The 141,403-nt window shown below is 43.2% G+C and overlaps 5 protein-coding genes and 4 pseudogenes across 27 annotated transcripts; 3 read left to right on the top strand and 6 right to left on the bottom strand.

The window, feature by feature from the left end:
- The first annotated feature begins 17,343 nt into the window (after positions 1–17,343).
- ADCY6 (adenylate cyclase 6) lies at positions 17,344–63,222 on the top strand. Of its 5 annotated transcripts, none has more exons than XM_081128371.1 (22): positions 17,344–17,454; positions 21,609–22,467; positions 26,014–26,163; positions 26,554–26,675; positions 26,769–26,880; positions 27,049–27,176; positions 27,678–27,836; positions 27,913–28,054; positions 28,169–28,297; positions 28,554–28,579; positions 28,791–28,938; positions 29,167–29,264; positions 29,448–29,535; positions 29,723–29,839; positions 30,093–30,251; positions 30,544–30,722; positions 31,562–31,597; positions 31,681–31,810; positions 32,105–32,368; positions 33,128–33,332; positions 34,132–34,256; positions 34,477–36,965. In XM_081128371.1, the coding sequence occupies exons 2-22, from the start codon at positions 21,610–21,612 to the stop codon at positions 34,600–34,602; spliced, it is 3,501 nt and encodes a 1,166-aa protein (XP_080984497.1). In that variant the 5' UTR covers positions 17,344–17,454; position 21,609; the 3' UTR covers positions 34,603–36,965. The 5 variants fall into 5 exon arrangements, with proteins under 5 accessions (XP_080984497.1, XP_080984493.1, XP_080984495.1 ...); XM_081128367.1 differs by lacking the exon at positions 34,477–36,965 and adding an exon at positions 62,961–63,222 and having other exon boundaries at positions 17,368–17,454; XM_081128369.1 differs by lacking the exon at positions 34,477–36,965 and adding an exon at positions 51,960–52,269 and having other exon boundaries at positions 17,368–17,454.
- Positions 37,492–58,515, bottom strand: SPMIP11 (sperm microtubule inner protein 11; the record flags this gene model as incomplete). Its single annotated transcript, XM_081128372.1, has 4 exons — positions 37,492–37,540; positions 37,949–38,093; positions 39,808–39,930; positions 58,437–58,515. 4 exons carry the CDS (start codon positions 58,513–58,515, stop codon positions 37,492–37,494), a joined length of 396 nt encoding a protein of 131 aa, XP_080984498.1.
- On the bottom strand, positions 52,811–54,276 carry LOC308553589 (elongation factor 1-beta pseudogene; annotated as a pseudogene). Its single transcript has 2 exons — positions 54,262–54,276; positions 52,811–53,308 (listed from the first exon to the last, which is right to left on the bottom strand). The product of its transcript is annotated as an elongation factor 1-beta pseudogene (transcript).
- Positions 63,223–66,147: 2,925 nt separating the features above from the next.
- On the top strand, positions 66,148–90,409 carry CCNT1 (cyclin T1). Of its 3 annotated transcripts, XM_081127863.1 has the most exons (9): positions 66,151–66,381; positions 70,476–70,557; positions 74,115–74,243; positions 76,816–76,876; positions 78,684–78,746; positions 80,437–80,482; positions 81,618–81,781; positions 81,945–82,015; positions 88,560–90,409. In XM_081127863.1, exons 1-9 carry the CDS (start codon positions 66,221–66,223, stop codon positions 89,958–89,960), a joined length of 2,178 nt encoding a protein of 725 aa, XP_080983989.1. In that variant the 5' UTR covers positions 66,151–66,220; the 3' UTR covers positions 89,961–90,409. The 3 variants fall into 3 exon arrangements, 2 of the variants coding, with proteins under 2 accessions (XP_080983990.1, XP_080983989.1); XM_081127864.1 differs by lacking the exon at positions 81,618–81,781 and having other exon boundaries at positions 66,148–66,381; positions 88,560–90,403; XR_013998130.1 differs by lacking the exon at positions 81,618–81,781 and having other exon boundaries at positions 88,560–89,958.
- LOC308553590 (small ribosomal subunit protein eS25 pseudogene) lies at positions 67,757–68,375 on the bottom strand (annotated as a pseudogene). The gene is made up of 2 exons: positions 68,365–68,375; positions 67,757–68,158 (listed from the first exon to the last, which is right to left on the bottom strand). The product of its transcript is annotated as a small ribosomal subunit protein eS25 pseudogene (transcript).
- On the bottom strand, positions 68,416–69,530 carry LOC308552660 (cytosolic 5'-nucleotidase 3A-like; annotated as a pseudogene). Its single transcript has 2 exons — positions 69,380–69,530; positions 68,416–69,233 (listed from the first exon to the last, which is right to left on the bottom strand). The product of its transcript is annotated as a cytosolic 5'-nucleotidase 3A-like (transcript).
- Positions 90,410–100,749: 10,340 nt separating the features above from the next.
- On the top strand, positions 100,750–120,784 carry KANSL2 (KAT8 regulatory NSL complex subunit 2). Of its 13 annotated transcripts, none has more exons than XM_081129534.1 (10): positions 100,750–100,828; positions 101,327–101,585; positions 102,400–102,578; positions 103,008–103,122; positions 108,397–108,560; positions 108,787–108,953; positions 109,754–109,850; positions 114,042–114,295; positions 119,260–119,443; positions 120,022–120,784. In XM_081129534.1, the coding sequence occupies exons 2-9, from the start codon at positions 101,335–101,337 to the stop codon at positions 119,425–119,427; spliced, it is 1,395 nt and encodes a 464-aa protein (XP_080985660.1). In that variant the 5' UTR covers positions 100,750–100,828; positions 101,327–101,334; the 3' UTR covers positions 119,428–119,443; positions 120,022–120,784. The 13 variants fall into 13 exon arrangements, with proteins under 13 accessions (XP_080985660.1, XP_080985658.1, XP_080985653.1 ...); XM_081129532.1 differs by having other exon boundaries at positions 119,260–119,379; XM_081129527.1 differs by having other exon boundaries at positions 114,042–114,193.
- On the bottom strand, positions 113,330–113,888 carry LOC308553482 (DNA-directed RNA polymerase III subunit RPC10 pseudogene; annotated as a pseudogene). Its single transcript has one exon. The product of its transcript is annotated as a DNA-directed RNA polymerase III subunit RPC10 pseudogene (transcript).
- Positions 120,785–130,305: 9,521 nt separating the features above from the next.
- LOC308552648 (lysozyme C, milk isozyme-like) lies at positions 130,306–132,902 on the bottom strand (the record flags this gene model as incomplete). The annotated part of the gene is made up of 4 exons (XM_081127849.1): positions 130,306–130,372; positions 130,720–130,798; positions 131,386–131,547; positions 132,764–132,902. 4 exons carry the CDS (start codon positions 132,900–132,902, stop codon positions 130,306–130,308), a joined length of 447 nt encoding a protein of 148 aa, XP_080983975.1.
- Positions 132,903–141,403: the final 8,501 nt, after the last annotated feature.

A 141,403-nucleotide genomic window follows, 5' to 3' on the forward strand; every position in this document is an offset into this window, starting at 1 on the left:
TCTCCCTTCTGCCACAGAGAGAAGGTAGGAACCTCAGAGCTAGAGCTGGGAGCCCTGCCCCCAGGTCCCCAGAACTGTCCTCTCCCACCCCCCTCCATATGAGATGACTGGCAGGATTAACCCGCTTCCGGCCCTGTCTGAGACCTATACCCTTTTCCTCCCCACTCTCCTACCCTCAGCCCCCATCTCTGGCTCTGACCTCATAGTATTTGGCACCCTTCTAAGAGGGGCCTCTGAGAGGACTGGACACATTCCTGGGATCCATGCCTTAGCTTGGCCTCTTCAGGTCCTCAGTGCCAGCATAGAGCCCCCAGGGCTTCTCAGGCAGCCTTCATCCTTTCTTCCTGGGGTCAGCTCACCCTATTCTCTGACCTCCATCCTCAGGTTGTCAGGGCCCCAGGATAATTGGCAGGGTCTCTGCTAGCCCTTTTGGCTAGTCTTTGTGCAGATGGAGCTCTGCACCTGGGGGTTGCCCTACTCATCTAGAGTTGGGTTTTAGTCCCCACTTACCTCCTCAGGAAGGCATAACCCGCACAATGGCACTTAGTGGCCTTAGCATCTGAAAACTTGTGAACCACAAGGACAGAGAACAAAGATCGCCATGTTCATCATTTTATATCAACTCCACCAAGACCAAAAATGGTCTACCCATCTCATCTGAGAAAGCTCAGAAATAGCTTCCACAGAGAATCCACATTGCCAACTCTAGATATTACTCTGGGGAAGTTCCTCTAACATCAAACCTCAGTCTCTCCTGCTGCAATCTATCTTATTTTTCTGGGTTCTGCCTCTGGGCCCATGGTGATATTCGATGCTTCTAGGCACTTTCAGGCTCCATCCCCTGACACAGCATTTGCTATAAATATGCCTGAAGAGTTTCTTGCTGACAGTGCCCAGTAAGATTGCACCTTCCTTCCCAAACCAGGACTCTCTGGTGGCACTGGGCTCTCAGCTATGACTCTTGCCTGCTCTGGGGCAGGCAGTGTGACTGCTCTGTGGATTGGGCGTTCTCTGGTACCTGGGAAGGAGGGAAGGTGAGAGGGCTGAGGTTCTTGGCTCTCATTCTCTTGCTTCCTAGAGTCTGGCTCAGTCTGGCACATAGTAGGTGCTTGGTATATGTTTATTTCAGTCTTAGATCTCAGTTGCCCTCCAGGTCACTGATGGTTGATTCGAACTGCACAGAATGGATTGCAGTGAGGAAGGAATGAGGCTGGTGCAGGAGCAGAACTCTAGGGCTGCCCAGGTGGAAGAAGGAGTATTAGCAGCAGGATCCCCAGGAGGGCCTGGGAAAGGGGGGCTGGCCTGGACTTTACTGCCTTCTCTCCTTCACTCTTGCCAAACTCAACACTTTAGGACCCTGAATCACAGCAAGGGGTCATTTCAGTCTTTCCTCCACTCCCATGGGTTTACAAGCCAAGGAAGTTGGGGTTGAAAAGAGGTGGGGTAGGGGTGGAGAGGGGGGTGAAGGTGAGGGTTTCTGAGATGTTTGACTCAGATTATGAGCCTAAGGGGTGAAGCTCTTTGGGGAAATTATTCCCCTAGCAGGGGCAGTTGAAGCAGCCCAGGGCTTTCAGAAGTCTGGGACAAAAGGGACTTGGTCATTCTTTAGGTGGGGGTGCTGCCAACAAGAGACTGAGGTTGGCCCCAGAAGGCTCACCTGACCCTGATGTACAGCTAGAGTGAGTGGGGTTGAGGTTCTGTGTTTTCTGTATTTGGATTCTTCCCCTCTACCCCTCTGGCTCACTGTAGTTACTGGATTCCTTTATCTGTGACCAAATCCCCGATCTCAGCTCAGAGCAGAGCCCCTCTCTAACAAAGAGTAGAGGGAGAGGTGCTGGTGCTGGGAGGGTGCTGGAGGCTGGGTACCCTTCTAGTTGTTCCCACTTGCCCTCTGGCCATCCCTGACTCCCACCCTTCTCAGTTTGAGGATCTGAGCTGTGGTAACCATCTCCAGCTCAGAATGAGGGCATGGTGCCTTCAACCTCCCTGGCAATGAATTATTGAAGAGAGCATAGTGCTAGTTGCTCAAAGCTGCTGCCCCTTGGGCCCACCATTGCCTCTCGCTCTGCTTCTTATTGCTCCTTCACCAGCTCCAAAGGGGATGAAGCCTATGGGCCTGGGAGGAGGTGTTAGGGGGAGGCAGGACATGGATTGGGAAGTACAGGTCTTGGCAAGGAGCCTTCTAGGGAGGAGGGAAGAGGGCTGGTTAAGAGTCCTTGCTCCTTGTCATAGGTCAGGAAGGCAGAGGGAGCTGACAGCCACCCTGGAGCCAGGCTGGGAAGTGAGACTGAAAGACCCTTGACCTGAATGACTTCCCAGCATTGGAGGTCTAGACTCCCAAATGCCTCCAGGGTTACACAGAGCCAGGAGAAGTCTGGGGCCTTTTTTGACTTGGAGTCAGCACTGGTAAGGTATTTGGTCATTCAGGGATGCTGTGTGCAGAGGCCTCTGTCCCTCGCTGGAATAAACGTTCTGCTGACTACAGAACTTCTGGGGACAGGCCAGGAGGGCCAGGTAAGTGTCAGGGTCCTGGATGGACCATCTGGCCTGGTGGAAAAGACCAAGGATTTGGAATCTGAAAACCAGAAGGCAAGTCCTACTTCTATCACTTACTAGCTGTGGCCAAGTCACTTATTTTAGCAACGGAGTTTTCTTACCTTTAATGAAGGGAAAGAACAGTGCTTACTTAACAGAGGATCTGTGGGAATTCAGCAGGAACATTTCTGTTTCAGAAAATGGAACAGCTTAAACATTCAAAAGAAATAGAAAAGGAATGGCTATGTTAAAGTTAGTTGTTATTACTGGGGGTAAGAACCTCATAAATAGGTAAGCAGCACATGGTGGAGAGAACCTGCACAGAGTCATAACCCGAGTTTTAGCCCATGCCCTGTGACTAACCCTTAGTCCTTCCTCTTCTGAGGTTAAATGACTTTTCAAAGGCCAGTCAGTCCATGGTGGATCTGGATTCAGACCCAGATCTTCAGATTCTGCCTCCTGGGTTCTTTCCATTACACTGCGTGGGCCAGAGACTCTGGTCCACTCTGCCCTCGCACATGATCATCACTGGGGACTTCCCCTAAGTCCCCACACCCGGATGCCACAGTGATTAGTACTTCATTCCTTCCTATTATATTATTCATGGCCACACCCCATTTCCTTCAGAAATAATGCAGAAAGTACATTTCTTGACTCTCCCCCGAGGCATAAGGAATAATAATAATATCAAGTATTTGGAATGCAGTTTAAAAAATAACATTTTATTAGAGAAACCATATTTATGGATTGTAGAAAACACAAGGCCCTGGCTGGGTAGCTCAGTTGGTCAGAGTGTCGTCCGGATACATCAAGGTTGCGGGTTTGATCCCTGGTCAGGGCACATACAAAAATCAACCAATGAGTGCATAAATAAGTGGAACAACAAATCGATGTCTTTGTCTCCCCCTCCCTTCCTCTCTCTCTCAAAACTGATTTTAAAAAATAGGAAATTAGAAAATACAGATAAGCAGCAAGACAAAATAAATCAAAACATAGTGTTCAAACCGTCCAGAAATTATCACCATTAACACTTTGGGTGTAATTTTTATAGATTCTTTTTCTTAATTTTTTAAAAAAATTTGAGATATAACTAAATTATATAAAGTGCACAAATATTAAAAGTACAATTCAATTTTGGGGGCATATATATCTATATCTGTGTAACCACATACAAATCAAGGTCTACGACAGGAATTTCAACTGGTGTGCCATAAGAATTTGTAAAACATGCAGTACCTGACTGTTTAGTCCAGGGCACTGACCTCTTTTCCTTTAGATTGTCAAATAAAAAAATGACAACAGCTCTGGCCAGGTGGTTCAGTTGGTTGGAGTGTCATTGCATACACCAAAAGGTAGCTGGTATGATTCCAGGTAAGGGCACATACCTAGACTGCAGGTTTTTTTCCTGGTCGGGGCAGGTATGGGAGGCAACTGATTGATGTCTCTCTCCCACATCAATGTTTCTCTCTCCCTCTTCCTCCCTCTAAAATAAATAAAAGCATATCTTAGGGTGAGGATAAATAAATAAAATAAATAAAAAGTGACAACAGCCAACACAATAACAGCCCTCCAGTGTGGATGCCCTGTGTTGAACCGTAAATATATAGTTGCATGTTATTTGTCATGTCATATAATAAGGTTGCATCTGATTGGTTAATTCTTGGTACCAGAAATCCTTATATACAAGCATAAGCACCTGATTTTTTAAAAAGTCACTTTGGAGCAAAAAAAGGTAGGTAATTACTATTATTATTATTATTATTTTAAAAATATTTTATTGATTTCAGAGAGATAGGGAGAAGGAGAGGGAGATAAAAACATCGATGATGAGAGTCACTGATCGGCTGCCTTCTACATGCCCCCCACTTGGGATCGAGCCCGAAACCCGGCATGTGCCCTGACAGGGAATTGAACCTCAATCTCCTGGATCACAGGTTGATGGTCAACCTCTGAGTCACGCTGGCTGGGCTGTAATTACTATTATTAAATCAAAATTACACCTATTTTTTTTTTTTTGTCAGATTGGCAAAAAATATATTTTTTGTGTGTGCCACAGAATTTTAGTAATTAGTTTATGTGTGCCGTAAGATGAAAAAGATTGAGAATTGCTGGTCTACAACATTATCCTCACCACAGAAGTTTTCTTCATGCCATTTCATGGTCAGCATCTGGCCTCCTGTGGTATAGCTCTTCAGGATCTAATCACCATAGATTAGATTTGCCTGATCTTGAACTTCATATAAAAAGAATTGTACAGTGTGTACTCTTTTGTGTCTGGCTTCTTTCCCACAGCAGTCTGTTTTTGAGAGTCATCCTTATTGCATTTATCATCAGTTTGCCCTTTTATATTGCTATGTAGTATTCCATTGTTTGAATATACCATAATTTATGTATCTGTTCTCCTGTTGATGAACATTTAGGATGATTCTAATTTTGTCTATAATGAATAAAATTGCTATGAACATTCTTGAACATGTGCCTTTTGGTTGACCCAGAAACTAATTTCTCTTGTGTATATATACCTAGAAATGGAATTTCTGGGCTATAGGGTAAGTTGTATCTTTTTTTTTTTTTTTAATATATCTTTATTGATTTCAGAGAGAGAGGAAGAGAGAGTCACTGATGGGCTGCCTCCTGCACACCCCTGACTGGGGATTGAGTTACAGCCTGGGCATGTGCACTGACCAGGAATCGAACCACTATCTCCTGGGTCGTAGGTCGATGCTCAACCGCTGAACCACGCCTGGCCAGGCAGTTGTATCTTTTTTAATGCACACACATGATTTTTTAAAGCAAAATGATACCATAATGAACATGCTATTCAGAACCTCCCTTTTTCTCGGTCAACAGTCTTCACCTTTTTATCTCATTAATTTTCATTTTCTCTAAACCTAGTCAATATTCAAATCTCCCCCATTGGCCCAAAAATGTCTTTTACAGCTGATATGTCCCAATCAGTACCCAGTCGAGGACCACACATTGCATCAGGCAGTTGCATCCTGTAAGACCTCACCCTAGGCCCTTGCTGGGTTGGCTGGATACGTCTGTTCCGCTGCATAGGGTTACACACAACAGGGCAGCTTACTTCTGAGAGAGGGAGAGGTAGAAGTTGCAGTCTTTTTGTGATTTTGGAAGTGACCTTTCATCACTCTTACTGCACTTTATTCCTTAGAAGCAAGTCGCTAGATCCAGCCCACACTCAGAAGGTGGGGATTGTACAAGGACTTGAAGGCAGGGATCATTGGGGGCCATTCAGAGCTGCCTGCCGATACACTATAGGTGTTGTTGCAAACTTCATCACATGGGAAGATACGTAGCAATTTAAAGGGCATTTTCATATATATATGTGTATATATATATAGATACATATATATATATAATATATACACACACACACATACACATATGTATGTGTGTATATATAGGCAAATATTCCTACTTCCATTTTATAGCTGAGAAATCAGTCTCAGAGAGGGCTTCGTTTTTCATCCTGTCTAAAGTAGGTCCCTCTAGTTACCTTTTATCACATGTTAATTCCCCACAAAACACCTTTTAAAAAATAAACTTTATTTTTTAGAGCAGTTTTAAGTTCACAGCAAAGTGGAGCATAAAGTACAGAGCTCCCACGTGCCCCCTTGCCGCCTCGCCCACTAGTAACTTCCCCCGCCAGAGTGAACTTTTGTTACAATCCACAAACCCCACATCAGAGTCACCCCAAGTCCATAGTTCATGTTAGGATTCAATCTTGGGCTTTGACATGTATAGTGACATACCCATCATCATAGCAGCACGCAGAGCAGCTTTACTGCCCTGAAACCCCCTGTGCCCCCTGTTCATTCCCCCTCCTCAGAACACCTCACAACCACTGATCTTTGTACTGTCTCCGTCGTTTTTCCTTTTCAGAGTGGCACATAGGTGAATTCATACAATACGTGGCTAGATTCTGCAATATACTTCACGGTATTTTCTTTTTAAAAAAAATGTTTTTGTTGATTTTAGAGAGAGAAGGGAGAGGGAGAGAAAAACTTGGATCGGCTGCCTCCCGCACGCCCCCTACCGGGGATCAAGCCCGAGACCTGGGCAGGTGCCCTGACCCCGAACCAGCGACCTCTCTGTGCAGGGGATGGCGCTCAACCGGCTGAGCCACACGGGCGAGATTTACTTTTGTTATTCATTTGTCTGCTTTTTATGATCTACTTCCCTAGCCTAGAATGCAAGGTGCATGAGGGCAGGAACCTTGTCTGTCTTCTTTACTTACCATTGTCTTCCCTGTACCTAGAATTGTGCCTGCTACCCCTTTGGCATGAGTTGGCATTTGTTGAAAGGAAGAATATATTTTGAGGTATGTCCATGTCACAGTTGATCGGAATCCAGGTGTCCTGGACTTTACAGCTCAAACGGATCTATTCATGGTACCACATTGGGAAAGAAAAAGGTGGTGGGGAGGTGGGGCAGAGAAGGGAAGGCAGGGGGAGTGAAGGGGGCAGGGACGGAGGGTAAGGGGCAGATGGCTTTTCTGCAAAACATGCTTGGCCAAGGGGGCAGCTCTGGAAGGCTCTACTTTCGCCTCAGAGCTCTGCCCAAAACTGGGGGCGGGAGATGCATAATCCCCTTGTCTTGGTTCTCAGCATAGCTGAGACAGGCTCACATTTGTTTTAAGCAAACAAAAACTTTACCTAATATTAAGGAAGGACAAAAAGAAAATAAACAGTGACCTCTAAAACAGTCCAGGATAGACTGAAGTATAAAGTTCCGTCGTCGCTACAGCTAGCTTTATCGCTGGGTTCCCAGACTTGGGGTACCCAATTCCAAAGGGCTTTTTATAACTGTGCCCCTTCCTGGTTCCCCTGCCTGCCGGCTCCCAGCCTGTTTGCCTTGGTGGGTGGGTGGAGGCACATGAAGACTTTTAGTCACCTTAAGCATTAAAAAGATTGTGACAATCCCTGCTCAGTGAAAAACAAATTCAACTGTAAAAAAATTTTTTTAAGAAGTCTAACAAAATTCTGAAAATTTCCATGACAAATTTGATGTTTTGGGGGAAAATACCAAATATCAAATTATTTCTAAATAAATATTTTTCAGTGCTCTTGCTTTGCTGGCATCTAGGACTCAATGTGCCTATTGGGCAAATACTGTTGTATACCCCACCCCCACCTCTGTGGGAAATTTAGGGGAACCACAGTACCCTGTCACTTTCCTCATTTGGAGGATTTTTCTGCTGGCATTAAAACTCTGAAGGTTTGGCATTTCCCCAAACTTTTATCTTGAAAAATTTTAAACCTTTTTGTAGGTTTACAATTACAAAAATAATACAGTGAATGCATATACCTTTCCCCTAGATTCACTGGTGGTTAATATTTCCCCACATTTGCTTTATCTCTATGTAGATGTGTGTGTGTTTTTACACTTGAGAGTTAGTTACAGACATCAACTTCATTCCTAAATATTTCATCATGTATTTACCAAGAACAGAGGCATTTCTACATAATCAAAAAACACTACCACACTCAGAAATTTAACATTCATACAATGTTTCTAACATATGGTCTATTTCAAATTTCCCCAATTGTCCCAACAATGTCCTTATGACTTAAAAAAAAATCTGGGATCCAATCAAGCATCCTGTATTACATTTAGTTATGTCTGTCCAGTTTCCTTAAAACTATATCAGTTTCTCAGCTGGGGATTTTCCCTCTCATAATATTGATATTCTTGAAGAGTGTAGGCCAATTGTTTTAGAAATGCACCTCAATCTGTTTCCTTGTGATTAGATTCAGTTTAAACACTTTTTGGTTAAGATTACTACCTAGGTGCATTGTGTCCTTTCCAGTGTGTATGATTGGGGGCATACGATTGCCTCATTTTTGGTGAGGTTACATTTGATCACTTGGTTAAGGTGGTGTTCATGACATTTTTCTTAATCAGGGAGGATGTAACTTTAGAGAGGAGAGAAATGAGGAGAACTGGGTGGAAGTGAGAAGACCAAAAAGAAGAGGCTCAGAAAGGAAAGCTCTGGTTGTTCTTCATTTTTCCTGGGGCCAAGAACATGTGAAGCAACTAGGTGCTTCCTGCCCCTGCACCTGCCCCAGAGGCTGTGACCTGGGATCTAGCTTGAGCCAAGCCCAGCAGTGCTTTATCTTACTCCCTTCCCTTCTCCTTCTCCTAAGCCCAAGTCCTGAACCAAAGGCTGAGATCCACCTGGGTCAAAACCAAATCAAAAGAGGATCTTGGTTCCGAGGGTTGGCCGCCCATGTCTGTGCGATGGGACTGGCAATGAGCTGGGCCATAACTGAGTTCTGGGAGTTGGTTCTCCACCCTGGGCTTTCTTTAGGGTCCTTTCTCTTTCTGATCTGAAGGATCAAGCACAATACAGAAGGGGAAATTCCCTAAGCTGAACCCCACTTTTTTATTGATGACAATATCTATAAGTCAATGACAACCATCCCCACCCCACATTCTTTTGTTCAGGGTTGATGGAAGACTTTTCTTGAATTTGTATATATCTGTGAACACAACCCTAGAATGGGAGCCCTCTGAAGCTTATGAGATGAGGAAGTATGATATTTGTTAAATATTATCCTTTCAGTTCCTCTCATCTCATATACACATAAAGTGCTGGCTTCCCAAACCATTTTTGGCAAGAGCAAAAGCAGCTTTTTCCATGGCAGCTACTTACTTAGTCATGGGGATTGGGAAACAGAGGAAGAATGACCTATGACTCTCTCCTTAATACTCTAAAATATTTTAAAGAAAAATATGGGCATCATGATATTCCGCCACTGTATTTTTATTTAATTAAATTAGTTAATTAATTAATTACTTAATTTTTGATCCTCATTTGAGGATATTTTTCCCATTGCTTTTCAGAGAAAGTGGGAGGAAGAGAGAGGAGAGAGAGTCAGAAACATCAATGTGAGAGAGACACATTTATCGGTTGCCTTCTGCACGTGCCCCGACCAGGGCCGAGGATCGAGCCTGCAGTCGAGGTACTTGCCCTTGGCCGGAATCAAACCTGGGGCCCTTCAGTCTGCAGGCCAACGCTCTAACCACTGAGAAAATCAGCTAGGGCTAATATTTCTTTTTAAAAAAATTATTTTTTATTATTATTTTATTTTAGAGAGAGGAAGGGGGAGAGACAAAGAAACCCCAATGTCAGAGAGAGACATCAGTCGGTTGCCTCCCATACACACTCCAACTGGGGATCGAACCTGAAACCTGGGTATGTTACCTGACCAGGAATTGAACCTACCACCTTTTGGTGTATGGGATTATGCTCCAACCAACTGATCCACACCGGCCAGGGCTCTACCACTAGTATTTCTTGAAAAGAACATTTTATAGTGCCAAATTAACACCATCCCTCCTAACAATTAAAAATAATCCCATCTAATAACTAGTACATTTTCAAGTTCCCCATTTGTAAGAGGGGTTAATTTTGTTGGGTTTGGATTGAAGAGGGACTTGAAAAGCCTTCACGAAGGAAGTGAAAGTTTGAACAAGGCCTTGAATGACAACTAACAGCTACATCATGTGGCAGGCTGACTCCAAAATAGCCCTAAATGATTCCTATCTCTGTGTATTCATGCCCTTGGGCAATCCCCTCCTCTTACGTATGGGCTGGCCTTGTGACATAGAACACAACATAAGTGATGGGAAGACACTTCACTTGATTAGACTACAAGAGATTGTGACTTTCATCTTGCTAGTAGACTCTCCCTTGCTGGCCTTGATGATGTAAGTTGCTGTGTTGGAGAGACCCATGTGGCAAGGAGCTGAGATCCTCAGTCCAACAACCTGTAGGAACTGAGTCCTGTCAACAACCACCTGAACCTGGAATTGATTCTTCCTCATTCAAGCCTCAGGTGAGACTTCAGCCTTGGCTGACACCTCAGTGGCAGCTTTGTGAGATCCTGAGAACCCAACAAGGCATGCCCAGAGTCCTGATCCAAAGAAACTGCGAGATGATAAATGTGTGTTGTTTTAAGCTGCTAAACGTATGATAATTTGTTATGCAGCAATAGATAGTCAATACACTCATTTAGTAAAACAGCCTTGCATATGGAAGTCATTGTTACCATCTCTTTTTACTGAGGAGGAAATTAAGGTTCAGAGAGACTTGACCTACCGTCCAATATATCAGTCATTTTCTTTTTCTTTTTTAAAATAAATGTCTTTATTGATTTCAGAGAGAGGAAGGGAGAGGGAGAGAGAGAGAAACATCAATGATGGGAGAGTCATCATTGATCGGCTGCCTCCTGCACACCCCCAACTGGGGATCAAGCCCACAACCCAGGCATGTGCCCTGACCGGGAATCGAACCCCGATCTCCTGGATCCTACGTTGATGCTCAACTGCTGAGCCACGCCTGGCTGGGCCCAGTCATCTTCTTGATTGCAAAAAAAAAAAAAAAAGCAGACTCCAACTAATGTGAGCAGAAAAGACAATTATTGAGAGGATAGTGAATAACTTGCTCATAGAATTGATGGAAAGGCCAGAGTACCAGGCATTTAAAAAGGGCGGGAACAAAGGGAAATTAAGCAGCAGGAACCATGGAAAAGTCCGGTTTTGGGGTGACTGTCACTGGATGCACTGCCCCTGACAGCAGAATGAATTCTAAAGTGCTCCAGCTTCAGACTCAAAGCCTGATGGGACTGTCTGATCATCTGAGCTTGGGTCAGCTTTGCATATGGTGCCTGGGATCAGCTCACAGTAGGTGCTCAAAAATAGTTTCTCTCTTAAACAAAAGATGAATCTGGCAATAGATGGAGGGCTAGCTCGTGCCTCTAAGACTCAGAAACTGATGTGGCCCTTTGCCTTAATGCAATGGCATTCCCAACCCTCTGGAGAATTTCTGAAATTTCCCATATGGCTCCTGGAAGGGACTGTGTAGCCAGAGAAATTCGCAGATGGAGTAGTGAAGAGCTGAGATTAACGATGGGTTGCAGTGTCAAGAAGAGGCCACCAGAGAGCACACAAGACTCAGAAATCTACTGAGGAAGCTTGGAGGACTTGCACAGAGAAGGGGGTGGTAGAGAAAGCTGAGGAAGTCTGGCTTGACCGGAGCTCTGGTACCGCCTGGCTCTGGGGACCCAGAGAAAGATGATCAGTGGTGTGGGCACCAACAGGCTTCTCTTGTCCTTGTGGCCCTGCTGCACCTTCTCCCCAATGTCGGAGCTTTGGGCTCCCCTGGTTTTTGCTCTGAGGTCTTGGGAGAACTTTGGACTCTTTTTTATGGCATCAATTCTCCAGCTGTAAACACTCCTCAGACACCATCAACCCCAGCTCAGCATTGGAGTAGAGTGCAGGGGTGGGGTGAAAGGTGTGCCTCTGGCCCTGAAAACAGGGTGGGGTTGGGATAGTCAGTAGCTTCCCCAACTTAGAGCCTCGTATAGCAGTAGGGCAGGAGAAGGTGTGCTTGTGGTCTTCTCTGGACTGTAACTTCCAGTGCCTAGCACACTGCCTGGCATATAGTAGGTGTTTGATAAATATTGTCAGTTTTTGATAATTATTTGATATCGATAAACCATGCAGAGGAAACCAAGATCTGTCATTAGGCTATTGCAACTCCAAAATATTTTGTGAGTCCTTCCACTTCTCATCAGTCCACTATTATCATCCTTGCCCAAGCCTCTTTCTACCTGGACCATTAGAATAGCTTCCTAAGTAGTTGCCCTTGCATCTCTTGCTCCCTGGATTTATTCTCCACCCAGCAGCCAACATGATCTTTTAAAACCATTAATCAGATCATTTGACTTCCGAGCTTAACATCTTTCAAAGCTTTGTCATTACACTTTGAATGAAATCCAAACACCTTTGCTGGCCTAGGAGCAGTGAGTGCACTAGCTAGGGCATGCCTCCCTCTCTGACCTCATCTTGTGCTTTCTTCCTCCAACACACTGGGCTTCAGCCTCATGGACTTTCTTTCTGTTTCTTACAACACAGTGAGCTTGCTGTTGCCTTAGGACTTGAGCTGTCCTCTCTGCCTGGAATGCTCTTTACCAGGTTCTTTGCATGACTGATTCCTTGTCATTCAGGTCTCTATGTAAATGTCACTTCTTTAGAGAAGCCTCTGGACAACACAACATAGGTTTCTCTTCTAGTCACTTTCTATCCATTCCCGTTTCTAATTGTCATCACTGCATTTATCACCATCAGCTATCTTTTCACCTGTTCAATTGTTTCTTGTCTCTTCCCACTGGAAGGCAAGCTCCATGAGACTAAGAAGGCAGTCTGCTGAGTTCAATTATTGTATCACGATCACCTGTTAATAGAACAGTACCTGGCACATAGTAAACACTCAATAAATATTTGTGGAAAGAATGGATGGATGAATGAGTGACGGGGAACTAATGAATGGAGAGGGAAGTTTGTGTCCCTCTGGAGTTACAGTCAATAATTCCATTCCCGTGGGTGTTAGTGGTTGTGGGACTGGTGGTGGCCAAGGCTTCCTCTCCCCCTGGGGCCTAGAGGAAGCCAAGAGTCTCTGGGCAGTGGTGGGAGCAGCAGTCATGTTAGGGATGGTGAAGTGGACAGAGTATATTTGCTGGATTGGATGAATGTGGGCTGTCTTTACACATCTTTCTTACTTTCAGAAAATGTAATCTGCAGAAATCTTTAAGAAAAAAAAGTTAGGGAGTGGTTATTTGCACTGTAAAAGGAATCCTTGCTTTGTAAAAGGGAGTAAGCAGAGGCTTGCTTAGCTGTTTCCCAAACAACCCAGGGAAGGCTCAGGGGACTCAAGCCAGTCCATCTGTTATGTTACAGGGTGTTTCCAACACTGGATATTTATAGAATGTTGTCCAGATACACTTACGGCTATATGGAACTTGCATTTACATATAATAAACTCTTCTTGTAGGAATTTCCTCTTCCTGAAAATGAGAGGTTGAGAATACATCACTTGTGACTGTGGTCTATATTAGAAAAACCAAGGTCATTGAGACCAAGTTAGACTTGGAGAAATAGAAACGGTTCATGCCAGCTGCCTCTCTCTCTCTCTCTCTTTCATCTCTTTGGTCAGAGTTAAAACCTTCCATTTGATCCCTGCCTTGCTGTTTATTTCCATCCTGGGATAAGGAGGTTCCTTCTGAATACTTCACTTATTATAGTGGTTCTAGGCTCAGCAGGGCTGGTGTTCCACAAGCTGGACCCAGGTGTTCTGCCATGAAAATTGAGTAATAGCCATGTTGTCCTAGTTCAAAGAAAAACAATTGAAAATAGGATTTTCTCAATTTTAAGGCTTTTACAATATTTTTTTCCAAAACTTTGGTGCCTGTGATTCTAGGCTCTATTAGTTCTTCTATAGCACAATATTATGTACTTAGTTATTTTAATATATTAATATTTCATCATGGTCTGCTGAGTGTACCATTTCTTTTAGGGGCTCAGAGTTAAGTCTGAGAACCACTGTCTTAGAGATTCTATGCTTCCCACCAAGATACTCACCTGCAAGCTTTTTAAAACAGCCTTGGTACATTTCAAAAACAGATGCCTTGACTGAAATATGTCCCGCACATGCAATCCTCTGTCATGGAGGGGGTTGGTGGAAAGCCCAGACTCTAACCTGCTGGTTAATGAGGAGTCCCTGGCCCTTTGCAGTTGGTCAGTAGCAGCAGTGTTTACACTTTTTTAGGCCATGAAGCTAGAAATCCAGGGCCCACTGTCCCCATCCTTCAATGTACATGCTCCCCACAGCAAAATGGGGATAGAGCCCATGCACCAGCAGAATGTCTGTGCTTTTAGGAGACATCAGGGAAGGCCTGTCACAATTCATGTCTGTGATATATATAGGCATATAGTGAGGCAGAGTGGAAAGAGCAATGCATTGGGGTTAGTGGCTATGAGTTTTGGTCCTACTTCTGTTACCAACCAGCTGTGTGACCTGGGCAAGTCACTTCCCATCTCAGGGACTTAGTTTTCCATAGCCAGTGTAGCACAGTGGTAATAAACACGGACTCTGAAGCAAGACTGCAAGTCTCTGGACCAGAATCTGGACCTACTACTTCCTCTCTGACCTTGGAGAAACTATTGACCCTGTCTGTACCTCCCTTTTCCCATCTCTAAGGTGAGGGTGATAATAATAGTATCATGAAGTTGTTATGAGAATTAGAAGGGCTTAGAAGAATATTTGGCACATAGGAAATGCTATATTAAGTGCTAGCTATTATATTACCAATAAGGTAGGAACTGAATTAGATCATTTTTATGACCCTTCTGCTCTAATATCCTATACATTTAAAGATTCAATAATTGAGTATTTCTGAGGTGCCTGGCACTATCTATGAAATAAAGAGACTATAATCATTTTTAAGGCCTGAACTGTCAATAGTACTAAAGATGGATCTTTTGTGTAAGGTGCCTATGGTGGCTTGCCCTTCAGTAACCAGAAATGGAATTCAGGAGATGGGACTAACACACCAGCCCAACACTAGGGTAGAGGAGGCCAGTGTGACTTAAAGAGCCAAGGGGTAGACCCCTAACATGTTTTTCCAGCTTACTTGATTGGTGTCCAAATTTTTTTTTTCCATTCTAAAATAAATCAAAGGACAAAGCCTTCCACTCCGAAATATAAAATTCCATGAGGGACACATTTCTTTTTCCCAATTGTCTTTTGCATTTCCCTCATATGGCCCTTAACATTTTTTTGTTTTGTTTTGTCAATCCTCACCCGAGGATATTTTTTCCATTGATTTTAATGAATTAATTAAAATAGATCTTTATTGACTTCAGAAAGAGGAAGGGAGAGGGAGAGAGAGAAATAGAAACATCAGTGATGAGACAGTCGTCATTGATCGGCTGCCTCCTGCACTCCCTGGACCTCCGGAGGTCGAGGTAGAGCCACACCTCCAGAATGTGCCCTGACAGGGAATGGAACTGAGACCTCCTGGATCCTAAATCGATGCTAAACTACTGGGCCACACCCCGCTCCATTGATTTTTAGGGAGTGGGAGAGAGGGAGAGAAACATCAATGTGAGGGAGACACATGGCTTGGTTTCCTCCCACAAGAGGGTGGTGAGGTGGGTGGTGGGGGTGGGGTATCAAATCTGCTGGGAATTGAATCTCACCCCTTCAGTGGGCCAAGGATGCTATAACCACCGAGCACAATGGCAAGAGTGGCCCATGAACATATTATTCTAAGAGATAAATGGCAGATTCATGTTGGAGAGGCAATTTTAATAGTGGTGAGAGCACTGGTTACTTGAAGGAAGAAGTTAGGCAAGAGGCCCCAAAGGTCAAATTACAAGTGGGGCCTGCACAACTGAGAATGGTAGGTGGTAGAATGAATTCTCTCTCATTTTCAAACTTTTTAACCAACACTTTTTCAGTTGATCCTCAAAATCCTGTAAGAAAGATAAGGCAGATAGTTTCATCCCCATTTTACAGATGAGTCTCCAAGAGAGTCAGTGTATATAGTGTGCAGTTACATGTGCCCGATAAATGAGGGAAATGCATTTTCTTGATTCTTTCCCTCTCTTCCTTGCCTCAAGTTCCTGTCCTGAGCTTAGGAATTCCAGTGGGGAGTGGGTATGGACAAGAGTTGGGCTTTGAAGGACAAGAATGTAGGAAGGGCTGGGCCTGAGGAGAGAGCAGCTTGAGACATCTAGGTTGTGGGACCTTCGGTGGGGAAGGGGCTGTCAAGGGAGCAGGAGCTGTAGGTGTGGTCGGGAGAACAGGGCTTCAGAGCACGCCAGGCAAGCTGCCCTCTTCCCAGCTCTGGGGGAATGGCACCCCTCTAACGTGTCAGACTCACCTACATACTGGGAATTTAACCTTCTTTCCCTTTCTGGTTTAACCTGCAAAGGGTTAAAGCGGCTTGCACAAGATTTTCCCATCACCCAGGTAACTTGGGTTGCTCCTCGGCGCTTGGAAACGTGGAAAATAAAGTCCCACTTTCTCAGTTCGTGCGCCTAGCAATGTACCCCCGGGTCACCCCCCACCCTCTGCAGGGAAGCACTACCCTTTGGGTAAAAAGTGCTGGCGGAGGGGCTGTGCAGGTTGGCAGGTGCCGGGGAGCAGCTCCCCAGAGCGAGGGGGGCCCGCGGGTGGCGCGGAGAGTGCCCCGTCCCTCAGCCCCGCGCCTGGGCTCTGGGTGCCGTCGGGTCTCGGGCCGGTGCCCCAGAGAGTTGGGGGAGGAGGGAAAAAGCGGCGCGCGGGGAAGCAGGCCGCACGCACCTGGCGCCCTGTGGAATGAAATCTTAATTAATTATTAAACAGAGTTCCCGCGGGAGGGACGGGGCCGCGGCCGGCGGGGCGGGGGCCGGGGGAGGCCGGCAGGCGGAGGAGGGTGAGGAGTGGGCGCCCCGCGCCGTTCAGCCCCGGGGTCCCTGACGGGGAGGAAGCCGACCCTCGGTGCGGGGCGGGGGATGGTCGCTGCGCGAGGGTGGGTTTGGGGCCCGCTGGGAGACCCCAGGGGTGAGGGTGGCAGGAGAAGGCTGGAGGATGCAGCCCCCGGGTGGAGCGACGCGGAAGCCGGGCGGACGGCCCCCTCCCCCAGGGGTCTTGATCCCTGAACAGTGGCCGCTTGTTTTCCCAGGGCCGGGGGAGGGAGCAGCCGGAGGAGAGAAGGGGGCGCGCGGTAGGAGGGGGCGCCTTCTTTCGTCTCCCCCGCCCTTACCCTGGTCCTGGGAACCCTAGCGGGCCGCCCGGCGCGGCGTCTGGGGAGGGGGAGGGGTGCCCAGACAAAAGGAGCTTGTGCCTTTAAGGCGGGGAGTCCGGGTGCCGCGGGGAGGGGACTTCTGGATCCGGGGTAGAGGGCGGCTGCGCTGGACACAGGGAGGGGGCGCGGGCGGCGGGCGCGGGCGGCGGGAGGGCCGGGACGCGCGGCACCGAGCAGGACCGCGGGACGGCGGGCCCGCCGGCCGGAGCCCGCGGGGACCGCGGGGCGGGGGCCCGGGGGAGGCGCCGACCCAGGCCGGCAGGTGAGACGCGCGCGGGAGGGGGGGAAGCGGGCGCACGCTGCTGCTGGGGGACTCCCGCCCGGCTCCGAGAGTTTCTTGTTGGGGCGTCTCAGAGTGTTTGCGGGGCGCCCGAGGCCGTGGGGGCGGGCGGAAGGCCGTCGGGGGGACATGGGGGACTCAGGGCTCCCGGCCCGCTCTCCCCGCCGCACGCGTCCCTTCCTCTCCCCGAGCCAGTTCCCGGCTGGCTGCGGCTGGGGCAAAGGCGTGCTTTGGGGAGGCACTGTCCTGAGGTTTTTTTGCAGCGGGGCGCGCCTCCAAGTTTGGGTTAGAGTGTGATTGTGTTTCGGGGAAGGAAAGGCAGCCAGCGCGGAGGGAGGGATGCCTCTGTCTGCGGGAGTCCCTCTCCTCTTCCCCCAGACCTTGGGAATGAAAGGGAGAGGGGTGGTGTCGGGGCTGCAGCTCGGTGGGCCCGGCCAGGGGAGCAGGCTGAGTAACCGGCTCTGGGGCCTTATTGTAAAGCTAGAGGTGGATCAGGCGGTGGGACTCTTTCCCCATACCCTCCCCTTACCAAGTATGCCTGCGAGGTGGAGCAGCCTGGTGGGGCTTGTGTGGTGAGGGTAGAGACCGGAGACCTCTGCGGTCTTTAGGGAGACCAGAGACTGGGGAAGCAAGGAGAAGGTAATGCTGCACCTCCAGATACAGGCGAGGCACTTCTACATCTGGAAAGGCCTGGAATTGAGGCCCATATCCCAGCATGGTGGATGGTGCTGCCACTGAAGGGCCCTGCCTGGGCAGTGCCTTCTGCTAGGAACTTTTCTGAAGTCATATTAAATCCCCAGGAGCCTCCTTTTGCCAAGGAGGGCAGGGGCAGAGGGGCCCTGGAGAGAGGATGGACAGGAAGTAGCCAGGAAGAAGGTTTGGGGAAAGCGGTGGACAGAGCCATCCTTGGGGCTGGGCCTTGGCCCGCTTCAGACTTTGAGTCTCAGGCTGGAGGATCAGGGTTTGGGAGGGACTTGAGGTATGGAAGGCACCGGGCCTCAGTCTGCCAGGCTGAATGGACATGTGGGAGCCCGTGGTGCCTGGAGTAGCAGATCTGCAGAGTGAAGAGGCCAGGGGCCAGAGGAGGAGGAGATTGTTGGCACAAGCTCAGGAGCCTGTCTCTGGGGAAGAGGGAGGTGGTCTGTGGTTCATAGTGATGGGCTCCTGGACAAGGAGGATTGGGGGACCATATAGGGAAGTTTTGTGGCTTTGAACAGTGCCCTCCCCTCTTTCCTACCATACCAGCCTGATGTGGGGTGAGTTCTCCAAGATGGGCAGTGCCTGGAGTGGAGCCCGGGGCGGGATGGTTGCAGTTGGTTGGACAATTACAGAGCTCTGAAGCTATCCCCTTGTGGGGAGTCAGAGTGTTCTTGGGAGGGTCATGTGTTCCCCTGGACAGTGTCTGCCCTTTCCTCTGTGGGTATGAGCCAGATGTTAGGATGTGCTTCCAGGGGGCTGGGAACATGGCCAGAAACAGGTCCTTTGGGAACAGAGCTCTGGGCCAGTGGTGCTGGTGAGGGTAGTAACAGGTCAAGGGACTGGTAAGTGGGAGGAGACTGAGGCAAAATGTCATGGGGTGGGGTGGGAAACCTGCTCACTCTGGGCTCTGTCTTTAGCAGCTCTGGGGCCTGACAGCCGAGGACACAGGGACTGATAGAACCAGGCGTCTGACTGGCTGGGGAGATGGGTGTTCTTGCTCATGACTTTTCTTTCATTCCATCTCTTGGACACTGGCAGAGTTTTGGGTTCAAAATGGTGTAGGGTGAGGAGAAGAACTACTTATTGTGCACTATGTGACAGGTACTATTAGAGTCTTTCCTCACAACTATTACTATTCCCATTGTACAGATGAAGAAACTGACCCAGGGAGGTTAAGTAACTTGTCCAAGGCTGTGAAGATAGCAATAATCACAATAAGGTTTGAAACCTGGTCTCTCTCTGAAAATCACGTTCTAATGGTGTATTTTGAAGAGCCAGGCTTTCTTTGGTGACCTTTTGCAAATGACAGCCTGATCAAAAGTCTTGGGTTTCTGACTGCCCCTCCAGATGGTGCTGTTGGTGTTGTTAAGGAGTCTGAAGGGTGTGCCTCTCTGTGGGATATAGGAGAAGGGATGCCGAGAACACTTGGCTGCGGGTGAACCAGGGGTGGGGGTTTCCTCTGTGCAGAGAGATCCCAGTTTGCATTCTGCTTTGTGGGCCCCTGGGATCTGATTGAAGCATAGCTTGTCGGGCTGGAAAGGCTGATCCTGTGGCCACCTAGGGGAATCGCTGGGTACTCTCCCCTTGTCCCCTAGTGAGTACAAATGTCAGTGCTGCTGATTGCAGGTATAAGTACAAGGAGCCCCTCAGGGTGCCCTGTGGGAGTGGAGGAGTGTGGCACTGGTGGGGACACAGGCATCCTCTTATGACAGTGCCCTCATTGTCACCTCTTAAGCTGGGCTCAGCTAGGAGATACATTGAGGGTGTTGTCATGGAATCCTTCCACCCAGTTTAAGACACTCACTCCAGGAGACCTGAGCTCTGGGACTGATTTGGTTACTTGTGATCTTTGTAACTTGGGCCAGCCATAAAAAAATGCAGCGGAGCTCAGTTTTTTGTTCTATGTTTTTCTGTAAAATCTATCCTGTGCCCCAGGTGGCCATAGGGCCAGCTTCACAGGGTTTTGGTGAAGATCAGATGGAATTAGACATGTGAAAGGACCTTGAAAAGTTTAAAGCACAGAGAAAGTGCATGGGACTATTATCCATCCATCCACCCATTCATCTACTCAATGAACATTTATTTAGACCCTAGAGAGGTTGCAGATATAGCAGTGAGCAACACAGACCAAAATTCTTGCCTTCATGAAGTTGACATTCCATTTAGGAGAGGCAGTGAACAAATAAGAAAATATATAGAATGGCAGTTGCTGATAAGAGCTGTGGAGAAGAATAAAGCATAAAGCTAGGAAGAGAGATAGGAGCTCCAAGAAAGAGGGTTGCTGTTTTGATAGAGTGGTCAGGGAAAACTCACGATAAGGGAACATTTGAGCTGTGCCCTGGAGGAGCTCTTGTTCCAGGCAGAGGGAACAGCAAGCAGCAAGGCCCCAGGCTGGCCTGTGCATCGTGTATCAGGGACCAGCAAAGAGGCTAAAAGGACCAGAGTGCAGTGAGAGAGATGAAGAATCATAGGATTATTATTATTTCACATCAGCTGTTCTTTACCAAAGCCCTTGAGCTTTCTATCTTTTCAACATAAATTTATTGAGTCTCTACTGTGAGCCAAGTTCAGTACTTGGTGCTGGAAATAAAGCACTGAGCAAAATAGATATAAGCTATGTATAGTCAGAGGGATAGAGACACATATTAAACAAAGGATGATTTAATTATAATAGTGATAAGTACCATGGAGGAAATGTACGGAGGGTAAACAGGGAACCAAACTTAGCTGGGACATCTTTCCTGAGGAAGTTCCATGTAAACTGTGACCTGAGGGAGAAGTTGAATTTAGCTTGGCAAAGTGTGCCTAGTGTGTGAGTGTGTGTGTTTGAGTGTGATGGGGAAGGATGTGGAAAGATTCCCTTTTGTACAGAGGTCACCTACTGGCAGCTCACTGGCTGAATCCATTCCATAGACTTGATTTATTTGGCTTGCAGCATTGAAAAATATGAATTACTTGCCAACATTTAAAAATCAGGAGATGTCTTATTAAGATCTACATATTTGTTTTCAGCTTCTGTTGAAAAATCAGATCAGGCTCCACTGGGACACCATGGGCAACAATATGCTGGGTGTATACCCTTCTGAACCAGAGGTGGCTTTGCTTACTGACGCAGGCAGTACCTTTTAGGGAAGAGGCGAATGTCGAAGTGTACTGCTTTGGAATCAGATGGATCTGGGTTAGAATCTTGTTCTCACACTTATGTGGCTGCTTGATCTTGGGCAGGTTACCTCACCTCCCTCTTCTCAGTTTCTTCACCTGCTGATACCATTTCCTCACCTTGGGGATACCATTGTCTTCTTTGGAGTCATTTTATGAGGGTGATGTGTCTGAAGCACTGAACTTGGCAATGGGAAGTGCTCAGTTAATAATAGCTCCTGGTGGTGGCAGGCTATGATGATGATATTAATACCGTGTCATTCTTTTTCTCCCTGCAGCATGTCATGGTTTAGTGGCCTTCTGGTCCCCAAAGTGGATGAACGGAAAACAGCCTGGGGTGAACGCAATGGGCAGAAGCGCCCTCGTCACAGGACTCGCACCAGTGGCTTCTGTGCGCCCCGATATATGAGCTGCCTCCAGGATGCACAGCCACCCAGCCCCAGCCCTACAGCTCCACCTCGGTGCCCCTGGCAGGAGGAGGCCTTCATCCGGAGGGGTGGCCCAGGCAAGGGCACTGAGCTGGGGCTGCGGGCAGTGGCCCTGGGCTTTGAGGACACTGAGACAACAGCAGCGGTTGGGGTGGCTGAGGTGGCACCCGATGTAGCACCCAGGAACAGGCGATCCTGCTGGCGCCGGCTGGTGCAGGTGTTCCAATCAAAGCAGTTCCGCTCAGCCAAGCTGGAGCGCCTGTACCAGCGGTACTTCTTCCAGATGAACCAGAGCAGCCTCACGCTGCTGATGGCGGTGCTCGTGCTGCTCACAGCTGTGCTGCTGGCCTTCCATGCTGCGCCCGCCCGCCCTCAGCCTGCCTACGTGGCCCTGCTGGCCTGTGCAGCCATCCTCTTCGTGGTGCTCATGGTGGTGTGCAACCGGCATAGTTTCCGCCAGGACTCCATGTGGGTGGTGAGCTACGTGGTGCTGGGCATCCTGGCAGCTGTGCAGGTTGGGGGTGCCCTGGCAGCCAACCCCCATAGCCCATCAGTAGGCCTTTGGTGCCCTGTGTTCTTTGTCTACATCACCTACACGCTCCTACCCATCCGCATGCGGGCAGCTGTCTTCAGTGGCCTGGGCCTCTCCACCCTACATATGATCTTGGCCTGGCAACTCAACCGTGGTGATGCCTTCCTCTGGAAGCAGGTGGGTGGTCAGGGAGACAGGTATGGGGACACTAGCCTGGGAACGAGAAGGAGTCTGGTAATCGAGGGTGGGTGAGTGACGGGTGGATACAGGGTGTAAGGATGTCTGGTTATATCTGGGAGGAGGGGCAAGTGATGGGATGCCAAGTTTCAGGGGTTGGCCTCCATTTGGGATCTGGGGCAGAGAGCACTGTTGAGGGGAGGGAGGGCTGGCTCCTGGACCCAAGCCTGTACTCTTACTGTGGGCCACAGTCTACAGCTCTTCAGCCTGAGTCCCTTGAAATAGTGTAGTGTAGCCTGTAGTGACATAATGTGGGGCTGGAGGTGGGACTGATGTTTCAGGCATTGACATGTCTGTTCCCAAGTTGACACCTGAGACTCAGGCCCTGGTGCCATCTCTGAAAAGTAGCTCTAGGTGGTGATCTGGAGGAATCGAGCAGGTTTTAGATGGAGTTAGCAAGGGAGGAGTTGTCTCTCTTCTGGACCAAGGCTATTTCTGAGAGGACAGGGAAGGTGAAGCGTGGGGTCAGTTATCTCCTGGGTTGGGAGTGGTTTGAATGAGGCTGGACTGTAGAAGAGAGGGGCGTTAGGGTCTGAGCTCATCTGCCCTCTCCCACTGGACTCCGGGTATCTGGCAGCCCTGCCTTAACTTTCTCTGCCCATGCTGTCTGCTGCCTCCGAGTTCTGAGTGGTGTATGAGGTGAGGCTTGACAGCGTGGTGTTGAGTGAGAAATAAAGCCTTGGCTGCAGGAGGACCTGGTCATCTAATGGGCTTCGTTCTTCTCTGGGAGATCCGAGACAGCTAACCTCACCTCTCCCAGCCTTAGTTTCCCAGTCTATAAAACAAGGATAAAAATAGCATCTACCTCATCATGTTAGGGCCTCGCCCTTTCCCAGAGTGAATCTAACGACAGGGCAGGGCAGCCTTCTCACCTGGGGCAGGGAGGTGCTGCGAACGCTGTCGGCGATGCTACCCAGTGAAGGGGTATCCAGGAAGTCCCTTTCAGAGAGACATGAACTTGTGGAGTCTGCCATCTCATGTCACCACCCTGACCGGGGAGCAGAGACCTGGCTGTCTTGCCCAGGTGATCTTTCAGGGGCTGCTGTAGGCACAGCCTCCCAGCCAGCACACCTCATGATCCTGCCATTGGCACCCTGATTTAGAGGGTGCTGTCCTCTGTCTTGCTCCAGGTTTGAGGGAGCTGGCCTCTGCCTTGCCCAGGGCTTGTGGCCTGCAGCCCACCCTAGCCCCACCCACAAAGAGGAAGTTGCCTGGGGCTCCCAGGGTGAGAAGCTGGGTGCTCTGGCCTGATGCCCTTCCCAGCCTAGCCTGTGCTCCTGGAACAGAATGTACCTTTTTAAAAGTAACTTTATAGCCCTTTTGTTTGTGGAGCATGTGCCTGCAGGGCACTGTCAGACCTCTTAAAGGGACAGGGTCCTTCTGCCCCTGCTAGCCCCCCAGTTCCCTCCAGGATAGCTATCAAACTGGGCTTTGGATTTGCACGTCCTTCTGGGGGAGGAGGAGCTTGGAGATAGTGCCTCCCTTCTCCTCCCACCCCCATCCTCTCTGGCTGGCCTGGGGTGGGTAGGTGCCTCTTCCCTGCTTTCAGCTGGCATGGTGCCCAGAGCCAGGCCTAGGGCCTGACTGGAGAGGCACAGTCCCATGGAGGCCACAGCTATGCCAGCCTCCCGCCTCCCCAGTGGGTCCTAGCAAGCACATTCTTGGAACGAGTGGAGAAAGTCTCCCCTGCTCCTGTTCTAGTCCCAAGGGCCAGGGCTGCCCATATCTCCTCCCTGAGCTGAGGACCATTCCCTGCGCCTAGTTGGCCTATGGGTTCTGGATGGGGTGGAGATGTTGCCTCCTTTCTAGGCTCCTTGGGCAGCCCCTTCCCAGATCCAGCCCCACTCATACTCACAGGAAGGAGCTTTTAGTCTCTGACCCACTCATTCAGACACACTGAGAGTTTTACCCAGTTAACTCCGCCCACCTTGGAGTCTCCTGCAGTGCCCTGGCATCCATTTTTTTCTCACAGTTTGATAGGGGTCTGTGTACAGATCTATTTCAGTCTCTCATCCCCCTTCCCCTTCCCTCCACCATGACTCACATTTTCCTCTTGGGCTCCTGGGGCCAGGAAGGGAAGTCACTTGGTTTGCCCCCCCTTTCCTTCTCCCCCACTGGGGGCTATTCTTAGAAACCCCTGAGGGAGATAGTGTGCCCCCCTCTTCACCCCTGCTGCTGGGAGGGGAGCCTTGTAATCTGGACTGGGAAGGGAGACTGGGAGGCCAATGCTAGAGGGTCAGAGCTGGAAATGGCTCACTGGTTAACCAGACCCCCCTCCATCTGACCCAAGAAAAGTGAAACTGAGGTCCCAGAGATTAAGTGACCTGCCCAATTCGCAGGACTAGTTCTGGTTGCGGGCAGAGCCCAGAACTCCTGGTTTCTAGTTGGTGCTCTTTCCCTCCCTTCTCCCAAAACCAGAGCCCAGCCCCAGCCAACTCTGGGGTGGAGCCACAAATGCCAGGTTAACCCCTGAATTTCCAGAAGCACAGAGGCTGGCTTCTTTTAAACTTGCTCTTCAGTCAGTGCTACTGATGACTGAGGGCTGAACATCCTGGGATCAGGGTCCTAGGTCGTGGGGCCAAGTGTTAGGGGTGGCTGGGTATGGTGGCACCCCATCCCAGTTAGGAAGGGTTCTTTGTAGAATTGATGACTCCCAAGCCTGGACTCTGAGGCTGGGCCTCAAGAGCGGGTAAGTGGAGTGAGTAAAAATCTTGGGCACCTAGAATGTACTGTACACTAGGGTTAGAACAGAAGCTGTGGAGTCTGACTGTCCTGGACTCAAGTCCCACACCAGTTCACTACCAGCTGTGTGATCTTGGGCAAGTTACTGAGCTTCTCTGAACCTGAGTCCCTCCCCTTTAAAATGAGATAGTGTTACTTCATAGAGTTGTTAGAAATACATTTGTCAATGTATAGAAGACACATATATAGGATCTAGGTACATTGTAGGCAGCAAACAAATTAGCTCCTGTAGCGATAATAGTAACTATTATATCAGGGCTGGAAGGGACCTTAGAGATCTTCCTGTTCTCCCTCTCCACATTCTATATGAACAAACAGAGGCCCAGAGAGATGAGATAACTTGTCCTGGGCACTCACTGGAAAATGTCGAGCTCAGGTTTCCTGGACACTGTCCTGCAAGGAGAAACATATGCAGAAGCAGCAACACTTGTCTTTTGTTTAGGGTGTTTGTGGGGCAGGAAATCATAGTGTGCTGGGCTCAGGCTCGTGACCTACCTGGCCCTGGTTGGTGCTTCTATTACCATGAGCTGTGAAAAGATCTTGTTTCTAGCCATGCAGTGATCCAGGAAGGGAGCTGGAGTCCCGTGGGGGATAGGGGAGATGTATTGCAGGCGTAGGTACACTTAGGGACAGACGGCACAGGATCTGGGCTTCCTCTGCAAAGGAGTTTATTTACAGAATCTAGCTAGTCACGCCTGTGCATGGGCAGGCTGGTCACCTGTCTGCCTCTGCCACCTCCTGCAGCTTGGTGCCAACATGCTGCTGTTCCTCTGTACCAACGTTATTGGCATCTGCACACACTACCCAGCTGAGGTGTCTCAGCGCCAGGCCTTTCAAGAGACTCGTGGCTACATCCAAGCCCGGCTGCACCTGCAGCATGAGAATCGGCAGCAGGTAGGGCTGTTCTCCCTGAGGTGCCTTCCCTCACCTCACCCCAAATAACTTGCAGGTTGGATCTGCTGCTTCATGCAACTCCGTGGAATAAGCGTGAATGGTTCCCTGATTGTGTATCACAGAGGCCCTATTCCACTGGGGTTTCTGTCCTGAGGGTGGGAGGTAGAAGATGGGAGCACATCTAAGGGGTAGTTGAATGGGGGGTGGTCAGAGAGGGCTCAGATGTCCATCTGCTGAGGGCTCTAATGGAGAAGGGTCAGGCTACTGCCCAGAAGGGAAGCTCAGGTCTCCAGAGAGGTCTGGGAGGGCTCTGGTGATGTGGAGGAACCAGGAGGGATTAAAAAGTAAAGGCAAGAAAATGGTGGTACCCTGTCAAAACCACCGGTCTAGGAGCGGCTACTGCTGTCGGTGTTGCCCCAGCACGTTGCCATGGAGATGAAAGAAGACATCAACACAAAGAAAGAAGACATGATGTTCCACAAGATCTACATCCAGAAGCATGACAATGTCAGGTAGGGTGGGGTGGGAGGATGCCAGGAAAAGTGGGGGATCTGGGAGTCTTTGAGGGCCACGTGGCACCTTCCATCTTTTGCCATCGTCCACAGCATCCTGTTTGCAGACATCGAAGGTTTTACCAGCCTGGCATCCCAGTGCACCGCACAGGAGCTGGTCATGACCCTGAATGAGCTCTTTGCCCGGTTTGACAAGTTGGCTGCGGTGAGGGTGCTAGGGCTTGGGGGCAGGGCCGACTGGGGTGAGAGCAGAGCCTTGCTGGCGGCAGCCTGTAGGTGTGGGGCAGACACAGTCTGCAGTGAGGGTGGTGGGCCAGGCAGGCAGGATGGGCAGGAGAGTGAGGTGACTCTCCCCCAACTCTTTCTTCTTTAGGAAAATCACTGCCTGAGGATCAAGATCTTAGGGGACTGTTACTACTGTGTGTCAGGATTGCCTGAGGCCCGGGCAGACCATGCCCACTGCTGTGTGGAGATGGGGGTGGACATGATCGAGGCCATCTCGTAAGCAGCACCCCCTCCCAGGCTTTCTGGAACTGAAGGTGCCCCAGTCTGCTCCTACCCTTTGATATGTCCTCAGGGCTTTTCCTTAGTTTTGGCCATTTTCTCTGTCTTTGAGGTCTATTACTGGGGAGGAGGGTAGATCTCTCTTAAGCCCCTGTAAAGACCCCTGTGTACCTGATACTCCTGCCAGTGGGGATGGGGTAGGGGGAGCCAGGATGAGAGGCTGGAGAGAACGGCAGCTGAACAGACCCGTGGCATCCTCCTCTCCTAGTTCAGTTCCACAAAATGCCCCTGGGTCCCTGCTGGTGAACCCAGTTCTCAAACATTTGTCCTTGAGCCCCATGCAGCCTTCTGTCTCCATCCAGCCAAGACTGTGCTCCTGTGCCCTGCATTGGGGTCTGTTCTTGCCCACCTGGCTCTGAGGGGAGCAGAGGGCCTGGGCTCTGGGCTGGGAGTGGGGAAGACCATGCCAGGAGCTGAGCCAGGGCTGCCTCCTCTCAGGCTGGTGCGTGAGGTGACAGGTGTGAACGTGAACATGCGCGTGGGCATCCATAGCGGGCGCGTGCACTGCGGTGTCCTTGGCCTGCGGAAATGGCAATTCGATGTGTGGTCCAATGACGTGACTCTGGCCAACCACATGGAGGCGGGGGGCCGGGCCGGGTGAGTGTGGGGTCCAGGTGGTGAGGATGGGAGCTAGGTGGAAGAGCCTGGGTCTCACCTTCTTGTACCCACACAGCCGCATCCACATCACTCGGGCCACGCTGCAGTACCTGAATGGGGACTACGAGGTGGAGCCTGGCCATGGTGGTGAGCGCAATGCATACCTCAAGGAGCAGCACATTGAGACCTTCCTCATCCTGGGCACCAGCCAGAAACGGGTCAGGCCAGAGTGGGTCAGGGGAGGGGTGGGTGGGCAGAAGGACAAATGGGGTTGCAGGCAGAGGCCTTCTCTGGGCCCCTTTCCTGAGCCTATACCCGTGCTGCCTACACAGAAAGAGGAGAAGGCCATGCTGGCCAAGCTGCAGCGGACGCGGGCCAACTCTGTGGAAGGGCTGATGCCACGCTGGGTGCCTGACCGAGCCTTCTCCCGGACCAAGGACTCCAAGGCTTTCCGCCAGATGGTGAGGGCCCACAGCACCAGGAGCTGGGCCTCACTTTCCTGTCTCCCTTAACACTCTGTGTCCCCTTCCCTCTTCTGCCTTCCTTGGTGTGGCTGCCATTGCTATGAATGATTTCTGGTATTGGGGGTAGGAGGGTGATTTCATTCCAGGAGTTCCAAGCACCCCAAGGCATATGGGGGAACCCTCAGCAGTGTTAGGATGGGGAAGCAGGGCAGACGACTTTCACCTCAATTGTACACTCTGTCCCTTTCTCTAGGGCATTGATGATTCCAGCAAAGACAAGTAAGTCAGGCTGCTGAGGAGGGAGAGGAGGAAGCGGGAAGGCATTTGCACCTGGGACAGGGTTGTGGGGAGTAGAGGTCCCCTCCCTCTCCTGGACTGTAGATGTGTTGTTTGGGAGCAGTTGCCACACACTCGCTCACACTCCCTCTGGGTGCTGCCTCTCACATGGCCCTGCTCATGCACCTGGTGAAGCCATGTCCCCTGCCCTCAGCCGGGGTGCCCAAGATGCCCTGAACCCTGAGGATGAGGTAGATGAGTTCCTGGGCCGTGCCATTGATGCCCGTAGCATCGATCAGCTGCGCAAGGACCACGTGCGCCGGTTCCTGCTCACCTTCCAGAGAGAGGATCTTGAAAAGAAGGTTTGGGGGATGCAGATGGAGGAGGGCTGGGGGAGGAGGCAGGTCCAGGCAGGGAAGTCTGAGCACAGGCCAGTGAACAGTATTGGGTTTTGGAGAATGGGGAGGTGACCAGAGATCATGGCAGGGATTCCTTTCAACCGGGTCAACTGCTTCTCACCCTTGAGGCCCCTGGTAGCGCCCTCCTCCCCAGGAGAGAGCTCAGCGCCAGCTCAGCCTCCTCTCCCTCAGTACTCACAGAAAGTGGATCCCCGTTTCGGAGCCTACGTGGCCTGTGCCCTGTTGGTCTTCTGCTTCATCTGCTTCATCCAGCTTCTCGTCTTCCCACAGTGAGAACCCTGCCCCTCCTTGCTTAGCTTCTCTTCCTCCAGCACTTCCCAGGACCTTCCTAAACACCCACATGAGCCCACAGTCCCTGGAGCCTGAGCCCTGTCCGTCTGGGGAGTGGGAAGTGGGACAAGGACACCCAGATCTTCCAGAGTAACATTTTCTCGGGCTCTCTCCTGCCCCAGCTCAGTGCTGATGTTTGGGATCTATGCCGGGATCTTCCTACTGCTGCTGATCACTGTGCTGACTTGCGCTGTGTACTCCTGTGGCTCTGTGAGTAGGGGACTTCTGGGGCTGGTGTGGGCAGGCAGCTTCCAGGGCTGGTGGTGGGCAGGCCGGGCCAGAGGTGGTTACATGGGGTGAGGGAGGAGAAGGTTGTGTCTCTTCCATTGGGCCACACCCCTGGATGGCCTTACCCATGGCTGATGTGCCCTCCAACTCATCTGTCCCCTGCCTACAGCTTTGCCCTAAGGCCCTGCAACGCCTCTCGCGCAGCATTGTACGCTCGCGGGCACACAGCACTGCAGTTGGCATCTTTTCGGTCCTGCTTGTGTTCACCTCCGCCATCGCCAACATGGTAAAGGTCCTCCCTCCTTGTGCCAAGCCTGCTCTGGGCGCTGGGGTACAGAGATGATTAAGGCACATTTCCTCCCCTCCGGGAGCTTGTTCTCCGAAAGGAGGGGGTGAGGTCCACTCTAGTCCTCCCTCCTCCTTGATCTCGCCACCTCTTGTCATCCCTCTTTGAGAACTTGGGCCCCTGGGGTATAAGGCACCTGGGCAAGGCCCTCCCTTCCTTGGTTACCCTGATATACCTCCCCCCACTTTTGCAGTTCACCTGTAACCACACCCCCATACGGACCTGTGCAGCCCGGATGCTGAATTTAACACCTGCTGACATCACCGCCTGCCACCTGCAGCAGCTCAATTATTCTCTGGGCCTTGATGCTCCCCTGTGTGAGGGCACCGCACCCACCTGCAGCTTCCCTGAGGTGTCCAAGGAGTGCTCAGGAAGGGCAGGGGAGGGGTTTCCTGATTAGCACCAGTTATTGACCCCTCTGTGCCAGGCCTGGTGATGGGCACTGGAGACCCAGGATCTCACCAGAGTTGCCAACTCTAGGAGCAGCCAGGGGCCCTGGTAGGGGATGACTGGAGGGTGGAAGAGGTTCAGGTTTGAGGTTGTGGAGGGGAGCTTAGGTCAGGCAGGGGAGTGCAGGGCTCTCTCTGCATGGGGACACCTTGGCTTCTGCTTTTACCCAATACCACCTCTGCTGTTGCCCCCAGTACTTTGTCGGGAACATGCTGCTGAGTCTGTTGGCGAGCTCTGTCTTCCTGCACATCAATAGCATCGGGAAGTTGGCCATGATCTTTGTCCTGGGGCTCATCTATTTGGTGCTGCTTCTACTGGGCCCCCCAGCCACTATCTTTGACAACTATGATCTGCTGCTTGGAGTCCATGGCTTGTGAGTTCATCCTCGGGCCCTTTCATCCCCCAGATGCCCGGTGCCCAGGTCCCTTGTGCCCTTGGAATGTCACCACTCACCCCTTACCAGTGGCGGGGAAGGAGGCAGTGGAGGAGCTCCCAGCATATAATCCTAAACTGTCACCCAAGGAAACACCAGTGCTGGGAAATTCCTGTGTCTTTAGGTTAGACATTAAAAAAAAAATCTCCTTTTAAATTTGCATGATGCTTTCATATCCACTCCTGTAGGTCACACAGCTGCATGGTGGTAGAGCCCTGGCTAGGAATCAAAACTTCTGACTCCTGCTTGAGGGCTTTGTCTGGGACACCACTCTGGCTTTCCTCTGTAAACTGCCCCCCTTGTGATGTGGCCACAGCTTGGTGTAGTTGAAAAAGTCTCTGGAGTCCACTGGGTTTGAATCTCTGCTCTGCCACTCATTAGCTATGTGACCTTGGACAGGTGAATTAACTTTTCTGAGCCTCAATTTCCTCATCTGTAAAATGACAATGCCACCTATATAACAGGGTGGTTGTAAAGATGATAGTAACTAACACTGTTGTGCTAAGCCTTTTGCATGCACTATTTAGATCTGATACCTCTTTTATTGATGAGGAAACAGGCTTGGAGAGTTGAGCAACTTGTTCCAGGTCACATAGCTGGCAAGTAGAGGAACCAGGAGTAGAACCTCTGTTCTTAATGAGTGACTATAAGCAAAGTCCTGGCCCAATGCCTGGTTTATGATATGTGCTCAGTAAGTGCAGTTTCTGTCTCCCCTTCCCTGCCCCCACACAGTATCCCAGGAACAACTGATGACTTTGTCTCTTGTGTCTTCCTGCCAGGGCTTCTTCCAATGAGACCTTCAGTGGGCTGGACTGGTAAGTGAGGGCTCTGAGGCAGTGAAGGGTAGGGCTGCCACATACCTCCTTCAGACACTGAGCATGCCTCTGCTTACCTGCAGCCCAGCTGCAGGGAGGGTGGCACTCAAATACATGACCCCTGTGATTCTGCTGGTGTTTGCGCTGGCACTGTATCTGCATGCTCAGCAGGTGGAATCGACTGCCCGCCTGGACTTCCTCTGGAAACTGCAGGTGACTGGGTGGGCCGGGGGAATAGGGGGGGGATAGATTTTGGGGGCAGAGCCTCGGCCAAACCAGAAATGCATCTCGTTAGCTCGCCAAGGCTCCAGCTGCCCCAAGCCCACCTTGGCTCCATGCCTTCTCTGTGTCCCTGCCCCCTTCACCCCTTTGCCTGTTCTTAAGGCCTTATCTGTCCATGCCTTTCTTCTCCCACGTGGTTCCCTCTGATGCCCATCTCCAGGCGTTGGCTGCTGCACCCACCCCTTGTGAGTGTTGGGCAATGGGTGATGGGTGTGGTGTCCACAGGCAACAGGGGAGAAGGAGGAGATGGAGGAGCTCCAGGCATACAACCGGCGTCTGCTGCATAACATCCTGCCCAAGGATGTGGCCGCCCACTTTCTGGCCCGGGAGCGCCGGAATGATGAGCTGTACTATCAGTCTTGTGAGTGTGTGGCTGTCATGTTTGCCTCCATTGCCAACTTCTCTGAGTTCTACGTGGAGCTGGAGGCAAACAATGAGGGTGTCGAGTGCCTTCGGCTGCTCAATGAGATCATCGCTGACTTTGATGAGGTACTTGTCCAGTCACCTGGTGCTGGCAGGGTGGGGAGAACTGTGGCTGAGGCGGCCAGGATTGGAGAGGGTGGGTGGGGAAGGTAGGGAAATTTGACGGGACCCAGAGATGTGAGGGGCAGGGGTAAGGGTAGGTACAGTGGAGGCAAGATAGGGACCCATACAGGTGTTAAGAGGCAGCAAGGAGGTGAGCCCCAGTGGGGTAGGGTCATTGTTGGAGAGTGAAGGAGGACAAGAGGATCTGGAGGAGACAGGATAGGTACCAGGTGAATGTCATTGAAGAGAAAGGCAAGAGTCTATGGACAGAGCCCCATAAGGCCAAGTAAGCAAGATGGTCCCTCTGAATAGAGGAAATAGAAGGAAAATATATGGAAGTGTCCTGAATCTCCAAATCAGCAATGGGCTCTCCACTGTTCTGGAGGGGAGGCACTTCCTAACTCTGGGCCTCAGTTTCCCAAAAGGTCAGGGTTGGTATAACTGATACTTGATATCCCTTCTGTGGTTCTGGAATCTGTGAGTGAGCTATTGAATTGACCTGAAGCTCTGTGCTCAAGCCCCAGCCTGGGTTCTGATGGCTGCCTGGTGAAGGAGGCCTTGTTTTCCTGGTTCCTCAGTCCTGCTCTGAGAGCAGCAGCTGGAGGGGGAGCTGCTAAGACAGGGCAGTGGGGAAGGGGGCCAGGGCATGGCAAGGAATGAGCACCGGGGCAGGGCTGGGTTTGGCCTCTTTGCCTTGACAGCGGGTCCCCCTGTGCTGTCCAGATCATCAGTGAGGAGAGGTTCCGGCAGCTGGAGAAGATCAAGACGATTGGTAGCACCTACATGGCTGCCTCTGGGCTGAACGCCAGCACCTATGATCAGGTGGGCCGCTCCCACATCACTGCCCTCGCTGACTATGCTATGCGGCTCATGGAGCAGATGAAGCACATCAATGAGCACTCCTTCAACAATTTCCAGATGAAGATTGGTGAGAGGGTCTGGTGGCCTGGAGGGTTTTCTCAGGGCTGTTTCAGGGGGGAAGCTCAGGGAGCAGGCAGGATGGCATCACAGATTCCCCACCAGGACTCTTGTGGGTTTTCTTTCTCTCACTATATTGTCTGCCATGAAGGACAGAGATCATTCATTGAGGCCCAGCTATGTGCTAGGCACTGTTTTAGACATTTGTGAGCACACTTTAATCCTCACATTATCATCCCCTTTTACAGATAAAGAAACTGAGTCTCAGAGATTAACTAGTAAGTGGTTGAACTGGGATTCAAAACCAGGTTTATGTCAACTCTAGTACTTGTGCCCTTATCTGCAGCCAGTCTGATAAGAGGCACTTCCTCTCAGATGAACTGAGGATGGGAGTGGTTGATGGCATGGCTTCTGGAGTCAGACTGTCTGGTTTGAATTCTGGATATTGCGTGTACTGGCTTATTTAGCAAGTCACCTAACTTCTCTTAGCTTCACTTGCCTTATCTGTAAAATGGGGTTAACGATACCTACGTTTTAGGGCTGTTGAGAGGACGAAAGGCTAGTGAAAACATTTACCAGAGTGGCTAGCACAGAGCGCACATTCAGTAGGTTAGCTACTGTTTCTGCAGAGCCGCCCTGACTTGTGGGAGCTCCTCAACTGACAGGACCATTCTTTACAACCAGGACACTTGTCCCTTTGCCATTTTCTTCTCTGGATCCTTCTAAAGGTGCCAGGAGGTGGGATGACTCCCTGGGCTGACTCTGGTACAGCCACTCATCTCAGTGTCTTACTGCTCTCTCCACCCCAGGACTGAACATGGGCCCTGTGGTGGCAGGCGTCATTGGGGCTCGGAAGCCACAGTATGACATCTGGGGGAATACAGTGAATGTCTCTAGCCGGATGGACAGCACAGGAGTTCCTGACCGAATCCAGGTGAGGGGAATGTGAATAGAGGTTGGGATGGGTCTGGGTCTGGGGGACTTCTGAAGGTCCCTTTCTGCAGTCCTTAGGACAGGGATAGGGTGGCAGTGTGCTGTGGTTGGTGGGGTGGGGACTGGGGGAAGGCAGCTAGTGTGACGAGAGGACCTCTGGGCCCCTACAAATGTAGCAGGAAGGATCCCAGGCTAAGCTATCTCCGTTCCCACCCCCCTAGGTGACCACGGACCTGTACCAGGTTCTAGCTGCCAAGGGCTACCAGCTGGAGTGTCGAGGGGTGGTCAAGGTGAAGGGCAAGGGGGAGATGACCACCTACTTCCTCAATGGGGGCCCCAGCAGTTAGCAGGGCCCAGCTAAAAAATTTAGCTGAAGGGACCAAGGTGGGCATTTGAGTGGACTCTGTGCTCGCTGGGTGAAGATGTGGCAGGGGGCACCTAGCCTCAAGACCCTGCTGACCACGAAAGGGAACATCCCAGCAGCCTGTGCTTGGACCATGCTCGTCTACCCTCAGGCTGGAGAATGAGGAGATACCAAGAGGGTTTTGCAAGTGACTTTCTTTTTAAATTGGGGCCAGGCTGTCCCTTTTCCTTTCTTCCAGCTTTTGGGAGCAGGGGAGGGGGTAGCAGTGGGAGCCTTCCTGCCTGAAAGACGGAAATGGCAGCTTGCCATGCCTACCCTTTCCCTGTCTGGGCAACAGGATCAGGGCTGGGCCCTTCATTTCCCTTTTTCCTGAGAATACTTTGTACAAAGACTGGGGCAGGTGTGAAGAGTGCCTATTCCATGCTTGCCTTTGCTATGCCTGCATCCCCAGCATGGTCCTGGGGACCCCCGACCCCAGCCAGCTCTCCCTCTTAGGCACAGGAAGAGGAGGGAGATGCTCTTGGGACCCAGCTCTGTGCATATTTCGGGGGAATGTTTCCATTTGCCAAATCCTAGTCCCATGATCTGTCCCCAAAGGGGAACAAAGGGACTTCTGACAGCTCAGATTTAGCCCCAGTTCCTGCAAAGTGCCAGGGAAAGGGGCATCTGGCCTCATTGGTACTGTGAAAATGCCGGGCCAGAGAGCAGGCATTTGTGTGGGAATGTCAGAGCAGGAGCTGGAAGTTCACCTGCAGGTGCCAAAGAGAGCAGGCTTGCCAGGGAGAGGGGTGGGGCCAGACTCTGGTCTGAGGGCCTGATGACCAGGATCAGGTCATCCTGCCCCAGTGCTCTCTTACTGTCTGCTGGCAAGGGGGCATGGAGCATCTCTACCCCATCTATTGCCAAATTAGAAAAGGGCCAGGGCATGGAGGAAAATGACCCTGATCCCATACTGTCCTTCCAAGCCTTTGGCACTGGGGAGGGCCTGTGTGTCTGTGCAATGTGTGTGCATGTCAGTCTTTGTGTGTGTCTGTTGTCCAGGGCTGTATGTCCTTGTGCTCCAGTTCCTCAGCTCTCCACCCCAGGCTGCCTCTCTCCTATGGGTCTCTTGTCTTCTGGGAATAAGGCAGGGTTTCTGGTTTCAAAGGATGGAGAGAGACACCCAGGTTGCATAGGAATGGGATTTGGTGTCGTAGGAAGAGAAGGGGTTCCCTCCCCCAAAAAGAGAGAAGGGGCCCCTGAGGAAAAGAGTCCTTTTTGTGCCAAATCCCTAAGTGCCATTTGGTGGCCATGTGTGCAGCATGACTATCTCCTTGCCTGAGGCAGAGACCAAGCCTGAACTGTCTGGGGTTTGGTGGGCAGAGGCTCAGGACTTGCCTGGGTTTCCCAGCTGGTGTCCTGGGGCATGGTATGCTTTGGGACTAGTATAGCATGGGATCCCTCTGAGGACCCAGATACTGGTACTAAGGGATGGGGCAGGGGAACCTGAAAGTTGTCCTTCCCCAGCCTTCAGCCTGAGTCTAGCACGTTCCTGGCTCCCCGATCCCCATGAAGCCTGCAAGGGCTGGCAGGAGGGTTAGGAGGCTGGACTCTCTGTTCCCTTCTTATTCCTGCCTCCTTTTTAATCTCTTTCCCTGCAACCTCTTGCCTCTGGCCTGAATTAGTTGGTGCCTTGGTTTCTCTGTCCGTACCTATTTAAACCAGGGTCACTAGCCTGAATTTTGCTTGAAGATTGCTTTGTCTTGGAGGTCATTAGAGGGAGAGGAGAAAGGGCTCCAGAGTTGCTGGGTTGGGGTAGAAGGGGCAGGTGGCACTCTTGCCCTTCCTCATGCCCTTTCTGACTCTAGCTCCTGGTAGAGGCCTGGTTTCTGATTTGAACTGCCTGCCTTGGAGGATCTTCATGCATCAACCAAACAGGCCATTAGGCACTTCATTAGCCAGGGCAGGAGGAGGGGAAAAGACTAGTTGGTCTAGACTGAAAATCAACTTCCCTCCCCCAAGCCATATCCCTGGATAGGAAGGGACTGCTTGGAGCTATGGGGTGGGCGTGAGGGTAGAAGGGGACCAGAGCAGGAACACCTCAGTCTTTGGTGACTTGTCTCTGCTTCTTGCTAGGCAGGAAGGACATGTCCACACCCTGGCTCCCTGTACCACAGTGCCAGCCATGCTCTTCCCCTGGGCTACCACTGTCTCCTTCCTCACCAGTTGGTGGGGGAAATCGGTGGATGGGAGGCCCAGGGACTTGGTTTTATACTGTAACCACTGTGGGAGGGGGGATGGTGATGTACCATGTATTTCAGTGAAATATTTAATATATTTAAATATCAATAAAATCAAACTCTTTGTAAAATTTCCTGTTCTCTGCAGCTGTTCTGGGCTCCGGGTTGGGTCAGAATGGGAGGCAGCCTCCTGCCTGAGGGCTTGGTGGACCTTTCCCGTCTATAGTCAGAGGGCTTCCTCTGCTTTTCTCCCGGCCAAGGTGAAGCTGCAGTGTCTTCAGAGAGCATAACTACTCTAGGTCCTTCAGCATCATGAGGACCAATGAGTCTTCCCAGATCTGACCTCTTTCACATATGAGGTTAGGACCCCCCGTGGTGGTCTTTCCAGTGTCCTGGCCCCTCCCAAATCAAACACCAAGTTCTGGCTGCTTCAGGAACTTCTCACATACCTAATTTCACAGGAATTTGGGCACTGGGATGATTTCCCTCCCCATCATGTTCAGTGCATACAAGTGACTTCTGGTCCAATCTAAAGTTCACTGCTTTTTCAATCCCCTCCTCCCATAAGTCAGCCATCAGGACCAGGACACCTTCCTCTTTCCCCTTCCTCCTCCTTCTGCAGTCTGTCCTGTCCTTCTGCAAACACGTCATGCTCAATACAGACTGAAGAGTCTGTCACTGAGGGTAGAGTGATCCATAAACCTGGAAAAGAGAGGGTCTCATGCAGCCAGGCCAGGTTGGAGTGTGTGTGTGTGGTGGTGGTGGGGGCGCCTTAAACATAGCCCTCGAGACTGCCTCAGGGGTGAGGAAGTAGGGCTACTGCCAATGGATGGCGGCTGGAGGGCAGGGAGGCAGCAGTGGAGGGGGGATTCCCACAGGAATGCTATAGACACTTGTCTTGTGCCTGCTCAGAAGCCCTATCCACAAGGCGAATCAAAGACACAAATCTTTAAGTCCTTTGAATGCCACCACTGCCCAAATTCTTACCCACTTTCCCTGGTAAGGCCTTCTATTCCCTAACTCTGAGTAGAGATGATAAAGCTTCTAGAGATTTGAGTGAGGGTAGGGAGTACGTCCCTTGGTCCCCCCACCTACCCCTCCCAGCCTGACCTGGTCATCGGGCTTTTAATGAGGCAGTGGCGAGGGCTGCGGATCCAGGGCATGGTTTCCTCCGGGCGCTCTCCTGGATCGTGGGATCTCCAGAAGCTGAAGTTCTGAGCGTCAGTCAAGGGGACTCTAAAGACTTGATTGGGGACTGAAAGGTTTGGGGAAGGACGTGTTATCCGATTTCTTTGAGTTCTCTACTCCCTTTTGTGCCTCATGCCCAGCCTGGCCGCTGGGTCTGACCCGGTGCTGAGAAGCCCCAGGAATTTGGTCACCACACCCAGCTTTACTTCCTGATTCCAGCACCTCACACCCTTCATGGTCAGTTGAATCAGTTTTGGTTCTTCCTGGAGTTACTAAGCCCATCTCCAAGAGAGCTTTCTCCAAGTGCTAAGATAGTGGGAAAACAAGTACTTAACCCACTTGGGAAATGTGCAAGATGGGTCCACAGATTCTTTTTTTTTGGCTTAATCACCCTCATTCCCTTCCCTCCTCTCAGAAATAGTTCCTTTGTTCATTTCAGGTAATTCTCTGAAACTTAGCAATGATACTACCTCATGTTTACATACTGCTAATAGATATCATTTATCAAGTATCATCATGTTCTAAATGTTGTATTAGAGGTGTTCTTAAAAGAATGTCAAAACTATTTAGATATTTTCATATTTTCACTATTTACTTGGATAAATCTATACCAGTGTATAAAATTGTTATATTTTTAAAATTCAGAATTATAGCCTAATATTCTGAGCATATAGTCTTTATAAACATTATTAAAAAATCTCTAACAGCCTGGCTGGCATGGTTCAGTGGTTGAGCATCAACCTATGATCCAGAAGATTACAGTTCGATTCCTGGTCAGGGCACATGCCCAGGTTGTGGGCTCCATCCCCAGTAGGGGGTGTGCAGGAGGCAGCCAGTCAATGACTCTCATCATTGATGTTTCTATCTCCCTCTCCCTTCCTCTCTCTGAAATCAATAAAGACATATTTTAAAAATATATCCCTAATATACCATCGAGTAAATGTTACATTTTTGGCTTGTTTTCTTGTTAATTGATAATAAGCTTTTAAAAAGTTTTGCTATTAGAAATAGTTCTTAGGTACTCCTTCATGTATGTCTTTTTAATTTTATTTTTTCTAATCCTCTCCAAGGATATTTTTTCCATTGCTTTTCAGAGTGGAAAGGGGGGAGAGAGAGAGAGAGAGAAACATTGATGTGCAAGAGACACATGGATTGGTTGCTTCCCGCCTGGGCCCCAACTGGGGCCAGAGATTGAACCTGCAACTGAGGTACGTGCCCTTGGCTGGAATCAAACCCGGGACCCTTCAGTCTGCAGGCTGATGTTCTAACCATGAGCAAAACCAGCTAGGGCCGGTTAAGTGTTTAAAGGAACTTCCTCAAGGTCACACAACTTGTTTGGAACTTAAACTCAGTTCAAATTCCGAAGCTAGTGCTTGGTCTCCACTCCTCAGAGGCATAGCAATAACAACATACAAGTACTTTCCTATATTGTCTCATTTTTGGTTTGATCCTCATAGCAATTCTGTAAGATTGTAGAGCAGGTGTTTTCTGTTTCTTGTTCTGTTTTTTAATGAATGAGGAAGCAGGTTAATTAAGGATAAGTGACTACTCAAGGTGAGACACTTAAAAGAGGCAGAACTAGGACTCAAACCTGGATCTTCTGCTTCCAAGTCTGATTCCATTTCTATTTTATGCTGCTCACTCCACCACTCAGGTCTACTTTCTCCCTTGTCTTCTCAGTCTCCCTTCTTGGCTCTTTTTATTGCTGCCCCATAACGATGCCTCGCCTCAGCCCAGCCATTCTTTAGGAACTCAGACACAGCCCATTCAAAGGTACTTACATGTCTTTAACAGCACCTTCCGTACAGCTCGGTGGTACTTTGTGTGGCTATTCTGGTGCACAGAATAATTCCCATCTTTTGAGATAATCGGGGGAAGCTTCGTGGGCACCAGTTCCTTGTGGTCTGAAACGAGAGCGGGCTTGATCTGAGTACTCGACAAATGGGCCTCGTTGATTCTCTGAGTCTCTAGTCTCCATGCCAGCCAGGGACATGGTAGGGATCTCTCCTAGCCACCCACATCTGATTCTCCATTCTTGGGATCTCAGGAGTCAAATCACAATGCCTGTGACAGAGGGGTGAGGGAGAACCCCATGATCCAGAGACCTCCACCACTCTCTTGCTCCTCCCTGACTCCTGGGCTTTGAGTCACCTGCTGGAATCAAGATATGGATAGATACTTAGGGTTAGTGCAGGGGGAAAAAGGCACTTTATCTGAATGGACACTCCCTTTCTGGGATTGGCATATTTGCAGAGCTTTAAAGGGGAAGTTATGGTTGAGCTAAGTCTTGGAGAGTAAGGAGTTCGTGGGACATGGTAGAGTAAAACCTGGATATAATGGGTTAATTTGGGCGAGGGAGTGTCCATTAAAGCTGAAAGTCCGTTATATAATAAAGTAGGTTTTCCAAATATGTATGTTAAAAAATTAGTTAGTTTACCTGCTTTTACTTATGTAGACATGTTTATGTAATTAAAATTAAGTATGTATAAAAAATTTATTTTCACAGAAAAGCTTTCTATATGTATTGCTATAATTTTAAATTTATACTGAATAGGCCTAGTAAATGCGCGCATTCACCAGTCACCATGAGTGCACAGGGGCACACGGCTGGGGCGTGGCTTAGTGCGCGTGGGAGCCTTGCCAGTTTGCCTTAAAACTGCTGCAGAAAGTCACACCACAGGGCAACAGAACCAATAACCACTCACAGTGCAGCGTGATCATGTGCTAATCATTCACTGAGCATTGTCTACTTGTGGTGACTCTTGGATTTAAATATGTAGACTATAGTTGTAGATATGTAATATTTATTATGTAATATTTATTTATGTTGGTGAAATTATTGTAGTGTTTTTTTCCAACATATGGCCTATTTGCTAAAATTTGTTAAAAATAACTGAATTAATAAAAAAAAAAAATCCTGTTAATTATAAGCAAATCTTGGTTAAAAACATTTTAAAATTAATGGGGTGTTAATTTTCACATATGACATATGGACTGGAAATTTTGTCCATTAAATCCAAAGTTTGTTAAAGCGAGGTCTGAAAAATCAAGGGTTTACTGTAATATCAGGAAGAGCATGTCAGGCAGCAGGATAGCAAGTGTTAGAAGTATTAGAGAGGTCTCAGCTTGCTATTGATCTGGAGCCTGATTAGTGCTGCTATAGTGGAGAGGGACAGGGGATGGGGCTAGCGTAGAGCAGGGTAGGGTGGGGTAGGACAGAGCGGAATAGTGTAGATCTAATTGTGAGGGTTTGGGAATCCCCTCTGAGGCAAAACCTATAAATCGCTAGGCTGAAAAGACCAGATCTTCCTTACTTGGCCAGTGCCATGGTCTGAATGTTTGTGTCCTCTCCCAAATTCGTGTGTTGAAAACTTAATGCCCAAGGTAATGGTATTTGGAGGTGAGGGCTTTGGAGGTAAGTAGATTGTGAGGGCAGAGGCCTCAACAATGGGATTAGTGTCCTTATATAAGAGGCCTGAGGGAGTTCCCTCATCCCTTCCACTATGTGGGGACACAGAGAAGTCTGAGACCTGGAAGAGGACTCTTACCTGAGCATGCTGGCACCCTGATCTTGGACTTCAGCCTCCAGAACAGTGAGAAATAAATCTGTTGTTTATAAGCCACCCAGTCTATGATATTTTGTTATAGCAGCCTGAATAGACTAAGACAGTGATTTTTAACCAGTGTCCTGCGGCAAAGAATTTGTAAAACATGCGATATCTGACCAATTAGTCAGGGGCACTGACATTTTTTCCCTTAGATTGTCAAATAAAAAAAAAAATGACAACAGCCAACACAACGATAGCTATTTGGTGTGAATCAATCAAAATTATACCTTTTTTGGGTCAGATCGGCAAAAAAGATATTGTTTGGTGTGCCGCAGAAGCTTAGTAATTAGTTCCTGTGTGCCATGAGATGAACAAGGTTGAAAAATCGCTGGACTTACTCAGCCACTCTTGCAGCTAGAGCATGGGCAAAGAGTTTGGCTAGGCCAATCAAATACATGTGCTCCAGATTTTTAATCCAAGATGAGGTTGCAAAGAAGCAAGGAACATGTAAAGTCTTTTTCTATGGGTGGGAAGTTGTAGCCATGAAGCCACACTTGTTTCTAGCAGCAGTATGCAGGGCCCAGCATCCTTGGTGCCAGCAGTGCCCACCCTAGCATTGAATGTGGTAGTTTCTGTGCCCAGCCAGGTCTACAGCATGGTTGGGAACAGTGTTTCTGGTTGCTATCCATCAAGCTTGGTTCTTTGTTCCTTCTACACCTTTTATGTGCTTCCCAATATTTTCTTTTTTCATCTTTTAAAATTTAAAATTTATTTTTGCTTCCCAATATTTTAAAAAACTACTGTGTAACTGACACAAAAAGTTGTACGTACTTAATACATACAACTTAATGAGTTTGGAGCTAAGTACACACCTGTGAAACCATCACTAAAATCTATACCATAAACGTATCCATCCCTTCCAGAGATTTCCTCCCTCCCTCTTTATTGTTATTATTTTGTGATAAGAACATTTAACAAGATTTACCCTCTTAGCAAACTTTTAAGTATGTAATACAGTTTAACTATAAACTGTATGCTGCACTTACTAGTCTTGTACAACTGAAACTTGTAACCTTTGACTACTACCTCCCCCCGCGTCCTTCCCCCTAGCCTCTGGCAACCACCATTCTATTCTCTGCTTCTGAGTTTTATTATTTTAAGTCCCCCATATAAGTGGTATCATGTAGTATTTGTCCTCCTGTGTCTGGCTTATTTCACTTAGCATAATGTCTTACAGGTTCATCTGTGCTGTTGCAAACGGCAGGATTTCCACTGTATACATATACCACGTTTTCTTTATCTATTCATGCATTATGGACATTTATGCTGCTTCTATGTCGTGGGTATTGTGAATAATGTTGCAATGAATATGGGAGTGCAGATATCAATTTGCAATCCTGATTTCAATTCCGTTGTGTATATACTCAGAAATAGAATTGCTGGAGCATATGGTAGTTCTATTTTTAATTTTTGGAGGAAATTCCATACTGTTTTCCATAGTGGCTGCACCAATTTACATTTCCACAAACAGTGCACAAGGGTTCCCTTTTCTCTACATCTTCACCAATACTTATCTTTTTTCTTTTATTAACACATGTGAGGTGTTATCTCATTGTGGTTTTAATTTGCATTTCCCTGATGACTAATGATCTTTTAATATGCCTGCTGGCCGTTTGTGTGTCTTCTTTGGAGAAAGGTCTTTTCCTTTGACTATTTTTTAATCAGATTTTTTTGCTATTGAGTTATAAGTGTGTCTTATATATTTTGGATATTAACCCTTTATCAAATATATGGTTTGCAAATATTTTCTCTCATCTGCAAGTTGTCTTCATTTTGTTGTTTCATTTGCTATGCAGAAGCTTGATATAATCACACCAATATTCTTAAAAAAATTTTTAAATATATTGATTGATTTGAGAGAGAGAGAGAGGAAGGGGGAGAAAGAAACATCAGTTTGTTGTTCCATTTATTTATGCATTCCTTGGTTGATTCTTTTATGTACCCTGACCAGGGATTAAACCTGCTTCCTTGGCATATCAGGACGACGCTCTAACCAACTGAGCTACACAGCCAGGACTGTCAATATTCTTTTAATTAATTTATATTCTGCTTAAATAAGATTTGGCTTACACCTCTGAATCCTGAGCTGTCAGGGACTGGATGAAAGTTGGCCATTCTCTCTGGAAATTGTTGAGATTGCTGCTTCACCTCTGGTGGAGGGTGGGGATGCCACTTCTTTTCTGGACTTCTTCCCCAGCTCCTGCTTTCCCCCTTCTTCCTGGCTTGGCCCCACTCCATCATCTCTGTCCCTCCTCTCTCACTTTTGCACTCCTATGGAAGTCCCCTTTAATATTCTCTGAGATACTATTTGAATTCCTTCCCTCTACAGACAGTTGAGGACCTGGGGAGGTGGCAGGGTGTAGAGTTCTGGAAGCCTGACTGAACCAGGGGGCTGATCTGTGCTTCATCACAGGTTACAGCAATGAGAGGGGCTAGTTCCTGGGAACAGTGTAATTTGAGTTTGGTGGTTTGACTTCGGGCAAGTTGGGAGTGGCAGAATGTTCAGGGCCAAGCAGATGTAGACTGAGGAGAAAGAACAGGAGCATATTCCTAGTGGGAATGGGGTCTGGACTGTGAGTAACTGTTGGTCTGGGTGCAGGTGACAGTGAGAGCTCTTTATCTGGTCCCAAGGCCTGATTGTCCTCAAGAGCACAGCCAGATGATCTCTATTATCTCAGTTTCCAAATAGTAGATTCCCAGCTTCCCATATGAGTGGTTTACTGCGTGCTTGGAGGTGTGCTGGACAGTATTACTCACTTGGATGCCTTCCTCCTGAATCAAGCACCTGTTGACATACTCCTCACATCAGTTTCTGGCAAGCTGGAAGATACTTTTGGTAACCATAGCTTCTCCAAGCTTTCAGGTTTGGAAGCCACATGGGGTGAAGGGTGGTGAGGGGTAGGTAAGAATCATGCCATAGACTCTGTGAAAGAGCACACTTTGAGTGGAGGGATGCAGTGAGCTCTTTATAAGCAAATTCCACTGTGACGAGGTAGTAGAATCCATCATTTTGTTGATAGATGGTCGAACAGGGGAGGTTCTTCATCCACCCAAAATACCATGCTTCATATGGGTTTTGGGGGCTAAATAGATATGGAGTACCCTGAAGAGTTTCTTCTAGAACTGGGCCATGAAATGGGTGTTGCTATAGACCACACTGAATGCTTTGAGTGGACCGTAAAGGACAGCTGGGGTGTGCAAAAGTACGTGGGTGGATCTTTCACTTAATCAAATTAATGTTGCAGATTTCTCAATATTATAGGCTTCCCAGGGCCACTGGAGTCTTCATGAAACCTTAGTTATCCACTACTTTTCCTGTTGCCTCTGTTAGTTGGAATCGGGGCTGATTGGCCATAATATTTTCAGGTTGAAGAATTTTTAAAATATGTGTGCTTCAGTGGCTCCCAGAATTCTGACTTCCAGGTTGTGGCACTTGCCTGCCTGTTCCAGAAGCTTAGTACATAGTGGTGATAATATCTAACCCTCCTTACTTGCAGTTGTCTTAGGCTTGGTGTTACTGCTAGCAGAGTAATACCTCCCTGACTAAAAAGTCATGTAAGAGCAGCTTGAGAGAAATGTTGTGGTATTTATCGTACATAACAAATGACTCCCATCCAGAAGGTCAGACCCGTTGCTGGGTATTAATCCCTTGAAGTTGGCTGGGGCGTTGAGGTTGAAATGGGCCGATGTGTGTTTGGAAGGCCGTCTGGCACTGACTGACTGTCTTCCCTGGTACAAGGGAGTTGCCGGTGCTTCGGGAGGAAGTGGACAGGAGCATGAACCCGGGGAACCAGACCAGTCCGCAGGGCACGTTTCACATATGGGGGAGTGCCTGGCTTCCATGTCCAAAACTAGCTTCCTCAACGTGGTGCACTTGCTCAGGATCCTGAACATGGGGAAGATGGAGCATGAGATTACAGAGAGGCTTAGTGCTGGCTGCAGACTGTGACGTAAAATGGACCACGTGGATCCTCTAGAGATAACGACAAGAAAGCCAATGCTTAGGGAATGTGCTCGGCACAATTATAAAAGGTAGGAACTATTATCTTGTTTTACAAACGGACACAGAGGCCCAGAGAAGTTCAGTAATTTCCCCAAGATCACATAACTAACTAGCACATGGCAGAGACATGAGTTTAACCCAAGCAGTTTGGCTCCACAGCCCATGCTCTTAACCACCACACCAAACCGACTCTGGAAATAATCTAATCAGGGCATCCAGGACAGACCAAGGACTAAGAGAGAACATAGACTGATAGGACTAGCCTCTGATGGGGCCCCTTACGTGCAGCTCACTGGGAGCCTTGTCAACGGTGTCTGCTCACCCCAGAGCAGCCTTGAGTTGGGTGGAGGACATGATATCATTACCTTGATCCAGAGGCAGAACCCTGGCTTCCTGAGCTCCACTGAAACGTGGAATATTATTTCCTATGGCGAACATGGGGGAAGATGACTGGAACCTGGTGGCCACTCTGCAGTGGTCTGGATCAGTCCCAGTGGGGAAAACCAGTGGGGAAAGGCTGAGCTTATGTGGGAAAAGTGGACTGTCTGCTGCAGCACAGTCACCCACCTTGGAGGTGCCAGTTCCCTAGGTTTTGGATGATTGTAGTTATGAGTAGCTTGAGTACCTTCTCTCTAGTCTCAGGCAGACAGGGGATGGTGGTCTGTAGCAGCTGTGAGACATATGGGTTGTTTCCAAGATGCATTTCTAGAACTATAGCAGGTCTATCCGTTTGGAAAGGCAGAGGGGCTCAGAGGCTTTGGCCAGTTCATTCTTGGCTGAATTCCTGCTTCTGTGTGAAAAGCCAGAACTACAGTGCCCTCTGCTGGAGTCTCAGAATGGCATCCCCAGCTGTCTCCTGACAGGTGAGTCACAGAACAGGCAGCTGGGAGAGGCCAGGAGACCTAGGAGATTGAGCCAGGACATTGCAGCCAGGATGGGGAAAACAACCTATTACACCCTCTGACAGGATCCAGAAAATGATAATGCAAGTAAGATGTATTCAGTTTTTACCTAAAACTTGAGACTTAGGTTTTCTTTGGAGAGATTCATTTGGAACTGGAAGAGCAACTCTGAGGACTAGTGAATTCCTCTGGGAAGAGGAATATTAGGGGCAGCAGTGGAGGAAGATAGAGTGAGGTCCTTTGGATGTGCATAGCTTGGATGTCATTGTGTCTGTGGCTAGAGGGCTGTTGCTGGAGAGTCTGGCAGGGATAGGTCATTTGTCTCTAGACTAGAACAAGAATAATCTCTTCTACCACCCACCCCCATCGATATGTCTCTGAAACTTCCGTCAGTGAACCAGTGTAGATTTGTGTTATGATAAGGTCTAGCTTGACCTAGGGTTTTCATGTAACCCTATGAAAAGGGAGTTGTTTCAGCAAAGGGCCAGATAAGAGTCAATTTGCCTGAAATCGAAACCAAGACACTCCTGGACCAAGAGAAGCATCTAGGTAAGAAGCTAAGAGTAGGTAGGAGAGCAGGGTTCAAAGCAGGTGGTGAGAGAGATTCAACAAAGGAAAGGACAGATACAGGGCCATGCTCCCCTGGGCAGGCCAGAGAAGGGAAAGCTTAGGTACCCATGAGACTTGGGTATACAGTGAACGAGCTCTGGAAGCGAGGCTGAACTTGCAGTGTTAGGGTCAGGAAGAGTGAGTCTGGGGCGGGCAGGAACCCGCTGATTAGAGGACGTGAGAGTTCTGGTCACTGGTCAGGGGTGCTCTTCTGTGGGCAGCTGCAGTCATCGGGCTCATTCAGGACCTGGATGAAAGATCGTTTGAAGCCAGCCAGCATATTTTCTCTCTCTCAAGGAATCTTATGGTTTAATATTGCTTCCCAGGTTTATCCTGGCAAGTATGTCTTGAGAAGTAGACAATGGTATTCCAGTCATAGGAAAGGTATATATTCCAGTTGTAAATAGGAACTTATATATTATGATTTATAACTTTTCTTCCAATCGTCTGTTGTATAGTTTTATGTGCTAGGTCTTAGATATATTACATACATTATTTTATTTAATCTCCACAGCAAATCTATAAGAAAGGCATTATGTCCATTTACAGGTGAGGAAGCTGAATCACTCTGAATTTGCTTACTGTGATTTAGCCCCTGAACCTGAACAACTTTGGGTACCGGATAAAAACAGTTTCTGAAGTTGAGGATAGAACAAAGTATGCTACCCACGCTCCATTTTCTTCTTTGGTTTTTCTATTTTGGTTCTTTGTCAGGGGAAAAAGAAAAGGAGGCAGAGACTGGCAGAATATTCAGTTATATGTGTTGACTCACCTCTATGAGTTTTCAGTATGACTGTAATTAGGAAGCTTGAGTGGGCTTTTTTTTAAGTTGAATGTTAATACACTCACACCTACTAAAAGAAAAACCTATCTTCGAAGAAGAATTGTGAATGACTTCAAAATATCATTATAGTAAGAATGTTAAGAATGAAAAGTGCCAATATTAACAGGTTCAGCTTATGGTTGCAATTAAAGCCCTAGGAGGGCCAGGTAAGAGTGTGGTTGATTTGAGCACAGAGAACAGATTGAAGTGCTGGTGCTGGTGGACAGAGGAGGGTCAAACCACACGAGTGAATGTATCACAAGGTGATATCAGCCAGAAAGAGAGTGGGGCCAGAGAGTTATTCAAGTGTAGATTCAAATTAGAGTTCCGCAATATCATTTGGGTTGTGGAACTAAGGGTGAGCATAGAGTTAGGAACTGTGTGTTCCTTGAATTAATGAATGTAGAAATTGGGATTAGAAAGATGGGCAAGTAAGGTGGATGTGGCCTTGCTAGGACCCAAATAGAATGCTATCTTTTATCCATAATCTCCCCGTCCTCCTTGTGAATTTCTCAAACCAGTTCCAAAGTAATTGAAAGATATGAGACATTTCCCATTATGCTGTTTCTCATTTCTATTGAATAGAATTTTCAGGCAGAAGTCTCACCTGGTTGAAACCAAATCTGGCAGAGGGCAGCCAGGTTGCCTGAATGTCTTTGCGGGAAGGGTGGGATGATTGGAAATACTGTCCTAAGGTTCTTTCTGTTATGAGGTCGTGGGTGCTGGCACAGTGCTTAGGTGTCTCAGGTGTGCGCAGTAAATGGCATGTGGGAAGTGGGAGCTGACTTCCAGGCGCCGGGGGACCCAGTGGAGGCAGCGCATCAAAGGGGGAGGGGCGGTGTTTGCTGTAGTTCGGGCCTTGCACTGCTTCTAGATTTGGAAATTTGCTCCTCTAAGATGAAACTCTAGCCTCAGATCTACCCTTGGCTGACTCGTTCTCATTCTTCAGGGCGGTGCTCAACTATTACCTCCTTGATCTCTCTGTACAAAGTGAGCCTTCCCAAGCTACTGTCCGTCAGGGTCACCTGCAAACGCAGTTGCCTGTCGGAGCTGGCAGATAACGTCTATGAGTAACGCAAGCTGAGCAAGAAGCCTGTCCCACCTCAAGGGGCAGCTGCTACTGCGCTCTGGCTGTTGTGATCATGTGGGAATTGAGTGCCAGTGTTGACAGTTCTAATTTTATAAGAGAAATTAGAAATGGGGGTTTTACGTAAAATCTCCTGATTTTTAAATGTTGGTCCAATTTATTTATTTTTTATTTTTTAAGCACTCTGCAGGCTGAGTCTGGCCCTCTGGCCAGCAGTTAATAACTTTGGATTTATTGTTTTGCCCCTTATTTCCTTCCCAGCATTTGTTATAATCCCTGAGTATTTTATTTACTTATTTATTTTCTGAGTTAATCACTGTTGTATTTCCAGTGCCTAACACGTGCCTGGCACAATCAATTCCCAATAAGTAAATATCTGATGTTGTATGAGAAGGGGAATCTGGATTGGTTCCTTACTTACAAGCTTTTAGTATATTTGGAATATTATTAAATACATGAATTATACATATTATTGTGTGTATAATTGTGTATACACAATTATACACATACATATATATGTGTTTATGTACATATATGTACACACATCTATATATAACAAATATTTTCCCTCAGTCTCTTGCCTTTTAACTTTATGATATCTTCTGATACATAATTAACAATTTTTTTCCTTAGAAAAAATTGCCAATCTTTTTTATCAGGCTTCTGGTCTTTATGTTCTGAAGGAAAATTTTTCCAAAACCACCCTAAGATTGTAAAAATAGTCTGTTTTCCTCTAATATTGCTATAATTTTGTTTTATATATTTAGCTGTTTAATCCACCTAGAATTTATTTTTGAGTATGATGTAAGGTGAGAAGTCTTTATTATGTTAAGGAATATCCTTTTAATTTACAAAGTGTTTTTTAAAAAATATCAAATGACTTCTTAATTTCTAGTGAGATTGTTGTATATATCTTTTTAATTTGACATATAGATGTGATGTATTATATTAATCTATTTCCTAATATAAAGTAATCATTGTATTTTTGGAATAAACCTACTTGATGATAGATGATTGTCTTTAATATATATATATTTTAAAAATTTATCTTTGAAAGTATTACAGATGTGTCCCCCTTTTTTCCCCACTGACCCCTTCTACCCTGCACCCCACCCCCCGACCCAGGCCTTTACGACACTATTGTCTGTGTCCATGGGTTATGCATATATGCTATAAATTCTCCCCACCCTCACCCTCAATATATTCTTAATTTTTTATTTTTTACTTTTCAGTTACAGTCAACATTCAATATTACACATTTCAGGTGTACAGCATAGTGGTCAGACATTTATATAACTTACAAAGTGATCCCCTCGATAAGTCTAATACCCCCCTGTACATCATACATAGTTATAACAACATTATTTTCTATATTCCCTGTGCTGTATTTTATCTCCCTGTGACTTTTTTGTAACTACCAATTTGTAGTTCTTAGTCCCTTCACCTTTATCATTCAGTCCCCCAAACCCCCTCCCACTTGGCAACCATCGGTTTGTTCTCTGAATCTGAGTTTGTTTCTGTTTTGTTTGTTTATTTTGGTGTTTAGATTCCACATATAAGTAAAACAATATGGTATGTGTCTTTCTCTGACTTATTTCACTTAGCATAATACCCTCTAGGACCATCCATGTTGCTGCAAACGGTAAGATTTCATTCTTTTTTATGGCCAAGTAACATTCCATCATATATATGTACATCTTCTCTATCCAATTGTCTATCAATGAACACTTGAGTCTTGTTTTTTAATCTATTCAGCCACCCTATATCTTTTGACTGGAGCACTTAATCCATTTACATTTAAACTAATTATTGATAGGTATGTAGTTATTGCCATTTTATTATTCATATTTTTTCTACCTCCTCCTGTCCCTTTAGTATCTGGTAATACTGGTTTGGTAGTGATGAACTCCATTAGCTTTTTCTCTAGGGATCTTTAATATATTTTTGAATCTGGCCTGTTAGTAGGATTTGTCCATTTATATTTACATTGCTCTACAGATTTCTCTTTACTATAGTGTATATTATGTTTTGTTATTGTATCAGTTTCGTGTTAGTTTTATAAACTTAATCAGTTATTTTCATTGTCTTCTGTGCTTTAAAAAATGTTTTTATTGATTATAGAGAGAGAGAAAGGGAGAGGGAGAGAGAAACATTAATCAACCGCCTCCTGCATGCCAATCGAGCCTGCAATCCAAGCATGTGACCTGACAAGGAATCAAATTGGCGACCTTTTGGTGCATGGGACGACACTCAACCAACTGAGCCTCACTGACCAGGGCTGTTTTCTGTGCTTTTAAGAATGGAATTATCTGTCTTAAATTTTTTTAAAATATGTTGTTGTTTTTTTTTAATTTCAGAGAGACAAAGGGAGAGGGAGAGAGCATCTTGCATGCCCCCTACTGGGTATCGAGCAGCCTGCAACCCAGGCATGTGCCCTGACCAGGAATTGAACTGTGACCTGGTTCATAGGCATTGAACAACACTGTCCAGGCTGTCTTAAATTTTTGAAAAATTTTTAAATCAAAATTATCTGGGCCTACAGACTCTTCTCATGCAACTGTTTAACAACTTTAATATTCTCTCATGATTACTAATTTAAGGGTTTATGCTTATTTAAAATCCAAACATTAGAAAAAAATTTTAAAATTGTGATGAAGTCTAATTTATCTATCTTTCATTCTGTTGCTATAAATGTTCTGATTTAAAGTTGTGGTGGTTTTCACATATGTCCACAACTTTATATCCCTTCCTTCAGGAAGTAGAGCTTACCTCCCCTCACCTTGAGTGTGGGTTGGATTTAGTGATTCTCTTCTAACAAATAGAATAAGCTGGAAGTGACAGTCACTTTAGACACCAGGTCATAAAAAGGCACCGTGGCTTCTTTCTCCCCCCTTCTCTCAGATCACCTGTGCTGAGGAAACACTCAGAGCATGTGAGCACATTCAGGAGCTTATGGAGAGGCGCCGGGGCTGAGAAGCAGGAGTTTTCTATGGGCAGAGAGGAACTGTGGAGCCGCTCAGGTGACCGCAGGCCCTGCTGGGCGTCCTGCGGGCAACCACCCGGAGAATTCCCCAGCACACCTAGCTGAGCGCTCCTGGAGTGCTGATTCGCAGACACTGCGAGGTAATAAATGTTTGTTGTTTTAATAATTTGTTACACAGCAATAGACAATTAACACAGAAGGTTGGGAGATAAAATTGAAGAATCTCCCAAAGAATAAAAAATTAAAAACAAAGAAAATATAAAGAAAGATGAATAAGTTAGAGGATCAGCTCAGGAAGTTTTATAGTTGGCAAATGGAATTTCCAAAAAGAGAGAAGAGAGAAAATAGAGAATACATTAAAGAATAAAAGAACATTTCTCAGAAATGAAGGGCACACATTTCCAGACTGAAAAAGCTCATGGATTTTTTTTATCATCATGAATGAAAAAAGACCTACATCAAGTTCCATCATTATGGAATTTCAGAAAACTAGGGAACAAAAAGAAAAGTAAAAGCTCCTAGAGAGAAATAAGTCACACAAAAGAATCCAATCAGAAGCTAGAAGACAATAAAGAGATATCTTTAAAATTCTTAGAAAATTATTTTCAGCCTAGAATTCCATGTCCGGAAATCAGACAGAGTGTGAGGGCACTATAAAACCACTCTGGACTCAAAATATACCTCCTACACCTTTCTTCTTTTCTTCCTCTGCTTGTTCTTTTTTTTAGTCTTTCAAGCTTTTATTTAAGGGCAATGGTCCAGGATGGATTTAGATCTTGTTGAAAGCAGCCACGTCCATGGGCTGCACATAGTCCTCAAAAGCAGTGATCCGCTCCTCCAGCATGTCTGTTCCAACTTTATCATCTTCTACTACACACTGTATTTGAAGTTTTTAAAAAAATTCCATACCCACTGGAACCAGGTTAGAAGAGCATCTGCTCGAGTGCTCCTAGACATACTCTGATTTTGCCATGTCCATTTCATCATCCCAAGGTTTCACATCTGGTAAGATGGAAGACTTGGCAACAAGCGCAGGGCTTGTGGATTTATTTGACTCATACTGTGCAAGGCCTTCTCCTCTCAGCCTCTTTGCTTCTTTGCTTTTCTCCTCAGATCCAAAGAGATCAATGTCATCATCGTCTTTACTATTGGTAACTCCAGTTCCTGTGGTGTCTTCCACATTAGCGGGGCCATACTTGCCTAAAGCTTTCTTCACTCCTGACAGACTGGCTTTTTCCTTTTCATAAGACTTGGTGTGATTATCCTCCTACACATTCTTAGAAAGCTATTTGAAGACATATACCAGGAAAGACAGGGAATAAACCGAGAAAGAAAACGTGGGTTCTAGGAAACAGGAAATAAATCCTTGGAGGCAAAAGCAAATTTCAGAACAAGAGCTATGCACCAGACTTAGAGAGTGAACAGTCCAGACTAGAGTGGGAGAGAGGCAATTTAGGAAAAAATTGAATTGATGGATTATCTGTTGTGTTTTGAGTGACTGGAAAAAATATCATTGGGCATTTGACAGTGCCCTTGAAATATATGGGTAGGGGGAGTAACAACAGTTATATGGAGAACCAAGCAAATGAAAAAAATGGTCATGATTCTTAACTTTAGGGATAAACAAAAAGTTGAACAAGAAAGGAAAGTTATCATAGTGACATTATGTGGCTTAGTGATGAACAATTTTTACATATTTGTAAGGCTAAAAGGCTATTGACTTAAATTTGTATGAATGTTCTATTGCTGCATCACAAATGACCACAACTTTAATGGCTGAAAACGACATCCATTGATTACCTCACAGTTCTATAAGTTGGAAGTCTGGGCAGGCTTGACTGGGTTGTCTGCTTAGTCTCACGAGGCTGAAATCAAGGAGTTGGCTGGGCTGGGGTCTTATATGGAGGTTCTAAAGAAGAGTCCATTTTCAGGCTCATTCGGATTGTTGGCAGAAATCAGTTTCTTGGGGTTATAGGACTGAGGCCTTGTTGGCTGTCAGCCAGGCTACTCTCAGCTTCTAAATGCCGCCCACATTCCTTGGTATGTGGCCCCCTCCATCTTCAAAGCCAGCAATGAGGTGTCAAATCCCGCTCACGCTTCCAATCTCTGAATTCCTCTTTTGCTGCTAGCTGGGAAAAACATTCTGCTTTTAAAGGGCTTGTGTGATTAAGTTAGGCCTGCTCAGATCGTCTCTCCTTCTCCATATGAAGTAATAATCACCAGAGTGTTATCCATCATATTCAGAGATTCCACCCACACTCAAAGGGAATGGAATTATACAAGGAGAAGTTTCACTGAGGGCCAGTCTTTTTTTTTTTTCTTTTTTAATATATCTTTATTGATTTCAGAGAGAGGAAAGGAGAGGGAGAGAGAGAGATAGAAACATCAATGATGAGAGAGTCATTGATCAGCTGCCTCCTGCACGCCCCTGACTGGGGATCGAGCCCACACCTGGGCATGTGCCCTGACCGGGAATCGAACCCCAATCGCCTGGATCCTAGGTCGATGCTCAACTGCTGAGCCACACCCGGCCGCACGAGGGCCAGTCTTAAAATTTTGCCTGCCACAAACCCAAGACCATGATATAACCATACTGGGAAAATTAGGCTGGGAGAGGGGAGGAGCAGGGTATTGTATAAGAAAGCTAAATTCTCAACTGTCCTAACAGGAAGGCAATATATAATAACCACAAATGGATAAATCAATACATGCATGTAAACTTTTTCTTTAGAATTAGGAAGGTAGTGCCAAAAGAAACAACTAAAATAGTTGAAAATGATTATCTTTGAAGAGTGGAGCTGAGAGGTGTGAGGCAGAAAACTCTTATTTTCATTATAAGCTTTTTTTTTTAGCACTATTCATATTTAATACTTGGAAAAAGAAGTAAAAAGATAACTTTAAAATATTTCTATTGATTAGACATGAGAGGGAAAACGAAAGGATTTGAAGAAAATCATTAAAAAATAAGTTTGCTTTGCAAATCCCTGAATCCACTTTAAATAAACCCAAATGGAATTTGTAGATGATGCATTGAAGGGGAAAAATTATTAACAGACACATTTTCAAAGAAAAGGAATTGGTACTGTATCCAAAAAATTGGTGAGCCCAGCTGATGTGGCTCAGTGGTTGAGCACCGACCTATGATTGAGGAGATGGAGGTCCAATTCTCCCTCAGGGCACATGCCCTGGTTGTGAGCTTGATCCCCAGCAGGGTGCATGCAGGAGGCAGCCAATCAATGAACCTCTTATTACTGATGTTTCTATCTCTCTCCCTCTCCCTTCCTCTCTCTGAAATCAAAGATATATTTTTTGAAAAGTTGGCAAATCTAGTTATACATATTAAGTGAAACTAAAATATATAAGGAATATATCTTTCCTTGATTCCCCAATTTACAATGTAATCTTCCTTTAAATTAACTAATCAACTATTTGATAAGATTCTACTGTAATTACATTCAACTTTCATTATGTAGGACTTATTAATTATCCAAGCTTGCTAGCTTGATGTCTAGTGGCTGTTTTATACCAGGGATCCCTACTTGGTGGTTAGGAGTTTATGGGTATTGATTAGATGAGCCATACTCCATGGTCCAATGGGCCACATTTACTCCAAGATGCCTCCTGGAAAGATGAGATCAGTGGTAACTAGTTGCTTTGTCAAAAGGTGATTTTGCTAAATTCTTGCCCTAGAAATGAAACTTCCTAGTTTTATTTGGAGAAATAAGATATGGTTAAACTCCTAGCATTGCATTTTCACAAATAACTACAGCAAAGTTTGAGTTTTAAGCACAGAAAACAAATAAAACTATTGTTTTTGTGCCTGCATATAACAGGTGGACCACATAATGGTAATTCTGTAGTGTGTGTGTGTGTGTGTGTGTGTGTGTGTGTGTGTGTGTGTGTGTTTTAAAAAAGATCAGAAAAAGACCCAGTTATTCTTTTCTGTGCTTGCAGAACACTACTGTGAAGTTGTAGAATGTTGTAACTTTCTTGAGAAGTTGCCCAGGGGCTCTGGGAAAAGGTTACAAAGTGTTGACTCCATAAAGTCTCCAAGTCAACAGTTATAGCCATTAGCTGAGCAAAAAGTTACTATTCATCTCCAGTGAATGGTGAGCTCCTGACAATCTTGAGAACCACCTGTTGGGGAACAGTGAATTAAATAACTCTAGGTAAAGCCTACCTGGCATTTGAATTTCAGGTTTTAGAGGTTAATAGATTTTCCTAGAAAGGCTGGACCACCAATCATTTGTACAGTGGTCTGCTCACAGCAAAGGACCTGTGTCATTTGTCTCCATAAATAAGTGTTTAAAAATGAGCACAGACATAGGTGTTTGACAATTGGTAATCAAATCCTCACTCTATCGGTGTGACCTTAGGTAAATAAGTTAATCTCTTTGAGCCTGTTTCCTTATTGGTGAAAGGGGAATAGTAATACCTACCTCACAGGAATGTTGAGAGGATTATTGGAATCATGCATGTAGAGTTCTCAGCACAAAGCCTGGAACACAGTACATGCTAAATAAATAGTTGTTATTAACTGCTTGACTAAACAAAGTCAGGGATTAATTAGAAGTTAGCAAGTGGACCTCCTCTGTTCAAATCTTGAGAAATAACAAGAGGGTGTAAAATTGAAGGGAGTGGGAGAACCAAGTGAGGGATTAGGGAAGACAAACTTGATGTCCAGTCTTCCCTTTAACCTTACATTTTAGGCCAACAGTTTAGCCAAGGCTCCTGCTCTGATAGTCTGCCACTGGAATGAAAAAACTTTGATGAGAGGATGTTATCAGGATACTTCCCTATCATCCCACAGAGGACTCCAGTTTTTATAAAGTGAAGTCTTTCTGCCTAACCTACAAAAAAATTAATCAGAAATGAGACCCAGGCCTTTTTGGGTTGGTACCAAGTCTTGTCCACCAGTGTTTAAGTGGCTAACTAACTGGGTAGGAAAACCCCAGGCTTGACGCTTAGTTCTCTCATGGTGAGAAGCCCCGTCTAGTAGAGACAGGCAAGATTGCAGCAGCCAGGAGAGGTCTACTCTTGGCCTGGAACAAGGGAAATTTGTGGGTTAAGCCAAGCGTGTTTCTCTGAGACAGGATGAAGAGCTCTTTATTTGGAGTCAACAGTAGCCCCAGGGCATGATGCTGGGACCCAGAAGGGTGTCGGCAAGTGGAGACAGCTGGTGTAGGGCTATTAAGAGATTCCTAGGCCCATCAGTGGGACTCTTTGTACAAGTCTTACCTGGAAGCTGGATATGTAAAACAGAGCTTCTATGATGGAATTAGAAAGAAGACAGAGCGCACCCAGTGGAGGCCTATACAAGACCCATCATTCACAACCTTAACTTTGTGCTTCATACTTTTCCAGTAACCCCCATCCTTCACCCCAACATAACTTTTGCTTTAGTACCTGCCTATACTTAATTTTCTTCACATGCCCTCTATTCTGCCCAGAAAATCCTTCTCCATTTCTGTGCTTTCAAACAAGTCATCTTTTAAGGCCTTAATCAATTGTCACATCTCCTGCAAAGCCTCCCCTAACTTGTTTTGGTTAGTCATTCTATACTATTTATTCATTCATTCACCTTACAAATACATATTTATGAAATCTCTATTATGTATGAGGCACTGCTAGGCATTGTGGATATAATACAAGTATGATACCTCCAACTAAAAATCCTTCAACATCTCCCTATAAAGTTAAAATGCTTAGCATGACTAACAGTATCCTCAATTATCTGACCCCTGCCTAGTTTTCAAGGCCTGCTCTCCACACTTGTTTACTTCACCATTTACCTGTACTCAAGGACTTGAGTGCTCACTTTATATGGCTCTCTCTCAAGTTTCTGTTCCTTTGTCTGTGCTATATTTCCTTCTTGTCTACTTGGTGAACTCCAATCATCCTTTAACATTCAGTTTTGAAAGCATTTTGTGAATGAGGTCTTCTCTAAAGGATCCCCCTATTCTCACTTCAAATCTAACAGTGTCAAGTACTTCCTCTTTTGTGTCTCCATAACATTCCAGATTTAATTGAATCTCACACAACAATTGCAAATTTTTTGTTTGTATACTTTTCTTCACTTGATAGCCACTTTATGGCAGAGGCCTTATCCTATCCATCTTTGTAACCCCAGTCACCAACATAAAGCCTGGCACAAAGTTGGTGCTTAATAAATGTTGGCTAAATGAGCAAATGAATAAATTTATTTGGTTGAACAAATTGGGTATCTTAATAAGGATATTAAATGACAGGAGAGGGAACTCGAATGGATACTCTGCCTACTCCATAATTTTAACAAGTGGAATTGTTAATCTTGGGGGCTAAATCTCTAATCCAAGGTAGGAAAAGAAATAGCTAAGAAATGGGCCTTCTAACCCTCTACTCTATATCCCCCTTACTTGTTTCTTCAGTTGTGTCCCTTTTCTTTTGCTGAAAGGAATTTTGATATCCCAGTAGATATAAGTTGAAGAAGGCCATCTTAGCTCCTTCCTGTCCTCTTCTGGAAGGTTCCAGGCTGGAGCACTGAACCATTTGGTAACCATGGTAATGTTCTGAAGAATTATTATGACTGACACTCCTTTTGTCTAAAGAGGCACATGATTTATGAGTTCACAGTGGAGCTGGAGTGGGAGTGGGCTAAATAACTTCAGGAAAATAGAGTAATCAAGTAAGTGCCAGTTACCTTTTTACTTGCCCCCAGTTTTATTATACTGTAAGCTTCAGAAAGCACTGAGTAGAAAGAGCACTGACTGGGCTGAAATCTTAGTTTTACCATATTCTAGGTGCCTGACTTTGAATAGAGTAACCTCCATTTGTGTTTTTTTTAATTAAAAAAGATAGATGATATTTATTTCATGGAGGTATGAGAATTAAATGAGATAATGCATGCAAATTTCCTTGGCAGACTGTTCAGCATATAACGGAACCTTAGCAAACAACATTTAAATCTGAACATGGTACTTCCAATGAGTCTTTACGTTATTTCAAGCAGTGCTGTGGTGAGTCCATTCATATTTACTTTTGAGAGTGACTTGTTAAACTTTCAGGCATTCTTCATTTCTGTTACAGTGGTTTTGACTTCTAGCATTTTCTTCTGAGTCTTAGAGTTTTCATCTTCTTGCTTACATTACTCATCTATTTTTGCACATGTGCACTTTTCCCAGTAGAGTCCTTAGTATATTAATCATAGTCATTTTAAATTCCTGGTTTGATAATTCCAAAATTTCTACCATATATGTCTGGTACTGTTGCTTGCCTTGTCTCTTTAGACTGTATTTTCTGCCTTTTAGCATGCCTTGTAACTTTTTTGTAGAAAGACATAATATACTGGGTACAAGGAACTGAGGTTTTATGTTTATCTGGCTGGGAGTTAGGCTGTTTTTCATTTGCTATAGCTATAGGTGTCAGAGGCTAAATGTCCTTGTTTTGGGTTTCCCTAGAGACTCTGTCTTAAATAGTCTGGGCTTGCAGTTTTTCAGTTGTAATGCCTTGTTATTACATTGGAGCCCTACTGATGTGTTGGTAAAATGGTGTGTGTGTGTGTGTGTGTGTGTGTGTGTGTGTGTGTGTGTGTGTGTGTGAAAAAGTGTTCTCTAGTCCTATTAGGACTCAATCTTTCAGTGAGCTTGTGTTCCTGGACTGTGACCTTCACAAATGATTCTTGGTTTTTTTTTTGTCCCCTTAGGTGAAACAAGAAAGCTAGAGGAGGCTGGAGTTGGTTGTTTTCCTTCTCCCACATTGGTTAAGCTCTGTTAAATAGTTTCTCTTGAGGGTAGGCCTATGTTAAGAACTGAATGCTCTGACCCTAGCCAGGTATTTCAGTTGGTTAGAGTGTCATTCCAATATGCTAAGGTTGCAGGTTCAATCCCCGATCAAGCACATACAAGAGTCAACTAATGAATGCATAAATAAGTGGAACAACAAACTGATGTTTCTCTTTCTCTCTCTCTCTTCCTCTCTCTTAAAAAAAAAAAAAGGAACTGAATGCTCTGGGTATATTTCAAATGGCTACTTTCCCTCTTTCCTTGCCAGAAAGATGGGAGAATTTTTCCCAATCTTCATAGGAAGACCTATAGGGCTCCTGGAGGTAAAACTCACAAAAATGTGGGGGACTTCTAAAGGTAGGGCCCCCAGGATTTTAAAAAAATCTTCCCATGTAGTCCAATTTCAATTATCAGCAATTGGCCAATTGCCCTTTATACTAAATTTTAAAAAAATACGTTTTTATTGATTTCAGAGAGAGGAAAGGAGAGGGAGAGAGATAGAAACATCAATGATGAGAGAAGATCATGGATTGGCTACCTCCTGCATGCCCCCTACTGGGGATGGAGCCTGAAACCCAGGCATGAGCCCTGACCAGGAATGGAACTGTGACCTCCAGGTTCATGGGTCGGGGTTCAATTGCCCTTTAAGTATTCCTACCAGTTGCTGGTTCCAGTAGTAGTTTTTGCTCCTAGTAAGCCATGATTCTCTGTTCTGCTTGTTCTGACTCTGCCTGTCTCTCTACTTTTTGTGATAGAGGTTGCCCTGTCACCTCAATTCTTTGATGTATTTAACACATTGTATGTGGGAAACGTATTTATACGTTTTACGTTGACTGGTAGTAGAGCGTGCAATAAAAACTACCCGCAAACTTAAGAAGGGTTGTTGATTTTCAGTTCAGCCTTTTTTTTGGTTGTGAGGCGTGATGATTTCCAAGCTCTTTATATGTCAGACTGGAAACCAGAAGTCCCTGTCTATTTTATCTGTATGGAAGGTATACTATGTGATTGTGTGCTCATCTCTTCCCAATTTCATGGTCAGTGATGTCACATTGTTAGCTTGAAATTGAGCATGGTGGGAAATAACACTACAGAAATTGGCAAATGCTACAGACAAAGGCTTGATTTGTTTTGTTGACTGTCTAGAGTTAAGAAAGTGTAGAGAAAAAATTATGTATATTAAGTTTTAAAGTGTATCATGCCTGTAGCCATTACATTATCAATAGAACAAGAAACTGAAATATTCTTCCAGTATTCAAAAACTATTATCCAATTCATCAAAGATATTGCTCAAGTCACTGACAAATAAGTTAAGTTCCAACATAAGTCTCATTGTTTCACTTTTCATCTCATTGAATAACGCAAATGAAAATGTCAACCAACGGTCAAAACTATACTCATTTATCAGATGCAATTATAGGTTGGTTCTTGATTCGAATTTGGTAAAATTCAATGAAAGCATTCTGTGAGAATCTGTTGGCTATAAAAAAATTACAATAAATAAGATTGCATACTTTATTTTTTATAAATTGTGTGCTACATTTATATCAGTACGTTTTACAATAAACTTTGTGTATGTATTCATATACATATACATACAATTATTTTTCTGGATAGCTGATTGTTAATAATTTGCCAGCACATATACACCATGGCTAATTTCAAGCTATCATATGACATCACTGAATGTGGATTTAGGGACAATTTGGAAGAGGACACTTATCTTTTCATATTTTAATTTGGAGACTATAAGAATGTTGGGAGAAATTGTTTTAACAGTAGTAAATGGTAATGTTTGACATGACTGAAATATGACATTCATAAGCACAGCAAAATAAGATTAAATCATGAAATATGGTATAATAAATCCTGTACTAGATTAGTCTAGTGAATAAGAAGAGTAGCCTTATAGGTATGACTTACAGAAAATGGAGTCCTATTTAACAACAAAAAAAATTCCTCTGGTTTAAGATTTTGTCAATTGTTCTTTAAGGGCAACGTACTAGAAGGTTAACATTATTATTATTATTATTATTTTTAAGGGAAAGCAAAAGTTTATTGCAGGAAAGGAGAGACAAAAGCTCCCCTGCCACAGCGAGAGGGGTCCCAAACAGGTAGTCCAAGGTTAATATTGACAATAAACATGTATCAAACACCTACTATGTGTCAGATGTTCTATCAGGACACTGAGATGACATTTAAAATCACACAGCTAATTAAAAGAGTAGCTTGGAGCCCTAGCCAGTTTGGCTCAGTGGTTAGAGTCAGCCTGCAGACTGAAAGGTCCCAGGTTCAATTTCAGCCAATAGCATGTACCTTGGTTGTGTACAGGAGGCAACCAATTGATGTGTAATTTTGAGGACATTATACTAAGTGAAATAAGCTAGTCAGAGAAAGACAAATACTACATGATTCCAGGTCTATGAGGTTATCTAAAGTCGTCAAACTCATAGAACAGCAAGTAGAATGGGGGTTGTCAGGGCTGGGGGGAGGGGGAAATGAGGACATTGTTCAATGGGTATAGAATTTCGGTTTTACAAAATGAAAAAATTGGCCCTAGCCAGTTTGGCTTAGTGGTTAGAGCATCAGCCTGAGGACTAAAGGGTCCCGGGTTCAATTTCAGCCAAGGGCATGCACCTCGGTTGCAGGCTCCGCTCCAGTCTGGCCGCATGCGGGAGGCAACCAATTGATGTGCCTCTCTCACATGGATGTTTCTCTTTCTCTACCTCTCTCCCTTATACTCTCTCTGAAAAAGCAATGGAAAAAATATCCTCGTGAGGATTAAAAAAACAAACAAAATGAAAAAGTTGTAGTGACACTTTAAAATGATTAAGCCCTGGTCAGGTAGTTCAGTTGGTTAGAGCATCGTCCCGATATGCCAAGGCTGTGGGTTCAATCCCGGGTCAGGGCACATATGACAATCAACTAACGAATATATAAATAAGTGGAACAACAAATCGATGTTTCTCATGCTTTCCCTTCTTGCCTCTCTCTAAAACCATCAATTAAAAAAATGGTTAAGATGGTTTTAAAAAATAAATAGAATAGCTGGGATTTGAATTCCAGCCTGACTCAAAAACTCACCTTTATTATGTTGTCACTGCTGCCTACTTTCAAGTAATTTCATCTTCAAAGAATATTTCTTTTCCCTGACTTCCACAGGTCCTCTTCTGTGCATGGCAGGTAGCAAGCCATTGGTTAGCAGGTGCATTGCCTGAAGCCTTACAAATACCAGAACTTTTTCTTGGAAGACTGGCAAACTCAGCTAGGAGAGCAAATTCAAAATGGAGTCATCATTCAATCCAAGACAGTGATTTTCAACTTTTCATCTCATGACACACATAAACTAATTACTAAAATTCTGCAGCGCGCACACACACATATTGCCAATCTGACTGGGAAAAAAAAAGGTATCTTTTTTTTTTTTTTTGGAGTGCTATTTTGTTCAAAGGAAAGCTAGCAGGTTTCTTTTTCTTTTCTTTTTTAAAAAAATATATCTTTATTGATCTCAGAGAGAGGAAAGGAGAGGGAGAGAGAGAGATAGAAACATCAATGATGAGAGTCACCGACCAGCCGCCTCCTGCACGCCCCCGACTGGGGACCGAGCCCGCATCCGGGGCATGTGCCCTGACTGGGAATCGAACCCCAATCGCCTGGATCTTAGGTCGACGCTCAACTGCTGAGCCATGCCTGGCCGGACTAGGTATCATTTTGATTCATTCAATCTGATGGCTATTGCTGTGTTGGCTGTTGTCATTCTTTTATTTGACAATCTAAGGGAAAAGAGGTCAGTGCCCCTGACTAGTCATGTATTGCATGTTTTAAAAATTCTTGTGGCACACTGGTTGAAAATCCCTGATCCAAGAGATAAAGTAGAGAACCAAACACAAATCAGAGAAATAGGCAAGAGGGATCTGGGAGAAATGAATTTGACTTTTAAAAGACAACATACATGACTACATAACCAAAAAAGTGCTTATCCTATTAAAAGAAAAAAGTCTGTGAAGAAGGAAGTTTGAAATCATTAGTGTTTTAATGTTATAACCTGATGTGATTTAAATTTTCCTGAACCTCAATTTTTCAAGAGTAAAATGGAGCTAAGGCTAACTATAGACAATATATGGCAGAGGAGGGCCTGAAATGGAAGGAAATAGTTCTGAGAATGAATTAGAATAAAACTTACTGCATTGGAACAGCCATGTCTAGAAATAACAAAACTCAAAGTATTATTGTTATTGGGTGAAGGCTCATTCTGCTTGCTGCACGACAGCCAGCAAGTCAAGAGACAGGAGTTGAGGCAAGGAAAGCGACTTTATTCAGAAAGCCAGCAAGCAGAGAAGACAGCAAACTACTGTCCTAAAGAACCATCTTGAGAAAGTACAGAGTTTACACTTCTTTTATGCCAGGGGAAGGAACGGGATTGGTTTGAGGTTGTTAGGAGGTGATTGATGACTGCAGACATCTGGACCTCAGCAAAGATCGAAGAGGGAATGGTGATACTTCAAACTTAGTCATGAGGTTCCTATAAATCATTATTCTTGTACATAACTTCCTTATTTCCTTGGGGAGGTAGTTTTGAGCAGGGAGGTTGTTTCAATAATTTCTTGGCCGTGGGTTAGATTCCTTTAATGATTAGCAGGACTAAGCAGAAGTAGCTAAAATGACATGTCAGGCTGGAGCAAGATGGAGTCAGAAAGACTGATTATTTTATTCTATTACATTATAAGAGACAAATGATTCTACTATTACTCAAATTTAATTAAGGTAAATTGAGTGTTCCAGAAAAACAAGAATACAGTTCGCCAGAATTGAAAAAAACAATAAAATTAGACATTAAGTTGTTGTTTTTTTAAATTTATCTTTATTGTCCAAAGTATTACAGCTGTTCCCAGTTCCCACACCCCTCAAGCCTTCACCACACTATTGTCTGTGTCCATGGGTTATGCATGTATGCATGTCAGTTATTTGGTTAACAGCCCCCCCTTCCCTCCGAGATTCCTCAGTCTGTTCCACGCTTCCATGTCTCTGGACCTGGAGAATATTATGCTGAGCAAAATAAGCCAGTCAGAGAAAGACAAGTATCACATGATCATATGTGGAATCTAGTAAACAAAATAAACTGAGACTTGTTTTTAAAGTCTACACTTATAAGTGGTATATTGTAGGTTAAACTACTTAATCTGAGTCTCAGATTCTTTATTGTAGGGTACTGTGAGCATTTATTTCACATTTATTGACTACTAGGACCAGGACTGTATTAGTATTAGGTAGGTGCTAGGCACACAAAAATGAAGGCATTGTCTTTGCCCTCAATGTCAATATAATCTGGTAACTACTATAACATCTACTGAATGTCTTCTACGTGCCAGGCACTACATGTTTTTAATTCATTACATCTTCATTTAAAATTCTTCTTACAATCGAAAACGTAGGTATTTTCATCATTTACATTTGTACAAGAGGTACAGAGAGGTTAAGTATCCTTGCCCAGGATCAAAGAGCCATCAAGCGTTGAGCTGAGCTAAATCTTGACAGAGGAGGGGGACTTGAAATTTGTGCATGTGGTGCACAAATTTACCGGGCGGTGGTAAAGCTTTCCACACTGGAGTGGTTTTAGTTCACCCGTTCGCAAAACAGGAATTAAAATATTACTGCTTGTTGGGATTGTACCCATCAAATTAAATAGTATATTTAAGAGTCAGTATTGTGCCTGGAAACCTGTTAAGCACTAAATAAATGCTATTAATTTCATTTTATTCCTTTAAGGTGGAACACTGTGGCGAAGCTAGGTATGAGTTCAAGGTTTAGCTACTCACCGTATACCGGCTTTGCAAACGCGTAATTTACATTGTTATATCAACGACGCGAGGGCCTTCTAGTCGCTTTAGGTTACCATATATGATAGGGCCACTATTTTTACTTCTTTCAGTTTTTGACAGCCTCACCTATTTTCTGTTAAGTTCTCCACCTACTCCATTTTATTCCGCCACCTCCGCCACAAACGAAAGGCTCCGAGGAGGCGCAGAGCGGCGCGTGGGTGGGCACCTAATCCCGCCACAAACACGGCCTCACCCTTTCGCGCAGAGCGCGAATGCTCAACCCAGTTCTCGCGAGAGGAGACGAGCTTTTTGAACGAAAACTTCGAACCACACCCTACTCCCCAAGGGTCACGGGACTAGAGCCTGCGATCTTGACCCAAGGTTTTTCCTGCTTGCCTATTGGCTACGGGCTGTCGCGAGGTCCATTCCGGAAGTAGACACCCAAACTATACTCCTCGGCGGAAGCGTGTCACGACCTAGCAGTCTCCCCTCAGCGGAAGTTCGTCAGTGCGCAGTTACCTCCGTACAGCGGATGTGTGTCGCCGCTTAAGTGACGCTGGGGAGCGCTTGCAGCCTTCGCCGCTGCCTTCTGGTTGAAGCACTATGGAGGAAGAGAGAAAGAATAACAACAAACGGTGGTATTTTACTCGAGAACAGCTGGAAAATAGCCCATCCCGTCGCTTTGGCCTGGACCCAGATAAAGAACTTTCTTATCGTCAGCAGGCGGCCAATCTGCTCCAGGACATGGGGCAACGTCTTAACGTGTATCCTTGCGGCCTAGGCCTTCGGCCTTGGAATCAGCCCCGCCTTGCTCTCGGGTCCAGGCCCCAGGCTCTGTCAGGGACGGAAGTGGGGAGAGGGTGGGCAGGGGCTGGATGTCTAGGTGGGAGAGACTGCGACGCGGCAGGCTGAAGTTGAGTGTTCGCGCGAGGGTGGCGAGGCGGACTTAATTTCCCGCTCGCTCACCGATGCCACCAACCGTGCCGGGAATTCGCATGCTTCCCGGTTTATGTTTTAACCAGCCCTTCTTAGGCCATTTTCGGTGTGTTCTGATCGCATGTTCTGGTGACTGAGGTTATACTTTTCTGCCATAACCTAGGGAGTCTGGTGGAGATTTTAGCGTTGATGAGTGCCTCTTGAACTTAGTGTGTAAAGAGAATTTTGAGAAATTCAGTACCTGATGGTCTTATAAAGGGTGGCCTAGAATTAATGCCCAGCTTTGGTTCAATGCCCAGCTTTGGTATAAAGGGTGGCCTAGAATTAATGCCCAGTTTTGGTTCAAAGTCCGTTCTTCCCACTTACTAACTGTGTAAGAAACTTGTTAATTCTTGGTGTTCTCTGTAAAATGGGATGGTACCTCTTGCATTTAATTTCTATGGCCCACACAATACTTGGCACTCAGGTTCAAATAGTAGCTACTGTTAAGAGTTTCACAGAATTTCAGAGGAAGGGGGGATGCCATTTGGATTTGTAGGGATGTAGACCTATGGATCTAACGTTTAAAAAAACTGTTGAAAAATAATTGGGTTTTTGGAAGCATTTTTCTCAGTCTCGTTGCGATCTTCCTTGCATATTCTCTCTGGCTCAAATAAGTCTTTATAAAAGTTATCTACAGATTAAAATATATACATTGGAGTTTTAAGATACTCAGAGTGCTAATGTATATTCGTTTTTCTCATATTTCAAAGATGAGGAAATTGGTGATTTTTTTCTTTTCCCCCCCTCCAAGCATTTTTTGGCTTTTCATTTCAGGTTTATTATCAGTAGTTCAATACAAAACATTTAATCATGATTAGTGACATGAATACCAGCAATATTTTCAAAAATCAGGTGCCAGTATTATCTGGTAACATCAATTTTCCCAAAACAAATTAACCAACATAACACAATTTCAGTAGATGGTGATACCATGAGCATAATTCATACAAATTACAAAAATGGCAATAGTTTAAAATCATACACGTTGTTTCACCATTTCATAAAACTTCTTTCTAAACTTCTACAAACTTTCCCAGTGTAAAAAGACTCCTTAAAAACAACATGATAACGTTAACTACAAAATATACTCTGGACATAAAGGGAGTTATTTTTCAGATTTTAACTTTAAGATTTTTTTTTTTATTTGACAAAGTTTATTTTTCAAAATACACAGCTGGTGGGACCTGTTACTCATCTTCACCAGCAGCTGGGGCATCCCCACCCTTGGTGTTACTGGTGTAAATTATTTGGGGCCTGTGCTTTGAAACTAGTTCAATAAGTCCTTTACTAAGGAGCTCCTGAAGGTCTGCCCTGGCCAGGGAACCTTGGATCTTGTCTTTCAGAGGCAACAGCTGGGGTTACAAGCTTATAGCTGGGAACTTCCTTACAAAGTTTGTCATATGTTGCTTTGTCAAACAAAATGAGGTTATTGTGCTTGTCCTGAACTTTGCCTTTGGCCCACGTCTTATTTTGGCCTTGCCCCCTTATTTGTTCTCTGGGTCCTTGTCTTTCTTGGCCAACTTTCCAGTATCTTTCTTGTCATCCTCAGGTGGTATAGGGAAACTTAAAGATAAGATGTCAGACAAAAAGGAAGATTTTTTTTTTTAATGTTAAAAAATACAGTGAGGAATTTGTTGAGGGAGGTGGAGAAAAAGGAGCTTCCAGTTGATGGACTCAATATGTCTGAAAATACTTCAGTAATATAGAGGAAAAACATGCAGAGCAAGAATGTATTATAAATAAAAGTCTTCAAGCAATATGAGATGAACAGTTCTCGCATCAGTTTCACCTGAAGGAGAAAGGTGTTGAAGAATACTTGTTTACAGAATCTTTTGCAAGGTAGAGCTGGCCACCTCCAATGATTCATCTTTTACTAGAACAGTTCCATAAAAGTCCATTTACTTTTCTAAAATCTCATCCACTTTGTCATTTAGGTGACCAATTTTCAGAATGTGTTCAACATTGGCTACCCCCTCTGCCTTAAGTGTCCCTGGGAGTCTCTCAAGTAGAATTACATTGCTGTTGTCTTTTAGTTGATTGAAATATTCTGTGTTCTTTGGGTATCATCATGTTTGTTAAATATATGAATTAGTTCTTTAAATCCTTTGAGTACCCCATTGTAATCAAAACCCATGAAGTTGGACACTACTTTCACATTTGGATAATAGACACCAGCTTGATGGATAATCTCTAGTATATCACTGATACTAGCTGAAAATACGAACACAGGGATACTACGTTGGAGCTTTTCAGAGAAATTTTCATACTCTTCCTTGAGCATAATATCAGATTCTATCACAATTTGTTTAGGTTTTGATAAAACCTGTTCAACAAGCAAACGTGTAAGTTAGTTTACCATTCTGTCATATAAGGGTACTACTCTTCTATGGTAAGAACGGGATCGATTTCAATAGCATATTTTTTCTTTAGTTCCAGTAATTTTTTTCAACATTCATCTGAAATTAGCTTACAGTTGTCAATCACATTATGACATGTTGGACATCTTTTTCCTTTGTAAGAAAATCTACTCAGTGTCAAATCAGACTCTGTTAATCTGAAAATGGCCAGCTCCTCCTTTGATAAGACCACAGATGCTTTCTTCTACTCTTGTAGGGGTATCCATGTGAACTGAACTTTTCTGGAATTCTGGCATCATTTTCACATGTGTAGCAGAATCTTAGTCATTTCTTGGTTGTCCAGTCTTCCTGAAGGCACTCTTGAATTCTTCTGCCCTTTTTTTGTTCTAGAACAACAGCATAGGTGGTAAGCAATATCCAGAGATACAGGGCTTGAATATAGGCATCTCGATGATTTGGTCATCTGCCCTGTCTTCCTCTTCAAGGTGAATATGTACTTGGTCAGCACCACCCCTGCCACCAGGGCATGGACACTTCTAGCTACCATGGCACACCCTTGCCACTGCTGCCTGGTCCATGGATGGGCCCTCATGCACAGATGGGGCCGAAAAGAACAGGTTGATTCAAGCATTTTTTCTTCAGAAAATATACTCATTTTGTAGCAGAAAGTGCTAAAATAGTTTTAAAGTTCTTTTCACTCTGAAAGTGAAAAAGTACCCTTGGGTGCACCTTCCATTTAAATGTGTTGCTGAATGTGTAATGCTTGTGTTTTAAGTGCTCATTTCAAAAGAGGTGTTTTCGTTATTGCCAGTATCCAGTTTGTTTCCTAAGCATCCATCCGTGTACTGAGTTAAACCTTTTGTTTAAAATTCTGTTTCAGTGTATCCTAGCCCTTTTTATATGTGTGTTGTTATTAAGGTTTTTGCCATTATGGGACTGCCTCATCTCTGTATACCCTACATTGTCTTCAGTGGTCTTTAGGAGTAAGGCATTTTACAGATTTTCTTTTCAGTGATTGAATATCAACTCACTCCACAGTGGTTTTGGTCCCAGAGATCACCATATGAGGAGGCTTGGTTGCCAGAGAGAAATGGAACTGAAAAGTTAATTGCTGGAGATTGGAAGGTGAGGTGGTAGTGGAGACATATCTCTAGGGCCAGGTCAGGGAGGGCATTGTAAATCATGTGAAGAGAGATCCTGAGCTAATGAATCACCATTGCAGGATTTTCAGTAGGCAAGTGATAGGTTTAGGGCCTTAGGTAGTTTTGTTTATATTCCTTCTTGATTCACACATGCTGAGGAGCTTGCTCGTTTATTCAGCAGATTTCTAGTGAATATCCCTTATATTTAAGGTGTGCTAAGTGTCAATTTGTAGTTAATAATTTGGTGGAGAAGTAAGTATGCTTTTCATTTGGGAGTATCTACTATGCTCAGTTCACATGGTCATTTTGGGAGGATATAGAGGTTATATTTTGGGGAATTGTACTGCCTGCCTGTTTTGTGCCTTACCTTGAACATTTTAGCTCACAATTGACTATCAACACTGCTATAGTATACATGCATCGATTCTACATGATTCAGTCCTTTACACAGTTCCATCGAAATGTAAGTATTATTTTTATATAGTGTAATCATTTTATGATTAATTCCAGCTTCATATTTATTTTGTGATTGATCTTTTATGCTGAACTGGGATTTGAAGTTTAGAATTTAGGGTTAGTCACTTTCATTATGTGCTGTACTGTTTTAAAACCAGCCTTCCAAATTTCCTATGAAGAATCTAGTCAGTAGTTTGGTAGATTGAGTGTATCCCTAGAGTGGGTGGAATCTTAGTAAAGAAATAGATTATTGAACACTTAACATTTAGGGTGGGAGAGTAGAATTAAAGGCGGAGGTACTTCTCCTAGGGCAAGAGAAGCAAAAAAACCCAAAATAAACAAGGGACTACATCAAACTAAAAAGCTTCTGCACAGCAAAAGAAACCATCAACAAAATGAAAAGGGAACCCACTCTGTGGGAGAACATATTTGCCAATGATACATCTGATAAGGGGTTAATTTCCAAAATATACAAAGAACTCATATAACTCAACACCAGAAGGAAACGATCCAATTTAAAAAATGGGCAAAGGACCTGAATAGACATTTCTGCACAGAGGACATACAGGTCGCCAATAGACATGAAAAAATGCTCACTGTCACTAATTAGAGAGATGCAAATTAAAACTACAATCATATATCGCCTCATACCTGCTAGAATGGCTGCCATCAGTATATCAACAAGTGCTGGTGGCTATGTGGAGAAAAGGGAACCCTAGTACACTGCTGATGGGAATGCAGACGGCTGCAGCCACTGTGGAAAACAGTATGGAGTTTTCTCAGAAAATTAAAAATGGAACTGCCATTTGACTCAGTGATCCCACTTCTGGGAATATATCCTAAGAATCCTGAAACACCAATCAGAAAGAATATATACTCCCCTATGTTCATAGCAGCATTATTTACAATAATTAAAATTTGGAAACAGCCCAAGTGCCCATCAGTAGATGAGTGGATAAAAAAGCTGTGGTACATTTACACAATGGAATACTATGTGTCTGTAAAAAAGAAGGAGCTCTTAACCCTTTGCAACAGCATGGATGGACCTGGAGTTTATTTTACTAAGTGAAATAAGCCTGTTAGAGAAAGAGACCACTGAAAGCAAAAACCCAGATAAGGGGGGACCACTGTTGTATCCCTGCTGCTCTGTTCATTAGATTTCACTTATATGTGGACTCTAATGAACAGAATAAACTGACGAGCAAAATAGGTCTAGAAGCATGGATGCATGGAACAGAATGACAGATCTCAGAGGGGTGGAGGGAATGGGAAAAGATTAACCAAAGAACATAAATGCATAGCCCATGGACACAGTAATGTGGTGAAGGCCTGGGGTGGGGCCGGTACTGGGTGGAGGAGGGCAAACGGGGTGGGGAATGGGGGACATCTGTTATACTGTCAACAATTTAAAAAAAAAATCTTTTGTGTCCTATATCCCGTTGTTTGTATCACTTTAGTGTTCAAAATGTGCTTCATGCCCTGATTGCCTGTACCTTTGTTCATGCCCATTTTCCTCTGATTCTTTCCTTATCCTAAGCTCTAGGAATGTATATGTAGCAAGCTTTATATAATACTACTACAAATATGAAGGAAGAGAATTGTTACCGTGAATTGAATTGTGGAGAAAAATCTGTTCTATCAAAGTATAACAGAGAGCAGCAGGGAGACAACAGCGGTCCCCCCTTATCTGGGTTTTTGCTTTCAGTGGTTTCGGTGCTTGTGGTCAGCTGCCTGTGGTCAGTGAAGGTCAAAAATGTTAACTGGAATATTCCTGAAATAATTGATAAGGTTTTTTGTTGTTGTTGTTAATCCCTGCCTGAGGATATGTATTTTTCCCATTGATTTTTAGAGGGGGGGAGAGAAACATCAGTGTGAGAGAGACACATCGATTGGTTGCTTCCCATTGGGGCTGGGGATCAAACATCAGTGTGAGAGAGACACATCGATTGGTTGCTTCCCATTGGACCTGGGGATGCAACCCAGGTCTCTTGACCAGGAATTGAACCTGAGACCCTTTGGTGTGAGGGCTGGCACTCTAACCACTGAACCACACCAGCCAGGGCAACAATGGATACGTTTTAAATTGTACCCTGTTCTGAGTAATGTGATGAAATCTTTTGCAGTATTGCCTTAGTAGCAATCTCAGATATGAGAGGGAGGAGGGAGAGAGAGAGAGTACATTTACACAACTTATTATGGTATATTGTTATAATCTCTTATTATGTTATTGTTATTAATACCTTACTGTGCCTTATTTATAAATTAAACTTTATCATAGGTGTGTATGCATAGGAAAAAATAGTCTACGTAAGGTTTGATACTATTTGAAGCTTCAGGCATCTGTTGGAAGTCTTGGAATGTATCCCCTGAGTATAATGGGGGACTTCCACATTAGAATGCATGTTACTTCTATTCATTAAAGTGAAGTAGATATTTCAGTTCTATAAAATTTCTTTTATTCCTGGTGAATTCTAGCTCTTGTCATTACCATCTTTGATTTATTGCAATATTCTTATGATTCAAGAGATGTTCTACTTCTGAGGTTCCCCAGATCACCAGGCTTACATGTATGTCATATTGCTCTAATCTCTTATATTGTACAGTGTCTGAGTTTGATATCTACCTGTGTATTGGTTTGAATTTTTTTCTCCTCTAAGTACCTTCCATGTATAACCTCTTGAATATACTACTATGCTTTGAATTCCTTTTTTTTTTTAAATATATATTGATTTCAGAGAGAGGAAGGGAGAGGGAGAGAGAGAGATAGAAACATCAATGATGAGAGTCATTGATCGGCTGCCTCCTGCACGCCTCCAACTGGGGATGGAGCCCGCAACCTGGGCATATGCCCTGACCGGGAATCGAACCCCGATCGCCTGGATGCTAGGTCAATGCTCAACTGCTGAGCCACGCCCGGCCGGGCTGAATTCCTTTTTTAAAAAAGACTTATGCCCCCATATATATACCTATATGTCATATATAAGTCTAATTGAGATAATTCTCTTACAATAAAATTCTTCCTTTTAAAGGGTACAATTCACTGGTTTTTAGTATATTCACAGAGTTGCACCACTATGACGATGACCTGATTCCAGAACTTTTACGTCACCCCAGGAAAAGAAACTCCTCACCCTTTAGCAGTCACTCTCATTCCTCTCTCCTCCTAGCCCCTGGCAACCACTAATCTTTTTTTTTTTTTTTTTTTTTTGGTCTGTATGGATTTGCCTTTTCTGGACATTTCAGTTTACTCCTTTTAAAAAAGTATGTAAAGTGTTTTGATGCAAACTTAATAAAGAATCTCATTTTAAATAGAAAGCAGTCTATTTACATATAGTGACTTCTTGAATAAGTAGCTTTTAATGAGAGTTTGTTGAAGGATCTGTTTTTAGAAGTGGATGTAGATTAATGAATAGGAGGGGAGGACATTTTTAAGTACAGCAAAGAGCAAATGAGGTGATGAAATTGAGGTAAGCAAAGAACTTCGTTTGAGACTTAGTTCTTATTTAGATCTGTACCTTGATCTGGAAATAAATAATTAATATGATTTGTTTTTTCTCCATCTAGTCTGTGGCTCCAGCGGCCTTATTTCTAGCAGCTAAAGTAGAGGAGCAGCCAAAAAAATTGGAACACGTCATCAAAGTAGCACATACTTGTCTCTATCCACAGGAGTCACTTCCCGATACTAGGAGTGAGGTAGGGGATTAATTACACATGTCTATGTTTCTTTATTTTGATTATAACTTAGTTTTGTAACTTTAATTTATTGATGTCCTAATGGGGACTGTTAAAGGAACCATTTAGTGTTTGTTTTTTCCTTAAAAATGTCATAGAAATTTTATGGCAGAAGTTAGTTGTATTCATTGTAAAATTGGAAAAGGCGAAAAAGCAAAAAAGAAAATATATCACCTAGATGTAGATCTTATAAGTGAGCCTTTATTATTTCTAGTTTCTTTTCTGTGAATAGCTCTGTATGTATATCTGTTGTGTTTTTTCACTTACTATATCCCAAATATTTTCCCATTTTAATGTATGGGAATTCTCATACAATATGATTATGTGGAGATAGTATTTCATCATATACATGTGTATATATTTTAACCATTTCATGTTTCTAAGAGGACTTTCTAAGAAATTACAAAAGTTATATATGTTTATTATAAGAGAATCCAAACACTTAAGAATCATTTAAAGTAAAAGTTAAAGCATCTCCCCTCCTCCTCCTAGGAGGATACTGCTGATTACAGTTCCAGTATACTATATTCTTTCAGGTTATTTTTTTTTAGAGGGAGAAGGGGGGAAAGAGAAAAAAGCATCATGTGAGAGAGAAACTTTGATTGGTTGCCTCCTGTATGCGCCCCAACCAGGGATTGAACCAACAACCTTTTAGTGTACGGGACAACGCTCCAACCAACTTAGCCACCCAGCCAGGGCAGATTCTTTTATCCTATGTGTATGCATATAGCTTTTTTTTCTTCCATCCTTACTTGACTTTCTTAAAGAAGGGAAAATCTCTCCTGGCTTTATAAGTCAGTGATTGGGAAGTGGTGATTCGTGAGAAATTGAGAGGTCTGACATTTTTAAGTTCTTGCAGAAAAATTATGGATTACTGTTACTATTTAAGTCATAGTGGATACATGAGTTATCCATTATCAGATAAATAAATGGAATTGTGTGTTCTACTGCTCATTCTGGAGAAAGTGGGGTTTTGGAGGGGGTATTTATTTTGTGTGTGTTGATAGTATCCCCTAATTGTGTGAAGTGTTTTGCATGGCAGTATCTTGACTTCCTTCATTTTCTCTTTGGGCTATACCACTAGCTCTTGTTGAAAAGAGTTATTGCTCTGAACTTTTATTTAGGTTTGAGACTAATTACAAATGCTTTTGGTCTATAGAATTTACCAAATAAGGTAATTTTATTTTAACAAAATAAAACAGAAGCCCTGGCCGGTGTGGCTCAGTTGGGTGTTGTTCCATGTACTGAAGAGTTGCTGGTTTGATTCCCAGTCAGGGCACATACCCGGGTTGCAGGCTTGATCCCCGGTGGGGGACATGGGAGTGGCCAGTTGATGTGCTCTCGAATCGAAGTTTCTCTCTTCTTCCTTTCTCTCGCTCTAAAAATCAATTAACTGTTCTTAAAATAATAATTATCTCTGCTGTTTTTCCTTCTTTGAAGTATATTTCAATTACTTCTCACCTGAGTCTCCCTTTTTTGTGAGGTGATTAGGGGAACATATTTCCTTCACTATATAGAACAGAGAAAACTAGCAGAGTTTAAGTTCTTATTGGACTTACTACAGATTACAAAATTAAGTGGAAAGTTAACTACAACATAAGTCTCTTAACTCCTGGTCCAAGTCTCATTCTCCTAGAGTTCTAGACCAGTGCTGTCCAATGGAAATATAAGGGGAGTCATGTGTAATTTAAAACATTTTAACTTCATTTAAAATTTTTTAATTGAAAAAAGAAAAATTAATTTCAATATATTTTATATAATATATTTTATTTAACCATAAATAATATTATTTCAGTATATAATCAATATTAAAACATTATTAGTGAGGTAGTTTACATTGTTTGTCCCTCCCTTTTTTAAAAAAATATATCTTTATTGATTTCAGAGAGAGGAAGGGAGAGGGAGAGAGCGAGATAGAAACATCAGTGATGAGAGAGTTGTCATTGATCTGCTGCCTCCTGCATGCCCCTGACTGGGGATCAAGCCTGCAACCCAGGCAAGTGCCCTGACCGGGAATTGAACCACAATCTCCTGGATCCTAGGTTGATGCTCAATCGCTGAGCCACGCCTGGCCAGGCTTGTCCCGTTTTCTTTCAACTCTCCTATAAAGTTCTAGAAATTTAACGTTACCCCAAAGGGGAAGTTTTAACAGGAGTCAAATGTTTGAGATTGCCTACATTGCCTATAGGAAGGCTCAGCAAATGTATTTTGATGATGTTGAAGAAGATGTATTTTTAATTTTCTTGTAGCTATATCAAATGAACTTTAAAACCTAAAATGTCAGTCTGAAAATGAACCAGATCTCAGGTGCTTTTTCTGTAGCTATCTATGAATAAAGTATTTTCTCTCAGTATACCACTTTTTTTCTCTTTTAAAAGGAGAATCTGTGCTGAATAGGGATAAAGATTAATTTCAGTTCCTACTCTACCACATAACTCCACCCCTGTCTTTTGTGGCTTTGGTTTTTCTGGGAGGGGTTGTTAGAATTGTTTACACTGTATATATTGCACCTTATGTGTCTTCTCACTTGCAGGCTTACCTGCAACAAGTTCAAGATCTGGTGATATTAGAAAGCATAATTCTGCAGACGTTAGGTAAGTTTATTTTCCTTTAAAACATTAAAGAAATATACATGTAATATGATATGATTTTAAATTTCCAAAATAGAAAACATGAGAAAAATCTCTTGGAAAGGTTTTGCAAATTTAGAGGTTGTAGAGCTCACTTTTACCCTGACCTATATGGAAGAAAGAATGAAGGCACAACTGATCTTTGAAATAGCTTGTTAACAGTCTTTTTTCTTCTTTTTTCCCCTTTCTGGGATTTATGATTTGCTTTTTAAGGTTTGGCAGTTTTTAATTTTCTGATAACTAATGGCAGAAACTATTTAAAGAATTCTTTTCCTTCCATGGATTTTTATAGTCATTGTATTTAGATAACATTTGTTTTTAAATTGGTAATCAGAGTTTAGAACAGCAGAGTGTAGGTAGAAGAATTCAAGCTATCGTAAGTCCTCACTTAACTATATCTATAGGTTTTTGGAAACTGGCTTTAAGTGAAACGATATATAAAGAAACTAATTTTACTATAGTCTAATTGATATAAACAAGAGTTAAGCTCCTATAGCATATTTCTGGTCACAAAAACATCACCAAACTTGTAAATAAAGATCCAAAACACCTTTAATATTACACATTGAAATAAATGTGACTTATATATACATTTGAGAAAGATTAATAAAAACAAGTAAGCTAATGATTTTCCAACCTACGTATTTCAGCTCAGGGTCTTGGATGGCTGGAAAAATATTCCAGTAGCTCAGGGAACAAGGCAGGCACCCACCTTGACAGGATGACCTTCTGTGCAGGGCTTGCTCACTCCCACACTCACTCAGACTGGGACAATTTAGACACACCAAGTCACCTAAATCCCAAAGATGTGCACATCTTTGGGATTTAGGAGAGAACTGGAGTACCTGGAGAAAACCCACACAGACCTGGGGAGAACATGCAAACTCCACACAGACAGTGGCCCTAGCTGGGAATCCATTTTTTTCTCAACATTATAACAAAATGACGTTGAAAGAAATGAAGTTATTGGAGGATCTGCTGTATAGCAGTTCATAGGCAACCCTGATGATGTTCTGTTACCAATTTATTATTATTTTCATCAGAGAGACTGCCTTAAAAAGCGTATTAGCAAATATGGAAAATACAGATTTTTTATCTTCATCGTAACCATATTTTAGGGGACAGTGGTATTTTTCTGGTGGGATAAATTTTTATTTTAATGTGGAAACCAGTAATATCTAATTTGCAGGAATCAGTTATAATTTACATCATGTAAATTTCTCTGTAGAATTTCTTTATCTAGAAAATTTTATTTACATACTCAAAAAGAGAAACTCAAAAAATTTTATAGACACATTGATCTTCCTTAAGTAATTTTAATAAAGACCATTGAGGTTAGATAAAATGATCAGTACCTATTGTAATTAAGATGATGAAGAGGAACAAAACTGAGGTAAGAGAAGAATAGGTTTTAAAAGGTTTTTCAAGTTTAAGCATTACAAGATAGTCATCACTTGATTAAAACTGCTCCTTCCAACCATATAGTACTACATTCTGTTGTCCTTAAAATATGTTCTATGTTTAGAGGTTATTGGGCTTCAGGGGTCTTGAGACTGCATTAGCTTTATTATCTTAGTGGTATCTTCTAGCTCAAAATATTATAAGCAGCTTTGGAGATAATGTGTCTTAGAGAAGAGCATGTTTTGTGTGACAGCCTCTGAATAATAATTTTGGGATAGGAAAAAGAGGGAGACCTTTAATGATGACTGAGATAAGAGATGTATAAAATGTCTCTAGTACTTTAGCTTTTTAACCAATTACTTTTTTTTAGGCTTTGAACTAACAATTGATCACCCACATACACATGTGGTAAAGTGCACTCAACTTGTTCGAGGTAAGGAATCCCAGCTTGAGACGGTGCTCTTAAATTATTTTACCATTTAGAGGCTAAGACTGCTGTGGACAAATACATAACACAGCTGCTAATTAATGTTTTTAGATGATCTCCATTTAAACAGAGTTAGTCTCTCAAGGATGTTTGTCAAGCTGGGGGCAGATTTTGAAAAGACACCAAATCATAAGGAACTAACAGTAATTTTAAGGATATATTGGGAGTGGGCTATCTTGTTGATTCTAGGGTTGATTTTCTGAGACTTTTTTTTTTTTTTTTAAATATATCTTTATTGATTTCAGAGAGAGGAAAGGAGAGGGAGAGAGAGAGATAGAAACATCAATGATGAGAGAGTCATTGATCGGCTGCCTCCTGCACGTCCCCGACTGGGGATTGAGCCCGCAACCTGGGCATGTGCCCTGACCGGGAATCGAACCCGAATCGCCTGGATCCTAGGTCGACGCTCAACCACTGAACCCGGCCGGGCCGGGCCGGGCTGAGACATTCTTAAAAGACCACCCAGAGGATCATTTAGAAATTATTTGAACTTATTTTCATTATTGACAATCCTTTGGCAAAACTTTCTTTTTATTTTAACTTAATTTTAGTAGCTATAATTGCATGGAACCTAGTTCCTCTTAGTTTAAATAGTAGTATCAAGAATATCAACATATCATTGTGCATTTCAGTACCTTTTGTAGACCAAACTGATAATTGGCCTTATTTTGAATTTTGCTTATGTGTATTTTATCTGAAAATTCCAAAAGTTTTCCCTGAGTTGTTTATATTTTGAAAGCGTTAAATGGTTTACATTGAGCAAGCATAGGTTTAAACAGAGATGGATATATGCTAATATTTAATCTAAGGAAGATTAAAATTTGCTTTGTTATCCAGAGCAATTGTTTTATTTTGGAAAAAGAAACTTTCTTTTTGGTAATATATTAAATAATTTGTTATTTCATTATTTCAGGATTAAGTCACAGGTTATTCCATTTAAAACTTTTTATTTTAAAGCATATCACTTTTCCCAAACATATCAAGGTTTTTTGGATTCTGATCTTGCCTCCAAATTATTTCATCCCCTAGTTTAGTATTTCTCAGTGAACCTTTGCATCAGTATCTGGGTTACGTGTTAAAAATGCTTGTGCCTTCTCCAAACATACTGAGTTAACTCTAAGGAGGATGCCCAGGAATTGCATTTTATTTTATTATTTTTAATATGCTTTTTATTCATTTCAGAGAGAGGGAGGAGAGGAGGAGAGAGATAGAAACATCAATGATGAGAGAGTCATTGATCAGCTGCCTCCTGCACGCCCCCTACTGGGGATCGAGCCTGGAACCCCAGCATAAGCCCTGACTGGGAATTGAACCTTGATCTCCTGGATCATAGGTTGATGCTCAACCATTGAGCCACACCGGCCAGGCCAGGAATTACATTTTAAACAAGTGTCAGATACTCAGTGTACGGAATAAAGCTTGAGTCCCTAGGTCTGAAAGCAATCCAATTATTTATAATTAAAAATTGCTGATCTGTTTTTGGTAGAATGTAAACTTTTAAGTGGTTAGGGACCATGTCAGCCTTATTTGCCACTATATTCTCTATCTTGCAAATATTAAATGCTTACTAATTTATTGCTGAGAATAAATGGAACTAATACTTTTTCCCCTTCCACTTTTTTTTTTTTTTTTTTAGCAAGCAAGGACTTAGCACAGACTTCCTACTTCATGGCAACCAACAGGTTTATATTTTAATATTTTTCCTTTATATTTTTGGGATAGGACTTTACTTGGGTTGGGATTATCACTTTTTGAAGGGCATATGGAAAGATGTCAGGTCTGGCACTTAGTAACTAGAACCTAAAGACCCAGGCATGGATCTTTGATGCAATGTGTTATAGACAATTCTCTGGTAAATGTTGAATTTTATGCAGTTTTCATTGTTGTACTTTACATTTCATGGTGCTTTTTAAATTTGATAAGGTGATGTGACTATTTACTACTGATTGATAACCTTCTTAATTCTGCATGTTACTTAGCTTTAAAATATCCAAGAGCTAGTTCTGAAAGTTGATAAACTTGGAATTCATTGATAGTAACTGGAAATCATATTTGGAGGATTCTGCAATATTTAGGATATTTTAAAAGACTCCTTGTTCTTCCCATACTCCCAGATAAATGGGCATGTATATGTGTAAAGAGTTGTAATACTTTTTCTTCTTCCCTTTTTAAAGAAAAAAATTAATACATAACTTGTATTACCAAATGACTTGCTCATTCTCATCTCTAGTCTATTGGTTGTTCATGGAAATCAAAGATATTCCTAATGACTGTCAGGGCTAAGAAGTTCATTTTAATAGACCGATAGGAGAAATTTTTAAAATAAACCATCAAGCATATTCACACTTGAGAGAGTGATTGTCTATTTATTATTTTAAATAGACCAGATCTGTGATTGGCAAGAGACAAAATAATTTATTTATAGGGTATTTCCTTAAGTATTTGATTTAGGGATTATACATATCAAAAATCTTACCATTTTCCTTAAGTTCTGAGCTTATTCTCAGAACAATTGATCCTTGTTTTAATTAAACAGTTTGTTTTAGCTTTTTGTTTTGTTTTGTTTTTGGGTTTTTTTGGGTCCATCAGTTACGTGAATTGAATGATGTGTAGTCAGAAAATTTATAAATGTTACCTGAGCAGGTGGGTTAATGGAAAATAATGTTTAGTGCTGGATTAGAGCACTGGATATTTCTTACCCTTCTTGCTTGCCAGTGTTTTTTTACCTTTTTTTTTTTTAAATAATGGAGAGTTTTAACTTTGGGTTCAGAATTGAGAGCTCATGATACTCTCTTGTTTCCTTCCCTCTGATGTCAGCCTGCATTTGACCACATTTAGCCTGCAGTACACACCTCCTGTAGTGGCCTGTGTCTGCATTCATCTGGCTTGCAAGTGGTCCAACTGGGAGATCCCAGTCTCAACTGATGGGAAGCACTGGTGGGAGTATGTTGACGCCACTGTGACCTTGGAACTTTTAGATGGTAAGTTTTAGAGTAAGGGTCCTTGAAAAGCACTTGATCTTCATCTGTCACATATTTGGCCAAAGGTGACTTGATTCAGATGAAGTAGTTAGTTGAGGTTGTTCTTGTTTCATTACTTCTGTCTCTCTGTGAGTTTTTCTTAAATGTTCTGTTTCATTTGTAGAACTGACACATGAATTTCTGCAGATTCTGGAGAAAACCCCCAACAGGCTCAAAAGAATTCGGAATTGGAGGGTAAGAATTATTGCTGTCAGCTTATGGAACAAACTGTTTTCTTTTTTGATTGCACCAGAACTGGATATGTACTCTAGGTTTGGAATTTCCCTTTTTGTAGTTATGCAATAATCATAATTTCAACTTCATATCTTGGGGACTGGCCCAGAGTCATTGGCTGTAGATGATAGCAGAATGCGTTTCATGTTTTGCAACTCTTGTGATATGGTCAGATGGTCAGCAACATTGAGTATTTTCTGTGTGGAGGCTGTTAAGGAGAAAAATGTGGCTTTTTTGAGTTACAGAGTGTTGGCCTCTGGTAGAGGAAACAGTTACAGGGTTATAGTGGACACCATAATTTTGTCTTTGACATTACCTGCTTTTGATATGGATTTTAGAATTTCGTTTTTATATAGATTGAGGCCTAAAGTTATCTTTTAAATATTTTTCAAAGTCTTAACTTATGAATAGTGAAATAATTTCTCTTTTTATTCAGTGTCAAAAAATTTATTTACAAACATTCCCGCCCTGGCTGGTGTGGCTTAGTTGGTTGGGTGTAGTCCCGTGCACCAAAAGGTTTCTCCTAGTTCAATTCCCTATCAGGGCATATGCAGGGGTTGTGGGCTCGATCCTGGGTAGAGCGTGTGCAGGAAGCTGCCGACTGATGTATCACTCTCACATCGATATTTCTTTTTCTTCCTTCCTCTCTCTCTAAGAGTCAGTAAAAATACTTAAAAACACTCCCTGCATTTCTAAGAAATCCAGACTGAGAAAGTGTAATTGTCTTCTGAGTTGAGTAAGTTGCAGAAAATAAGTTTGCCTAGTGGTAACTTGAGAGCACGTAGGTCATCTTTTAATTTCATATAAAACCTCACCAAAATTTCTAGAATTTGCTTTTGGACTAACTGCAATCACAAGCAGTCATAAGGCATAGATATTCAGGAATTAATTTTAGATATGCACAACCTCATTTTTTTTTATCGCCTTGTAGCATTGGTATAGATTGCTGTGACTTTTTATTTTATTTTATTTTTGAATTTTTATTGATTTCAGAGAGAGGAAGGGAGAGGGAGGGAGAGATAGAAACATCAATTGAGAGAGAGTCATTGATCAGCTATCTCCTGCACATCACCTGCTGGGGATCGAGCCTGAAATCTGGGCATGTGCCCTGACCAGGAATTGAACCTCAGTCTCCTGGATCATAGGTTGATGCTCAGCTGCTGAGCCACACCCTGCCAGGCAAACTCCTCTTCTTCATAGCTGCATTCCTACCCCTTTTAGTTGTTGATACGACAAAATTATATCTTTATACATTATGTGCCCCAAAATATAATTATTTTAAATCTGTTAGGCTCTTATACTATATAAAAAATAAGATTTGGAGTTAAAAACCAAAGTTACAGTAACACTAAGTGTTATACTAATAGTTGTTTTTCCTTAAAATTTGCTAGTCTTGCCCTGGCCCATGTGGCTCAGTGGATAGTACATCAGCCCATGCACTGAAGGGTCACAGGTTCGATTCCCCATCACAGGCACTTAACCTGGGTTGCAGGTTTGATTCCTGGCCCTGGTCAAGGCACATGTGGGAGGCAACCAGTCAATGTGTCTCACATCAATGTCGTCCCCCACCCCGCCCTCTAAAAATCAATGGAAAACATAGCCTCTGGTGGGGATTAACCAAAAAAATTTTTTTGCTAGTCTCTTAAATCATGTAGAAAACAAAAAGTACAGTTACAAACCATTGTTAAGATAATAGCTTTTATAATTGCCCATGTTTTTACCTTTATTTAGATATTTTTTCCTCCATATCACTTCAAGTTACAGTCTAGTCTCCTTTCATTGTATGGCTGGTCTAGTGATCACAAACTCCCTCAGCTTTGTTTATCTGGAAATGTATTAATTTCTCCCTCACTTTTTTGAAGGATATTTTTGCTGGATTTTTGATTGACAGTTTTTTTCTTTTAGCACTTGGAATATATCAGCCCCCTCTCTCTGGCATCCAAAGTATCTGAGAAATCTTGTAATCTTATCTTGTGATCTTGTGTGGGATGATTTACTTCTTTCTTGCTGCTTTTAGGATTCTTTGTCTTTTGAAAATTTGATTGTAATGTGTCTTGTTTTGAGCCTCTCTGAGTTCTTTGTTGGAGTTTGTTGAGCTTCTTGGATGTTTATATTTGTATCTTTCATCAAATTTGGGAAGTTTTCAATCACTATTTCTTCAAATATTTTCTGTGCCCCTTCTGTTTTCTTCTGAAACTGCTACAATGCATTTGTTGGTCTACTTGATGGTGTATCTCAGGTCCTCTGTTCACTTGCTTCAAGTTTTTTCTTTCTCTTCCTTAGATTTGAAAATTTGCATTGTTCTGTCTTCAAGTTTGCTGATTCTTCTGCCTGCTCAAATCTGCCTTTGAATACCTCTAGTGTATTTTTCATTTCAATTGTACTTTTCAGCTCCAGGATTTCTTTTTATTTTCGTTTTAGGCTTTCTGTCTCTTTATTGATAATTGATATTTTCATTTTGTTCATACACTGTTTTCTTGACTTTCTGCACATTTCCTTTAGTTTCTTGAATACCTTTAAGGGAGTTATTTTAAAGTCTTTGTCTAGTAGATCTGCTATCAGGTATTTTTCAGGGACAGTTTCTGTTGATTAATTTGGGGGGGGGCATACTTTCCTTTTTTTTTATATGCCTTGTGATTTTGTTACTGTTGAACACTGGACATTTCAATCTAATAATGTGATAACTCTGGAAATCAGATTTTCTCCTTCCCCATGGTTTGCTGTTTTTCTTACTGTTTTGTTCATTTTGGGGGGTGGAGAGGTTGATTTTGTAAGGTGTCTGTGCTGAGGATCAGCCTGCAGTATAAACTTAAGATCTTTTCAGAGCCTTTCCCTGGATATGTATGGTCATTTTCTAATTTTCCCTGTATATGGAGTTGTTTTCGAATGTGCTACTCTTTAATGTCTGGCTCCCAAAAAGGGAGAAACCAAAAAAGTGATGGGGGAGGAAGGGTGTTGGTCTTTTAAATCCCCTGGAAATTGCTTCAGCCAGGCGGGGGGGTGGAGGGCGGTGTAACAATGACTGCCTGCCTCTTGGTGTACACCTCTGTGGTCAGAAGCAGCATTCAGCGATCACTGCACACATCTCTACTAATTGGAGAATACCGTCATTTTTGCTCACCCTGGCTTCCCAAGGTTCTCTGCAAGCTACTCCAGAAATGGGTGCAGAGCTGCTTGCTACATGGCTGCGGGTGGGCGATGACTAGATTCTACTGTGCTGAGAAATGAAATTTATGGAAATGAACCCCAATTTACTGTTCAAGGCTTACCCTGGAAGTTTAGACTTCAACAGAGTTTAGAGTTCCAAAATAGTTATCATCAGACAGATACTGCCAGTCCAGTTGTTGAGGTGGGGAGATGATTACTGGTGCTTCCTACTCTGCCATTTTCCCAGAATCTTTCTTCTCTTTTTTTTAATGCTAATTAATAGTTCATTATATGTATATACCACATTTTCTTTATCCATTCAAAAATGGACACTTGGGTTGCTTTTATATCTTGGTTATTGTGAATAATGCTGCAGTGAACATGGGAGTGCAGATACCTCTTTGTGATCCTGTTTACATGACTTTTTTTTTTTTTTTAATTTATCTTTATTGTTGAAAGTATTACAGGTGTCCCAGTTTTTCCCCCCCAATTGACCCCCTCCACCTCGTTCCCACCCCCTCCCCAAGTCTTTGCCCCATTATTGTCTGTGTCCATGGGTAATGCATATAATGTCTTTGGTTAATCTCTTCTCACCCTCCACCCCCCTTCCCTCGTCCCTCTGAAATATGATCATCTGTTCCATGCGTCAGTGTCTCTGGATCTATTTAGTTTGTCAGATTCTTTTGTTCATCAGCTGCTTCTTAAAGAATACCTTTCAACATTTCCTGTAGTGCTGGTCTGGTGGTGATGAACTCCTTTAACTTTTTCTTGTCTATTAAGCTCTTTATTTGACCTTCAGTTCTAAATGATAGCTTTGCTGGGTAGAGCAATCTTGGTTGTAATTCCATGTTTTTCATCACTTTGAATATTTCTTGCCACTCCCTTCTGGCCTGCAAAGTTTCTGTTGAGAAATCAGCTGACAGTCGTATGGGTGCCCCCTTGTAGATAACTAACTGCTTTTCTCTTGCTGCTTTTAAGATTCTCTCTTTGTCTTTAACCTTTGGCATTTTAATTATGATATGTCTTGCTGTGGGCCTCTTTGGGTTCCTCTTGTTTGCGACCCTCTGTGCTTCCTGGATTTGTAAGTCTATTTCTTTCCCCAGGTAGGGGAAGTTTTCTGTAATTACTTTTTTATTTATTTATTTTTTAAAAATATATCTTTATTGATTTCAGAGCGAGGAAAGGAGAGGGAGATAGAAACATCAATGATGAGAGAGTCACTGATCAAGCCCGCAACCTGGGCGTGTGCCCTGACCGGGAATTGAACCCCGATCGCCTGGATCCTAGGTCAACGCTCAACCGCTGAGCCACACCTGGCCGGGCTGTAATTACTTTTTTAGATGAATTTTCAATTTCTTGCTCTCTTTCTTCCCTTTCTGCACCCCAATCATACGAATGTTGGGCCTCTTGAAGTTGTCCCAGAGACTCCTTATACTATCTTCGTATTTCTGGATTCTTTTTTCTTTTTGCTCTTCTGGTTGGGTGTTTTTTGTTTCCTCATATTCCAAATTGCTGATTTGATTCTCAGTGTCCTCTACTCTACTGTTGATTTCCTGTAAATTATTCTTCCTTTCAGTTTGTGTAGCCTTCATTTCAAATTGGTACTTTATCATGTCATTGCTTTTCTCCTTGAGCATCCTTATAACCGTTATTCTGAACTCTGTTAGCTTGCTTGGATCTATTTCATTTAGTTCCTTTTCTAGAGATTTCTTCTGTTCTATCTTTTGTGACATATTTCTTTGCCTCCACTTTTTGGCTGCTTCCAGGTGTTTGTTTCTGTGTATTAGGTAGAGCTGCTATGTCTCTTGGAATTTGTAGAATGCCTTTGTATAGTAGATGTCCTGTAGGGTCCAGTGGCTCAGCCTCCCCAGTCACCTGAGCTGGGCCTTCTAGGTGCTCCCCTGTGTGGGCTGTGTGCACTGTCCTGTTGTAGTTGAGCCTTGGTTGCTGTTGGCGTCACTGGGAGGAATTGACCTCCAGGTCAATCGGCTGTGAGGACCAGCTGCAACTACAGCCAAAGAGCTGCTGTGCTGGAGACACCCCTATGGAGCAGGATTTACTTCAGTGGAGCTTTGAGTGTGTCACTGGTGGATGTGGTAGGGTTGTAATCCAGCATGGTCGAGTCTGACCACCAGGTGCACTGTCTCTGGGGCCTCCCGGGAGGTGCAAAGTCACCCTCTGCCAGTGCCTTGCCCAGGGCCACTCAGCATGAACTACACAGCAAAGTGTAGATGGCTGGTACTTGTGCTGGGCTTGGAGGTGTCCAGGAGAGACCAAGCTATGAACCAATGCAGGCTGCCACTAGTGCCAGGCCTGGGGCCCCTTATCAAGCTATACAGGGCATGCTGCTGCTTGTTTGAGAGATTTTAGGAAAGTCCTAAGCATGAGGCTCGAGAGGCCACTTGCATAGAAAAGCCCCTGGAAATGGCCTGGATGAGCTTGCAGGTAGGGAGGGGTGGGGCCTCCAGGAATCACCAGCTCCGGGCCAGAGGTGTGGGTCAGGTGCTGGCTATTCAGATATGGCACCTGCCTGCCAGCTGTGTTCAGGGAGGGCTCTCCCAAGTAACAATGGCCTCTGCTAGCTCTTCTGCCCAGGAGAAAGCTGCCCCTCCAGCTCTTACACCAATTTCAGGCAGGTTAGTTCTTCCCCAAGTGTCCCAGGTTCCTTTCAAGCTGCTGCCCGGCGCTGGTGCTCAGAGGGAGCGCGTCTGAATGAGTTCGTGTGCAGGCCCTTTAAGATGAGCTGCTGGGGCTCCCGCAGCCTCCCCAACCCTCAGCGACAGTCCTCGCTGGTTTTCATAGCCTGAAGGTGTGGGGATTTCTCTTCCCGGCCCTGGAACCCTGTGCTGGGGGCTCATGTGGGGCTGGGACCCCTCACTTCTCCGGGAAACCTCCACCACAGAGATACCCCTCCTGGGTTTAAACTGCCGCATCAGGTGTGGGCCTGGGGCTGCATCTCTGCGATTCAGCCCCAGTCTGCCGGTGCCTCCGCCCCTCCTACCAGTCTCGGTGTTTCTTCAGTTCCCTGGTTGTAGGGCTTCTGTTCAGCCAGATTTCAGGAAGTTCTAAGTGATGATTGTTCTGTATTTTAGTTGTAATTTCGATGTGGTTGTGGAAGGCGGCAGGTACAGCTGCTACCTATGCCGCCATCTTGTTTCCTCCTACATGACTCTTGATTGAAGGTTTTAAAATCTTAGGTCTTCTGATGGTAGTAATTACTAATCTCATGTTACAGTAGCCTCCTTATTATGGGCTATGAAAAACTTCAGTGTCACAGCAAGCACAGTCTACTCATTTCAGTGTTTTTTCCACATAATAAATTACCTGAAGTGAAGAGATATCCTTTGTTTCATTCTAGGCATACCAGGCTGCCCAGAAAACAAAAGCAGATGACCGAGGAGCAGATGCAAACACTTCAGAGCAGACAATCCTCAATATGATTTCCCAAAGCTCTTCAGACACAACTATTGCAGGTTTAATGAGCATGTCAACTTCTTCTACCACAAGTGCAGTGCCTTCCCTTCCAGCCACTGAAGAGTCATCCAGCAACATAAGCAGTGTGGAGATGTTGCAGGGCGAGCGTTGGCTGTCTTCCCAACCTTTTAAACTAGAACCTGCTCAGGGTCATCGGACTAGCGAGAATGTAGCACTTATAGGAGTTGATCATTCCTTGCAACAGGATAGTTCCAATGCATTTGTTTCCCAGAAGCAGACTAGTAAGAGTGTGCCATCAGCTAAAGTATCACTGAAAGAATACCGTGCAAAGCATGCAGAAGAGTTGGCTGCCCAGAAGAGGCAACTGGAGAACATGGAGGCCAATGTGAAGTCACAGTATGCATATGCTGCCCAGAATCTCCTGTCTCAGCATGATAGCCATTCTTCGGTCATTCTGAAAATGCCCATAGAGGGCTCAGAGAATCCTGAGCGGCCTTTACTGGAAAAGGCTGACAAAACAGCTCTTAAAATGAGAATTCCAGTCCCAAGTGGAGATAAAGCTGCCTCTTCAAAACCAGAGGAGATAAAAATGCGCATTAAAGTCCATGCCGCAGCTGACAAGCACAATTCTGTGGATGACAGTATCACAAAGAGCCGAGAGCACAAAGAAAAGCACAAGACTCACCCATCTAATCATCATCATCATCATAATCACCACTCACACAAGCACTCTCACTCACAGCTTCCAGCTGGTACTGGGAACAAACGGCCAGGTGATCCAAAACATAGCAGCCAGACAGGCTCCTTAGCACACAAAGCCTATAGCTTGTCTAGTTCTTTTTCCTCTGCCAGTTCCGCTCGTAAAAGGGGTCCCCCTGAAGAGACTGGAGGGGCATTGTTTGATCACCCTGCCAAAATTGCCAAGAGTACTAAATCCTCTTCCATAAATTTCTTCCCTCCTCTTCCTACAATGGCCCAGTTGCCTGGGCATAGCTCAGACACAAGTAGCCTTCATTTTTCACAGCCCAGCTGTAAAAGTCGAGTTCCTCATATGAAACTGGATAAAGGCCCTGCTGGGGCCAATGGTCACAATGCAACCCAGACAATAGACTATCAAGATACTGTGAATATGCTTCACTCCCTTCTCAGTGCCCAGGGTGTTCAGCCCACTCCGCCCCCTGCATTTGAATTTGTTCATTCTTATGGTGAATATCTGAATCCACGGGCTGGTGGAATGTCCTCCAGATCTGGCAATACAGACAAACCCCGATTACCACCTCTACCTTCAGAACCTCCTCCACCACTTCCACCCCTTCCTAAGTAAAAAAGAAAAAGAAGAGAAGAAAAACTTTAAAAACATGTTTTTTTGTTTCTGGGTTTTTTTAAACTACTGATTCTGAACTAAGAAAATTACTTCCCTAATGAAATGTCTCCCTTCTTGGACTAGGGAATAAATTAATATTGAGACATAAGTGGGAGGATGGTAGAGGACCTTGGTTATTGTATCTGCTGCCTCAGAAATGTAACTATTTTATAGTTTTTACTGGTATTAGAAAGGTGAGAATGTGTTGAAGCTGTGAAAGATTAAGAATACTTTCTCTATTCTTGGCCTCTCCATCTCTTAATTAGGTTGATTAGAGTTGATATCTTCCCTCTTCTTGCCAGGACTGAAACATGGAGGGTTTGTTTTATCAAACAGTTGTGGATCCTTTTGGTGTTTAATATGTCAGAAGAGAGGAAGTATTTAAACGTCAAAATCTTTTAAGAGACTTTAAAAAAATAATTTAAAGAAAGTAAGTTATCTGTTTAGTTTTTTTTATATAATTGGGGAAGGGATAGGGATTTTGCTGTGTATGGTATACATAGCAATGAGTCCTGGGGGTGGGATTGGAGGGCGGAGGGTGTGTAGGGGGGCTGGGGGGGTAGGCTTTTTTTGGCCACGAGTTCTGAGATAGGCTCTGGCCACTTGAAGTGTTGCGACCTTTAAGTGTGTATGTAAGTGTGGGTATGTATGTTTTTAAGTGTGTGTGTTTAAATATCATGTTTTCTCTTTTCCCTTCCTGTCCCTCACCGTTTTCACTTCCCAACAGTCTACTAGAGAGAATACGGCGTTGCCTTTAGAATGTAAGGGAAGGAAGAGGCATGTATTCTACTTGGTATTTTTCCCTTTCTTTTTGTTGTAATTGAGTGGTAGCCCTCTAAATTCAAATTTGGGCAAGTGCAGCCAATGGCCTGATTTTGGACTCTGTTATAAAAACTTGCTTTTTACCACCTGTTTCTTTTGATTCAGAACAAAGGTGGGGTTGAGGAAGAGGTTTGGAGAGCAAGGCTGGCTTCTGCCGTACAGAATTGGGTGTGTCTTTTTTCAAGTTGACTTTTGGGAAAGTGTTCAAGTGAGAGAAGTCTCAGGGTCTCTGATGGGAAGGGATATGTGCTATACATCCTACCTGTGAAAGCCCAGACCATGTGTGAGAATAGTTCTGGGAGAAGCCATGGAGTGAGAGGATCCTGAAAACAATGAAATTGTGATTTGGGAATTTTTAGGACATTGTATTTTAAATTATATTATAAATGTGAGACTTGCTTTTTATCTGTGTAGCTGAAGGGGAATAGCTGCATCCTCAATTTTTGCAGCCTATATGTCTTCAGAGATTGGAGCTTGTGAATTTAACAGTACTGGTGCCATGAGGGTGAGCAAGCCTAGGCCACATATACTGTTATGTGTAGGTTATCCGTTCTTGGTGGCTTTAGATGCTAGGCAGAGGTTCTTCAGACTTCTAAGAATCCTTTAAAAAATGGCTCAGGTGTCTGTTCTTATGGGTGCTTGATTATCCCAGATTTTAGGAGTGAACATTTGTCTTGAGGAATGAAATCTTCTAAGGGGCTAGAAGAATCCTAATAAACCAAGTTGTCGAACTGAAAATGCCGCCCAGCCACAGATCATTTGATGTGATATTCTTTGGTCTTCATGGCATTTTTTTCTTTCATGGAATTTTTTTTGCTGTGGAAAAATGATGCAGTTTGAATTTGTCTTGTTTTTAATGTGGCTTCCTTCACACGAAATACTCTTTATGGACAAATTGGAATTTTTTTATTGGAAGTCATAGGGATATAGGAGTTGTACATGTACTGCTGCTTACCAGTAACAGTTTGGGGAGAACACTGAAGCAGTTGGACTTGATGATGCACTGGCCTAATATAGGAAGGAATTTGTACAGTCAACCTAACCGAAGGTGCATTAGTGTCCAGCATCTTGTCACATTTGAACTGTCTAGCGTGCCTGCCATTGCTGTGTAAAATGAGCTCTCTGCCGACCTATAAACTAGTATTATTTTTTACTTGGAATGTCACTTCACTTTTATAGATGACATTTTCCTCTTTCTCCTTGATAGTGTGTATTGTGCTAATAGGTAGATGTGTGGTGTCTTTACTAAATATAGGCTATTTGTTTAGGTTTTGTTTGGTGGAGTCTACTTTCCTTCCTGACCTTCCCAGAGGTTATTTAATTTGCATCTTTATCTTTTTGGAATTGATGATCACTGATTTGATTATGAAAATGTTTTTCAGCTTTTGATTTTTCTCATCAAATGTCGCATATTTTCTGAAAACATGCACTCCCTCACCACAGAGACATACATATACATATCCACTTGGCCTCTTTAGCAGTTCTCCATGGCAGTCTAGTTAGTTTCTTAGAACTTTGTCAGGAGTGAACTAGAGAAAAAATGCTTACTAGAGCCTAAGAGCTGCTTTATGCTGTATAGTCTGGCCTAGCACTACTAGATCATTGCTGGTGTAGAGCAGTTTCAAGACTTTAATATATTAATGCCTCCTGATACTGTTTTAAGATACCATGTCTGCTTTTAGATCTTTGTATATGTCATGAACCACTCTGTGGGCTCTGCATGAAGCTGTTGCATTGTCTTTGGATTAGCAGTGTGTCTGTCAGCTAGCATGCGTATTATCCAGATTTGCACAAACTTAGGCTTCAAAGGGTTGTGTGGTTTCTAAACTCTATGTCTTCTCTACCCTCACACCTTCAAAGGGTGAGAAATGGGACTTATACATCCAAGGCTAGTCCAGTAAACATAGCTCCCCCCCCCCCCCCCTTTTAACCTAAACTATCAAGGATAAGTGGTGGTAAGCAGGCCTGGAGCATCAAGTTGTGTAAATCTCATTCCTAAGCTTTGCTTGAATCTCATGTTGGCAAAAACAAATACCTGTGGATTATCCTTAGGGCTGTTAATCAATACCTGTGTTGCTCTTAGCTGAACTCCTAATGAAGCATTAACCTGAAGCTAAATTGGTCTTCTGAAGTATCAGTTATGCTTTTTGGGTTTAGAAAATACTTAGGAATTTGTTTAGTCTTTTCACTCATGAATCAATGTGTTTCCATATCCGAGACCCCCAGCTTGCTTCTCTTAGGTGTTTTTTGTGTTTTGTTTTTTTTAAAATGATTTTAGTGTTTTGATTTAATGTATTCTTTTTTATAGTTCTGTATTATTGGCTTCATCTGTGTTAGTAGAAATAAAGTCTCCAGTTGGAAACAGCATTGGATTAGGATACAGAAATAAAATCATGGTAACATTAGTGCTGGATTTCCTTAAGCCTCTGCTACCTAATTCCCCATATTGGAAATGCATACCCCTCATACCTTGCTTCTTGGACAAAGGCAACTAGAGGGGGGTCTTATCCCAGTATGGATGGATTTTAAATATATCTGTGTTTCCCACAGAAAGGTAGGAGCTGTGGGAACTTGGGAAATTATTACTTTTTTTCAAGGATTATTCATTTGTTGATGAGTTATTTTGATATTAATGCTAGGAAAAAGGAGATTCTAGACCATCTTGAAGTTGGAATACAAATACTATTCTCTTGGGTTTGGGAGAATTTAAGCAGTCTATGCAGCCCTTCACATGTTGAGAAGTAAGTCCTCTGCAGTCTCATTAAACCTTCAGTAACTTTGATACCTCCCCAGATTTATTGTGTTGCTGCTTGTTAACACACAGCTTTTAACCAAGTTTTTGCTCCTGGTGGTTTAAGAAATGTTCATGTGGTATCATCCCGTCAAATTTTATTTTTATCTTTTTATCCCGCTGGATATGAGTTTGAAACAAGCATGGTACTGTAATCCTACCTGATAGAATGGTCTAGAATGATAATTATTTTTTAGTGGGAGACCTTTCCATTTTAATGTTTCTAAAGTTTTTAATATAAACTTGGCATTGGAAAAGGGAGGAAAAGAAAAAGAATGTTTACTAAAAAGCAGTGTCTACTCTCCCCCTTTATGAATGTGTATTCATGGTTGAATGAAAAGAGAAAGACTCTTGGGTTTTCTGTTGTCATGTTAACTGTGGAGAGGGATGCTTGACAGCATGTTAATTGAAGCCAGAGCAAGTATGTATTCATCAGGTTATCAGGAAGTCTTCAGTTGAAAGCTGAGGACCTAACTGATTAGTGGTTGATCACATTGGGATTGATTACAAAATGGAGGTGCTGGCTGGGTTAAGCACCCAAAGAAAAGAATGCAGCAGCCTAACTTAGTGTTAACCTAGGTTTCTGGATTTGAAACTGACCTTTTTCCCACCTTAACTCCACACACCTAAAATTGTCCGTTTTTTATCAGACCAAAGAGCAAAGAAGGAAAAAAACGTAACACTTTACCAATCTATGTCACTCAGGTACAATTTTGTGGTGATATTTTTGTCTGTTTTCTTTGTATTGCTCTTAAGAATCCTTTCTCAGCATATTATTCTGCTGTTGCCTCTGTCCTCCTTGGGGCATCTCAGTTCTGGATGCTACCCCTGGTATCTCTACTGCGGTTATGTGAATGATAGGATGTAAGTGACCATTACAGTAAGGGCTCTTTGTAAAAAATTTAAAAATTGTTTTTTAAATTTAAAAAAAGGACATTGTATACATTTTATAGTCTGGCTATCAGTTTGATATATTGCTGTCAAGTATGTTCTCAATCTGTATTTATCCATCCCATCAATAAATGTTAATTATAAAACACTCATCTGATGGTTGTTTTGCATACTGAGTCTTCAACTGTTAGTTTATTGTTATGATTATAGTTCTGTTTTAGTTTTGATAGTAGTATGTACCTTCTTACTATACGAGATCCTATGGGAATTGAGTCCACTGGAAAGGCCTAAGATTTGTCATCACAGTGAACCAGAGAGGAAAAGTATGATGTAGTAAAAAACTCTTATTTAATATTGTGCAGATACCTGGAAGAGTAACTGCTACACAAAAAAATACATAGCTCTAACAGGTGATAGCAGTATGTACTGCTTATCTAGCAAGCACTATCAGCATAGCTTGTAATTTTATACTTGGCTTTGAAAAATATGAAGTGGTATAGACAAGGAGTGTATGTATTTGAAAGGAAAAATTAACAGCATTCTTGGTGGTACCTGGAAAAATTGATAGTGAATACTTAGTCTTTTCCTGGGATATAATAAAGCCACACACACAGGTAAATCTTATAAATTACACATTTAAAGGGAAATAATTTTTTTAAAATATGTTTTTATGTTTTTTAGAGAGAGAGGAAGGAAGAAGGATAAAGAGGGAAACATTGACGAGAGAGACATTTATCAGCTGCCTCCTATAAACCCCCTACTGGGAATTGAGCCCCCAACCCGGTCATATGCCCTGACTGGAATAGAACTGGAGACCTCTTGGCTCATGGGTTGACACTCAACCACTGAGCCACATTGGTTGGGCCGAGGGAATAATTTTTATGCTAAAATACTCCAGAATTATAACACACAGCAGTAGTTATTGTTTAAAAGCTCTAAAAGGAAAAAAATAAATTGAACAGAATTATATACATTTCTGAAAAATCACTTGAGTCACTTTTTTGTTCATTACTTCCATTTAAAAAAAAAGACAACTTGAAAAGATTTTTGTTTACTGTGTACCCCTCCTGAAACTTTTGTTGAAGTCATTGACATTTTAGGAATTCTAGTCAGGTTTGAGTGGAAGCGCAGAAAACCAGTGATTTGCCTTTGTTAAGAGAGTTAATATCGACTGTCATCCTTGGGAATAGATGGGAACGAATCAATATAAAGGTGGTGTACAATTGTATCCCCAATTAAAGCGTTTGTTAAAGCTAACTGATAACAAAGCTAGGCTTCACCTTATAATTAATGCCTAAAATAACTTTTCCTCACACTTTTTTGTTTTTTTTGGTTTTTACTTTATTGATTTTAGAGAGAAGGAGAGAGAGAAATCCATGTTAGAGAGAAACATCAGTTGTCTCCTGCATGCGCCCCAACCAGGGATCGAACCTGAAACCTAGGTACGTGCCCTGACCAGGAATTGAACCCACCACCTTTTGGTGTACGAGACAATGCTTGCTCCAACCAACTGAGCCACAATGACCAGGGCTCCTCACACTTAAAAAAAAAAAAAAAAAAAAAAGTTTTTATTGCTTTTTAGAGAGAGGAAGGGAGAGAGAGAAACATCAATCAGCCACCTCCCATATCCCCCCTACTGGGGATCAAGCCCATAACCCGGGCATGTGCCCTGTTGTGGAATCAAACCAGCGACCTCTTGGTGCATGGGACCACCTTCAGCCAACTGAGCCACACTGGCTGGGCTCCTCACACTTTTGAGACTTAAATAGACTGACTTGATCTCTGTCATTAAACTTTCTGCAGAAAGTTTAAAGCCCTTTCTATGACTTGGATTCCCTTAGAAGCTTATACATGGTGGGGCAAAAGTAGGTTTACAGTTGTGAGTATTTGTATTTACTCTTGTATTATTATTTATTATTGTATTTTCTATACAAACAACTGTAGACCTACTTTTGCCCCACCCTGTATTTACTAGCTCTGGGGCCTACTTCTGAATTAATTTGGTTTACAGGTTGTCACCTGTCCTACTTGTGCTACCTTTTTGCATCATGGAATCTCAACATCATTTCATGTAATACTCAAAACCAATATATAATAAAACCAGTGATGAAAAGTTAAAATTGAATATAGTCCTGGCTGGGTGGTGTGGTTGGAGCATCATCCCGTACACAAACAGTTGTGGGTTCAATCCCCAATCTGGGCATGTGTGAGAGGCAACTGATTGATGTTTCTCCCTCCCTCCCTCCCCCCCTCCCTCCCTCCCCCCTCCCTCTCTCCCTCACACTGCCTCTCTCTCTAAATAAAAGCATTCTAAAAAATTTTGAATACAGGTAAGCCCTAATTTAATGTCATTGATAGATTCTTAGGAACTGACATTAAGCGAAATGATGGATAAGAAAACCAATCTTACCATAGGCTAATTGATATAAATAAGAGTTAAGTTCCTATAGCATATTTCTGGTGAAAAAAAATCACCAAACTTGTAAGTAAAGATCCAAAACCTAGTATTAACATTGAAATACATGTGAGCTATACATTCAAGAAAGATTAATAAAAACAAGATCATGGTTTTCCAGCCCACCATGGACAGGACACCCATCAGGGTGCATCACATACTCACACTGACTGGGACAATTTAAGCAAAACTAATTGCATATCTTTGCAAGATAGGAGGAAACCGGAGTACCTAGAGAAAACCCACACAGATACGGGGAGAATTGCAAACTCCACACCCAGTGGCCATAGTGGGGAAGTGATTTTTTTTTTTTGGTATGTATGTTCCCAGTGTTGTAACAAAACGACGTTGAACACAAGGAAGTTGATTGAGGACCTGCTGTATACCTTTTCTGAAAAGCAGTTTCAGGCAATTCCTTGCCTTTCAGCTCTTCACTAGAAAATAGTACCTACCAAGTGCTATGTGCTGATTACTGATGGGAATATGGCAGTAAACAAAACAAGCATCCTGTCCTTGTAGAACTTACATTCTAGTTGTAGGGAGACAACTAAAACTGTGAGATAAGTACTTTGGAGAATGTAAAGCAGGGCAGAAAGGACAGGGGTTTTGTGTTTGTACGCACGTGAACGTACGCACACTCAGGTAAAGTAGGGTTGTTGAAATTGGAAATAAGATGGCTGGGGGGAAGGCGTCATGAAATTACAATTCAGCAAAGAAAGAGGAGAGAACAAGATATGGGAATAGTTGGGGTAAGAACATTTCAGGAAACAAATGCAAAGGTTTTGAGGTAGTATAGCAAGGAGGCCAGTGTAGCTGGTATGGAAATAAGGGAGGACAGGAGAGGAGTAGGATATGTGGTTAGAGGGGAAATAAAAGCCTAGATACCGTAGGGCCTTGTAAGCCATTATAGAGACAGTGAAATAGGGCATCACTGAAAAGTTTTGTGCAGAGAAGTGACATGCTCTAGCTTAGGTTTTTAAAATGTTCATGTGGACTTCTGTGTTGAAAATGGATTGCAGGAATCAAGGGTAAAGAGGTTCACAATAATTAAGGTAAGAAATAAGAGTAGCTTGGACCTGGTTGGAAATGCTAAAGGTAATGAGAAGTTACATACCTTGAAGCTAGGGCCAGTAGGATCTGCTATAAAGTTGGAAAAAAAAAGTCAAGGATGCCTCCCATTGTTTGGCCTGACCGACTGGAAGCATGGAGTTGTCACATACTGAGATGAGAATGACTAGAAAGAGCATGAGTTTGGCAGTCTCTCCCCCCTTCTCTCTCTCTCTCTCTCTCTCTCTCTCTCTCTCTCTCTCTCTCTCTCTCTCTCTCTCTCTCTCTCTCTCTCTGTCTCTCACTCACACACATACACACACATACACACACACACAGTTCTCTAGGATTAGCCCCCAAAACTCCAAATTTTCAAAAATTATTTCCATCAAGAATTCATCTTTCCCCCCCATAGGTATGCATCTCCTAAACAATGGGCAGCAGCAGCTCTTCCCAGGCTAACCCCCCTGAACCTGTTTCCAAGACCTTTTTTTTCTTTACAGTGAGTCAAAGCAGCCCTGCTCCAGGCTCTCCTGCTGCTGCTTCTGTCCTAAGCCCTTCCTTGTTTCACTGTCCCTACCTTTAATAAAGGCACTCTCAAAATTAAAAAAAAAAAAAAATTCATCTTTCTCAACCTCTATTTACAAACGCCCTCACTCAGGTCCGCTTTAACCTATTCAGTAGCTAACAAAGTGTTCAGTGGATTAAAAACAGCCATCTACTTGGTTAAACACCACAGAGAATTTGCTAATATCTTGACTCTTTAATAATACGGTGCCCTCTCCCCAACTTAGAAGGAAGTGGTTCTAAATAGGAATTTTTTGTCTGTCTTGGATTTAGCAGGAGGATCTTGTTTTAAAGTAGACCTTCAGTAGAGCCACTAACTAAAAATCTTTATTGCATCATTCTCTAGCTCCTAATTCCTCTTTGCATTGTTCCCTATAGTAGTTTTAATATTCCGTTTTGATATTGCCACATTTGATTGCAGATTCTGATTCCAAGATTTTCTGTAATGTGATTGCCTCTGGCTAGTTTTGAGCGACAGGGTATTTATAACAAATGTCTTTTTGTACCCCTCTGAGGGCTGGAGTGTTTGCTCATGTATATAAATCATAGTTGCTATTATGTTTGTATTGCACCCATAATCTCAAATTGCTCTAGAATGTTTACTCCAAAAAAACAGGGTTATCTTTCTTGTTCTCTCTGTATCTCCAGTGTCTGGTACTTAGGTGCTCAATAAATAATTTGTTGAATGAATAAATTTCAGGTAAGGGCCTTCTAGGGCTACCCTAATCTTTGGGAACAGCACTTCACCTGTTCCACCACTCCCCTAATTTTTATTTTAAATCATTTCTTGTGGCTAAACTGCTGTTCTTGAGCATTGTGGATTCTCTATGCTCACCTCCACTGTGAAGCATGTTCACCGCCTCACTGGTAGTGGAGAAAATCTCTTAAATGAAAATGACAGCAGATAAAGGTGCTTGGGAAGGTTGGTATACAAAAAAGATACAGAAAGTTTATGGGGAGATTTTGGTTCATTTCTTTTTTAAAAAAAAAAATATATTGATTTCAGAGAGAGGAAAGGAGAGGGAGAGAGATAGAAACATCAATGATGAGAGAGTCATTGATTGGCTGCCTCCTGCATGCCATTGACTGGGGATGGAGGCTGCAGCTCTGGCATGTGCCCTGACTGGGAATCAAACCCTCATCACCTGGATCCTAGGTCCACGCTCAACTGCTGAGCCACGCCCGGCGAGGCGATTTTGGTTTATTTCTATGAGATGAAAAAAGAGAGGTGCTTTTAATTTAAAAAATTCTTGAAGGATGATTAAAATTGGGATTGTGTCTGCCATTTCTATATACCTGCATTATTTAGCATGGAATTGTAGAGAATTTCAGAGAATGAGGGCCTAAACCACAACTCGTATTTCCTTATTCTCAGTCCCATGCTCTTTATGAGAGGCAAAAAGGTATAATAAAGAAGGAGGGCTGTGCCCTAGCTGGTTTGGCACAGTGGTTAGAATGCCAGCCTTTTCAGACTGAAGAGTCCAGGGTTCGATCCTGGCCAAGGGCATATACCTCGGTTGCAGGCTCCATCCTGGGCCCGGTGCGGTGCCTGCGGGAGGCAACCAATCAATGACTCTCACATTATTTTTTTCTCTCTCTCTCTGAAAAACGAGGAAAAAATTTCCTTGGATGTGGATTTAAAAAAAAAAAAGATGAGGGCTGGGTTCAAATTTGCCTTTCTCCCCCATATACTACATATAGGCCCATTCTGTTCCTCAGTTATCCGTAAAATGGAGATAATAGCCTCTACCTCTTAGGGTTGCTTGGAAAATTAAATATGTATGTAATTTCCTGGAATCAGTAAATACTCAGAAAATGTTCCAGTGAATGAACTGCTCACAAAAGAAAACTAAGGCCTTTTTCTGTATAAAGTATCAAATATCTGATTTTTTTTTTTACTAGTTGTGTAGGTGTGCTGTGCTGGCGGCAGGAAAAGACCAGAGCTACCCAAAGCTATCTGAACACCAGCAACGCTCTAAGGTGGAAACACAGCTCCACTTCGCAGCCCCCGCTCGCGCCGCCTCACTCTCTCCCCCGGGCGGAGTTGCTGACAGACAGGTCATCTCACCTACCCCAGCCTCACAGTTTCTCAAGGCCCCGCCCCCCAAGCGCGATAGGTAGCTACCCTCGACCAATGGTGGCACACCGCCGTAGGAGCCGTAGCCAATCAGCGGTTGGGAGCCCAGAAAGGAGCGGGGCCGAGTTAGTAGCGGCTGACGGGGCGAGAAGAGCGAGTGGCGTGGCGTGGCGGTAGAGGTAAGATGGCGGCCATGCTTGGTTTACGTCTTTGCAGTTAGGCTGTTGGCTTGCCCCTTCTGCCCCGTCCAAGCTGCCACTCTGCCTCGGCCAGCGTCGGGGTCGCTCTTCTCCTGTAGGCCCCCGGTTCCCAGGTTCTCTGGTGCCCGGAGGCTTAGGACAAAATGGCGCTTGCACGGGCAGCCGAGGACGGGCTGGGCTCGGCAGTGAGGTCTGAGGCGGGCCGGGACAAAGGCGGCGGGCCGGGAGGCGGAGGCGGGGTGCGACCGGCGCTAACTCTTCGCGCTGGTGCTGTGGCGCTGGGAGTCTTAGAGATACTTTTAGCGTGGTGGGGCGGGCCTGGAGGGAGAGGTGGAGGTGAGGCAAATTTACTAATGCCTGGGAGACACGAAGAATGTCTTCTGTCCTTTAGAAACTACCCGCAGTCTGCCCCGGTATTGTGGAGGAGGAATTTTTGGTAAGGGTAAGGGCTTTTTGATCTTTTGTGTGATCCTGCAGGTTTTGGTATGAACAGGATTCGGATCCACGTCTTGCCGACCAGTCGAGGGAGAATCACCCCAGTGCCCAGGTCTCAGGAGCCCCTCTCTTGTTCATTCACTCATCGCCCATGCTCCCAACCTCGTCTGGAGGGGCAGGAGTTTTGCATTAAGCATATCCTTGAAGACAAGAATGCACCCTTCAAGCAATGTAGTTATATATCGACGAAGAATGGAAAAAGATGTCCCAGTGCTGCGCCAAAGCCTGAGAAGAAAGATGGGTATATATATGTGTAGATATTTTTGTCGTTTATACTTATAGTTTTAAAGTGAGAGCGGAATGGGGTATGATGTGGGCTTGGATGTAGCTACCGAGTTTTTAGCTCACGTGCTTGTAAAATTGGGATTACGCATATATCCTTGGAATATAAAAGATTAAAACGGTGAAAACTGGAAGGATACTAATTTCAGTTGGGTCACTCAGATAATCTCTTTGGATCTTTTACCTTATCTTTAAAATAAAGGGATATTCTAGATTTTTCTTAACCCTGGTGTCCTTGGCTCTTTAGGCCATCTCTAAACCTTGTTAAATATTAAACAATATGCAAAATGTGTGTTCTTCTGGGAAAGGCTTCATTGCTTTAATTATATACAAAGATATCCATGCAGGAGCATAACTTGGGTAGATAATTCTGCATATACCTTTTGGTTTTAAAATTGTGTGTGACATCTTATTATTTACTATGTATCAATATTGAAGTAAAATGTAGAGTTGCCTTCCAGAACCAGTTTTGAAAGATGAAAGTGGATCTGTCTGATGTGTTGAGGTGTCAGCATTTTTACAGTTGGAATGTTTTGTTTGGTGGATAGAGCACTAGATTATGCTACCTGCATTTTCCTTTGGTCAACCAAATGAGTTGACCTTGGTCCAGTTAAATTACTTTGCCTCACTGGACTTTTAAATATTTGTAAATGAAGATAATGGTCATTTTAATTTCCTAAAAATGATCTAAAGATCAGTGAGTATGAAAATCATTGAACTTTTCCAAGAAAGAACCTATCTGAATACAAAATGTTAATATTTTGTCTCCTTAGGGTGTCCTTCTGTGCTGAGCATGCCCGTAGGAATGCCCTGGCACTTCATGCTCAAATGAAGAAGACCACTCCAGGGCCTATGGGTGAAACACTCTTGTGCCAGCTGAGCTCATACGCTAAGACAGAGCTGGGGTCTCAGACTCCAGAAAGTAGTCGCAGTGAAGCCAGCCGAATTCTGGGTAAGGATCTTCTCTCCTAGAATGAAAAAGGAGGAAGAAAGGTAACAAAGAACTTATTTTGGTTTTAGCACAGTTCCTTGAACATATAGTACTTGATAATACAATATTATTAATTCATTGGCAAATTGGTGAGATTCCAGGATTGTGATGTTGTTTACCAATTCTTTTCATTTGAAGTAGTGTGTGCTTAGGTTTACTTTCCTGAGTTTATGACTGTTTTCTTCATTGCTGTTTTTATACTTACTGTCTTTGTTAGGTAAGATAATTTCAGGAAACAAAAATAATTTTGAGTTGGACTTTCTGTCCTTTTGAGGGCATGGTTAACTCACTTAATTTTGATTTGGGTTGATGTGTTAAGTAATCTAGTTTTGTGTGGTGGAGTTACAGAGGTGGGAAGTCTTAATGGCTGCTCTCCCTTCCTTGCCTCAGATGAAGACAGCTGGAGTGATGGGGAGCAGGAACCCATTACTGTGGATCAGACATGGAGAGGTGACCCTGACAGTGAAGCTGATAGCATAGACAGTGATCAAGAAGATCCCTTAAAGTAAGTTTTAATTCCACATAGGCTTTTAAATATTTTATGTAGTTAATATGTGGAATGTAGTACTGTATACTGTTAAAAGATTAATAATCTAAGGGTTGAAGATAGCTTTGAGCAGAACCAGCTACTGTAAATTAAATTGTAATGATTCATCACCATCTTACTTGGAGGCAGGATTTGATACTTTTTTAGAAGTCTTGTAATTTTGGATGTCAAATTCTACACCTGAGGAAATATAGGAGATAAAATAGCAAATTTCTTGGACATAGGAGTGGGAGGTGGGTGAGAAATGCTTAGATCAGTTTGAGAAGAGGAAATTGATGTGAATGCATTCTTGGTGTAAACCTCAGGGATAATAAAGTGATTGTATTTGAAAAACTACATTTTTTCAAAGTAACACGTTACGGGTTTTTTTTTTAAAAAAGATCTTTCAAGATTTTCCTTTGGTTTCATGCCAAAGAAAGAGAAACTGGTTTAGAAACCAGGAAGTGAGTAATCAGCCTAATTTTGTCTTACTAAGATTCCTCTCTCCACGGAACTCATCATCATTTTAGGAGTTGTAGAAACATAAAAACATTGCTACAGCAAAGTCTCATATTTCTGTGTCTCATGGTTTGGGTTTAGTTTAGTGAGCTTTTTTTTTTTCTACTTTTTGACTTTTGTCTCTTACACTTCCCCACTGACAGTTTAGTTAGAAGTATGTAAATAGTGGGAGGGGTAATGAGTTTCTAAACTAGACTGTGTTGAACATCAATTCTTAGAGTTTTCTTCATTACCTTGGATTCTGAGGTTTATAAGAAGTCATTTAGGGTTACATTTTCTGAGTAGAATTTCATCTATTTCTCTTGAGTAATTTCATTGTAGTCAGCAATTCAGGAAATACTATTTTGGAAAGTCCACTAAGTAGTTTGAGAAGGAGAGTTTGTTTTCTAGCAAGATTCTCTCATAGTAACTTTATACCAAGCATATATTTTTTATTTTATTTTTTCACTGTGCTCTAGAAATGCCAAACTTGCCACTTTGAGGAGGTGTGTGTGCGCCTTGTAGGGTCACAGAGTGACTGCTGGTGTAGTAAAACACTCAGTTTTGAAGGTCCAGAAACTTGATTTTATCATTCGTAATCTAAAGATGAGTCTGTAGGGGACACATTCATACGAATGTAACTTACAAGAGCCTGCTATGTAAACCAAAATACGAGTTACGTGAGAAGTATAAATGTTAAAAGGACTAGGTGCTTGATGTCAGTTTCTCCTAAAGGGAACATTCAAGGGGAAAAATAAAACCCCAAATATGTGCAGCTGTTGGGCAATGAAATATAAGGCTTTCTTTAATTCTATCAGTGAGATTATCCAAAATAAATTTCAGCTCACTAAAATATATGCATTTTTAGGAATGTAAATAGAGTTGTTAAATTTCTGCTAATACTTATTAATATGGTTACATACTACTGTCTTGTTATATTTAATACAAGTGTTTATTTAATGAAATTCTTTTAATTAAAAATTTTCATTTTTGTTGTTAGTGTTGATCATAACTGGGGCCACTTTTTGAATCATTAACAATTTACAGCATATATCTTCACTTGCTTGTTTCAGAAAGGGTACTTTTTGAACTTATGATGATATCACTGGAGATTTATCCTAACTAGAGTTACTGTTGGCATAGTCCACCCTCCTCTCCAAAGGTATATAACTTTGTGATTTCCCTCCAGGTAACCATTTACTTAATTGCTTTGTAAAAAGTAATCTTTAAAAGCTCATGTATAGCAACATCCAGTACTGGTGAAGTTTTAGCTTAATAATAGTTTAGCCCGACCGGGCGTGGCTCAGCGGTTGAGCATCGACCTGGGATCCAGGCGATCGGGGTTCGATTCCCGGTCAGGACACATGCCCAGGTTGCGGGCTGCAGCCGATCAATGACTCTCTTATCATTGATGTTTCTGTATCTCTCTCCATCTCCTTTCCTCTCTCTGAAATCAATAAAGATATATTTAAAAAAAAAAAAAAGAAGAAGAATAGTTTAGTATTTTATTTTTCTCCTTTAACCCTCACCTGAGAATATGTTTTCACTGATGAGACAGAGAGAGAGAGAGAGAGAGAGAAATATTAATTAGTTGCCTCCCATATGTGCTCTGACCAGGTATCGAACCTGAAACCTAGGTACGTGCCCTGACCGGGAATAAAACCCACAACCTCTTAGTATCCAGGACAACACTCCAACCGAGCCACCCAGCCAGGGCAGGAATGTATTTTTATTTTATTTTAAAATTTCCCCCCCCAATTTTATTGTTGAAAGTATTACAGATACCCCATTCCCCCCCCAATAGACCCCCTCCACCTTGTTCCCGCCCCCTCCCCAGACCTTCACCCCATTATTGACTGTGTCCATCGGTTATGCATATATGGATATAATTTCTTTGGTTAATCTCTTCTCACCTTCCACCCCTTTTCCTCTTCCCTCTGAAATATGAACGTCTGTTACATGCATCAATGTCTCTGGATCTATTTAGTTCATCAGATTCTTTTCTTCATTAACTGCTTCTTAAAGAAGACCCTTCAACATTTCCTGTAGTGCTGGTCTGGTGGTGATGAACTCCTTTAACTTTTTCTTGTCTGTGAAGCTCTTTATTTGACCTTCAATTCTAAATGATAGCTTTGTTAGGTAGAGCAATCTTGGTTGTAGTTCCATGTTTTTCATCACTTTGAATATTTCTTGCCACTCCCTTCTGGCCTGCAAAGTTTCTGTTGAGAAATCAGCTGACAGTCGTATGGGTGGTCCCTTGTAGGTAACTAACTGCTTTTCTCTTGCTGCTTTTAAGATTCTCTTTGTCTTTAACCTTTGGCATTTTAATTATGATGTGTCTTGGTGTGGGCCTCTTTGGGTTCCTCTTGTTTGGGACCCTCTGTGCTTCCTGGACTTGTAAGTCTATTTCTTTCCCCAGGTAGGGGAAGTTTTCTGTAATTTTTTTTTCAAATAGATTTTCAATTTCTTGCTCTCTTTCTTCCCCTTCTAGCACCCCAGTAATACGAATGTTGGGCCTCTTGAAGTTGTCCCAGAGACTCCTTACACTATCTTCATATTTCTGGATTCTTTTTTCTTTTTGCTCTTCTGGTTGGGTGTTTTTTGTTTCCTCATGTTCCAAATTGCTGATTTGATTCTCAGTGTCCTCTACTCTACTGTTGATTTCCTGTAAATTATTCATTTGTTTGTGTAGCCTTTATTATGTCATCGATTTTTCTCAGTTATTTTTATCATACTTTTACTAATATGGTTGAGCGTCCTTATAAACAAAATTCTGAACTCTGTATTTGTTAGCTTCCTTGGATCTATTTCATTTAGTTCCTCTTCTAGAGATTTCTTCTGTTCTTTCCTTTGTGACATGTTTCTTTGCCTCCCCATTTTGGCTGCTTCCAGGTGTTTGTTTGTATGTAGTAGGAAGAGCTGCTATGTCTCCTGGAATTTGTAGAGTGGCTTTGTGTAGTAGGTGTCCTGTAGGGTCCTGTGGCTCAGCCTCCCCAGTCACCTGAGCTGGGTCTTCTGTGTGCTCCCCTGTGTGGGCTGTGTGCACTGTCCTATTGTAGTTGAGCCTTGGTTGCTGTTGGCGTCACTGGGAGGAATTGACCTCCAGGCTAGTCAGCTGTGAGGACCAGCTGCAACTACAGCCAAAGAGCTGCTGTGCTGTTGACACTCCTATGGAGCAGGATTTACTTCAGTGGAGCTTTGGTGTTTACCAAGTGTTCCCCTTGAGTGTGTCACTAGTGGATGTGGTAGGGTTATAATCCAACTTGTTCGAGTCTGACCACCAGGTGCACTGTCTCCGGGGCCTCCTGGGAGGTGCAAAGTCAGTCTCTGCCAGTGCCTTGCCCAAGGCCACCCAGCATGATCTACTCAGCAAACCATAGTTGGCTGTTACTTGTGCTGGGCTTGATGTTGTCCACGAGAGGCCAAGCTATGAACCAATGCAGGCTGCCACTAGTGCCAGGCCTCAGTCACTTATCAAGCTGTATGGGGCATGTTGCTGCTTGTTTGAGAGATTTTAGGAAAGTCCTAAGCATGAGGCTGGAGAGGCCACTTGCATAGAGAAGCCACTGGAAATGCCCTGGGTGAGCTTGCAAGTAGGGAGGGGCAGGGCCTCCAGTAAGCACCGGGGCGGGGCCAAAGATGTGAGTCAGGTGCTGGCGATTCAAATATGGCGCCTGCCTGCCGGCTGTGTGCTAGGAGGACTCGCCAAAGGAGCCATGGCCTCTGCCAGCTCTTCTGCCTGGGAGAAAGCTGTCCCTCCATCTCTCGCCCCAGTTTCAGGCAGGTTAGTTCCTCCCCAAGTGTCCCAGGTTCCTTTCAGGCTGCTGCCCGGCGCTGGGGCTCAGAGGGAGCACGTCTGAGTGAACCCGTGAGGAACTGCCTGGGCCTCCCGCAGCCTCCGCGACCCTCAGCAACAGTCCCCACTGGTTTTCACAGCCCAAAGTTGTGGGGACTTCTCTTCCCGGCCCTGGAGCCCTGTGCTTGGGGCCTGATGTGGGGCTGGGACCCCTCACTCCTCCTGGAAACCTTTGTCTCCAAGATAGCCCTCCCAGGTTTAAACCCCAGCACAGAGTGTGGGCCCGTAGCTGCGTCTCCCTCATTCAGCCCCATCTGCCTGAGTCTCCGCCCCTCCCACCAGTCTCCGTGTTTCTTCAGTTCCCTGGTTGTAGGGCTTCTGTTCATCTAGATCTCAGGAGTTTCTGAGTGATGGTGGTTCTGTATTTTAGTTGTAATTTTGATGTGGTTGCGGGCGGCGACGGGTACAGCTGCTGCCTATGCCGCCATCTTGTTTCCTCCTCTCTATAATTTTAAATTAGAAGTTGTAATTCTTTGTCTTTTTACTTTAATTAAAATATATTGAGACATGCTACCATAAATTGAGCATTTTCAGGTTGTCCTGACTAATAAGTGGTTTTTCTGTATTATTAGGTGGAATAAAAATGTAGAGTAATAAAAATTGAGTATTTTCTATCTTCTTTTTGAACATAATGCAAATAACGGAAAAATGATGAAACATCTTCCCTTCCTCGTAATGTGAGATCATACATTAGTGTCTATTCTTGGAAATTTTTTCCTTTTTTTAAAAATAACAGAACTTGAATGGTAAAATGTATAAAAAATTCCTTTTAATACGGTGATTGTCTCAGCACTGACTGCTTATTAAATAATGTCTAACATCTACCCTTTTCTTTTTTTTAAGCTTGGGTTTTATTATTGTGTTTTCTTATGCTTTGGTGAATTTTCTATTTATTCCAGACATGCTGGTGTCTACACAGCTGAAGAAGTGGCCCTGATTATGCGTGAGAAACTAATTCGTTTACAGTCTTTGTACATTGATCAGTTTAAACGACTTCAGCATCTGCTCAAAGAGAAGAAGCGACGTTATTTACATAATCGCAAAGTGGAACATGAAGCTCTAGGCAAGTTTTATGCTAGTTCCAATAACCTATTGTAGGTTCAACATGTGAACCCACATGTTGGTAGTAGTTACATTTATCTCTGTTGGTATCTGGAGTGGAGGAGGATTTGCTTTTGAAACTGCTGATCTTATGGCCCAAGATTTTTTTGTCTACTTCTTGTTAATTTGAAGACAAACCCTTGATTGGTTGCTTGGCAAATAACATCTTGGCTGTTGTGACTCTCCAGGTAGTAGTCTCCTGACTGGCCCAGAGGGACTTTTGGCCAAAGAACGAGAGAACTTAAAGCGTCTAAAATGTCTTCGGAGGTATCGTCAGCGCTATGGTGTAGAAGCCTTACTACATAGGCAGCTGAAGGAACGCAGAATGCTGGCCACAGATGGTGCTGCCCAACAGGTAATATTTGTATATACTTCTAAGTTGTGTCAGTTTGCTTTATTTATAAAGTTAGAGTAATTGTCCAAGCACTGTTGTACAGTCTTGGCTCTGACATCTGACTTACTAGACATGGGATATATTGAAAAGAACACCTATCTGGAAGTCAGGAGACATGGGTTCTAGTCTCAGTTCTGATCAGTTCTGTGCCTGCACTGATAACTTCTTTGGGCCTCTATTCTTATCTGCAAATTGAGGGGTTGCCACAGATTTCTCAGTTTGTTGGTGCAGAAGTTCAGCAATTCAGAAATAGGCACAGGTTAAGCCTAATTTCCTTGGGAATCTTGTTTTAGAAGGCAAGAAGTTAGGTAGAATAACAGGAGCAGTGAATGTTGGGAAGTAAGGTTGATAGGAAGCAGAATTAAGTGATCACTCTTAAATTTGTTTCTCAGGCCCTTGGTCTCTGTTTCAATAAGAGTACTTTCATTTGTGTTTTATTTGTTAAAGTTTCACATAAGATTACAATTTCAAAAAGGGTCCTGCTAAAAGATAAAATAGTTTGAAAACCATTGGTCTGTATCACACTTTCATAATATGGAACAATAAAATTCAAATTAGGGTTGTTGATTTGTTTGTGCATGAGATTAAAAAATTTTTTTCCCTTTTACATAGTATTGGTGAATAAATTTAAATGTTGAGTTTTTTAGCTTTTAAAGATGTACCGTTCTTACATATTATAACTAAGTATTCTCATAGGTAATTGGCTGTATGTTCTTTTGTGGGTTTTTGTTTTTTTGACTTACCGTTTTTTTCCATTTTAGGCCCATACCACTCGTTCCAGTCAGAGGTGCTTGGCCTTTGTGGATGATGTTCGTTGTTCTAATCAGTCTCTCCCAATGACCAGACACTGCCTTACCCGTATCTTTTTACTTTGTTCAATTTGCTAGCTAGACTGAAAGGTTGGTGGGAAACTGATAGCTTGCTTGATTTAAGGTTTTTGTTATCCTTTGGCCCTGAATCAAGGCCAGCAGTTTGCTGAAGCTGCTGGTTTCAAGCAGGAGCCTAAAGAAATGTCTTTCTATGGTCTGTTGGCCATTTCAGAACTTAGGAAATGTAGTGGTCAATTCATTAGAAAGAAACATGAGTCATTGGTGATAGATGTGGGCTAATATTTATTTGTAGTCAGTTACTATTGGGATTCCAGAATACAGAGATCCCAGATTTAACTTGTTCCTGAGAATTATAATATTGTTAAATCCAGTTATAACAAAAATTACTGTGGGTTTTCTACCAATAACAATAGGATATCTCTGAACTGTGAGCTTTCTTTGAGTATTATCATTTTGTATGGTCAGTGCTTAACTTGTAGTGTTAAACTTAATTCAAATTGGAAACTTGTTGTTTCCAAAAATGTTATAATTACTCCCCAGTTTGTTTTCCTGTTTATTATTTATAGCATTTTTGGATTCTGCTTTGGGACCACATTTACTATCCGGCTACAAAACTTTTTGAACTGTTTATTATATCATGAAAGTACATCTTTATTATGGATATTGATTGAGAAAGTTACTTCCACTGTAAAAGCCTTTGTTAAGTATGGTAATCTTTATTATATGAAAGGCATAAATCTTGCTGGATTTCATTTGTCTGGCTAGAGATAAAACATATTTGCAAAGTAAAACATATTTTTTTCAATAGGAGGAGAACCTTCCCTGGTCTTTTGAAAGAAAAACTGATTTTTTCCTATTCTTTCTATCAAATCTTTTACCAGTTTATTAGTTCTTATTGCAACAATGTCTGCTAAAGGATCGCTGTCCTTAATATATAAAATGCTTTTGCAAAGTAATTAAAAACTGAAGTTAAATGCTTAAAACATAATCGGTCAAAAGCAGTTTTTGGACAGATTTAAAAGTAGAAGTGGCTGATAGTTGAATAGTGCTTATTACTATAAATAAATGAAATAGGAAATAAAACAAGTGTTTTAATCTATAAGTTTGATGCTTATATACATGATATTTAATGAAAGTGAATTTCAAAAGTTGGTGACGGTGTGGTGAAATGGGCCCTCTAAACGCTGCCAGTGGGAATATAAAGTGGTGGTATAGGCTTTTTAGAAAGCAGTTTGACAATATTCATATTCTTTAATATGTTAATATCACCTCTGGGAATTTATGTTAAGGAGAGAATTAAATGCAGACCAGTATTACATAAAAGTTCTCTTTGGAGACTGTCTTAAAATTTTCAGAGATGGGGAAGAGGAAAATTATGATACAATGTAATATATTGTCATTAAACCTATTTAATAAACTTTATGTATGATAGGGAAAACATTTGGTAATAACAAATAGGATATGAGATTCTGTAGAGTGTGTTTTAATTACATGGAGCTAAATACTGGAAGAGAGTGTAATAGAAATGTGACTATTTTTGGATGGTGGGGTTACAAATGCCCTTTTTTTCCTCTACTTTGTACTTCTCAGGTTTTCTTCAGTGAGATTGAATTATTTTTTTTATAAGGCAAAAAACCCAGTTTACAGGTATCAAGAAGTAATTTAGACTTTCCTTATAGTACTATACTCATAGTTTATTAGAATATTAATATTTTAAAAAGCAAAGTTGAAAATGTACTTGAAAAGAGAAAGGAATTATTTTTCTCTTTTATTTTCTTTTTCACTCCATAGTTGCCTAAGTCACTTACCCTTCCTTAAGTCCTTATCCCAGAGAAAGATGCGACTGCCATTGGTGACCTGTTAACTCTTTACTCTGGTCTAATGGAGACAGCTCTGGACTGAAAGTGAAGGACACAGACTCTAGTTGTAGGTCAACTATTCCCTTCTTTTTGTGTCTCTTTTCATCAACTGAAAGGAAAGTGGGTGGAGGAGGATGGGGGAGGGTTTTTCTAGGATATGTGGTATTAAATAAGAGACTTGTGAAAGTTCTTCAAATACCATGAAAAAAGTTTGGATTAAAACATTTTTAAATTTAATGGATAAACATTTTAAATATTTAAAATTTAAATACGAATTGGGTTTCTTTTTTTTTTGGTTAATCCTCACTGGAGGATATTTTTTCCATTGATTTTTAGAGAGAGTGGAGGGGGGTGGAGACAGACAGACAGACGTCGATGTGAGAGACATCCATTGGTTGCCTCCCACATGTGCCTCAAGGCCGGAAACCAATCTGCAAACCAGGTATGTGCCTTTGAAATAGGAAAATAACCATGCAGTTAGGATTTTCAGAAATGATAACACTTAAGTAAAATGTGCTTTGTAGAGTAACTTGAACTGGAATTTTTGTTATTTTATCTAATCGTGATTTCAATTTTGATTCATCCTGTAGAGCTGCTTTGTCAGCTTGGAACTAGTAGCCCTTTTCTGCTTCTAGCCTTAACATTGGCTGACCTGTTAGAGCTCCTGGGGCATTCCTGGATTACTTTCTTTCCATGGGCTTTCATAAACAAAATTATCGCCTTCCCCTTCTCTTTGAGATAATAAAAGGACTCCCCTGCCCCCCCCCCCCCAAAAGGGTATGGAAGTATATTTTTACTTTCTTTCAGGATATGATGGCTAGTCACTATTACTAGAGCTTCCATTTTCCCCAGCCCTCTGCTGCTTGAAACAATTTTGTCATGTAAACATTTTGGAAACAAGGTTTAAAAACTTTTTGCCAGTCTGCTTAATGGAGCAGAAACAACTCTGTATCTCAACTCTTGGAAGGGGTTGGTAGAGGCCTCTGCAGGCTATTTACTTTTGTCATGAAGTTTCTTCTGAGTAAGTGTAGATTCCTAGGATTGTTATTGCTGTTTGCTCAGTACACTGTATTTTTATTTTATTTTTTTATTTTTTATTTTTAGTATCTAATAAATTTATTGTAATCCTAAGAAGCAAGAATAGAAATCTAAAAGTTTAAATCCATGTTGTTAGCAATTTTATAACCAGTTTAGTCCTAAGTATAGTAGTTAATTTTGGAATCATGATTTGTGGTTTGACTGACAACTGCTGCTTCAGTCATCTAAAACACCGAGAAGGCAATATTTAAAAAAATTTTTCATTTTAATTAAATAGAATAAAATTTTGATTAAATAAGTTTGCAGTTATCAGTTAAATATTTAGAAACAACTAATGTACTAAATGAATAAGTTTCTACTTTATTAGTTGTGCAAACAATATAAATATTTAAGAGTGTTGGCTGATGGTAAAAGAATGTCAGTTGCCCTATAAGTGTGAAAGATGAATGAACAGGACCTTAAACAGGGTTTAATTAGGTGTGGGTAATCCTCCCCACACACAAAACCTCCCTGGACATTAATGAGTTCATCCGCTGACTGGCAAACGGGCTCTCCATTTCCTGACACTCTGGCCAACAACCCTAGAAGGGTTAGCTTTCGGCCACACCAGCAAAGGCCCTCAGGACACAAGTGCTTGCTTCCAGCTGGAAATGCACTCTGGGAAATAAGCTAAACACATTTATATGCAGCTGGGCCAGCCTGGCCCTATTCGCTCCAACGGTGTCCACACTGAGCATTGCAGCACTTGTAGAAGGTGGTCATTGGCTCATCTGCAGAGCGGGTCTGAAGTTGCATGAAATAGACACGAGGGTGTTCACATTTGGGACATGGCTTTGCGGTAGAGTCAACGTTCTCCCAGGCAGCTGCTCCACCAAGCACATCATCCACTTTCAGCTTCGGATACTTCCGATTTGTCACCTTGCGAGTGATGTTGTGCACGTAGGGGCAGGTTTTGCAGGCAAAACGGTGGCAACGCTGTCCCTCGTCCACAATGAGCCCATTCCCGCAGCTCGAGCAGAAGAGCAACATGACCGCAGCCCCGCAACCTCCCACCTGTATTTTTAGATGTTTTGCGTTTGACCTTAATAAGGGAGAAAACATCAGTGTCTCTAATTTAAGTGACGAGGATCTTGAATGGAGGTTGGGGACTAGTTTTAAATTACTGGTAGAGCTAGAATTAGAAAAATTGCTAACTGTATTTGGTTCTGTGTCAGATGTAACCAATTATCTTGTGTAGTCTACACCTTGAGTTTTACATGGCAGACATCTCTATTTTGTACCTCCAATAGATCCATTTATTTCCCTTGACCATTTTTCTTCAGATATTTGTCAGGACACGAATCAGGTTCTCTTCAAATGCTGCCAGGGGTCTGAAGAGGTACCCTGCAACAAACCAGTTCCTGTAAGCCTCTCTGAGGATCCCTGCTGCCCTCTGCATTTCCAGTTGCCTCCTCAGATGTATAAGCCCGAGCAGGTACTGTCTGTGCCAGACGATCTGGAAGCCGGCCCCATGGATCTGTACTTGAGTGCTGCTGAGCTTCAGCCCACTGAGAGTTTACCTCTGGAGTTCAGTGATGTAAGTTAGAGAAGTCTGCTTTGGTTGGCCCTTGAGGCAAGGCCTTATTTATTAATGGTGAGAAGAGGTTAGTCTTTTATGGTCTGGAGAAGGAGAGTTGGTAAAGTTTTTGAAATGATATATGCATGGTTGTATGTGTATGGTAGCATATTCATTTAGAGACAGTTTAAATTGGCAGAAGTTTTTCTGAGGGAGTGATAAGGGAAATTGTAAACTAAGGGAAGTTGGAAAGTCAAGATTATGGTTGGATTTGGTATAGCTAGGAAATTTGCTGCCTATCCACAAGGTAAGTGATTAACTAGAATCTTAATAATACAAACAAGTTCTGGTTCTACTCCTGACAGTGTAAACTTGTGTTTTGGCTGTATAGCAGATTTCATTTTCAAATTAATGTATACTCCAAGAAATTGCTCTAAACTTATCTCTGGTTACTGTTTTTTAATTTTGATGTTATTGCATATTCTGTTGTGAATGGACTGGAACAACAGTGATCTCCCTGAGTATGTACTTTTATAGCCTTTGAAATATGCACACTACTTCAGCCTTTTTCAGCTTGTTTGATTGGTCCCAGGCAATAAACCCAGCTCAGGTTTTATTTCTATCCCTAGTTAGCACTACCCTGTTTGACTTTAGGGATCAGTTGACATGCCATCTCTGTCTTGGCACTTTGCTTAATATTTAGCCGTCTGGATACAGGTCTTCATTATTATGAAGATAAGTCTTTTGACTTTCATAATAAAGGTATCTTGTGTATAACCATGACATGTTTAAGGGGACAAATCTAAATGCCCGGCCAGGCGTGGCTCAGCGGTTGAGCGTCGACCTAGGATCCAGGCGATTGGGGTTCGATTCCTGGTCAGGGTACATGCCCGGGTTGCAGGCTTGACCCCCAGTTGGGGGCGTGCAGGAGGGAGGATCAACAATTCTCTCATCATTGATGTTTCTCTTTCTCTCTCCCTCTCCTTTCCTCTCTCTGAAATCAATAAAGATATATTAAAAAAGAAAAAGAAAATTTAATATAGGTGGAAGCAAGGTTTGGGTGGCCTCAAGATTTACTGAAAAGATACACTAGGTCAGGGTAATATCTGGGGAAAAAATGGCATTAAGAATAAACTGATTGCAATTCTTTTTTTCATAATTTCCCCCCTTTTGGGGATTATATACTGTCTATAGGTATAATAAACTCATGGTGGTTTTTTTTAAAATATATTTTTATTGATTTCAGAGAGAGGAAGGGAGAGAGAGAAACATCAGTGATGAGAGAGTCGTTGATTGGCTGCCTTGTGCATACCCCCTACTGGGGATTGAGCCCGAAACCCGAGCAGCCGGAGCCCACAACCTGGGCATGTGCTCTGACCAGAAATTGAACCCTGACATCCTGGTTGATAGGTTGGTGCTCAACCACTGAGCCATGCCGGCAGGGCTAAACTTAGGGTTTTTATTACTTCATTTATAATAAAATTGTTGTTACAATCCTGATTATAATTGTTCCATAAAAAGTTTCTTTAAAAAAAGTTTCTTTCACAGTTTCATAGAATATGAGAACTAGAAAGGGACATTAGACATCAAGAGATTATTGCACTCCAATGTTTCCCAAATTTTTCCACTGAGATTATGTTGAAGAGAGTAAATGAATAATAGGTATCTCTAGATTGATGGGGACAAACTTTTGTCTACTACTTCATTTTACATGCGAAGAAAACCCAGAGGGGTGCTTTTTATTTTTAAAACTTAGTAACACAAGGAGCTTTATAGGGTCTAAAAAACAACCTGATAACCACTACATCATCAAATTCTCTTCAGATATTAATGCACTTATGTAAAAACTAATATGCGTTTTATATAGATGTACTAGGCTATTAATGTTTGTCATTGATAATTTCCAGAGCCATTTCTGTTTTGATCATTTTGCTTTTCCCCTTTCACTTGTTTTTGCCATATTAGTTTTCAATAATCTTTTCTTTCTCAAACCTTTGATAATCTAGAGTTAAGAAAATATAACTGTTCTAATATGTTTAAAGATTATAGTCTCGTTTGCTCTTTGGAGAATATTTAAACAAAATATTAGAAATTGTAAGATGTGATCGTAGGCAAAAACTGACATTTGAGGAATCTTCTATATATCATCAAATCTGTTCATCTCTATATTTGGCATGGATTTCTTAAAGAATGTATGAACCCTGACTGGTTTGGCTCAGTGGTTAGAGTGTCAGCCTGAGGACTGAAGGGTCCTGGGTTTGGTTACGGACAAGGGCTCGTATCTCAGTAGCAGGCTCGATCCCTCGCCCCAACTATGTGGGAGGCAGCCAGTTGATGTGTCTCTCTCACATCGATGTTTGTTTCTCTCTCTTTCTCTCCCCGCCCCCACCACTCTCTCTGAAAAGCAATGGAAAAAATATCCTTGGGTGAGGATTAAAAAAAGTAATAAAAAAAATAAGGTTATAAAAAAAAGAATGTATGAGAAAGTTTTACTTTTGAGAATCCATTGGGTTTTATTTTTTTTATTATTATTATTTTTAAAATATATCTTTATTGATTTTTAAGAGAGAGGAAAGGAGAGGGGGGGAGAGAGAGAGAGACATCAATGATGAGAGAGTCATTGATCAGCTGCAGCCCGCAACCTGGGCATGTGCCCTGACTGGGAATCGAACCCCAATCGCCTGGATCCTAGGTTGATGCTCAACTGCTGAGCCACGCCCGGCCGGGCTCCATTGGGTTTTTAAGATGGACCTTTGTTAGAGGTAAAAAAGATAAACAGTCAGCTATTTGCAATTGATAATCTGTTGTGTTCATAATAATGTACTTTTTCTTCTTCTAATTTTTAAAAAAAATTCATATTTATTGATTTCAGAGAGGGGAAGAGAAAGGGAGAGATAGAAACATAAGTAATGAGGGAGTCATTGATTGACTACCTCCTGCACACCCCCTATTGGGAATTAAACCCCCAACTCAGGCATGTGCCCTGACGGGGAATTGAACTGTGACCTCCTGGTTCATAGGTCGACGATCAACCACTGAGCCATGCTGGCCAGGCAATAATGTACTTTTGATGAGCCACGTTGGTTGTTAAAAAGTACTGTTATTTTTAATCTTTGGAGGTAAAAATTCTCCAGAAAATATTGAAACAAAATTCAGTGTTAGTAAAGAACTTTTGTCTTCCCACAAATTCTGGATATGTCAGTATAAAATTTTGCTGGGAAAAATGATTTCTTAATTATGTGAATTTCACCAAGCAGTTTTGTTACTTGTGTTCTTCTGTCTTAGATATCATTTCTGTAACTTAATAACTTTTGATAGTTTTACTCATGGGAGAGCCAGGTATGAGCTATTAATATGGGTAAAAATTCAGCCTTTCTTTCTGCACTTGATCTTACCCAAAAGGCCAAGACACGGTGAGCCTTTCATTCTGGATATTACACTTGTCTGTTTTCTGTGATTTGATCCAAGGATGTTTGGCAAGTAACAGCCTCTTAACTTAATCCTATTACTTTGAGCTTTGTGTATGGCTTTTGAGATCAGAACAAAAATGGATTCTCTCTTAAAATGTTTTGATGCTTGCATCTTTTAACATTCCTGTTATGGTAGGCTTTTCTGCTGATTGTTTTTTCCTCTCTTATTTTAGGTTCCTTTCCCCAATTTTAATTTTTGTTACAGTCAACACTGTGAATATGTGAGAAAAACGCCTTTTCAGTGTCTATTTTCCTTTGAAAACATTTCCATGCTATTGTCATGTTGAGACTTGGAAACCTTTTGCCTCACCACTTAAATGGTTTTTAAAATTAAATTCCAAGTTAATTATTTATATAATTGCGCATAGTAAAAGAATTGAGGAAAATATTTTACTGTCTTAACCGTGTGAGAACACTGGTGTCTGTGAATATTACAGAACTTTCTGAATATTACACATCTGAAATGAATGTTAGGTAGCTAACTGTATCCTTTTCCCTGTTTTTCTGCTTAAATTAAGCAGCTTTAATTTTCCAATATTCTTAACTTACATTTTTTTTAACTTTAATTATTTTGAAGATGTGATTCTTGTTTTTGGTGATTCTCATACCAAAGAAAGGGAAAGGATTTGAAACTCTTAAGACTTTACCTATTTAAAAGCATAGAACTAACTGAGCTTCTTGTGAAATTAGGTTACTGGAAACAGAGAGCCTATGTAATGTGGATTGGACATAGGGGAGTATAAACCCTTGGGTAGTTTTCACTCTTAGGTAGGAGAGTTTAGGAATAGCCTCTTAGAAATTGGTGACCTGAAGATCTGTCTGTTTGATACATTGTCTGAGCCTTTGCAAAGCTCTAGGCCCTGAATCAAGACCATTGGTTTATTGTAGCTGTTGGTTTCAAAAAGGAGCCAAGAGCAATGTCTTCCTGTAGTCTGTTGACCATTCACGACCCCAGTGGGAATGGCCAATTCAATTGGAAGAAACATAGTCTGTAGAATATAATGTCTTTATTTTCTTTTACAGAGCAATTGGATTGTGTTAGGTTTAAGAATCAGGAACTTACTCTGTGGGGATAGGGACCAAAATAGTATTTTGTAGCTGTTAAGAGGCTCTCTGAGTTTTTTGTACTTCCTCATTTCTCTCTCTCCCCCCTTTCCCTCTTTTACTCACTGGCTTGCTTTGTGGCTATTAGGACATTAATCAAGCAACCTCATATTGTCCAATATTTTAAGGCAATATTTCAGTTTAATTTGCAATTATACTGATTGAATAGTATACTTTTTGAAGCTACTGTGGTGGTCTGTGCTTTATACTTGGCAGCAAGGAAAAATTCTTAGTGCTTTTAGATCTTAGCCCGTTTGTTGGGCATTATGGGAAGGTCTTTTTTTGATTCAAGATAGGCAAAGGGTAAGGGAAGTATGGGAAAATTGCTTTGTGGTTTGCTGAAAACGATGCCAACTTTAGCTAATTTGTTCCCATGGTATTGCTGATAGGCTTTTTTCTTTCTTTTCCTAGGACTTGGATGTTGTGGGTGATGGTATGCAGTGTCCTCCTTCACCCTTGCTTTACGATCCTTCGCTAACCCTTGAAGATCATTCAGTCAAAGACACTGCTGAAGGCCCAGTGGATACTTTGGCAAGTGAAGAACAATCCAGGCAGAGGGTTTCCGGCTGGCTGTGCTAGCATGTGCCTCCAGGGAGTGAGTTGGGGTTGTCATCACATGGAGACTGTAGAGGTGCCCCAGATGGCAAGTTCTCCAGATGGGCTCTTAGAGAAAACCCCTGGTTCTCATATCTCAGAGCAGAACACACATTTATTTTGTTAGCTAGACAAAGAATCTAGGTAAATTGTTCCTTTAAGGCAGAGTTCAGCACTGGAATAGTTTTTATCATAGGGTAAGGGTAAGTAATGTGATTTGGTTTCTTTGTCTGACCCTTGCGTGGGATACAAATGGCCCTGACTGAAGACCAGCAATTATACTATAGTTGTTGGTTTCAAGAAGAGGCCCAAAGGACCATCTTCCTGTGATCTGTTGGTTGTTCTGGAAACTGCACAGAATGGCTGTTTCATTTGGAAGAAACAACCCACAGCTCTCCTTCAGGAACGCTTCAAGTACTGACTTCTTAAGGGTCAGGGACAAGTATGGGGAACAGCAACTGCCCAGAGTTATTTTATTTCTGTCTTATTCTTGTTGCTATGATACATGGGCATTGATAAGTCAGATTCATGTTTCAGACCACAAGTGAATTTGTAATCAAAGTGACTTTCTTTTAACAGGGCCAGATGCAGGTCGCTGGAGATGGGTGCAGATCGCAGGGATCTCGAAATTCTGAGAAAGCCTCTGCACCATTGCCTCACAGTGGAGTAGCTACTGCAAATGGGAAGCCAGAACACACTTCTATCAGTTGATAGTTTGTTTTGGGAACCATTTAACTTTGGGGGATTTGAATTTCCTGTTCTTTAAACAAGTTATTGCTGACCATCTATCTATAAAGGCCAACCCAGGCTACTTTGTTTTTCTTCTGGGTTATTGAGTGCTATAGTCAAACATGCACCGAATTTTGGGGGAAGGGACCAGTAGTGTCAAAAGTTGTGTCTTCCTGCTCTGGGCGAGGAAGAGAGAGAGGTGAATCCTGTCGGAGCTGCTGGAATTGAGCAAGTATTTAGGACTCTGTGCCTATGAGGAGAGACATCTTTGTAAGGGGATTTCCTAAGTATGGGAATAACTCCACATAGGTGTTTAGGTGGGAGCTGTGTGCCCATGGGATATTGACGGACCCAGTGTGTGGTTATTGCTATCTAACAGCTTGTGTTTTAGCCTTTTCTCACCTCTCACCTAATTGGGTAATCTGAACTCTCTTTTCCCCAATAGTCTGACCTATAACCTCAGAATAGCCCACAGGACTGGGTCCTCCTTAACCATCCATCTTTTAACCTATGTAAATTTCTGTAGTGACTACCTTAATGTAAGATACCATAAAAAGTTATTGTATATAGTTTCTATTAAATATTAAAATGTTATGAAAATATAAAACAATCACTTGAATGCATGTTTTGTTTGTATTTTAGAGTATGTGTATTTGGGGGGGGGTCCTTAGGGTGCTGTTTCTGATGAGAAAGGGAAAATGGCACAAGATATACTTCCATCCCAAGAAGTAAGTACATTTTCAGTAACTTATTTTAGTTTTGGTTTGTAGGATAAGATAAAGACCTGTTAGAAGTAAACTGAAAGGGGTGGGACCTCCCTGTTAAAGCCTACCAGTTCCAAATATCTTCCTTTTCACTCCTCTGTGCCCCCTACTCTTATTCCCATTTCTTTCTCACAATGCCTTATTATCATTTTTTAAATTCTCTAGGGTTAGGAATGTATAGTCATAAACACATAGGTATATGTAAACATATATGTAAAACTCCCAGAGAAGTTGGACAGAGATAGGCATAAATTGTCAAAAATCTTTTAAAATTTATTTTATTTATTCTTAGTGATTTTTAGACAGGAAAAGGGGGAGAGGAAGAGAAACAGTATGAGAGTGGAACATCAATTGGCTGCCTCCTGCCCACCCTCCACCAGGGATTGAGCCTGCAAACGGCATGTGCGTGACCAGGAATTGAACGAGCAACCTTTTAGTGCACAGGACGACGCCCAACTGAGCCATACCTGCCAGGGCTGTCAAGATCATTTTGATAAATTTAAGGGTAGGGTTGAGATAATTCAGTTAGGGTTAAGTTACTTGTGCTAGAAGTCTATTTTACAATGTATTATGACAAGGAGGCCAAAAGATCACCTGTAAGAATTGAACTGAGGAACAGAAATTTACACAGACCAGTGATTTTCAACCTTTTTCATTGCATGGTGCACATAAACTAGTCACTAAAATTCACACCCCAAAATACATTTTTTGCTTATCTGTTGTCATTTTTTATGTGACAATCTAAGGGAAAAGATTTAGTGCCCCTAATTAGGTATTGCATGTTTTAAAAATTCTTGCGGTGCATACTGGTTGAAAATTGCTAAGATGCACCATCACTTTGGCTTAAATATTTACATCCAAAGAACGGTTGGAAGTAACTCAGAAGGCCCATTGAATGAATTCCTGAGATCTTTCATAGGTCCTTCAGTAAGTATACTCTTTCAGTTTGTGGTTCCCATGACTTATCTAGAATTTTTTATACTTTATAATAACCCAAGAGAAATATTACTTAGGCAGCTATAAAAAGAACATGCCTGCTTCTGCTTCACAAGTTTATACTGTCTTATTCCTGTTTTTATTATTTTTTTAAGTTTTTTTTTTTTAATTGATTTTATAGGGAGAGAGAGAGATGGAAACAAATGGGAGAGGAACTTCGTCAGTTGGTTGCTTCCTGCGTGCCCCCTGCTGGGGATTGAGCCTGAAATCCTGGCCTGTCCCCTCACCAGGAATGGAAATGGTGACCTGGTGCATGGGGTGACATTCAACCACTGAGCCACACTGGCTGGGCATCTTATTCCAATTTTTTAAAAAAGTGATATACAAACCACTAGGACACATCCATCACTCAAGATGATTGTTTTGTAAATTAACAGGCCTGTGAGCACTTTTCTGAAATAGAGAGGAAGTGTAAGCAGGGAATTAGCATCCCAGAAATTTTATTTTTAAATTTATCTTTATTGTTGAGAGTATTACAGGTGTCCCATTTTCCCCCCCAAATTGACCCCCTCCACTTCGCTCCCACCCCCTCCCGAGGCCTTCACCCCGTTTTTAACTGTGTCCATGGGTTATGCATATATGCGTATAACTTCTTTGGTTAATCTCTTCCCGCCTTCCACCCCCCTTCCCTCTTTCCTCTGAAATATGATCGTCTGTTGCATGTGTCAGTGTTTCTGGATCTATTTAGTTCATCAGATTCTCTTGTTCATTAGCTTCTTCTTAAAGAAGACTCTTCAACTTTTCCTGTAGTGCTGGTCTGGTGGTGATGAACTCCTTTAGCTATTTCTTATCTGTGAAGCTCTTTATTTGACCTTCAATTTTAAATGATAGCTTTGCTAGGTAGAGCAATCTTGGTTGTAGTTCCATGTTTTTCATCACTGAATATTTCTTGCCACTCCCTTCTGGCCTGCAAAGTTTCTGTTGAGAAATCAGCTGACAGTCGTATGGGTGGTCCCTTGTGGATAACTAACTGCTTTTCTCTTGCTGCTTTTAAGAGTCTCTCTTTGTCTTTAACCTTTGGCATTTTAATTATGATGTGTCTTGGTGTGGGCCTCTTTGGGTTCCTCTTGTTTGGGACCCTCTGTGCTTCCTGGACTTGTAAGTCTATTTCTTTCCCCAGGTAGGGGACGTTTTCTGTAATTATTTTTTCAAGTAGATTTTCAATTTCTTGCTCTCTTCCCATTCTGGCACCCCAATAATACGAATGTTGGGCCTCTTGAAGTTGTCCCAGAGGCTCCTTATACTATTTTCATATTTCTGGATTCTTTTTTCTTTTTGCTCTTCTGGTTGGGTGTTTTTTGTTTCCTCATGTTCCAAATTGCTGATTTGATTCTCAGCGTCCTCTACTCTACTGTTGATTCTATGTAAATTATTCATTTCAGTTTCTGTAGCGTTCATTTCAAATTGGTACTTTATTATGTCATTGATTTTTCTCAGTTATTTCCCTAATAGTCTGCTTAAACATCCTTATAAACAAAATTCTGAACTCTGTTAGCTTGCTTGGATCTATTTCATTTAGTTCCTCTTCTAGAGATTTCTTCTGTTCTTTCCTTTGTGACATGTTTCTTTGCCTCCACATTTTGGCTGCTTCTAGGTGTTTGTTTCTGTGTATTAGGTAGAGCTGCTATGTCTCCTGGAATTTGTAGAGTGGCTTTGTGTAGTAGGTGTCCTGTAGGGTCCTATGGCTCAGCCTCCCCAGTCACCTGAGCTGGGCCTTCTGAGTGCTCCCCTGTGTGGGCTGTGTGCGCTGTCCTCTTGTAGTTGAGCCTTGGTGTCACTGGGATGAATTCACCCCCAGGCCAATCAGCTGTGAGGACCAGCTGCAACTACAGCCAAAGAGCTGCTGTGCTGGAGACACCCCTATGGATCAGGATTTACTTCAGTGGGGCTTTGGTGTTCACCAAGTGCACCCCTTGAGTTTGTCACTCGTGGATGTGGTAGGGTTGTAATCCAGCGTGGTCAAGTCTGACCACCAGGTGTACTGTCTCTGGGGCCTCCTGGGAGGTGCAAAGTCAGCCTCTGCCAGTGCCTTGCCCAGGGCCACCCAGCATGAGCTACACAGCAAACCGTAGTTGGCTGCTACTTGTGCTGGGCTTGGAGGTGTCCAGGAGAGACCAAGCTGTGAGCCAATGCAGGCTGCCACTAGTGCCAGGCCTGGGGCCCCTTATCAAGCTGCATGGGGCACAATGCTGCTTGTTTGAGAGATTTTAGGAAAGTCCTAAGCATGAGGCTCGAGAGGCCACTTGCATAAAAAAGCCCCTGGAAATGGCCTGGATGAGCTGCAGGTGGGGAGGGGCGGGGCCTCCAGTAAGCACCGGGGCGGGGTGAGTCAGGTGCTGGGGATTCAAACATGGCGCCTGCCTGCCGGCTGTGTGCGGGGAGGGCTTGCCAAAGGAGCCATGGCCTCTGCCAGCTCTTCTGCCTGGGAGGAAGCCGCCCCTCCACCTCTCACCCTAATTTCAGGCAGGTTAGTTCCTCCCCAAATATCCCAGGTCCTTTCAGGCTGCTGCCCGGTGCTGGGCTGGGCTCAGAGGGAGCGCGTCTGAGTGATTCCGTGCGCGGGCCCTTCAAGAGAAAAGCCTGGGACTCCAGCTTCCGTGACCCTCAGGGACAGTCCCCGCTGGTTTCACAGCCCGGAGTTGTGGGACGTCTCTTCCTGGCCCTGGAGCCCTGGGCTGGGGGCCTGCTGTGGGGCTGGGACCCCTCGCTCCTCCGGGAAACCTCCACCGCTGAGATTCCCTCCCGGGTTTCAACCTCGGCACCGGGTGTGGGCCTGTGGCGAGTCTCTGATTCAGTCCCGATCCGCCCATGTCTCCGCCCCTCTTCCCGGTCTCGGTGCTCCTTCAGGTCTCTGGTTTTAGGGCTTCTGTGCAGCCAGATCTCAGGAGGCTCTGAGTGACGGTGGTTCTGTATTTTAGTTGTAATTTTGATGTGGTTGTGGGAGGCGGCGGGCACAGCTGTTACATATGCCGCCATCTTGCTTCTCTCCCAGCATCCCAGAAATTTCTATGGCCACGTGCAAACCCAGCAGCAGTGGTGAGTTTTGAGAAGGCCACATATAGCTGCCACTCCTCCAAGGTCTTGGCTTCTGTTAGGCACAAGGAAAACATGAAGATTTGGTAGGAAGAGCCTCAGACTACCCGTATCTGTGAGTCTGCTGATGAGTCCCCAGGCGAAGTTTCCCTATTGGAAGAAATGGCCTAGAACCCTTTCTGTTTTCAGTCATGGTAGCAGCCTGAGGACGTGCCACCTCAGTGTGACACCTTGCAGAGCTAAAGATGAGAGAGCTGGAAGCTGTTAACTGCTTTTAGTACATACTCTTTGAGATTTGGGTGGCATACTCCAATGGCCATTACATTCTACCTCTGTAGTTTCATTTCTCCATGCATGTTCACAATTCATGAGGGGCCTCTTAGGAGGAAGATAGCTTTGGGTGATAAGTTACAGCTCCCATTGCTGCAGTTTGTCTTGGGGCCACAACTTGTCACCTCCCTTCACTAAACATTCTAAATTCCCTTTATCATTGGTTAACATGATGGTAGGTCTTGGTAGTTTACTTGGTGATGTGAACCTAACTCATTCCTGTCTTGAGTCATGGCTAATCATACCCTTCTCAGGCCAGGTCGCCGCACACGTCCAGTTACAGTTGGGCACGGTAGTACCAAGCTGCACCTGTGGCAGACAGGAATAAACATCTCCCAGGGTGTTCTTATCCTAATCCCTGGGTCTTGTGAATATGTTACCTTACTTGGCAAAAGGGACTGTAAAGACATGGTTATGGTTAAGGGCTTTGGATGGGGGCAGTATCCTGGGCTATTCCAGTGGGCCTAACCTAATGGCATGTCCTCGAAAGTGGAGAACTTTTCTCAGCTGTGGTCCCAGAAAAACTACAGTGTTGGTTCTGAGATGTGGGGGGACCAAGGAGAGGTCTCTAGTTTTTAAATGCCCCCAGCTGACAGCCTGCTCAGTTCTATACTGCAGGAGACTGAATTTTGCCAACACCTGAATGAGTAGGGAACAAATTGCCCTAGAGCCTACAGAGAGGAATACAACCTGTCCATACCTTGATTTTGGCCTGTACTGGGTCTCTAACCTACAGAGGTGTAAGATAATGCATTTACGTTTTTTGAAGCCACTAAGTTTGTAGTAATTGGTTATGGTAGCAACAGAAAACCAATGTAGCACCCAAGTTGCTGACCTGGGTATTTTTTGTTTGTTTGTTTGTTTGTTTTGTATGAAAGAAGCCCTACTTCCTCTGCTGATCAGTTATCCTGTGAAAAGGGAGACTCCATTCCTGCTAGTTCCTGGACGAAATGTAAAATGGCCTGGGGACAGCTATAGCTTATAGTTCAACTGGGTCCTTGCTATGTCTCATAAGAGGGCAACCCCTTTTGAACCAGGACCTTGCAGAGCCTGAGTTGTGAAGTGGGAATACCCCAGTGGGCTACTGGGCTACTCTGCTCCATCCCTTGGTCCTGAACCCATTTTATTTTTATTTTTTATTTTTTTTATTAAGCCTCACCCAAGGATATTTTTTCCATTGTTTTTTAGAGCTTGGAAGGGAAGGGGGGGAGAGGGAGAGAGACAACATCGATTGGTTGCCTCCCAGATGGGCCAGGGATCAAACCTGCAACCCTGGTACGTGCCCTTGACTGGGAATCAAGCCCGTGATCCTTCAGTGCATGGGCTGATGCTCTAACCACTGAGTGATACCGGCCAGGCCTAAACCCATCTATTCTTCCTAATGAATGGAACTTAGCACTTTATAGAGATCTCTGAGTACATATACTATGTTCTGAAGGATGGCACCCATCCTTGCAAAGTATTTCCTCCAAGCTGGTGTTTCAACTGTATCTTCAGTGGGCTGTTCCAGGGCTCTGAGACCAGCTGCTTCTGGAGAGTGGAATATGTTATATGACCAGTGGACCCCTCCTTCGCTGTGCAGTGAATTCCTGGTCCGGTGCTATGTTGTGTGAATTTTCATACCTGTTCTGTGAACAGGAAAGGTGAAACCTGTACCTGGAATAGGCATCCCTCTGAGGATGTACTTACAGCTCACTCTTCTAGGATGGAAGTGGCCTGATAGATACTACTTACTGCCACGAAGATGTAGATGCAGTTGAGGAAGAGTGCCTTATTATGGTCTCAGACTGCGTGTTTTTCTCCTCCAGTTAGTCTTACAGGTACCCATCTTCAGTGAGCTGGTGGAAGGGCCGCCAATATGATGCGGGACCATTATGAAGCTTCCAGTTTCTGGGTTTGTGTCAACTCAGACCTATATCCGATAATCCTTGAAAAGACTGAATATTACCTCTCCCCCAGTGTTTAGTCACACAGTAAATGGGGAAGTACTGAGGGACTCATTACAGTATCTACTTAGTGTCTTCCTACCTGGGAGAAGTGCTAGCACTTGCTAGGGAGTAATGGGCGACCTCTGCCAACTTTGAGGGTTTAGGGAGGTCTGCAGAGCCAATGTTCCTGGAGACTTCCACTCAGATGTTTTCATCCCATATATTAGGGTCCCAAGTTTTTCCAATCAGGCCTCCAACCTTACCATAACAGTATAACCTTGGTTGAGCATTTGAGCTTCTTTGAAGTTTAGCTCTTTATTGGTTTTATATAGGGAGAGGAAAGAAGCTACATTAAAGGACCACTTATATTAGTTACTGGTTGGATTATTCTGGGTGGGGACTTTAGATTTCCTCACTAGAACTGTAATATGACACAGGGCAGGACCCGCATCCTAATCCCTTTCCTGGGCTACTAACCATAAAGGAAGGGCTCAGTAAACATATTTTAACTAAATGTAATGCAAAAAGGGAGGTATAGAATCTGTTTCCTTACAATAAAGACTCTTGCTACTAACATAAATGGGGATAGGATTTGTGGGGGAGAGTGAAAGGGATGACCTGAGAAGTTACAGTGGTGAGGTGGTTTTTTGTTTTTTTCCTGTGTCATAAACCACCCCAAAACACAGTGGTTTACAACAGCATTTATTTTTTTTGCTCCTAGGTCTGGTGGATTGTCGGAGTGAAGGGGTGGGAATGGAGATCTACTTTAGGAGCCAGGACGGGCTGGGTTCAAGTCTGTTCCACATGTTTCATTCTGGAGCCCAGGTGGCAGGGGGACAATGGATACCTGAGGCATGCTCTCTTCTGACAATCACTGGGGCACAAGAGGCCAAACAATACTGTGCAAGTACATTTTTAGTTTCTACTTTGTCACACCTGCTAATGTTCCATGGGCAAAGCAAGTTATATGGCCAAGTTCAACATCCATGTGGTGGGAAAATATACCCTTTCCATGTAGTGCTCTGGAAAGTTACTTGACAGAAAAAGGGGGCAAGGAATCAGGATAGTAATTCACTCTACCACAGGGAGTGACAGGTATCTTGGATAGTTATGAGAACTTACTTTGCTGCCTCCTGGAACATGCAGGTACAGAGAACTTGCTCCAGAAAACCAAGGGAGAATTAGCCCTGATAAGGAGCTCTGTTATACTGGTGCCAGAATACAAGCTGGCCTCTTTATTTCCTCTTTGCTTTACCTTCCGGTTCCTCCATTTATTTATTCTCCTACCTGGGAACCTTCAACTGGGACTCAGCCATAGTGATGCCAACCAGACAAGAATAGGAGTCCAGCCAGCAGTTGTAGCAGCAGCAGCAGCAGCAGCAGCAAGAGTGGTGATATCCATTCAGAGAGCTGGCTGCCTGGTACAGGAGCAGCAAGGCCGTGACAGTAGCAATCAGAGAATGAGACTCGGTGTCCTGCTTTCCATAACACATGGAGCATGGCCAAATAAGATCTACTCTCCAAAAGTACTTTGTAAATGGTTAAAAGACATTATATCAGGAGGTTAAATGGGAAACTGTTTTAGTTTCAGCTGAGGACTTAATAGATGCCACATTTCAAAGTGAAATGGAAGACCACAAATATTTACAAAAGGAGACTGAGGAAATATACTTTTGCACTTTTAGTGGATCTTCCATTGTCAGTGTATAAAAGATGTTGGAGAGGTTAAGAAAAGAGCTGGAGAGAAGAGGGGTGGATTCCTTGGACAGAGTTACTGTACTTTCATTATCTGAGGGTGACTAGAAAAGTCATGGTACTTGCCTGAGTTTTTATCCAGAGGCAGGAGAAGAACCCACCCCACAGAATAAATGCATAGTTATGGTGGGACAAAAATACTCTTATATGGTTATATCCCATGAGTCATACTATTCAATGCAACATTTACACTACTGGAATGTGATTATGATTTACTTTATTAAGTGATTTATTAATTACTATGGCAGAAATTGCTAGTTGTCCACCAAAATCCATTCTTCCCTTTTGCCATGGTAATAGTACTGTAGTAGGACAAAAGTAGTACCTATGTAGGTACTACATTTCCCTGACTCCCTTGCAGCTAGGAATGGCATGTTATTAAATTCTATATTTGGAGTATAAATGGAAGTGACATGTGCCTTTTCTAGGCCTTAAAACATTGCATATGCATTTCTCCACACTAATTCTTTCTGCAAATTGGAGTAAGGAGTGCCTTCAATCCAGCTTTGCCCAAGTAGGAAAGGACAGTACCCTAGGGCAGTGCTTCTCAAATGTTTCTCTGCATGAGGATCACCCAGAGAGCTCAATGAAACAGATTAAAACAAAATTCAGTAGGTCTGCAGTGGATCCAAGAGTTTGTATTTCTAGCTCCCAAGTGAAGCTGATACTGCTGGTCCATAGACCACACTTTGAGTAGCACTGCTGTAGACAGTGGTGGAGATGCAAGGTGGAAAGAATCTGGGTTTCTGAATGTCTGTTTGGGAGAAAAGAGCCTTTATACCCATCTTGGACTATTTTGTGAGAGCACTGTATTTTTGGGACTCTATTATAGCAACTTCGTCATTTAGCCTAGCCAACATAATCATCCTGATATTCTGCCAACTCTTCCCCATGTCTAAACCAAATTTCTCCCACAATTCTCTTCTGTTTTATCTTGAACTTTCCTTCATGGTTATGGAGAATAATATTAGCCACCTCTACTAAATAAATTTCATAAAAGCTGGCATCGAGAATGCTATATTCAGCTGTCAGCTTAGACTGGGTAACCCATAAGTTCTCAGGCAAGGATTTTGCTTTAATTATCTTTCTAGAGGATATATGGAAAACTTCAGTGGTGGGTTTGGAGAGAACAGGGTTTCCAGCTGTCTGCCTCATGTAGCAAGTCTCCATCATGACCCAACCATTAAACATGCTACTTGAGACAGCTGAATTTGAGTAATTTTTATTTTGGAGGCAGAGATGGGGGAACATTCAGAGCTTCCTAGGACCTTAAAGAATTGCCCTGCCTTTGGGGCGACCTTCTCTAGGAGCCATGTTCAAGGACAGTCTCACAGGTTACAGCCGGCCAGGTATTGGGACAAATCCTTGTTTTTGCAGTGACTTACCCAGGCCTTCCTAAGGATAGAGAAATAAAACAGATCAGAGGCAGGACCAGAAGTCTGTAATAACTCAGTGGAGAGGGAATGCAGGCCCTGCAGGCTGGAATCTGTTTCTGCTGTGGGAGAGTCCCAGATAGGGAAGGCTTACCCACCTGAGACATGCAGTGGGTGCTGCAGTGATGCCTGGGGTGAAAACATCACAATATTATTCTGCCTCATTTTACCTCAGGAGAACAGTCTCGATGCCTTATGAAGCCCAGGGAAAATCCTACAGCATAGATCCTGTTCACATCAGCATCCCAGATACAGTCTGGGCCCATCCCTAGCAGAGTGGCTGGTCTCTGCCCTTTCTGTGCTCCTTACCAAGCAGACATCCTGTTAGGATCTCTCACAACTCTCTTTATACACCTGATGTCATCATTGATGTCATCATCCAGGAATTCTGAAAGGAAAAGTAGATGAGTGGGGAGGGAAAAAACCATTTTTCTATTTTAAAAACTAATGATTTTTTAAAAGGGGAATTCCCAGAAGAGACAGCCTTGAGAGTCAGAAACTCCTTATCTCTGGAGCCCTTTAGTGGGTTTGCCTTTCATTTTGCTGGGTTTTGGTGCCTTTGTTAAGAATCTGTCTTTGAGCCCTGTTCCCTCCAGAGGGCATCCAGAACTTGATGGACTACGGAGAGCCTTTGTTTCAGATACCTGCTTAGTGTGCCCTGAGTACTGTGTGGGTTTGTGGAATGGCAATGCAGTGGTGTCCATGTCAGGAATGGGAGAGCACATCTTGAGAGATGGAGACCCATGAAGGTGAGGCTTAGTCAAGGGTCAGTGTATCTCTCTCCCTCCTTTTTGGCAGGAGGATCTCTGTGGAATCCTGCTTTAGTGTGAGGACTGCTTAGGGCCCTTTTATTTCGTATACTCAGCTACTGCAGCACAGGCCGAGTCTCAGGTGTTAGGGAATAGTGCTTTCAGTTTGGCACCCATTTTACCTGCCCCCACTCCTCCCAACCCTCAGAGGGGAGAGAGTCCTTACTGCTGCACATTATGTTGCAAGCATTTGCTGAGGGATACTTGTTGTCTTTGCACCACCACTTGTTGTTCAGCTGGAAGAGCCCATAGTCACTACTGCCATTGGCGTTTTTTTTATTAACGACCTGGGTGTTGAAGTCACTCTCATACTGAGCCATGCAGACCCCTGTGTCAGAGAGAGCAAAAGGTGTGAATAAAAAAGGGAGCGTGCACCATAACGAGATTCAACTTGTGCTGCACTAGAGCTACCAGAAATGAAAATCCCATAAGACTGAAAGGCAAAGACTATGAGACCCTCAATGTTAGAGGTCATTTATAATCCAGGTGTATTTCCAGGCTTAACCAATAAGCCCATGGTAAGTATGTAATAACAATTCGTTAAAAAAGTTGCATTTGGAATGCCCAATCATCAATCAGTCACAGTTTGTTCCCCAGTCTAACCTTTCCAGCCTCACCTTCCAGCCAAATATCCAATTCTTGCCATGTATATGCACTTTTGCTCTGTATCTCAAGGTATATGAAAGAGAAGAGGTGGGGAGGTAGTAAAGGAGAATCCTAGGAAGGAATTCCAGACAAACTATCTTTGGGGGTAATAAGAAAGAGAAGGTTTGCATGGAGAAACATGAAAATATGCAAGAGAAGTTAAAATAGTCTCATTGTGCCTACCATTGTGATAGATGACCCTCAATCCTTGCACCCTTGTCATTGCCTCACCTTCTGTTCTCATGATCCCCATCTAACTCCCTTGTGACACTAGTAGAACAACCTTAGACAAACTTAGCAGATGTAGGTTATTTTTGGCACAGAAAAGAGCAGAGGAGCCCGGCTGGGCGCGGCTCAGTGGTTGAGCATCGACCTAGGATCCACGAGATCAGGGTTCGATTCCCGGTCAGGGCACATGCCCAGGTTGTGGGCTTGATCAGTGACCCTCTCATCATTGATGTTTCTCTCTCTCTCTCTCCCTCTCCTTTCCTCTCTCTGAAATCGGTAAAGATATATTTTAAAAAAAAGAAAAAAAAGAAAAAAAAAGAAAAGAGCAGAGGCAGCACCTATTGTGCTCCAAAGACCTGGACTAAAAAAAATGCAGGTGAAAGCAAAGGCGACGGCAGCAGAAGTAGACGTAGATAGGTTAAGCTTTCGGTATGTCCAAGGAAATATTTCAGGCCATTGGGTAGGAAGGTGACTGGGGAGAGAAGCAAAAGAAAATCTATTATAGGTAAAATAATCCCTGGTGGAAAGAGAGGAAAGGAGAACCAGATAGGAATTACAGGGCAGAGGGGACAGAGACAAGAAGAACAGGCAGGGGAGTGAAGAAAGCTGGGTTGGGGAAGAGGGCCTCTTTGGGCAGAGACAGAAAGGATGGATGAGTAGTTCATACTCACAGTTTGCCAGGTTGTAGCCATGGAAGCCATCCATTCCCTGGGCCTTCAGCTTGTGGGCCAGCTCACACTTGGAGAAGACTTTGGCATTGTGAGCTGCAAAGAAGCAGCTGAGGAGGGAGATGATCAGAATTGACCTCATTTTTGCAGCTAGTGCAGCCCAAGGATAGTATGTTCCGGATGCTCTTGTCTCTTATACCCTGTGGACACAAAGGTGTCTCTGAGTGAACAGTTGTACTGGCATCTGTATCAGGAAGAAGGCCTTGGCTGCCCAAGTCTAATTCCCCAAGCTGGTCCTGCCAGTGCGAAATTCAGGGAAGGGGAGGTAACCAAGAACGGTACCAGGAATAAAGTCTCAGTGTGGGGGTGGGGCAGTCCTAGATTTGGACAAATGCATGGCTGAGGGTGGAATGAGGAAAGGAGGGGGTTGGTAGGAGAAAGAAGTGTGATTTTCAAGGCTTGTGCTTTGTTGGAGTGTCCCCGAAGGGAGTTGTCCTTATATGTTCTGCTGAACTTTGCCTATCTGTATTTTCTCATATTTTCTTGATATTTTCAGAACTGCAATTTTGAATTCTCTGTCATTTACTTCACATATTTCCACATGTTCCAGTTTACTTTACGGAGATGTTTCATTTTCTTTCTTTCTGTCCTCATCTGAGGATATTTTTTCCATTGCTTTTCAGAGGGAGGAAGAGAGAGACACATCAATTGTTTGCCTCCTGGGATTGAATCTGCCACCAAGGTACATGTCTTCTGGTGTGGTTGTATCCAAAACATTTTTTGAAAATACATATTACTTTACAATAAGTTATTTCCCACATATTTCTCTCTTATGTGGCATTTAGTACATTATGCTGATTTTCATGAAATTATGTGTGAAGCTAGGTTGTGTAATCTGAAAATTTCATTTCATAATAATAAAGAGAAAATTGTAAAAGTTTTGAATTGAAATAGGGCCTTGGGTCTCACATAGCAAGATTATTCTGGGGGTTAAGTTGTTGTTTGCAACAGGCTGGAGTGCAGTGGTGGAGAGCACAGATTCCAGAGCCAGACTTTGGGGTCTTAATACCAGTTCTGACACTTGTTAATGTATGACCTTGAGGAAGTCACTCTATCTTTATACCTCAGTTTTTTGATTGTAAAACAGAGATAATAACTGTACCTACTTTATCGGGTTATTGTGGTAAGTGGTTTAGTAGAAAGCACTGAGAACAGTGCCTATACATAGTAGACATGTAGCAAATATCAGCTATTTTTAGTTCCTCTCCTGATCTTTCCCACCTCTGTTCCACAGAAATGTTTTGCAGTGGTCAGACGGTCCTAGAGGATTATCTTGTGGATTGTTTAAATTTCCTCAGGAATACCTGAGGCCTGTTAGTGCTGTACACCAGCTGTCTTAGTCAGTTTGGGCTGCTGTGACAAGATGCCATAGACTGTGTGGCTTAAACAGCAGACATTTATTTCTCACAGTTCTAGAGGTTGCAAAGTTCAAGATCAAGGTGCCAGTTAATGGGGTTCCTGGTGAGGACCTTCTTCTTGGTTTGTAGATAGCCATCTTCTCTCATGTTACATGATGGAGAGAGAAAGGCAAACGAGCTTGAGCTCTTGAGTGTATCTTCTTATAAGGGCACTAATCCCATCATAAGAGGTCCACCCTCATGGCTTAGTTACCTCCCTAAGGCCCTATCTCCAAATATCATCACATTGGAGATTAGGGTTTCAACATATGAATTTTTGGAGGACACAAACATCCAGGCCACAGCACCAGCTAAGTATCATCAAGAGATATGATGACATTATTCTCACTTTTAAGAGGCATGATCACAGTTTGAGTTTTCATCCATCTCAAAGTCTAGGGCTTAAAGTCAGGAGGAAGGGAGCTAGGGTTAGGATAAAAGCACTGTTGGAGGAATCCAGTCCCTGTCTCATAGGAAAGTTGGGATGGTACCTGTTTGAAGTGCCTCCTTTTTTATGGTAGAATTTTTGGCCCTGATCATAGCTCGAGGAGTCTAACTTCTCATAATCTTTGTGTCCAGTTTCTATACCTTGCACTATCTATGGGCTTGGCTCTGACTCCTAGCTCTCTGTTCTCTGAGTCCTATTTGGCTTTGAAACTAGGGTAGTCTAATTTTGTCATTGGTTTTATGTACAGGGATTAAGGCTTGGAAAATTTCCAGTTATATAACCCTTTGGGGGATAATGTATCAGTCAAGAACTCTACTTCCCAGAACAAAGATTCTTCTGTCTTCTTAGAAAACTTCACAATCTTGTTGGAAATGCCACAGGGAACCTTGAGCTGCTTGTAGGAGAATGGTGTGAGGAGTTTAACCAGCACGTCCTGAGAAGGCCGTGTCCTTTTTGAGCTCCCTTACTTCCTGGGGGAATGATTTATTTTAGGAAAAACCTCAATGCCTACCCCAAAATAACAACAATAAGACTTTTCTGAAGTTGAACCAAGAAAAATGATTCACATGGAATCTCAAGGGCTAGAGAACAGGTACCCTGGGAGAGAGGAAAAGAAAGTCAGGCTGGGAGAGGTTGCTAGCGACGTCCATGACCAGGTCAAGGATCTGCCCATATGTCCTCCTCCCTTGGGCAACTTCAAAACGCCAGGTCTCACCCTCCCCACTGTTCACTTCCTTTTGGAGTTAAAGGAGATGTCCTCACTTCTTTTCACACTTTCCCAGCACAAACACAGATAAAGCTCATTTACTTCCACAATTCCAGATAGTGTGCTGTCTTTGATGCTGAAGCCTGCTGTCTGGATTCCTTACCTCAGAGTCATTCTTGCTCAGGCATCTTCCTCTGGCTCTTCATTCCCTCCACAACTTCTCTGTTCCTTTGTTCTTTACAAATCTGATTTCTTCTACTTTCGTTATTCACTCATAAAAATAATGTCTGTGTTCATCTCTTTTCCCTTTTCTCTTCTTCCTCTCTTTTATTTTTGACCAAGAATGGCAACACTAATCATGAAAAGAAAAGGGACTTTGAATTAAAAAGATAGAAGTTTTTGAGTCTTGGATTTGCTCTCTAGTGGCCTTAATGACCTTAAATTCACATCCATGAGCCTCATTTTCTTTGACTATAAGATGATGTCAATAAAATATACCTCACAGTTTTTTATGGGACACACATGAGCTGATATATAAAAAAACGCTTAGAAAAAGTTGATTATTATTATAATTAGAGCACAAGGTCTTAGTTTCAGTTAGATGGAAAGACATTGTGAAGGAAGAATTATCACTAGATCAATACTTTCTAAGAAGGTGCACAAGAATAATAAGTGACAGTGCTAGAAGGAAACCTCTGTGGGTCTGCTTGAGGTGCATGTTAAAGGGCATCATGTGCTGTTGACCTGGAGATGGGAAGGAATGAACACTGGGCATAGCTTATTTGTGATATTTATCTGGGGTAACTAATGGGTCTGGTTAACCATCTACTCATGCTTTCATTGATTACATTAATTCAACAAATCTTTATGGACTACTTTTCATGGAAGTGCTAGGCAAAGTTAATGGGAAATTGTTATAGGTAGAGCAAAAAGCATGTGGAGAGGCCCATGAGTTGGGTGCATTCAAGGATGTAAAAGATAATCATTATGGCTGAAGCATAGATACAAGATTTTGAGTGGCAAGAAATATGTTTGTAGAAGCAGGGGGAGGCCAAGTCGTATTCATCAGGTTGAATTTTGCTCTAAGGGCACCTCTGAAAACATGCATTTGGGATTATATATATTTTCTTCCAGGAAAGTGTGACTGAAAGGTAAGAAGGCAAGATAATAGAATATATTGGGAAAAGTGGTTTAGATTTTGGACTCTGGAATCTTATCTGGATAAGGAAGGAAGTGAAGATAGAAGAGGCTAATACAAAGAGATACAGTAGAAGTGACTGTCAGTGGACTGACTGTCTCAGTGGAATCAAAACAGGCGTATTGGGAGCAATTGAGCAAGTGACCTGAAAGAATAAGACATTGGTGAGAAAAGTGGATGCCTGAATTTATGGTTTCAGACATGCCATGAAGCAATTCTGGGTGGTAGCAAGATCCAGGATGGAGCCATGGAAATGAGTGATTGAAGTGGAGTGGAGTAGATGCCTATTGGGTCGAGGAGGCTAGGTTTTGGATGGGACACACATATGAATGTTTTAATCATTTGGAGTAGTAGCAGATCTTGGGATGGAGAGAAATTCTATAAAACAAGTGTCAGTCTTCCCAAGGACTGAGGGAGAGTAACCAAAAGGAAATGATAGGCATATGGCCAAAATAGTAAACCTCAAGGAAATAGGAGCCTTTAAAAGAAGGTAGGGTTGTGATGGTCTCACAGTGCGATGAGTTAGACTGACTACTTCTAGATCTGGATATACTGGGTTTTGTACAATAAATAGCCTCTACTTGAGTCTATTTTTACAGAGGTAAAGAGGAATCTGAATTTGTGTATATTATTTCTATACAGGTTTTCATTAGATATGTATGTACCCACAAATAATATATGTATTGTTATGTCTGGTTTTAAGTTTCAAACAAATGGCCTAGTAGTATGCATATTATACTGCACCATGTATTTTTCATTCAAGGTGTTTACTATTTTTTTTCTGCAAAATGCTTTACTGTTTCCATTTGGTCCCAGGTATGGGAAAAGGCTCCAGGGTGGTTAAAAGGATGCTAGTGGTTTCAGGGAGAGGCTCAGACAGAAGCCAGGAGCCAGACACAGAAGCCAGAAGCCAGACTCTAGGGGGATTCAGAGGGGCCCCTTAAAGGCCTCTGGGCTCCAAAGGCTCCTAGTCAAGCTTGAGGGTGAGCCTTTCTTTTTTTTGGTTTATTAAATTATTTTATTTATAGATTTTAAGCGCACGCGTGAGAGAGAAACATCAATTTGTTGTTCCACTTATTTACACATCCATTGGTTGTTTCTCGTATGTGCCCAGACTGGGGATCGAACCCTCAACCCCCAACCTTGGCATATTGGGAGGAACCTCTAACCAACTGAGCTACCTGGCCAGGGTGAGGGTGAGCCTTTGGAAGAGATACTCGCCCAGCCCAGCATGGGGGATGACCAGCCTGCGGAGGTGTCAGGTGTCGCCCATCGTCTTGATGAATTTCATCTCATTCAGGAAGCCGTTCTCCAGGAAGTCACAGAGATGAGGGTCTGTGCCAGCAGAACTCAGGGCATGCGGATCCAAAAGGGCCTGGTTCAGGTTCTTCTTCATGACCCTGGCGGTTTCCAAGGAGTCCTGAGTTTTACCTCGCTTATCTTGGGAAGGCTTCAATACGTCCTGGGAGAGGGCACGGCCCACTGTGCTGGTTTTGCACCTACAAGAGTCTCTCCATGCTCTCGCACTTCTCGGCCATCTCTTCGAAGAAGTGGCCCACGCCCTCCAGAGCCACATCGTCCAGGTGAAAATAGAAGCCCCTAGAGAAGTAGGTGTCAGAGGCCAACAGATGCAGGTTTACCAGGTGGTTGATGGCAGCCTCCACCTGGGTAGAACAATTCTGACAAACTTGGAGCTCATGGTTGCTTGGCAGTAAGGTGTTAAACTCAAAAAATGGTGTTGGCTGGTCTCAGAGGCTGAGGATGGTTGATATGGTTCCAAAGGCAGTGACTGGAAAAGAGATTGTGGGGGGGCTGGAAGAAGGAGCATTCCTGGGTCTGTTGCGTCCACACACTGTTCAGGCAAGAGACAGATCCGGGGACCGCCGAGGGCACTCAGGTGTTCATTGTTTTGAGGTTATTCATGCTGATCCTCGTTCTCATTCACATGAACTACTCTGCAGTGATTCACTGTATTGCCGCCTATTTTGTATGCATTTTTCTGTTGAGCATTTAGATTGTTTCTAATTTTTGTTATTCAGAAAATACTGCACTGAACGTAATTGTATGTGCCTTCTTTACCGTAATATTCTCCAGTTTCACACTGGTATGTCCAAGTATGGATTTATATTTTATTTATTTTGTTTGGTGTTTTGAATATATTTTAATGAGAATTTACATGTCTTTCTTTAAACCTTTTAAATTAATTAATTAATTTATTTATTTATTTTATAGCTCTTTCCAATTCTGGAAAATTCTCACTCATTATCTATTCAAATTACTATTCTCTTTTAGTTTCTTCTGTTTTTCTGGAACTCCTATCAGTAAATATTGGAGCTTCTCCATTGAAAGTCCAGGCCTTTGTACTGCTCTTTGATATTTTACCTGGTTGCCTCTCTGCATTGTATTCTGGGTGAAGTAAATGCCTTGCAGTTCACTAATCCTTTCTTTATCTATGTCAAGTCTATAGTTTATTCCACCAATGAGACTTTAAATATTTCAATGAGTATATTTTTCATTTGTGATTTTCAAATTTGTTCTTTTACATATCTATGTGGGCTTGTAATTCTACCTATATGTTTCATGATCTCTCCTGTGTTATATGTAAATTAATAATTCACTGTCTTTTTAAGGATTTTAGACATTTATTTTAAAGCATTTCCAGACTTTTAATATTTTAATTTTATCTAGTGTAAATTTATATTCCAACTGTTGGTTTTTTGGCTACCTCTTGTAGAGTTAGGTTTTTTCCAAGTGTTTTATAATATTGGATCTCAGACTCATTTCGAGTGGGAGAGAACACACACACACACTTCCTGGTTCTGTAGCTAGGTGCTCTCTTGCCTCCCTAGAAGTGTTCTGTATAAGCTTTTGCCTCAGACAGTGGCAGACAGCAGTGTTTTCATTTCTCTTTAACGAAAAAGAGGCCATGATCCCAGGCCCTCGTTTCTGACTCAGCTCTAGTTCCTGCTGCAGGTGGAGAACTTTTAGTCTCTGTTAACATGCAGGAGCTGAACTTATTGCTGCCTGTACCTGGAATCCCGCAGCCCTGAGCTCCAGCCCTAGTGACAGCTTTTAATAATTTTCTTACATTTGTGGCCCATGGGGAATATCTTGCTTTTGAACTATTATATGCCTTTTAAATTTTCTCTTTTTGCATGTTTTCAATTATTTATGTGCTTGCTCTATAAAGGGTACCTTAAAGCATGGACTTACAATGCAATATTGAGCAGAAGTCCTATTAATAACTTAAATTTTTTTAATGCAATCCATTAAAAACTCAACCCATTTCCTTTCCTTTAGGAAAAGAAATATGTGGTGTAAGCAAAAGAATTTGAGAAACATTTCCCAAATCCTCCTTTCTTCCCGTATTGCTTTCCTGTCTCATCTCCTCCATTCGTTACCTTTTCCTTTCCCTTCCATGTTCCTGCTGCTTCACTTTTTCTTTCCATTTCCCTGTTCTCGGCCCTCCTCCCTCTTCCTTCCTGTCCCTTCCTCCTTTTTACCTCCCCTCTCTGACTCTTTCCTCCAGAATTTCTCCTCTATTTAGTTCCCCTTTTCTGAAGGTCTGCTGTCCTCCCAGCATTGCTGAACCCTTTAATGCCAGGTAGCAGGAAGGAGCAGATGTGCACGTGGTTATATGCAGCCAGGGAGCCACTCCAGGGAAGGGCTGGCCCTTGATGCTGTGACCAAAGGGACAGAGTGTCTTCTGACTTCCCTTGAGGAGAGGTCGGGTGAGAGAGAAGCTAGTATTTATAAAGTACATCATAGGTCAATCAAAGAGCATAGATAGAGGGATTTATTATATGTTTTTCATTTAATTTTCACCACACTCCTGTTGCGATTATTATTATTTTATTCCTTTCATAGTACAGCTGAGGTATCTGCTATAGTATAGGTATTCGTTTCTCTAAGAGGTTAAGCAATTTGCCTAAGCTAGTATGTGGCAGAACTGGGATCAAAACATAGATAGGTCTGCTCTTTCCTTTATACCACAGTACCTCGTACTTTTGACCAATGATTAAAAAGATGACACTTTAAATAGGAATTTCTGGCTTTAGGAGTTGGCAGAGGACAGTTTATGGGGGTCAGGTGGTGGGGGTGAGGGGGAGGGCTTGGAGCTTTCTCAAAAGCCTTGAGGAACTATCACAACGGCAGCCCCATGCTTTGTGCAGGGCTTGGCCTCCTGTGCCTCCTGGACAGTTTCCTGCCTATCTCTAGACTGCGTTCTCAATGCCAGTCACACAGAGAGTAACCGCACCCCTCTGGGCAAGTGTGAGCCATGCATCCTGAGGAGGGCGCTGGGCTCTTGTTTGGGGAAGCGCTCTTGTTTGGGGAAGCTGGTGTGCTGCCTCTTCCCTCTACCTGGTCCTCTCTCCAGGACACCGTCACACACAACACAGGATTTCACTTTTGACTTTAATGCAAAAAACAAAACAAAACCACACCATAGAGACATTTTAAAAATTCAAATACAGCCTAAGTCCTGACCAGTTTCTGAGCAACATTCCAGATAGGGACGTTTTCTGTTCTTTTTCTCTTGTTCTATGTTCCCACTCAATCCAATTGAGGCAACTGTCTGCTCCAGATTTTCTACTTCCTGAGGTCCTCTCACTGGCTCTTTTTGTGTCTTATTCCTACTACGCAGGGTTACCTCTTTTTACATGCACAAGCAACTATATTTTCTTTTTTCTTGCTCTGTTTTCCTGTTGTCCCTCTCAGCCCTGGAAACCATGCCCTCTCCCTACACTGAGAATCAGTTGCGGCATTTGTTAAATGTAGAGCCCTGGGCCCCATTTCTAGGGACTCTGATTGTGTAGGTCTGGTGAGGAGCCTA

This window comes from Miniopterus schreibersii, assembly GCF_964146895.1.
Source record: "Miniopterus schreibersii genome assembly, chromosome: 2".
In the NCBI taxonomy this organism is placed as follows: Eukaryota; Metazoa; Chordata; class Mammalia; order Chiroptera; family Miniopteridae; genus Miniopterus; species Miniopterus schreibersii.

Excerpts from the sequence above, each read along its gene's own strand:
- KANSL2 (XM_081129532.1), top strand. The coding sequence starts at position 101,335 with ATGAACAGGATTCGGATCCACGTCTTGCCGACCAGTCGAGGGAGAATC. Across the intron at positions 103,123-108,396 it reads GATCAAGAAGATCCCTTAAA|ACATGCTGGTGTCTACACAG; the intron begins GTAAGTTTTAAT and ends TATTTATTCCAG. Across the intron at positions 108,561-108,786 it reads AGTGGAACATGAAGCTCTAG|GTAGTAGTCTCCTGACTGGC; the intron begins GCAAGTTTTATG and ends GTGACTCTCCAG.
- CCNT1 (XM_081127863.1), top strand. The coding sequence starts at position 66,221 with ATGGAGGAAGAGAGAAAGAATAACAACAAACGGTGGTATTTTACTCGA. Across the intron at positions 66,382-70,475 it reads ATGGGGCAACGTCTTAACGT|CTCACAATTGACTATCAACA; the intron begins GTATCCTTGCGG and ends TGAACATTTTAG. Across the intron at positions 80,483-81,617 it reads TACTTCATGGCAACCAACAG|CCTGCATTTGACCACATTTA; the intron begins GTTTATATTTTA and ends CTCTGATGTCAG.
- ADCY6 (XM_081128367.1), top strand. The coding sequence starts at position 21,610 with ATGTCATGGTTTAGTGGCCTTCTGGTCCCCAAAGTGGATGAACGGAAA. Across the intron at positions 26,881-27,048 it reads GGTTTGACAAGTTGGCTGCG|GAAAATCACTGCCTGAGGAT; the intron begins GTGAGGGTGCTA and ends TTTCTTCTTTAG. Across the intron at positions 27,177-27,677 it reads GACATGATCGAGGCCATCTC|GCTGGTGCGTGAGGTGACAG; the intron begins GTAAGCAGCACC and ends GCCTCCTCTCAG.